The sequence below is a fragment of the Oncorhynchus keta genome, chromosome 27 (genome assembly GCF_023373465.1).
Source record: "Oncorhynchus keta strain PuntledgeMale-10-30-2019 chromosome 27, Oket_V2, whole genome shotgun sequence".
NCBI lineage: Eukaryota > Metazoa > Chordata > Actinopteri > Salmoniformes > Salmonidae > Oncorhynchus > Oncorhynchus keta.
Genome location: NC_068447.1, coordinates 39596219 through 39718333, shown reverse-complemented (window position 1 = coordinate 39718333; position 122115 = coordinate 39596219). Strand labels below are relative to the sequence as shown.

The 122115-nt window shown below is 43.6% G+C and overlaps 4 protein-coding genes across 23 annotated transcripts; 1 reads left to right on the top strand and 3 right to left on the bottom strand.

The window, feature by feature from the left end:
- Positions 1-5617: 5617 nt before the first annotated feature.
- On the bottom strand, positions 5618-73437 carry plekhg5b (pleckstrin homology domain containing, family G (with RhoGef domain) member 5b). Of its 8 annotated transcripts, none has more exons than XM_035739026.2 (18): positions 72614-73437; positions 50895-50971; positions 31669-31810; positions 30627-30726; positions 30289-30349; positions 29843-29934; positions 29265-29401; positions 26653-26843; positions 14356-14547; positions 13096-13266; positions 12316-12411; positions 11245-11556; positions 10447-10734; positions 10172-10291; positions 9812-9944; positions 9331-9601; positions 8045-9151; positions 5618-7783 (listed from the first exon to the last, which is right to left on the bottom strand). In XM_035739026.2, exons 1-18 carry the CDS (start codon positions 72696-72698, stop codon positions 7774-7776), a joined length of 3585 nt encoding a protein of 1194 aa, XP_035594919.1. In that variant the 5' UTR covers positions 72699-73437; the 3' UTR covers positions 5618-7773. The 8 variants fall into 8 exon arrangements, with proteins under 8 accessions (XP_035594919.1, XP_035594914.1, XP_035594918.1 ...); XM_035739021.2 differs by lacking the exon at positions 72614-73437 and adding an exon at positions 58709-59751; XM_035739025.2 differs by lacking the exon at positions 72614-73437 and adding an exon at positions 58709-59751 and having other exon boundaries at positions 26671-26843.
- Positions 73438-83178: 9741 nt separating this feature from the next.
- Positions 83179-92083, bottom strand: nol9 (nucleolar protein 9). Of its 7 annotated transcripts, none has more exons than XM_035739020.2 (14): positions 91955-92083; positions 90306-90860; positions 89887-90109; positions 89558-89688; positions 89242-89383; positions 88312-88408; positions 88115-88212; positions 87764-87925; positions 87315-87570; positions 86976-87090; positions 86604-86778; positions 86272-86405; positions 85895-85984; positions 83179-85770 (listed from the first exon to the last, which is right to left on the bottom strand). In XM_035739020.2, the coding sequence occupies exons 2-14, from the start codon at positions 90810-90812 to the stop codon at positions 85552-85554; spliced, it is 2349 nt and encodes a 782-aa protein (XP_035594913.1). In that variant the 5' UTR covers positions 90813-90860; positions 91955-92083; the 3' UTR covers positions 83179-85551. The 7 variants fall into 7 exon arrangements, with proteins under 7 accessions (XP_035594913.1, XP_035594912.1, XP_035594911.1 ...); XM_035739019.2 differs by lacking the exon at positions 91955-92083 and adding an exon at positions 91786-91935; XM_035739018.2 differs by lacking the exon at positions 91955-92083 and adding an exon at positions 91605-91779.
- On the top strand, positions 91855-100646 carry LOC118360009 (telomere zinc finger-associated protein-like). 4 transcript variants are annotated; one of them, XM_035739014.2, is made up of 11 exons: positions 91855-92002; positions 92414-93226; positions 93916-94163; positions 94356-94473; positions 94688-94780; positions 95623-95709; positions 95851-96005; positions 96159-96295; positions 96547-96711; positions 96924-97012; positions 97152-100646. In XM_035739014.2, the coding sequence occupies exons 2-11, from the start codon at positions 92477-92479 to the stop codon at positions 97791-97793; spliced, it is 2484 nt and encodes an 827-aa protein (XP_035594907.1). In that variant the 5' UTR covers positions 91855-92002; positions 92414-92476; the 3' UTR covers positions 97794-100646. The 4 variants fall into 4 exon arrangements, with proteins under 4 accessions (XP_035594907.1, XP_035594903.1, XP_035594905.1 ...); XM_035739010.2 differs by having other exon boundaries at positions 93853-94163; XM_035739012.2 differs by having other exon boundaries at positions 91936-92078; positions 93853-94163.
- Positions 100647-100755: 109 nt separating this feature from the next.
- klhl21 (kelch-like family member 21) lies at positions 100756-118645 on the bottom strand. Of its 4 annotated transcripts, none has more exons than XM_035739008.2 (5): positions 118509-118645; positions 108172-109296; positions 103508-103919; positions 103189-103261; positions 100756-103015 (listed from the first exon to the last, which is right to left on the bottom strand). In XM_035739008.2, the coding sequence occupies exons 2-5, from the start codon at positions 109244-109246 to the stop codon at positions 102689-102691; spliced, it is 1887 nt and encodes a 628-aa protein (XP_035594901.1). In that variant the 5' UTR covers positions 109247-109296; positions 118509-118645; the 3' UTR covers positions 100756-102688. The 4 variants fall into 4 exon arrangements, with proteins under 4 accessions (XP_035594901.1, XP_035594899.1, XP_035594902.1 ...); XM_035739006.2 differs by lacking the exon at positions 118509-118645 and adding an exon at positions 117838-118173; XM_035739009.2 differs by lacking the exon at positions 118509-118645 and adding an exon at positions 116182-116310.
- Positions 118646-122115: the final 3470 nt, after the last annotated feature.

The following is a 122115-nucleotide window of genomic DNA, read 5'->3' as shown; positions in this document are numbered from 1 at the left end:
TAGAGGGCAGTAGGCCCTAGTCCCTATTAATCTTGAAAAAAAAAATAGGAACCTTATGCTCTGCCATTTTAGAAAAACACCCTTTTTATGAGGGTCAAGAATGATGATCCACCAACATATGTCATGTCTTTGTGTTGTAAAGTACCAACACAGAAGCTGAGAACATATTTAATCACTTTGCCATTACTGAAATACACTGTGTGGAAGGTAAATCATGAGTAGCAATCATGTAATTACTTTGCTCACACTATGGAGCAATTTTGGAAAGTTCTTTCAAAGTACATGTAATCACAGTATTGAGGACACACATCCTAATATATAGCAGGTAGAATTTGTCTGTACAGACTGTATCCGTAAATAGGTTGACGATAGGTTGAAATAGGTTGACGTTCCCCATGGGGAAACAATGTAAAAGAAAAGACTTGCATTGTGGTAAACAGCTCTATCTCCAAAAAACATTTTCTCAACAATATGCTCTCAGCATAACTTCCTAAACTGTAACTTGGGGGATTCCATTTTACATCTACATTTGAGTCATTTAGCAGACGCCCTTATCCAGAGCGACTTACAGGACCAATTAGCAGAGGAAGGCACGTAGATTTTGAACCTAGTCGGCTGAGGGATTCAAACCAGCGCATCTTAATCGCTAGGCTACTGGCCGGGATGTATGACCAGAAAGATTCCAGACCAGGAAATACACAGAGGGTGACCCATCACCTGTCGTTTAAAACTTCGGGGTCTTGAGGGGCCTCGTGGGGGCAGATATTAAGCTAGCTGTGGCCCTTCCAGTCTCCAATAACATGAAAGTCAATCAGTCTCTATCTAACTAATGGCAACGCGTGGCAGTGGCAGTGTATTGGTGCTGTGCTGACTCTGATAGAGGGCAGCTGTTCACTATGACTAGCATGGTGATTCACTCCATATGGCTGCCACTTGTCTGCGGGCCTTTTCACAGCACAGACCTTGTAAACACTTTATCTCCCCCCTCCACCCCTCCACCTAGCTCTTCTGAAGGAGATGATGTTGATTAATGGGAATCGATGGTGGCGGTATTATCAAGCGGACGACCCATAATTTAAGCCCCTGCTGCCTCTACATCCAGCCAACCGGCCAGCCCTGGGTCTGGGTTACACCATCCAGAGAAAACTGGCTGAGAGAGGGAGGGAGAGAGAGCTTAGAAAGGGGATTGTTTAGACAGACAATGGTGTCTACCTGATTTTAATCCCGGCTCCAAAAGAGCATAGGGATTGGCAGAGTTTAATAAATGAAAGTGCTCTCCATAATCGGGATTTGCACAAAGTGCCCCTTTGTGTTAATCTGACATTTTTTACAGGATGCTTTTTGACATCTGTCACAGGGAGGAGTGCTCACATGCCCCAGCTGCTTGGAACTAAACAGAACAACCAGGATGGTAATACTGTACATTTAAAAGGATCTCATCCTTATTCAAACATTGAAGAAAAACGAATCAAATTTAGGAAAGCGTAACAATGCCTTCTTTCAAACATTTAGTCCTATAATTAAGTAATTTCTCGACAAATTCCTTTTGTACCATCAGTATCAAAGAATCCAACCTGATTAAAGTGCAGTTGCATTAAACACTTTCTATGCAATGTCTTTCACCTTAGACTTGTGATTGTGAAGACGAGCACACCAGAGTACCGTGTCCAAGAAGCAGCCAAGCCACCATAGACTACTACAAGCAGTGTACCACAACCACAACATATGAAGATGGGTTTATTTATCTGGGGTTGTTTAATTACTTTGTGGTTCAAAATGAAAGCTGCATTTCAATAATTAAAGTCCAGTGTATCAGCGCTAAAGCATAAAATGTTGGAAATAAAATCAAGGATTACAACATTAAATCCCACAGGGCCAGATGTGAGCACGGGAGGGGCCACTGCCCACTGACAAACCGGATTCTGGATCAGATTAAGACTAGGGACAATCCCAGAGGGGCCACGGTGCCTTTTCCAATGCGGATTAGGGGCATGTGTGGAATCAACATGCTGTAATCCACCGATTAGCTGATAATCACCTGTAAATACACCTTGGTCTGCGCACACTACAGACAGGACAGGACCAGCCTTTCCTGGAAGTAAGTGTGTGTGTGTGTGTGTGTGTGTGTGTGTGTGTGTGTGTGTGTGTGTGTGTGTGTGTGTGTGTGTGTGTGTGTGTGTGTGTGTGTGTGTGTGTGTGTGTGTGTGTGTGTGTGTGTGTGTGTGTGTGTGTGTGTGTGTGTGTGTGTGTGTGTGTGTGTGTGTGTGTAGGCTTCCACATTTCCTGCCATACCTCTGGAAGGTCTGCCACATGCATGGATCGTGAAGCACTATTCAAAGCTGAGAAGTTCTGAGGAAAAGGAGAGGCCAGTCAACCAGACGTATATAGCATTACCTCATCAGTTCAGTCGTGTTCAGCAGGAGTTGCCTCTGTAAAGACTGGCCAGTATAAAATAAGAACATATTGGTTATTAAATAAGGGCTAGATTCAATCCGTAGTGAGGAAGATCTGTGTTATAGCGCAATTTGACTGTTGAGGTCATTTCCAATTGAGCTGACAATGCAGTCTCCGCAAATACAGGAACATAGACTTTAATTTTCAACTGCACTATAGCAGGTATCTTCCGCTCTACAGATTTAATCTAATTTAATTGAATCTAGGCCTGGTCCCAGATCAGTGCTTTTCACTACTCCATTGTTATTGTCGAGCATTCCTTAAGGAGTTGGTAAGAGAAACAGACTGGCACCCAGGCTAACGCAACACCACAGATCCAACGCTTTCTTCAACCTGTCACACCAACCGTAGAAAACGGCAACATCAGTTATACTTTGAAAACATTTTCGGAGGCTTTGAGATGATCTTATGCGTAATACGAGGATCCAAGAGGTTGTAGTAAAGGGTACAGCATATCATATCCAAGCAATAAAATACTGGATGTACACCTCGTAAAAAGTATAGGCGTACTTCAATAGAAGTTGTATTGTGTTATGTACCGTATGCTTAACTGGATCTGTATCGAGAGGTCAAAGTGTGGGTGAATGATGCAAACACAATACACTGAACAAAGATATCAACGCAACACAAAGTGTTGGTCCCATGTTTCATGAGCTGAAATAAAAGATCCCAGACATTTTCCATAAGCACAACAAGATTATTTCTCTCAAATGTTGTGCACAAATTTGTTTACATCCCTGCTAGTGAGGATTTCTACTTTGCCAAGATAATCCATCCATCTGATAGGTGTGGCATATCAAGAAGCTGATTAAACAGCATGATCATTACCTTGTGCCGGGGACAATAAAAGGCCACTCTAAAATGTGCAGTTTTGTCACACAAGACAATGCCACAGATATCTCAAGTTTTGAGGGAGCGTGCAATTGGCATGCTGACTGCAGGAATGTCCAGCAGATCTGTTGCCAGAGAATTTTAGGATTATTTCTCTACCATAAGAGGATTTGGCAGTACGTTCAACCGGCTTCACAACTGCAGAACAGGTGTAACCACACCAGCCCAGGACCTCCACATCCGGCTTCTTCACCTGCAGGATCGACTTAGACCAGTCACCCGGACAGCTGATGAAACTGAGGAGTATTTCTGTCTGTAATAAAGCCCTTTTGTGGGGAAAACCTCATTCTGATGGCTGGGCCTGGCTCCCCAGTGGGTGGGCCTATGCCCTCCCAGGCCCACCCATCACTGTGCCCCTGCCCAGTCATGTGAAATCCATAGATTAGGGCCTAATTAATATATTTAAATTGACTGATTTCCTTATATGAATTGTAACTCAGTAAAATCTTTGAAATTGTTGCGTTTATATTTTTGTTCAGTGCCTTCAGAAGGTATTCATACCCCTGGACTTATTCCACAATTTGTTGTTACAGCCTGAATTCAAAATTGATTACATTTATTTATTTTACTCATCTACACACAATACCCAATAAGGACAAAGTGAAAACATGTTTTTCAAAATTTTTGCAAATGTATTGAAAATGAAATATTTAATTTTCATAAGTATTCACACCCATGAGTCAATACATGTCAGAATCACGTTTGGCAGAGATTACAGCTGAGAGTCTTTCTGGGTATATCTCGAAGAGCTTTGCACACCTAGATTGTGCAATATTTGCCTATAATTATTTTCAACATTCTTCAAGCTTTGTCAAATTGGTTGTTGGTCGTTGCTAGACAACCATTTTCAAGTCTGGCCATAGATTTTCAAGCAGATTTAAGTCAAAACTGTAACTCAGCCACTCAGGAACATTAATTGTCTTGTTGGTAAGAAACTCCAGTGTAGATTTGGCCTTGTGTTTTAGGTTATTGTCCTGCTGAAAGGTGAATTGATCTCCCAGTGTCTTGTGAAAAACAGACTGAACCAGGTTTTCCTCTAGGATTTTGCCTGTGCTTAACTCCATTCGGTTTCTTTTTCATCCTGAAAAATCTGAAAAACTCCCCAGTCCTTAATGATTAAGCATGATTACAAGCATACTCATAACATGATGCATCCACCACTATGCTTGAAAATATGGAGGGTGGTACTCAGTAATGCGATGTATTGCATTTTCCCCAAACATAACAATTTGTATTCAGGACAAAAAGTGAATTACTTTGGCAAATTTTTTAGCAGTATTGCTTTAGTGCCCTGTTGTTGTCCCCCAAAAAGAATCTATCAATAGGTGCCATTCTTTGCGAGTTATTGGAAAACCTCCTTGGTCTTTGTGGTTCTATCTGTGTTTGAAATTCACTGCTCAACAGGGACCTTACAGATAATTGTATGTATGGGGTACAGAGTTGAGGTTGTCATTCAAAAATCATGTTAAATATCCAAGCAACTTATTTGACTTGTTAAGTGCATTCTTACTCCTGAACTTATTTAGGCTTGACATAAAGGGTATGAGTACTTGATTCCAGACTTATCAGATTTAATTAGTAAAAAATTCTAAAAAGATAATTCCACTTGGACATTATGTGGTATTGTGTGTAGGCCAGTGACCAAAAATCTAAATGTTTTAATTCAGGCTGTAACACAACAACATCTGTAAAAAGTGAAGGGGTGTGAATACTTTCCGAAGGCACTGCATAACGTAGCACCACACAGATTCTTACTGCCATCTGCTGGCAGTTTATAGTAAATACACGTGAAGTCACTTGCTAGTCCAGGTGCACGAGGCTGTGATTTGACTCCATTTCAGACATTTGAGACACAGCCCACCCATTACTGTTCAATAACAACATAAAAGTCAGACTTCTATTTTGTGGTGAAAAATGCACATTTATTAAGTGATATAATAATAATTTTGTGGGTGCTTATATTTGTCCTTTTTAACATACACATGTGAATTGGAAATGTGTCTTTTGCATATCCCACTCTCCCTGAGACACCTTCAGAGATTCGGGTCACGGCCCGGGTCTGCCATTATCAACGGCGACCCTGGACCAACTAGGGTCAAGTGCCTTGCTCAAAGGCACAGACAGATTTTTCACCTAGTCAGCTCAGGATTCAAACGACTGACCTTCTGCTTACTTGCTCAACCTCTAACCGCTAGGCTACTTACCACCCTGTAGAAAAAAGGTAATATCCATGGTGTACTTCACTACACACAATGTACTCTAAAGCAAAATGTTTGATGCTTTTTTTTTATTTGGTAAGACACTTAAGAGACATTCCTGAAAAGGGAGATCAAATAGTTTTGGTTCATAGCAGATTCATCATGCCTGATACAAAAAAACATTAAGTGTACACCAACACAAAATGTACAAGTCATGAAATCAAACAATATAAACAATATTTTATATATAAAACATGGCAAGCTTAATAAATATTACAAATAAACAAAAACTGGTGAAGTAAACAAATGTTAAACTATTTGGTTTGGGCAATATTTGACAAGGAGGAGGGGTTGAGAGAACGCATATTAAATCAATCAATAAAACACAAGCTGAACGTCAGTTTGACCATGTCAATGTACTATGGTGGTCAATGCTCCCGCCAAATCACTGTTCCCGTTAGTGTGGACAGAAAGACATTCAAAGAAAACGGATTCACAAATCATATGCAACCCCCAAAACCGTTGTTCAGTCTCTTTAAGTCACTGTATTGCGTTAATGTGTTACATTAAAGGAACACAAAATATGCAACGTCTCAAAAGGTGTTCCAAGCTCATTGTTACATGGAATAGTATTTTTTTGTGTGTGTACAGACTGCTCTTTTACATATCACCACATTCTACCGTGCATTTGTTCCATGTAGGTTGCAGGTTGTAAGTGCATGCTGAAATCTTTCTACATTTAGTGTAGTTACATTTCCCAAAACAACTCCATTCCACCTAATAACCAAGGGTTCATCTTTCTGCTCCTAAACACTGAAGAACAGGAAGCCATTTAATTATCTTAGTCTTTGTAGTTAAATCATACCACCACTATTGACTGACAAATTGCACCAGCATAGTAGAAAATGTTGTTCTTTTTAAATAAAAATAAAATAAAAAATAAGGCCAGAATTTACTCGGTCTATTCTAATGCTTAGATGCGGCAATTTTGAAAATAAATTGTCGGCTCTGTACGTTTGAAAATACACAGTAGTTGATGACGCAATATGTGGCTGTTACTTGTTGCTGGAACACTGTATTTTGTTATGTGTACTTTTAGTTTGACATCTACTTGGTACTTAGGTCTTAACATCATTGGGTATGTCACTCAAAGAGGATGAACACCATGACAGAAATCATGTTGATTCAATCAGGAGTTTAGGACAATGTATCATTCACATACAGACACACCCACAACACACACCCAGACAGACACGCACTCACGCGCACAACTCATTCTAAGTGTGCATTGTGAATGTAAAGTCATCCCTTTAGTGATTAGTCTATTGAACAAAAAGATACAATTGTGCAACATTTAATTGTTTTCATCAAAGCAAACCAGGAGTAGAACATATACCAGGCCATCCAAGTTGCTGCAAATCACCAAACACATTTTAGAGAGCAATTTTTTTCAGACATTGTGCCCTTTTCTTTTCTTGTAGTTACTTTAAAGGTGCATTCTCCAACCTTTGCATAATTTCAGCCAGTAGTTTTGAAAGTGGTGCTCATGAGCCAAAAGCGCTCCACATTTTTTGAGTACTACGCCATCCAATTGTCTACTGTGTCATCCATCTCGTGATATATTACACATTTTGCAATTTAAATATATCATTCGAATGTTGCAATTCGTGTGATATGCCATGAAACCAATGTGTGCAATATGTTATGAATTTGGATCCCGGAGTGCATCTTTAAGAGTTAAAGAGTGTTTGGGCCACCCAAGCCTTTCCTAGATCTTCTCTGATCCACTCCGGTCCATTGCAGAGAGAAGCAGGCAGATCTATGCCTGGACGACCCCTCTTTCAGTCTCTTTTTAGAGGGTAGTCCGATAGGGTGTTACCCTACACCAGTAACTGTCCAGTCCACTGTCCCCCCAAAGGTCCCAGCCTCAGCTCCCCTCGACGCTCTGTCCGTCCGTTACAAAGTGCAAGCAGTTAAATGTCTCTTTGCCTTTTCCCTCCCATCCCACACAATAAACTGAAACCAAATGCAACATCAAAGAATATTCGTATTGTCCGATTGCAAAACCGTGCAGCAGACACTGTCCAACAGGCAATGGAAAGGGAGAAGGCAGCTTGAGAGAGTGCATTTGTGTCACAAGGAATTCAGTCCCCTCTACGCAGACTCCATAGAGTGTGGTTCCTCTTTGTGGTCAGGTTGCCACTAGTTGGTTGGTTGTCTGCCAGAGTGGTTACACCTCCCTAGAAACAGAAAACACACAACAGAGATTGATTACCACAAGGCCTTTGATATTATATAGAGTAGTAAAAGGCAGTATCCTGAAGATCATTTCTTTATTAGAACTTTGGCTGAAAGAGTTCCTCTGTGGTTTCTACTTTGGTAGTGATTGTAAATAACCATAGCTTGCATAGTGTCAGAATTTAGTAGAACACATGGAAGCCCAAAAAGCACATCCAGGTGTATAGACATGATACCCATGTATAAAGTGAGCTGTGACTTACGACGCAGTGAGAGTAGAGTTGAGCACTAGGGTGGTGCGTATCCTATAGAGCTGGGCTAGGGTCAGCTTCTTGTGCTGATGGGTCTTCCTTCTTTTGGGCGATGACTGCTTCTCTGGGCAACCGGCTGTGAACGACTCACTGCACTTCCCCCCGTGTCCTCCAGAGGGCGCCCCCACCGTCTCCCCATCTGAGCTGCTGCCGTCAGCCTGGCTATTGCTGCCTTCACAGGCCTCAGCTGCAGCCAGAGCCCTCTGGACCTGCCGGGCCTCCGCCTTCCTTAGGGTGTCACAGAGCTTACCAGAAGGCATGCTCATACTCAGGAAGTCCTCATACTCAGGCTCTGAGTCTTGGTCAGTCTTAAACAGCCCAGTAAGGTCTTGGGCTGATAGGCTCTTACTGTGGACCAGGCATTCCGCCCTCTCGCTCCTGTGTTCTGATTGGTCCTGGGCTGTAAGGCTGCGGGTTTGTATCCGGGAGACAGGGGCGTTGTCACGGAAACGCTGCAGAAGGTTGTCCTCTGAAATTGACTTGATGTTCAGGCTCTGGAGGCTGCGGAGGCGGGCAGTAACCGGGGGGCGTCGCCGAGGCTTCAAAGACTGAACCACTGACAGCTGGGAACCAACAGAGGTTGAATCCTCCTTCTCCACTTCCTCATCCATCAGTTTCATTACCACCTTTTCGCTCTCCATTTCCACCTCCACCCCCACCTCGTGTCCCTCTATCCCTCCCTCCTCTTCAGTCTCCTCTCCCTTGCTCTGGCCTGGTCGTGTCTGCAGGTCCAGCTCTCTCAGTAGGGACTCTGGGGAGAGGGTACCGTAGGCACTGTCCATGGACAGAGAGCGACACTGAGGCTCCAGCTCAACCTCCCCTCCCTCCATAACACCCTCCTGCTCTGGCTCAGGGTCCCGGTCGGCGAGATTGTCCTGGGTGCTGGCAGGGTTGCAGTGCAGGGGCTCAGGCCCAGTAGGTGGGGTAACTGTGCCAGAGTCTAGGCTCTTCTCTAAGGGTCCTCCTGAGTCTGTGCTTGTGGCTGAGGGGTTTTGGTGCTCCCCTGAATCCTCTCCTATGTCCATGACTGACAGGGTCTCTGTGGAGCAATCCGAATGACTGGAAGAGAAAGAGACCAAAATGTTAGACTGATGAGAATGGTTCTAGTAATATAAAACACTAACAATAAATGATAATGTTTACATGAAATAATATTTGCACAGATCCAATCAACATCTACAGTGTCCTTATAGAAGAATGAAACTCTACGATGTCTAAGTCGTTGTTTGGGTTTGTACCTTGGTCCCTGCTGATCTTTGTTCCTCATGCAGGGGGAGCTGGAAGTGGAGTTGCTGCTCTTGTTTTCCTCCTCCTCTTCCTCTCCGCATAGACGGCGCTGTAGGGTGACCTGCTGCCTGAGAACCTCCTCAGTCCGCATTCTCTGGAGCTGGTTCTGGACGTTGCAGATGGCGTCAACCCAGCTTCGCCCCTGGGTGGCGCTGTTGGCCTGGAAAGTGTAGGCCGCCACCGCGCTCTTGAACTCATTGAGGTAGATGAGAATGAAGGAGCCTATAGTAAGAAAGAACAGCTAATCTAAACACATTTCTCAAGCATTTGCGTGAGCCTGTCTGCAGTGGCAGGTGGGAAGGAATATCTCTTTCAGGACTTTTCTAGTGGTTCCACTGTGCCAGACATGCTTAATTAAGCACAGATGAAGTATGTGAAAGAAAACAAATACCTTGAACCCCGGTTTAAATGTAGCTGCATGCTGGTACTCACCAGGGTCCTTGAGTTCCTTGCAGACAACATTGTGGATGAGGAGGGGCTGTCTGATCACCTTGACCTTCTCTAACCTCTTCACTGGTTTGGTGATGAGCAGCAGGTCTGTGAACAGGAAGCAGTACACCTCCATCTGTGGGAAGGATGGGGAATTGCTTCCAGGTCAATTTCAGGTCACTTGTCATGATTCTAGTACAATAAACTAGGCTAAATCAAATAAGTAAATATTATGAAAGCAATTTGCTCCCCAATCACCCTGGTCATTGACATATTCTATCACAATGACCGTGGGTAGTTCTCAGCCTGCGACAGTTATAATGAGGTAAAAGCAGTTACAAAGTAGCCCAGCCAGACACTTACCCTGCTGTCTTTGCCCTCCTTCATGCGCAGTGCCGCCTCCAAATGGAGCTGTCTGGTCTCCTCTGGTGATGTGCCTCTCATAGGAGCCATCAGGTCGAAGCGGTTAAACTCACGCAGGATCTAAGGAGAGAGACAAGAAGAAGAAGGAGTTACACACCAAGCAGAAACACAATTTCAACCCGGACTAAAAATCTAATTCAATAGAGATTCTCGTCTAGCAGTAGACTTGCACCGGTATACCCAGCAAGCCAGCCCAGAGTGTGGTGAGTGCCCACCTTCTCCAACTCCTCGCTGCTCCCCTCCACTGCTTCGTAGGAGTCGATGCGCCCAGAGATGGCGGCTAGCTTCTGCTGCTCCTCCCGCTGGCGCATCTGAGAGTCCACGCTGTTGATGAAGCCCTCCACCCACGCCACCATGCCGCTGACGGCGTCGCGGGACGACGAGTCGTCAGTCTTCTTGAGAACAGCCTTCAGCAGTAGGGGATACTTGGTGAGTCTCTGGTGGGGCTTGGCCAGCATGTCAGCCAGCTTCAGCCGGTTACACTGCTTATGGGTCTCAGCCCACTGCGCAGGGGAAAGAGAGACCAGGAGTTAGAAGTTAAAGAAAATGTGGCTAGGAACTTAAATGAACAACACTGAAAAGTGCTATGTAGAACGTAATAGTGGTATCTGATATTGGTTGACTGTGCTGTATTTGTGAGATGAGTAAATGGTATTTGGTGGGCAGTTGTTTAACTTGACACCATCAGTGTGAAGAGAGAGAGAAAGAGAGAGAAAGAGAGAGAGAAAGAGAAAGAGAGAGAGAAAGAGAAAGAGAGAGAGAAAGAGAGAGAAAGAGAGAGAGAGAAAGAGAAAGAGAAAGAGAGAGAAAGAGAGAGAAAGAGAGAGAAAGAGAGAAAGAGAGAAAGAGAGAAAGAGAGAAAGAGAAGAGAAAAAGAGAGAAAGAGAGAAAGAGAGAAAGAGAGAGAGAGAGAGAAAGAGAAAAAGAGAAAAAGAGAGAAAGAGAGAAAGAGAGAGAGAAAGAAAGAAAGAGAGAGAAAGAGAGATCGGGAGGACAGGCAGACTGCGACTCACCGTGACGTAGATCCTGAAGAGCTCGTTGTCCCTGAGCAGTGACCTCATGTACTCCATACTGGCCTCCTCCTCCATACAGTAGCGGATGTAGGGCTTAAACCTGGAGCCAATCGTCCTGAAGCCATGGTGGAGGTCTGTCGGGTTGAGGAGGGTTCTGGCCTGCCGGGCCATCTCCAGGGCAGGCAGCATCACCTGGTTCCACAGGGCCGTGTGCAGACGTACAATGTCCTGGATGTTACTGAAGAGTCGCGCAGGCTCCACCTCCGTCAGCAGACCACTCTCCTGCAGGTTCAACAGCCCACACAGGAACAACTGGAGGAAGAGAGGACATGGGAGAACAGGTTGCAATATGGGATATCTGATAGGAAAGTACTGCACTAGAGATAGACAACGTACTCTGAGGGTACAATACATTAGGAACACCTTCCTAATATTGAGTTGCAACCCATTTTGCCCTGAGAACAGCCTCAATTTGTCATGGGGCATGGACGACAAGGTGTCGAAAACGTTCCACAGGGATGCTGGCCCATGTTGACTCCAATGCTTCCCACAGTTGTGTTAAGTTGGCTGGATGTCCTTTGGGTGGTGGACCATTCTAGATACACAGGGGAAACTGTTGAGCCCGAAAACACAGCAGCGTTGCAGCCCGACACACTCAAACCGGTGCGCCTGGCACCTACTACCATACCCCGTTCAAAAGGCACTTAAACTCTTTGGTCTTGCCCATTCACCACCTGAACTCATGTCTCGGGGCTTTAAAAAAATCTTCTTTAACCCAGTCTCCTCCCCTTCATCTACACTGGCTGAAGTGAGATCAATATGAGATCCTCGCTGTCACCTGGATTCCCCTGGTCAGTCGGTCACGGAAAGAGCACGTTTTGTACACTCGCTGCATACGTGCCACTAACGGCACTCAGAGAGCACACCTAACCAAACTAAAACTCTTAGCAGGATACATTGAAGTAGTTCCTTTGGACTTGACATAGAGGGTTATGTTGTTCTTCCAAAAATGATCTAGGAGGTACACGTGTGTAAGGGAGAGAAGCAATTACTTTGTAAAAGGGCACTTACGTCAGTGATGACTCGTAGTTTCTTGATGTAGGTGGCCTCAGTGTGCAGGAGCTCCCAGATCGCCTCCTGCTGATGGAACTGGCGTCTGGTCAACGTCTGGAAGCACACAGAACCAAAAACACACTCATGAGGTAATGGCATCATACACATCCATGTGAACAGACGACGACACACTCCCTTATCCATGAGTTACACATAAGAACACAATACACACACACCACCACCACCACCACCCCCAATTGAGTTGGAGTGTATCTGAAATCCTGATCCCTAATCACACAGCATCTTATCAGACATCGGTCTATCTTGCCTGAGCCCATCCTCTAAGGGTGTGAGTTCTGCCCAGGAAAGAGAGACGGACGCGATTGATCTGGTAACGTTTATACAACTCCACAACTCCACATTAACCTTAATAAACAGCTGTACAACACTGGCTGTAAACGTTATCCGCCCTGTTGCTGGGAAACACCAGACTGGATGGGCGGGAGATTGTCAGGCCAAAACAGGAACTAATTGTGAACAGTTTATGACTTAATACGGGAGTAGCTACATGCATGCGATCATATCAAAGTTGATTTGTCACGTGCGCCGATAACAACAGGTGTAGGTAGACCTTTCAGTGAAATGCTTAGTTACAGGCCCTAACCAACCGTGCAATTTTTAAGTAAAAAAAATAGGTATTAGTTATTTGTATGTCAGTGAATGTCAGTGAATGAGTGTGTGTTTCGGTGAGTTTGTTTTGGTGCGTGCTTGTATTCGTGTGTGTTCATGTTACCGTACCTCATGGTTGTCGAGTAGCTGTGTCCAGCTGTCCTCCAGGGTGAGGCTGGTCTCCTCCTCCTCCTCCTCCCAGGAGTCGTGATGGAAGGAGAGCTGAGGAGGAACCTTGGGAAGGCCAAACAGAGTGTACGACTGCAGCTTATTCTGGAGCTGCTCCATGCGGTCCACCTCCTAATAGAATGGGGAAAACCCATACGTGTCATTAACCACAGCTCCTGGGCTGCTTCATTCGAACGTAATTCACATGCACAGCACCTTTAGAGGAAATCACAAGGTCAGTATTAAATCAAAAGGTAAAAATAATAATAATCAAGTATTATTTTAGGAAGGGGAGAGGCAGGAACAGTGTCTTTAACTGTATTACGATAGAGGTTATTATTGTCTTAAAGAAAACTGTAACACAGATTGACCTCCTGCATAAGCATAACCCTCAGAGTCCACTGAATTCTTCAATCTTAACAGCTACCCAGACTATTGTCCTGCCAGGGCAGCCTTATGCGTACGTATGAAAATGAGCTCAGTGCATTGAGATCACTTGGACAATAGAGGAGCTGGGTAAGGGGGCGGGAGATGCTAACTGTGCTTTGGGGACCTGTCCCCTGAAGGGGATACAGGATTTGGTTGTATGACCCTGGTTCACCCTTGCTTTGTGGAGAGGGGGCAGGTCTCCGCGGTCCCCCACCCAGCCCTGCCACTGACAGGGTTAAAGATGATGGCCATTGGCCACGGTGAATAGAGATGACCTGGGAGCTGACAGGAGAGTGACAGACACGGTCTCCCTCTGACATCTGCTACTGTGCAGGATATGACTTCAGGGGAGGGTGGACAATGTACGCGTGTGTGTGTGTGTGTGTGTGTGTGTGTGTGTGTGTGTGTGCTTTGTTAGCCTTAAGAGATAAAAGTGAAGGATTATTGCCATTTCGTATTTTTGCATCTTATTTTTTTCCCATTCTTGTGTGTGGAATGTTATTATCGTAGTAGGGTCTTGAATAGACATTCCTCAAAACATGTTAATCCTTTGTTCTTACAAGTCACTTCCACCACAGCTACTTAATGTATTTGTTGAGTGGAAGGTTGCCATGTGAGCCTATTCAGAGGCTTTGGAGAGGAGGGATGTGATCTCACTGGGAGCTGAGTGGATATGGCCTTTGAACCCCGCACTACGCACACGCTTGGCGCGCACAAACACACCACCTCCCTCACTCTACTAGCTGATAAGGTTTCCCCTCTGACGGCCCGGACCAGGCCTTTACCCCTCACCTTGCCAAAGGCCCCTGCTCCAGTGTTGGAGCTAAAGAAGCCGGAGAAGCGGCTGGCGGCGCGGTTCTTCCAGCTGTCCGGTCCAGCCCCCACACTGGACAGAGAGCTGCTCAGTGCGGTCAGGGAGTCCGGAGACGGGATGCTGGCGTCCCCGAGGAACTCCGTTATGTTCTTCCTGCGACGTGCCTGACCCTGCAAGAACCGGGAGAGACCAGTGTTAAGAGCGAGTTTACATGAAGTCACCATGAAGAGCGAGAGAAAGCGAAACAGAAAGAGAAACAAGAGACGGTAAGAAGAATAGCAACTCATGCGAAAGGAGAGGAGCAAAGACGGGAAGGGGAAAAAAAGTCAAATACACGAGGAGAATAAACAGGAAACAGAGGGATTTTTTAAAAGTGATGATGACATCAGCAGGAGAGCTGTTAAAGCAATCCTAACATCCTAACTGTCGTTCAGACACAAACAGGACCACAGGGAAGGAATGCCACTTCCTGAGACGGAACACTAATTACCTCAGAGGAAAGAGAGCAGGCCGGGGGGGAGACGCTGTTCCATAAGAACCGGCGGACGGCTGGAATCAATCCACTGCATTGCTCCATCACTATTGCTACCCTGTGAGCAAGCAAGCCCTCCCGCTGGCCTGCTCGCCTCAAACATACAATCTCAATCCAATTCACCAGCATCGTCCGGCTGGGAAACCAAAACAAACATGGGCCTCCTCAGGCCTCGGTATCTGAGGAAACAGTTGGGGTTTTTTTTGCCATCAGAGAGAGACAGTGTGTCAGTACAGTGTAATCTGCTAGTGGGGACTAGGGAGTCGCCGGGCCATTGACCCGTGTTCAGTTCATGTCACAGTAGAAAGGAACATCAATTCCATGGGATTGACTGCTGCTTTCTTATCCACTGCTCTCAATCTCAACTATTTCCCTGTCAAGTCATTCTGGGTGGCTAACAAATCATAGGCAGAGGATAAGGTCTCCGCCGACAGTACACGATCCGTAGTGAGAATGCACACAAAAGAGGCTGGTTGGCATTGAGCAGTGGTGTGGTAAACAAACTGTCGGATGGAGAGGAGCAATAGCAAACCACTCTCGCTCTCTCTCTCTCTCTCTAGATGCACATCATCTACACTACCCATCTATAAACAACACTGCTCAAAATGTATTACCTTTCGGGATTCTTGAAAGGCTTTCACGCAAGAACCCCGTGTCGACCAATCTTTGTAGTACAGTACAACCTTCTCCTCCTATCCAAAGTCGTATAAACGGTTACTTCATATCGGAGGAAGTTTTCCTCCTCTGTTTTAGTATCAAAGTGGGATAAGATCGAGAGGGAGAGTAACAAATGACTGAAGCATCATTTCCCAATCCACTTAAATCCACTATTTAGATTTAAGTGCTTCAGTGGAGCAAACAGTGTGGTCTCTCATCCAGCTCTGACCAGGGGGGGTTTCTGGGGGGGATCTCGGTCAAGGACACAGGTGCAGGAAGTGGACCGAGCGAGAGCGAGCGAGCGAGAGAGAGCGAGAGAGAGCGAGAGAGACTCTGTGCTAGTGACAGCATCTCATTGGGCTAGACTAGAGAGGCTAAATTCCTATTAGCTTAGCGTGGTAATGCTCTGGCAACAGCTACACAGAGCACGGTAGGTGAGAAAAATGTGATTCTAGTTTTAGCAACATGGTTTTTTAGATTAGTGCATGATAAGGAACATTTGACCAAAACTAAAAATGACACAGTATCAGTCATTTGCAGGACATTTCTGAAATGACGAGTTTCAATACATTACAGTACAAAACAAAGTCCTGGCACTATGCCCACCAACCCAAAGAGAAGTAGGCTTAGTCTTTGCTACCAACAACTGTGATACCCTAGTGTGACTTCAAGACTTACTGTCTAAACTGGCAAATAGATGTCCACGTCTTTAATTCTAACAGAGATACAGTAAGGGAAAGGCTCCCTGACGTTTCACACAATGTAAGTAGTATAATACTCACCATTGAAACCAGCGGCATGTCAAAGATTACAAAAACCATAATTCGGTTAGAGACTCATTGACTGCAGCCCATACCGGATCGGAAGCAGCTGCAGCGTTCTCTCAAGTTGAACCTCTCTTCGTCCTTCTCCGCATACATGCACGATACACACACACACTTCAGAGCCAGAGCCCTTAGACTAAGAGGGGAAAGCCCCAGAGAGCGACAGCTGCAACAACTAGAACTTGTTCCCCATCAGAAAAGCGCTTTTGAAGTCAAGTTATGAGCTGAGATGTCCTGCTCAAGTTGAAAGAGTCCACGTTTTGATGTTTGATAGGAAGGACACAAGAGCCACTCTATCTCCATGAATACACCATGAGCACCACCCCAGGACTCATCTTTGAACTCTGTGTGTCTCTGTGGTAGTCCTTCAAGTACTGCTGTTCTAACACCGAGAGGTGACGCCTGCTGTGCTGACTGAGCCTGCTGCCTGCCTAGCATTTCACACAGCCACTGTCCTGGAGTCATAGCAACCGGGAGGATCCTGCCTGGCCCATTGTGTTGAGGAGGAAAGGAAGAGGAGGCAGGGCTACTGGAAAAGTGTGAGTGTGTCACTTATCTACATAAAGGGGGCGTGGACAGAGCAACAGCTTGCAGGGTAGAAGAGAACAGACATCCTGGTGCTGCAGAAGACTTGCCAACTGTTCATAGTGGCTCTTTGGCCCTTTGTTTAGAGCCGCAACTGATGTCCAATTTCCTTGTTCTGACTGTTCGGAATCCCCCACAGAGCCCCACCCCGTGCCTTTCCTTTTAAACCACTGCACTTCCCTCCAAACTGACTGACAGCTTTATCATTCAAAATCTGCCATGCTTCCTGATCGTAAACAAAACTGTGTTAGTCTACAGTACAGCTGTACAGAAATGTATTCAGGCGGCCACTGGTATGATGCATGTACCAGGCATATAGAAACAGACTCACAAGGAGAGTTTTGCTTTTGGGAGCAAAGCAGATTGTCACATACAAGTTAATTTGGGAATGTCTCCAGTTGTAAGGATAGAAAAAAAAAGAACAGAGGCATTGAGTGAGCTAACAAAAACATGTATTACTGAATTGGTGAGAACTCTAGTTAGGCCTTTACCACAGTTAAATGACCACAAAGTCTTGCTCTGTTGTGGTTTGAATGAGCATTCCAAGTTTTTAAACTGAGACGTATCTTTTGGCTCCGTTCACCTTTAAAAAAAAATGTTTTTAAGAGCCATTCATTTGGCTCACAAACAGCTCTTTATTCAGCGGTGCTTGATTAAAGAAAGGTATGAAAAACCATACATCTCTAATGTAAAGCCTAAAAAGGTTGAGTACCATTTGTCGGCTCGTGAAAACGAGAGTTCAAATTCAAGAACTAGATTTCTAACACGCTGTGTGTTCAAAGAATGAGGCTCTCTTCTCACTACCGGTTATTCCTGCAGTGAGGAATTACCATCTTCAGATCATGTTTTTATAGCTCATCTACAGATAATTGTTGTCTGGAGTAGGGCTTGCATAATTACCGTATAACCGTGTAACGGACGGTTATGGATGAAGCCTGTCATCACAACCAGGGTTAAAATTAACACCCTCCACTTGCCAAACGCAGGTAGATTCTGGCATTGGCGGGTAAAGATGTCTATTTCACCAGCCACATTGGCAGGTGGTCAGAGCTCCACAGTGAGAGCATTCCACTCACATTTGTGAAGATAAAAAAGTATGATCACATTTATAGTAAAATAAACGCGGCAGTAGCTGTTTTCAAAGTGTTTCTGCCGTTTTGTTTCATAGCTGGTTAAGTTCGTCGCACAAAGTCAAATAACTATGAATCCTATATAGCCTATTCCACTTCGGTCTACAACACCGCCAGACTGTGCGCACGTGAAGAGCCGAGTGAACTATTCCGTTTTAGAAGCTCTGCACCCAGGCATAAAATTTGGTCTGATATATCTGAAATGGAAGTCTGAAGTGAGACTTTGTCCTTGTGTTTCTTGGCTATTTACATTGTTTTGTTTTGTTCACAAGCTAGGTTGTTTTTCCTATGCATGAGTTTCAACTGCTAGGGAAGAGAAGACAAGCTGCTACTAGTCAGACTGAATCTCAAAAGGCACAAACATGACTCAAATCGCGCTACCACGGTAACCTTCCGCCATTTTGGGCAGGAACACATTTTTTGTATCTGATATTTTGGTTAAAAGCCAAACGAAATGAAACATACCACGTTACTTCTTACTAGGAATACATGTATTGTTTTAGAAACAAAGCATGCTCATCCATGTTTTTGTTTTGTTGGTGTAAATAAGGCAAAGACAAATATCTTTGGCCTGGTAAAAAAAAATCTGAGTGGCTGGTATATTTTGAAATCTACCTGCCACAGTGGCTGGTGAACCAAAACGTGAATTTTATGCCCTGGTCATAGTCGTTCAAAATGAAACGTTTTTTTTTGTGTGGAACGAACAGCTGACTGAAGACCGGATGCGGGCATTTGTATGCTCTAACACGGACTCTACAACTACTAATGTTGGCGGCAACATGGACTCTACAATGTGACGAAGGGGCAGCAGGTAGCATAGCGGTTAAGAGTTTTGGGCTAGTAACCCGAAAAGTCGCTGGTTCAAATCCCTGAGCCGACTAGGTGACAAATCTGTCGATGTGCCCTTGAGCAAGGCACTTAACCGTAATTTACACTGTAAATTAATCTGGATAAGAGTGTCTGCTAAATGACGTAAATGTAATTAAACTTTGTTGCTCCTTGCTAAAACAAGCAAGTTGTTGTAGCAAAGGAGTCTTCGGTTGCCTAGGCAATGCCCACATCCTTGCAGCAGCAGTCAAAAGCAAAGGAAAGGAGAAAATGTGAATCAGAATGTTTTTTATTTTTGCTATTCGCACCATTATAACGATAACCGCGGTCATTTGGCTGACCAATGACTTGTCGTCCAAAATCCCATGACCGTCACAGCCCTAGTCTGGAGCTCAAAAAGCAGTATTCAAATCAGGGATCCAAAAGATCGTCTCTTTCACAGACAGGATTCGATTCCCGAAATTCACCGAAAATAGAGCTGTTCGTTCATGAACGACCCATCGCTAGTTTGAATCAAAGTTCCCAACCCAATAGGTTGATGTTTTCCTCAATCAACTCTGTTTTGATTTGCACGTCTAGACACAACTTTCCACAAAGCTTTCCTGGTTGACTGTAACAAGGAAACAAATGCCCAGTAATGACCTGAAGGGGAAAATCCCTTGTAGTGCCTGTTGCAACAAATAAAGTGTGCCTACTTATTCTACACAGATAGGACTAAGAAAATACTTTTGCATAACATGGCAGATCAACTACAAGCCATCAAATTCAGGTAATCTCTAATCAACTGGAGTAGCTGTCTTTGTTTTAGCATTTATCTCCTGTGTTTCTCAACATAGGCTACTTAAAATGAACAATTTGTAATGGTAGTCTCCTTACAAAAACAGCAGATATTACAGAGCACGTCTACTCAAAAGAGCAGCAGTCTACACCTGACTAAACAACCCCCCCAATCTTACCTATGGTGTTTACTATTTTACCAACATCTCTGTATGGCCCTGTCTATCTAACCAGCCCTCTCCAAACGATGGTGTTGACATGAGTTTCACCTGGCCTCTGTGTAGACCTTTCGGTCACCCTCCATTAATAACAGAGAGGACCCTGACCTACAACACTACTGACAGGTCTGGGAACTGGGGTTGGTGGCCCTCGGCAGTCTGCAGTCACGGTCAGCTCCAAGCAGGTTAATGATATCAAGTCTCGTGTCGGCTCCTTATCTCATCTCTGCCGTTTGTGGTCTTAACCTTGGTTTTGATGGGGAAAATCTTTCAGGTGCCAAAACCCCAGAGGGGACTTGGGTGGAGGATTGTATTGAAAGTAGCTAAAGAGTCATGCAGTAGCGCGCCACTCTACTGGCCTTTCAGGTCTGTTGTTATTCAGCGATAAGAGGCCCCTAGGATCAGGCAGGCTGATTAACGATTGGAAAACATTGTGACATTAACTTTCCTGGCCACATGGACACAAACCCACACACTCAAATACATGAAAAAAGACAAAACATGCATTTGCACACACATGACCATAGCCAGTGCCATGGTGGATACAAAGAACCACTGACATAAAAACGGGAAGAGATGAAATCGTCCATCACCTGGTAAACCAGATATCACTTATAATACAGGCCAATGATCAGAATGTGATTCCAAATGTGTCCCTACAAGAGGCCCACCAGCATGACTAGAGTCGCCACTGTTCATCTCACACACACACACACACTACCCTGCTAGGGTTTTCCCCATCATGCTCATGGCCAAAAGATCAATAAATCAGATAGCCAAGGGGGAGATTTGTAAGGTTACAGATTGAGAATTCTGCTCATGCAGTTACTCTGTAAAGTTGTGTCAAATCAAAACTACAGCAATCATTGCCTAAGCATTATATTTAAGCTGGCATACATTACACTGGCATCTTGTCTAATATCAACTTAAACGAATACAAGCACAGAGGTACAGAGACCTGGTGGGTGGGTGTGTCTGTCTGTCTGTCTCTCTCTCACCGGACATTGTGTTGGCGTTGGGCTCTGGAGAGGGGCTGATTCAGGCAGACCCTCAGGAATACCATCCACATGCAGCAGGTCCCAGCTATACCAGGACGAGAGGCGATTAAAACGCACCATTCTCAAACCTCACTTACTGTAGATGCAAAACAAGTCCAACAAAAGTCCAAATGTCACCACTCATTTAGGAAGGTCTGGAATTTAAAACAAAGTCTCTACGAGATCCAAAAAACATGACAGCTCAGAAAAAAAGAGGAAGAATCCAACCAAAATCCACAGAGGAGAGGTTGTCCAAAGTGCTGAGGTAGAGGAGGATTAGAGCTACTTCCTGTCGGTCACCAGAGCAGTAGTTCCTGGAATCTCTCTGTCTCCTGGCAGGTCAACCATCACACTGAGATCATAAAAATGCTGTGTGATCTCCCTTCTCCCGTGAAGCCTCAACACACTCTACTATCCAAATCTCACTCATTAACACACAGCTACTGCTCCTGCAGCAGTTGAACTGGCTCCTAGCCCCTCCCAGTCATAACGGAGCTCCCAGCCCTGATAGGCCTCAAACAGCAGACATCAGTCCCCACCTGGCTCAGCATACTCAACAAACACAATAGGCCCACTTTACACACAACACCACACTTAGTACACAGAAATATCCCCATTCATGCTGGATAAACAAACCTTCTATAAAGAAATGCATGTCAGGTAGGGATAGTTAGATAAACAACTTGGGTTTCAATTGAAGACACGGTTCAGCATTGCACTATTTAATGACACAGCTTTACAGTACTTGGTTGAACCACCAAGATGGACCACATCTACACTACAGCATGTATACTTCAGCATCTAATATCAAAGAGCAACGAAATATCAAACAAAATACAGCATTTTCACAGCGGAGTTGTCTATTAAAGCAGAAGAACAAAAACATGAAAGTTAACTCTTATGTCAATTTGTTTCTTCTTAGTTAAGCTGAGAATCGGGTGGCCGGTAGCCTGGCGGTAGAGAGCGTTGGACCAGTAACCGAACGGTGGCTGGTTCGAATCACCGAGTCGACTAGGTGAAGAATCTGTCAATGTGCCCTTGAGAAAGGTGCTTCACCCTAATTGCTCTTGTACGTCGCTTCGGATAAAAGCGTCTGCTAAATGGCAAAAATTTAAATGAATGGTTATTAATTTCACTGAACAGGTGTGGAAGTGCTCCCGGAGATCGTCAAACATGATCCCACACAAATGCACGCGACTCCTCCCCGTTGTTATTTCAAACGACTCTTGCGCAAAATTGCTGGATTGTCCTCGTTGTGTATTTCACACAAGAGGTTTGACGGCCTGAAATGAGTGAGCTGTTCATTTTGTTAGCCTATTCCGAGCAGAACAATCACTACTGTAGTCTAGGGGGAACAGACATGCGTGGGAGCACTGTGCTTAGTGGGGAAAATGACACCGAGGTCAAGGGGAAACATATAAAGACAACTGTTTTCCCCCTTACCCGTCTTCCTGCTACCACCAAAGGACTTTCATCAATACACAGGACACTGCAGTCCTACAGTATTTAAAGTCAGTTGATAATACATTTAAATGAATACTGTCAAATATAACCAAACATGCATGTCTGAATTATAATTATTAACTTAAATATTGTCTACGTGTGCAAGTATCATTAAGTGTGTGTGTGTGTGTGTGTGTGTGTGTGTGTGTGTGCATTTAGGGTCTCTGATGAGGGTGTTGCAGTGGAATGCTCGCTAGTCACATCTATGTTACTTCCTCTAAAAGTTGAGGGCTGCCTGCGTTATGGTTCCCTGAACCCTCCAAGCTATTCAACTCCTGTAATATCAATCAATCAGATTTATTTATAAAGCCCTTTTTTACATCAGCCGATGTCACAAAGTGCTATACAGAAACCCAGCCGAAAACTCCAAACAGCAAACAATAAAGATGTGCATTGCTTGCTGTTTGGTGGCTAGGAAAAACTCCCTAGAAAGGCAGGAACCTAGGAAGAAACCTAGAGAGGAACCAGGCTCTGAGGGGTGGCCAGTCCTCTTCGGGCTGTGCCTGGTTGAGATTATAACAGAACATGGCCAAGATGTTCAAACATTCATAGATGACCAGCAGGGTCAAATAATAATAATCACAGTGGTTGTAGAGTGTGCGGTAAGTCAGCACCTCAGGAGTAAATGTCAGTTTGCTTTTCATAGCCGACCATTCAGAGTTAGAGACAGCAGGTGCGGTACAGAGAGAGAGTCGAAAACAGCAGGTCTGGGACAAGGTAGCACATCCGGTGAATAGGTCAGGGCTCCATAGCCGCAGGCAGAACAGTTCATATATTTATCCCAATCCCCCAGTCTAACTACCTATCCATTACACATCTCCCTCTGGCCACTCCAGTTCCACAGACACCTCTCTAGGGTGGACCATCATTTCACCTTCTACTATAAACCTTGGGTGGAGCACAAGCCCTGGTTGACCTGGGCTGTGTGTGTGTGTGTGTGTGTGTGTGTATATACATACATACATACATACATGCATACATGCATGCATACATACGTATGTATACATGCATACATACGAGCCCATGTCAGCATCTAATTCTCAGAGTGACTGAATGATTAGAATGGGGGTCATCTGAAATTCTGTTAGATAAGGGAGTCCTCTCACCTAACACCATAGACAAGGACGGATGGACATATGGGAGGATGTGGAGAGACTGCCATGAGTCTTCCATCTAAAATCACATTTCCATCTGTGCTCCATTGTACCGGACTGGACTGCACCATTACATTCCACAACAGTCATTGGTAGATGGGTTTTCATTCACATTTTCATTCATCCAATACAATACTTTTATGGAATATGACATACTGAAAAGAATCACCTGGTAGAAGAGAATATATTTTTTGAAGGATATTAGTCTCTCGTACCCAAGGTCAGATGAGTTCACAGAGACAAGGCTTTGTAATGAGTCTGTATATCTGTCAAACGCCGTTTCATGAGCAGGTGAATCGTATCCTCTGTTCTGTTAACAGGCCGTGACAATGTTGTATTATTATCTATGGCAACCAAATGGTGCAAATGACATAAAGGCCTTAAAGAAAGTCCAAAGATCACTGCTATAAGATGTGATCTAGCTAGGGAATGTAAATCAACAAGTACCAAGCATCCACCACATTCTGTTTGAAGTACTCATTGTTAACCAGGTGACTGGGGTCGCCAACAGCTTAGATGATCAATAAATGGTACTATTCGAAAGTTACATTAGGCTTACACAGCGACTAGCATTTTCCAAAGATTGTACAAAATTAAACTGCAACTCTTGGGACACAATTATGCTAGTAGTAATTTCACCTTTGATCAAATGTTTATAAACACATTTTGGACTTTAGCCTGTGCCTAATACCTTAACCTCATGGCAGGTAGCAGACACAGTCCTGCCAGTCTAGCACCATTTGTGCCATGGGTTTTTTCCAGGTGCCAGTAATCTTTGCTCAGTACCTCTGGAGCCAGGAATCCTCTACCTCAGAGCTAGCTAGGTAGGTAGGCAGAGGGTTAGTGCTAAGCTCTGGCTGGGCATGGGGATTGCATTGGGACTGTGTGAGCATTGCACAGAATTTGGTGGGAGGTTGAGTATCTAGTATCTACGTGCCGTCACACGACAATGAGCCCTGCCCATCCCAGGCCTTTGCCTTCTCTGGTCTGGTGAGAGACGTCAACGGTGGTAATTGGGGAGGTGGAAATGGGCGAACGGGCATAATGTGTATTCGTGATTAAGGTCAATGTGGAAACAGAAACCGATGGGTTGGACAAGAGCCAGAACACACGTGGGCAAAGCAACGTTTTGGGCTTTGATACTCTGATTGGTTAGAGACTATTCAAACGCTGATGACTTTGTTTTGTACAAAGGCCCGTCGTCACCACAAACTAATTCAACGCTGACAGATTCAGACTGAAGTATGTAGTGAACGATAGAGCAGCGGAAGAATTCGGCTCGAGTCGACAGGCAAATCCTCGGTTGCCCTGCACCTCTTAACTTTCCAAGCTCTGTGTCAAACACATAATATTACAAACTTGTAATATCCCTTTTCGTGCACAATGGACGCTCCTTTAAGAGTAGCAGAATTTGCCTGGTCTATTTGAAGCCTGCCTGGCTCAATTCGTTGTTATGCCAGGCTGTATCCTGTCGCTAGATAAATATTTAAACTACCGGGAGCAAAGTCTTCTGTACGGTCGAGCAACCAGGCTTGGAATGGCCCGTGTGTAATTTAAAAAAGGGCTGAAGTCAACACCCATAAGGTTCGGCATGTTCCATTTTTCCTCAGTCTCTACCAGACACTGGGCTCTGCTGGAATGCTATATTAAGCAAATGCATGGCCCAGTGTTGAGCTCCTATCCTACAGGATTAAAAGTGTGTAGCCTTTCTCAACTCTTTATCTCCCTCTTGAGGATACGGAGAGAATTGCAACCAAGAGAATTGCATCGTTATCGTATCAAGAGCTGTCGGTTTGAGATGATGACGCAACAATTCATGACATGTACAGAAAACTTTCGCACCAGGCAACATTACTTAGCGGATGGATTTCTAGTTGCCAAGAAGAGCCAATAAATTTTACTGAAGGGGACTTGTCAAGCATTAAATGTTGACTGAATGAGGCACTTCTAACTAAACAAAGACAGGAGAGGAGAGGAACGGTATGACCAAGCTTCTGACTAAATCAGACAGGCCCATGTCTAATGTCCGAGGCTGACGACTTACCCATCCACAGACAGACAGACGGACACTAAAGCCCTGTCACATTACAGCAACCTCAGCTTTATCCCCACCCGCTACCCGCTTCCTGGCCGGGGGCACGGCCGCAATGACATCATGTCCATGTTTTCAGTGGCACGCAACGCTACCGCGTCACCGTTCACACCCATGGACTTGTTTTTCACTCTGTAACCACAGAGGGCTAGTCCACACAAGCTTCAAAGCAATGTGCAAGAGCATAGCACCAACCACAGACATTATATTGAGGGAACGTTGCAGCCTCTCTCTTTGTCCGGTGTCAAAATCAGTCAGCCCGGGTTCACGCGACACACAGCTATGGAAACGTGCCGGTGTTTAGCACAGAGGAACGGGGTGCCAGTTCACCCCTTGTCCAAAAGAGCAGCCAGCCACTCTCTCTCAGCACCTCTTCTCCAGGCCAAAAGGGAACACTTCTTGGTCCTCCCTGTCAGTCGGGGGGGAAGCGGCCAGAGGCAGCGCCTCTTCCTGCGTGAGGTCACCAGTCTCACAGCAGGCTCAGAGGCTGGCACAGCCCAGGCTAGTCGGAAACATAGTGGAGGCTGGCACAGTACAGAGGTCATGAGGAAATCGATAAGCAGGGTTTAAGTGTTCAGATGGGAGGAAAGATAGAGGTAAATAGAGGATGAAGTAATGGAGGATGAGGTAATGGTAACTGACTGGCTTATTATCACTACATAGAATGATCCACTACATGAAGAAAAGGCGTCACGGGATGAAGGGTGAGATTATGGAAAGTGGGAGGAAGTCACAACAAAAGTTTCAAGAGGTTTTAGAGATGAGTGGGCCGTGGCTGTGTATAAGTCAGACAGGATTTATAGTTTAACTGTGCTTACAAGTGTCTGTATGAATCTATTTAGCGATGGCATGAATGTGTTTGTGTTTAGTGTGAGAGAGAGAGAGAGAGCGAGAGAGAAAGAAAGAAGATTTGGTGTAGTGTGCGAGTGAGAACATACTGTAGAGGCTGCACTGACCAGCAGATCGACGTTGCTCTCCTTGCGTCCAAGGGATCCGTGCTCCACCCTCTCACTACAGAGGGTAAGGATGTAGGGACTCTGCTCCCCCAAGGAGGGCTTCATGTTGGGCAGACTGAGCGACCGCAGGTCTTTCACCCCCTGCTCCACCTTCAGCTCATCACCTGGCCGCGCTGAGGAGGAACCAACAACGGGAGGGTTTAGCTTCCTGGGTTTTAAAATTCTCTTTATTGAAGCTCGATATTTGCAATAGAAAAGTACATGCCCAAAAAAAACGGATCAACATTCTTTTCTTTTTGGCTCTAGCTTCCTGTTGAAGTTCTCGCTCTGCGGGCTCCAAAACAGGATCTCTAATCTAGTGGGCAGCCTTAAATCCCTCTTAAACATTGGATTGTAATAAAGACAAATACATCAAAGCAGATGATGTGATGCCATTACATTCGCTCTGTTACAGACATTATTAAGAACTGTGCTCCCCCTCAGCAGCCTCCACTGATCTATCCTGATTGCCTAGTCATTTTTACCCCTACCTACATGTACATATTACCTCAACTACCTCGTACCCCTTGCACATTGACTCGGTACTTCTTGTATAAGGCCTCATTATTGTTATCTATCGTGTAACTATTTTCACTTGTTAATTTTCTTACTTTTTAAACTCTGTATTGTTTGGGAAAGGCCTCTTAAAATGCTTACTTAACGGTAAAGTCTACACTGGTTGTATTCGGCGCATGTGACAAATAAAAAATAAAAAGCAGATTAGATGATTTGCTGCTACAGATAATAGTCTTGTGCGGGGATCCAAGATGGGGGACGCCCTGTCCAGTTTCCTCTGAACAGAGAGACAGGAAACTAAGGCCCTGCCATCTGTCCCACCCAGGCATTTTTAAAGCTTGCGGGTAAAAAGAAAAGCCAAATATTCTCAAATATAGAACAATCAATTAGATTAGTGTTGGTTTCATGGTTTGTTAACCCGACAAATCTGGTTGTCAGTGCAGGGTAGTAATCAAAATTTGAAACGCATTGTACCTTGGTTGGTTTAGAATCAAAACGGAGGTCGATTCCGGGGAAAAATATCAACTCAGAAAAAACAGAAACGTCCCTTTTTCAGGACGCTGTCTTTCAAAGATAATTAGTCAACATCCAAATAACTTCACAGCTCTTCATTGTAAAGGGATTAAACACAGTTTCCCAACAATTAATGAACATGCACCAGTGGAACGGTCGCTAAGACACTAACAGCTTACAATTAAGGTCACAGTTGTTAAAACTTAGGACACTAAAGAGGCCTTTCTACGGACTCTGAAACACACCAAAAGAAAGATGGCCAGGGTCCCTGCTCATCTGTGTGAACGTGCCTTAGGCATGTTGCAAGGAGACATGAGGACTGCAAATGTTGCCAGGGAAATAAATTGCAATGTTCGTGAGACGCCTAAGACAGCACTACAGGGAGACAGGATTGACAGCTGATCATCCTCGTAGTGGCAGAGCACATGTATCATCATCCTGCACAGGATCGGTACATGCAAACATCACACCTGTGGGACAGGTACAGGATGGCAACAACAACTGCCCGAGGTACACCAGAAACGCACAATCCCTCCATCAGTGCTCAGACTGTCTGCAATAGGCTGAGAGAGGCTGGACCGAGGGCTTGTAGGCCTGTTGTAAGACAGGTCCTCACCGGCAACAACGTGGGAACAAACCCACCGTCGCTGGACCAGACAGGACTGGCAAAAGTGCTCTTCACCGACGAGTCGCGGTTTTGTCTCACCAGGGGTGATGGTCGGATTCGCCTTTATCATCAAAGGAATGAGCATTACACCGAGGCCTGTACTCTGGAGTGGGATCAATTTGGAGGTGGAGGGTCCGCCATGGTCTGGGGCGGTGTGTTACAGCATCATCGAACTGAGCTTGCTGTCGTTGCAGGCAATCTCAACACTTAACACGTTACAGGAAAGACATCCTCCTTCCTCATGTGGTACCCTTCCTGCAGGCTAATCCTGACATGACCCTACAGCATGACAACGCCACCAGCCATACTGCTCGTTCTGTGTGTGATTTCCTTCAAGACAGGAATGTCAGTGTTCTGCCATGGCCAGCAAAGAGCCCGGTTCTCAATCCCATTGAGCATGCCTGGGACCTGTTGGATCGGAGGCTGAGGGCTAGGGCCATTCCCCCCAGAAGTGTCCCGGAACTTGCAGGTGCCTTGGTGGAAGAGTGGGGTAACATCTCACAGCAAGAACTGGCAAATCTGGTGCAGTCCATGAGGAGGAGATGCACTGGAGTACTTAATGCAGCTGGTGGCCACACCAGATACTGACTGTTTCTTTTGATTTTGACCCCCCCCCCTTTGTTCAGGGACACATTATTCAATTTCTGTTAGTCACATGTCTATGGAACTTCTTCAGTTTATGTCTCAGTTGTTGAATCTTATGTTCATACAAATATTAACACATTAAGTTTTCTGAAAAACATTTCTTTTTTTGCTGAGCTTAGTTCATATATTCTATTTTATTAATTGTGAAACTTGAGGGAAGCAAAATAAGATGTGGTGTTCTGATGGATGTTGACTGGTCCTCTGATGCAGTTACCTTTAACCTTGAGATAGTGGCCACCGAAGCGGTAAGCCTCAAAGTTCAGGGACAGGGGAGTGTTGGACTGGTCCAGGAACAGATCTACCCGGGATAACTCAATACCTTTACGCTCAAACACAGGACCTAGCACCTCCCTGGAATAGAGGAACACAGAGAGAACAGAGTTAACAGACCAACAGGGTTACCCAACTGGCATCCCGCCCGTGACTGTATTTGGCCCACCAAGTTTAATTGTTGGACTTTTTTTTTTTTTTTTACTGTTAAAACACTAGAAAATCAGTTCCAAGTGATTTTTATTTTGGAAACCTGTTCCAAAAATACTCCCACGGATAATAGCTCGATAAATGTGATAGTATACAAAAGCAAACAAGGTTTTAATCAACTATTATATCCATTTGGGCTTCTTGCTGTCAATTTGCAATCCACAAATTATTTGTAATTATGTTCCATGTTGACCTTCCGCTCAAGAAAATAAATAAGCCTCTGGCTGAATCTAGTTGACGATCCCTGCCCTACAGACTTAGTCAAACCATTCATAACGACCCCACCACTCCCCCAGCCGCCTTGTTTCTCACCTCAGGGTCTTCTTTTTCACAGCGGGGACGATCTCTGTGTCAATGTCCACGTTCAGATCAAACTTGAGGCTGAAGCACTCCTTGCTGGGATCCTGCAGGGGGCGACAGACACATTGGAAGTTAACGGGCCGTCGAACTGAAGAGCTCAGTCAGGCCCTTTACTAGCAAGCAGGCTGGCTAAGACTACTCAGAAACGGCCCGTCGGAGACCATTCAATATATCACTCCCTGGCTGCCACAGAGAACTAACGCGACCTCAGAGACGCATGAAGCCTGCAATCATGTTGGCACCGTGATCATCATACAACCTACAACTTTCTACCACATACAACAAGACAGCTCTGTTCAGACCAACAGACTAGACCCAATACTATTAGGAACTGAGGTAGAGAGATGTGGTTTCCTAAGGGGTGTATTTCTACGTCGCACCCCTGCATCAATACTCACGTCTGTGTGTCGTCGCCGTGGTTTCTTCTTCACCAACTTCAACCCCCCAGCTTTACGTTCCCTGGGGGGACAGTAATTTGCACATTTATTGACACAAATATTGAACAAATCATTCTCATATTAACTCCCGTAATGAAACACCTATGGAATAACAGGTCAACACTAACATAAACACGAGCACAACTATCGTATATTAATAGAGCAGTGCCGTCAAAGATGACTCCCCTAGACACTCGTCGTTTCGGTTTGAAGGAGAAAATGTACACTAGACGAGCGCCATGCTGACAGACAGACAAAGTGATGATGTCTGGATCGTTGACATAACGGAAGTGACATACCCTCGGTCGTTGGCCCCTTCGTCCTCCTCCTCCAGGTCAGAGGGGGGGCTGGTGCGGGGGGGACAGGAGCGCGTCGAAACGTTCCGGGCCAGGATGGAACCTGGGGGGGGTACACAGAATATCTGTTAGAGATCTTTAATAACACTGTCTTAATAGCACAGGTACATCCAGTTTAATCTAGCCTGACTAAATATTAAAAGGACATTCTAAACGTTTGTCAATTCTGTGGAAGGCAGTCGCGACTAACACGTGAGTTCAATGAGCACAGAAGGAGTCAGACAGCTTCATATCTTACAATGAACACAGTTGAAAGAAAATAATAATAATGGAATCCCGGGTGGAAGAAGACAGTGGTTGAACAGGAAGATGGTCGAGAATGTATTCTTATGCATGTAATATGGTTTGGGGAAATACATTTCTTTGACTCAACAGTTTCGATACAAGTGCAGCTCTGGGGACCTCGACCTGACCTATCATGCGACCGGTGTTGGGGAAGCTACTCTGAAAAATAGTTTACCAAGCTAGCAATTACTTCACACTGGAGGAAGTTAAGCTACTCTTAAGAAAAATATATTTACTTCGAAAAGAGACTACATCGTGAAAAATGATCATGTCCAAAGCGTCTGCTAAATGGCATATATATTATGAAATGTCAGAGACTACAAAATCGCAAGAAGAGATGGAATTCAGAACAGTATGGATTCAGATGCTGACAGAATGTGCCATTTAGTCTGTCAAACAAAAAAAACTGTTTCAAGTGAGAATTAGGCAGGACTGATGCTGAAAAATAAAGGAAATGACTGCCTACTTGAAAAGAAAAGAAGTTACTTTTCTGCCATGTAAGTGGTGAAGCTAACTACTGAAAACTCTACAAAGATTTGAATGTATTAAACTACCACCAAGCTACGACAACATGTAGTTCAATTCCTAATTCACTACTCCCACCCCTGCATATGACCTGACCCGAGTGTAGGATCGGGCACTAAATGTCGTGGAGAGGAAGTCTGGGTGTGTACGTGTTGCGGTGGGTAGTGTTGTGTACCTTGGGTTTGCAGGTCAAAGCGGGGGTGTCGGTCAAAGTGCATGTTTTCTGTGTCTTCCGGGTGGCAGCGGGAGTCACATGACTCACAAAGGTGAAGAGGGCTCTTGTTGTTCAGGTCCAGGCACTCTGGGTGGTGGCACACCTGGATAGAGGGAGAGAGAGGGGTGAGGGTCAGCACAGCAGATGTACCAATCAACTTGGCCAGTAGCCTTGCGCGCCAGACACTTCCTCCCCGAGCTCGCAATTACCCCGGGGAGGTCAAGTAGGTTAACAGAGAGACAGGTCACAGTATATGACACATTTACATCAGCAGGACAGACAGACTACTGCTCCAGGACCCAAGCCATTGTTTACACCATCACAGGGGCATGGAAGCAGCAGACACAGTTTGATATCACACAGCGCACAGGAGGTCTTCTGACTAGAGTTAGCCAGCCAGCCAGCCATCCAGTCAGGCAGACAGACAGCAGAAGGGAGCTGGATTAGGCCCTCTCCACCTGTGGCCAGACCCAGACAGACCTCCCCCTCAACCAGCCCCTCCAGAGGACAGCAGCCCCAGGGGGTGGCATCCCTGGCCCAGGGGGTGGAGGACATGGGTAGGGGTTTCCCCCTCTCCAGCCTCTTCTCCTCCCCGGGCACCACGAAAACCCAGAACGTCTCCTATACAGGGAATGAGGACGTTTGGGGAGAGACAATTTAGGTCCTGGTAATGTAGTTCCTGTCATTGTCTCAGTGTGCTCTGCTCAGGACTGGAGGTCAGTATCACACAGCGCACAGCATGCGTGTATGGGGGGGGCTTCATGTAAACAAGCACACACACACCAAGTGTTTTCCCACAAGCTACCAATCACACAGGTCGAATAACAATCACACAGCCCTGTTGGATGTTCTTACTACGTTGACAAGCCAATAAATACACCTGTAGGCTTTGTATTCCATGCATGGATATAAAGTACCTGTCAACACAAAGATGCAGCATGTCAACTCCAGCTATCCACAAACATTGATAATACCATATGTTCTGCTAGGGCCATTAAGCTGTAATTTAAATCCCTGGAAAACAGTCAAGAACACTTTGGTTTAATGAATTGAGGTGTACAGGAATGTGCCCCTGTTGTGCTCTCACCCTCCACCTACCTTCCAGCTGAATGGATGAGAGCAGCACTGTCCCCCAGCCAGCCATACAGTCAGGCTCCATCTCCAGGCCAATAAGCACCCAGGCATTCAGCTACAAAATCCACCACCTCTCCAGTACGCTAACTAACAGTCCTTTCTCTCCCCCCGGAAACAGCCACAAGCTGCCTAATTAATCCATACTTCTCAATGTCTAGCCAGGTTAAGTACCAGTAAGTATTTTGAGGAACTGGTTGGGGGCCGGGGGGAGGAGTAGCTGTGAGGTTAAGACTGGCCAAGCCAAGGAAAGAGTCCCACCCAGTATAGAGATAAACGTGAAGAAGGAGGAGAAAAATAATAATAATACGCAAGCAGATTTAAGAAGTCCAAAGCCCCCTAATCTGGGCTCAGTGGACTGGGCTGGTCTTGCTCTGGCAGAGCCATCTGACGCTCCGTCGACAGGCAGGCAGGGTTGAGATTAGACCAGGGGCCCCTCCCTCATTTCCAAGACAGCCAGGCAGGGTCCTCTGACGCTCCTCCTTTCTATTCCCCAAGACCTCTAGTCTACACCCTAACGCAGACACATGTCTAGGGTTAACAGCTTGCTCTCTAGGGAGAGACCGAGAGAGACCGAGTGAATGTGAGTGTGAGAGAGACCGAGAGAGACAGTGAGAGACAGAAAGAGACCGAGAGAGAGAGACAGAGAGACCCTTGTTTACTGTAATAGGCACATGAAACGCTCCCCTCCAAAAGCACAATTAAGTTTAGTGTGCTTTGAAGTTTTTAGATGAAGCATGTCTCTGGTTGTTGGATGGGAGATTCAAATGCAACTTAAAAGAAAAGGCCTTTCTCCATTCATTCCAAAACATTGGTATGATGGTATATTGCTAGTTATATTAATCCATAGTTGGAATGTTTCGTTCTGTTCTCTCTCGCTGTTAAATAAAATACAAAACATTGTGCTATGTAACAACATGAGCATGTCAGGAAATCTCAAGTGTACTGCTTTCAATTTGTTTTCCTGGTAATAACAATAAACCTTTGCCCTCAGAAGTCATTTCACACACAGCCCCCTGTATCCCAACAGCTCTCCCTCAACAACCACATAACAGACGTGACATGGTGTTAATGAAATGTGGAGACAGACGTGTGTGTGTGTGTGTGTGTGTGTGTGTGTGTGTGTGTGTGTGTGTGTTCAGACGGGTGAAACAGGAGCAAATCAGATGCCATATTTAGACAGCGGTGGGCTCAGCAAGGTAACCAACAACTCACGCACGGACTGGGTGTCCAGGCAGCTGCATTCCTGTCGGGACTGAAGCTGCTGAACGTATCTGCTGCCTGGGTGACCCAACACACATAAACGTGTCACCTCTCGGATGAGGAAAACTCTCCTCTGACTCTTCTCTCCTGGACAAAAAGCCACACATTCAGTCCCAAAACCTGTCAGAGTTTTGTTATAAAGAATTGGGGGCAGACTACATTTGAACATACTCAGAGGACAAGACTCAAAGGCTTTGTCACTGAAATGTTGAATTATTCAAGTTACCATTTCATCTTAGCGATTGATACTGGGTTGTGATAGTATTTCCCAACAATAGGTCACCTGAGAGTGAAGATGAGAGCACAGCACACTTGGTGGTGACTGGTACGAATGGGCCAATTACAGAGTGCACTGTGACTTTGAAGGAGGATGATGGTCAAATGACAGCTGGCTGGGGATCGGGAGCGTGCGCGTGCGTGTGCGTGTGTGTGTCCAGACGCGTGTTATCAAGTTAACGGGATTAGCGGCGGGTTTGGAGGAAGAACAATGATTGTGGCCCGAGCGACACACACAAAATGGTCGGCGTTATAAGGTTTGATCCCCCTCGTCATTAGGAAAATACTGATAAAATGCAAGGCCGCCAACAGCACTGCATCAATCACAACAGTCTCTCTCCCAGCCCCCGGACTGACTGGCTTTAATCTGAACAGCCTGTCCTGCCAGAGCACACCTAATCCCAACCTCTATGTGTGTGTGTGTGTGTGTGTTTGTGTGTGTGTTTACACATTTCCTGCAATAAGGTTGATGATAGTTCCAGTGAACGTTGCAACGAGTGCCTGTACAATGTCATAGTGTGTAAGTGAAAGGTGGAATAGCACTCACTGGAGCAAAGTTGTCAGGATGGGATATTGGTGGAAGGAGACTGATTATTGAGAGACAATGTGAAAGAGAAAATAGGGCCCTTGTTGTGTTTAGTTTACTGCTCCACACACACACACACACGTTGTTGGTGCCCACACCCAAAGCTAATTAAATTCCCTTCCCATCTTCCATTGGGTCATCCACATACAGTCAGTCTCCAGCAGCCATCACACAGACACACACACACACAGCCTAAATCAACACACCACTGAACAGCTATGACGAACGTTCAGTCAAGACAGATGATTGTGTTTAGCTGGGTCGAGCACACAGCCCAAACAGTCATGATGACATTTGGATATGGCTACAGCCCTCTAATAAAGCCTTCCTTTCAGTAATTTACTGTGTGCCTTGTTAACACTGCAGTCAGTTGATAGTGTGCTGCAGTGTTTCAGTGAACTATTCCACAATAACATCACTCCACCCCCACACTAAAACATCACTTCAAGGCCAGGCACTAACGTGTTAGACATCTTTGATTTGGCAACTTAAAGCAGAGTTCACCCTTTAGCGTTAGTTACCTTAAAGCTGATATACCTTCTCATCATCAGTCATTTAAATACGTAAGATGTACTGAATCACACACACACACACACACACACACACACACACACACACACACACACCATCCCCCGGGCTTTGACCGTAAATGAGGCTCGACTGGTGTCTACCGACCTTGGATGACACGTTATCACAACACACGCAAAAGTGACACACAAATGATTGGTTTGACTCAGTCGTGTACAGTCTTGTACAAATAGTAAGACTGTGTGCACTCACACACCCTCAAACGAGACAGGCAGTAGAGACTTCAGACTCCCTCATACACTGGTGTCAGACTCACTCCCGTCTAACTAATCAAATACATTGAACAAAAATATAAACACAACATGTAAAGTGATGGTCCCATGTTTTATGAGCTGAAATAAAAGTTAAAATAATCCTAGAAATATTCTATATGCACAAAAAGCTAATCTCTCAAATTTGTTTACATCCCCGTTAGTGAGCATTTCTCCTTAGCCAGGATAATCCATCCACCTGACAGGTGTGGCATATCAAGAAGCTGATTAAACAGCATGATCATTACACAGGTGCACCTTGTGCTGGGGACAATAAACTGCTCCCCATTGAGTGGACCTATGCCCTCCAAGGCCCATCCATGGCTGCAGCGCTGCCCAGTTTTGTGAAATCCATAGATTAGGGCCTAATGAATTGTTTATAATTGATTTTAATTTTGCATTTAACTTATTTACAATGATGGCCTACCCCGGCCAAACCTGGACGACGCTGGGCCAATTGTGCGCCGCCCTATGGGACTCGCAATCACGTCCGGATGTGATGCAGCCTGGATTCGTGACGCCTCTTGCACTCCTGCACTGAGATGCAGTGCCTTAGACCGCTGCGCCACTCGGGAGCCCAATTTGATTTCCTTATTATGAACTTTAACTCGGTAAAGCCACAGCAGATGTCCCAGACCTGAAAAGCTTCTCCGCTCTCTAACCCTTCCCAGTCCTTCCTATCCTGGTCTGGTCTGTTCTGGGACTCAGTGTTCAGACTCTGACTCCGTCGGCATGCCTTACAACTTATCAATGAGCTGCGTGGGAGTGACTCTCCAAACCACTTAAAAGAAAATATACAGCTTCAGCCTGGGTGGCCAGCACTCACCGTAATGCTACAGCTGTACTACTGGGACATCGTTTCAATCATGGTTTTAATTCAGAATGATGGATTGGTACGCAAATGCTAAACACTAAAATACCCAGGGAGTCTGCGTTACATCAAAAAGACAGTTAAATCACTTCTTCTTAGGCCTGCCATCTAGGCCATCATTACTTTTAGTTACCATTTTCTGAGAACACATTTTCATGCCCCTCTTGGGAGTTGAGCACGCGACTGGGGGCCCCCCCCTCGGTTCACTGTAGAGGTTGGTGTCCTAAACATCACACGCTGTAGCCTCAGTGTACCCAGTGATGTAGCGGAGGATAAATGCAGGTATACGCCGCACACACACCCATTTTTCAGTGGGTGTTGCGTATACTCACTTCTTAATCTCCAGGGTACGTGTCATAATAGTGTAGTGGAGGTATACACCGTATTAATTAATAAAGGCAGATCAGAATGTTAAGCTTTAAAAAATGACGATAGACATTTTTTTTCTTCACATTTTCAATGCAGCAACGTGCACACGGCAGTAGGCCTAGAACAGCGCAAATGTTCCAAAATGCAATTTGTGGAAAACCCCAATGAATCCCACGCATATGTGAGAATGAGAAATTAAGAGAGCTGAGATCACACTTTTGGCTGGAAGACAATGAAAGAAAGTCCTTTGTAAAATAATTGCCTCCACGTTTCTATGGTGGGACTTTGGCTATAGGCTACTTTGAAACAAGGTAGGACACGCCTCATATATGAAGTAAAAAGTCTAGGTTTCAAACAGTTAAGGAACAGAAAAACATATATAGTGATGCTAATTATAGGCCTGACCACCTTCTGGTAGATGGAAAGGCTTTCCCAAATACTTGAACAAAATGTTAACTAGCTACAAAGTAGCCCATGCCTACCTGTCAGAATGATGTCATGATCACTTGCATCAATCCATTGGCCATTTGTTTTGAAAACTCCATCTCATGTGCTACAGAAACACCACTAATCAAAACAACAGTGCTAGGTGCCTGGCACTTAAATTAAAGGGTAAGTACACTTAAAAATAAAAAATGTCAGATTTGTTTAAATACATTCTTTTTAAAGTGGTCTCCTGATGTGGTTTAAGCATTTTAGATCATTCGGAGTGCATGTCATTAAAACGGGACATTTTGGGGCCAAATCAGAGTAAACCCACTTCTCCAGGCACCACTACCTGTACCCGTTTAGTTCTGGCTGCTACTGGTAGGCTGGGTGGAAACAGAGAGGTGGTGGGGGGGGTAGAGGGATAAATGAGATCAAAGGGATAGATCAGAGACCCGGGTCAGGACTGGGCCAGATCTGACCATTTCTTTTTCAATAAATAAACTTGGGTGAGTCTGTGAGAAGAGGCAGGGGAGAACAGTGCCGCCGCACTCTCTCTTTCTTCTCCCGCCATCGGTCCGGTTCTCTAGCTGGGCTCTGAGAGAGTGCCAGGACCAGGCCGGAGCTTTTAAAGCAGGAGGTCTTACACAACGCTAGCCTGGCGTGTCTCCTTACTATTAACGCCCCCTGTACTGTGGAAGGGTTTGCTTTTCTTCAAAACACATATGGTACTCTTCAAAACAGAGGCACTTGTTGTATCGGAGCATTCAAAGCTAGGGCAGAGTGAGCGGGCATGTGTTTCTGGGACGCATGGGATGATTCATGTATAAAGGCTTGTACTGTAGGGAGACTTGTTTTCGATCTGTAATGAGATGATTGGCAGAGTGAAACATCCAAGCCCCACACCTGAGCTGAGTGACTGGTGTCTGGTTGACAGGATACATTTTTTTTGTATTTATTGCCAAGGCAGCAGCTACTGTTCCTGGGGTCCAAACAGGATTAAAACAACCACATCTCTACAAAACGTCACAGCCTACATCATAAACATTACATCACTTCTCCATCACTACAAATCTACAATATTACAATGTGTGTGTGCGCACGTCTCTTCACAGGCCCCGTTGTGCCGTGAGCTGTAATATCTTTAAAAAATATTTTTAAATGTTTCAGACTTCACTTCGCTTGTGGTACTTGATGTATATACAGTATATATGATAAAGGATATGATGTCATTCAGGCCAATGCCACAGGTATTAGTGAAGTAGATTAGGTCATTTCTCTAGTGTTGTACTAAAATGCCTGCAGCTTTTCAGTTTAAATTCAGTCAAATAATGTTGATGTTCAACCGGATGCATTTTTCCCAGGCTGGGTTGAACACTCCCAACCAAACAGGCCTGAAATCTGATCCCATCAGTGGGAAAGTCATTAGTCAAACTAACTTGTCATCTGTTGAAATGTATTTTAAAAAGGAGTTGTCAGGCAGACTGGGGGGGAAAACCACATGGAGTGTGGTAATGATGACAAACCTATGACACATCTCCTACTGTAAGTCTTAGGAGAGGACTGACTTTTCCAGATGTACACACCGTAGAGAGTACGCTAGGGAAACAGGTCCGGACTAGAGAGAGGGAACCTGACATCAGTTCAGAATATAGCAGTCTCCAACACAAACCACATGATTACGCAGTGGCAAAAAAACAACAGAAAATAAAAGAAACAGCTCGTCGTCAATAGGCAACGGTCCATTTGATTAGCTGTGTTTGGTCAGTGGATGTACAGTAGAGTTTGGGAATTGTCTGTTCTAGGACAGAGATAAACTGAAGGACATCCATCTCACAGAACTTTACAGGAAATAGCCTCTCTTTTTACAAAGGAAACATTCCACCAAAAGTGTGTTTCAACATGTAGCATGATTTCACACCCACACCTTGAGAAATAGGCTCACCTAGGAAGAGACTCAGACCACCCTGAAAGGTGAAGCCAAGCCTTTTGTCCTATACCCATATGATATACCATATATACGCAGAGGCATTCAAAAAAAAATGTTTTAAACAATCATAAAACTGCAGATTTGCTGTTGGCCTGAGACACTGAACTGTCAACGAAGGCAAAACGAGAGACAACTATTTCCTTACACACAAACATCGAGAGTTATTGGGGTGACCACATGAGAAAACTGAAGACCCACTCACCGGCAGCTGGTCTGTCTCCGCTCTAACGCAGTCAAGTGCACTGAGACGGAGCGAGTGTTTTCTCAGGCTGCAACTGCTGGACTGTGATGCAACCAGGCTTCCTATCCATAGCTTCAGGGAAGGAAAAGAGACCGATAGGCAGGAAGGCGATGTGCACGACCCCCCAAAAGAGGAAGTGCGTGAAATAGAAAATAATTTTGGGAACTGCTGGAAACTCCTAGAGACAAATTGCTGATTTGGACACAGGCAGTTCCAATTTCGACTTGGAAATGAATAGTTGGTAAGCCACTTTAAATTTGGTATGAAGAAAATGGAGGAGGGGGGGCACTGGCTGGGCTGGCGTGTGCTGTTGAGGATCTTGGGTTGTTGATATAAGAAGCAGATGTAGAATATGCTGACGTCTGACAAAAAAAAAAAGAGACTTAAAAAGGCCCCCAAACGTTGCAATTGATGTCTGTGTGTACGCCACCATCACTAGCAGGCAGGAACAGTGTAGATAGGGAGAACATGGGGGCTGACTGAAAAGGCTCCAGGAAGTTTGTAGGTGGCCTATGCTCCCCGAGGAACAAAAGTGTTTATAAGTCAAGACATAAAGAGAGGGTGCATTGCACTAGCATTCTCACTGAGGAACAACATATCACTCAGCTTCACCCTGGCTGTGGATCTACTCAGTTCAGGTATGATATCCCTTTGCCAGACCATTCTCCCACCTGTCCCTATAGATTACACCTAGCTGTGAACCAAAATGTAAGATCAACCCTAAAACCACACAACCCTAGGCAGACAATAACACACACATGCTGGGTTCCTTTCACCGAACCTCCGTACTAATGCACGCAGCGGGAGAGGTTGTGAGAGGGGTAAGGATGTTCTCGATCACTCACCTCCAGTTTGGAAAAAAAAAACAGCTGGGAAAAAGGGTTCTCCCGAAAATAATCTCTCAGTTTCAATGGGTAAGTGACAAAATACTTCCAAGGTCACAACTGTCAGTAGCAGGCAGACCAGAAGTTAAAATCCCACCCTCGATGGAAGCTTCTCTCTAATCTCGTTCATCCGTCAGTAAGGGAGCGTGAGAGAAAGTGTTTTAAAGTCCCTAGAGCTCTATGAGCAGGAAGAGCTCCAAGGTAGTAGAACACCACAGGACAACCTGACAGACGAGACTAGATTGAGCATGAACATGTGAGCTGCCTCGGTGTTTGCGATACCCCGCCCCCATCTACACCATCAACCTCTCCCTCCACTCAAAGACCTACCAGCATACACACATCCTGGACTGACTCACTGACTTGTTTCGAAACCAGTCCTTATTCTAAACATCTCATGTCCTCCTCCCCCCCTGTCTTCACAGAAATTGAATGACTAAAACTGGATTTACCCACAATTTCTATGCTTCTCCCTACTCATGTGTATCTTGCTCCGTATTCACCTCTCCCTCCCATTTGTCCCTGTGTTTGACCCCTGACCCCTCAGTGGCACAAGGTCAGAGAGTAGTACGCAGGACGGTGTATTTGTGCTTTAAAAAGAGCTGACAGGAAAAAGAGGCTCCGTTTTAGTGGGTCTTTCCTACATAGTAAAACAAGTTGTCAATGGGAGGGAACAGTGTAAGAAGCAGTGCTAGAGAACAGCACTTGCTTACATCTTTCAATATCAGATTAAAATAAGTCACTTGCGTATATGATTTCAATCTTGATGACATGATATTGGAATATTCTAATCCTATGGGCACGGAAGTTGACCTCAATATTGTTGAAACTTCTGGTGGCTGAAATATCAAAATGACTGCCTCCCTCATGACCCCATGTCTTCGCACAGTCTACTGTGCTAACCTGTCCACAAACATGGGCCAGTACACTGCTCTCTGTTCTTTTGTCATTCAACCTACGCCTAGAGGAGTCTACAATTAGCCAACTCTGAAAAAAGATTCAGGGGTCCCATGGCTGCAGGGAGGCTGGAGAGACTTCCTGGAGGCACAGCCTGGGGAGGGGAGAGGTCAGTTCTGTTCGGGATGGGAAGTACAAACTAAACTCTCCTCTTCAAAACAAGTCAACATACGGGTCCCCCTGCCCAACCCACCACCCGCCGTTGCCAACCTCAATTACAGCAGTCTGTGTTTAAAAGATGGGGCGGCAGCCACGCAATTACCCTGAAGGATTAGTCTGTGGTGGCAGTGTCATTGTTGGGGAGGAGAAGGGGAATTCTGTGTAAAGAGGTGACCCTCCCTTGATGCCGGACCTTGGCATTAATCCCTCCCGGACCGATAAATCCAGATATTCTTTCACAAGGTGTGTTCAGGAGACAAAGAGATAAAACAGAGAGGAAGATAAGTGTGTAGAGCGTAAAGAGCAGGCGAGAAGGGTAATAAAAAAAGGATACAGCCTAGTTATTTCACCATAAATTCTGTTAGAAATTCCAGGGGCTGGAGTCTGGTTTGGGAGTTCATTTGACTGATTTACAAAAAAAGGTCGCCTACTATTACTCGGCGTATCCGCGATAATAACATGTTTTGGATTTTGGGGCGATTTTCTCGAGAACACGGGTCCTTTTTCCTAATTGAAGGCTCAGACAAGACCGTCATTCTTAAACCGTTAATTAGCTTCAACCATCCTGCTGACTCCCTACCTCAGAAATTAGCCCTAACCAGTAATTACACATGAAGGCTTTAGTTTGGTTTGCCATGAAGAAGAGCAGAGCTTCACGTGTGAGGAGGGATTTGAATGTTATGTCGTTTCAACCCACCATCTACGCCACGGCGAGCCTCGTTATAAAAGACTTTGAAAAACCAGCCAGTTACATTGGTCGTCCCCGACTCCCTGTCGTCCCAAGGCCATTTCCATTGGAGTGTCGGTTGGTCGTTGGTGTTGCCCAGTCAGATGCCCCCTTCCTGTTATTCCACTGCCTGCTTCCAGTTAAAAGTGGCTCACATGGCTTGGGGTTGGCGTCACCATCTCATGGGTACCTCCTCCTGGCTTTGAATACGGGGCGGCAGCGTAGCCTAGTGGTTAGAGCGTTGCGAGTTCAAACCCCTGAGCTGACAAGGTACAAATCTGTCGTTCTGCCCCTGAACAGGCAGTTAACCCACTGTTCACAGGCCGTCATTGAAAATAAGAATGTGTTCTTAACTGACTTGCCTGGTTAAATAAAGGTTAAAAAAAATATATATATATATATTTTTTAAATACCTTACTGATAAGACAATCAACAGATCGGCTCACGTCTCACACACACACACACACACATATTGTTGGCCACGTGTCAAATCCTTAGGCCTAGTTTCCATACATACAGGGGTATCCCCTTTCCGCATTTCAATGACATGTGTGACATTGTTTTGCTGTGAAATTGGTTGTGTTTTTTTGATGCAAGCCTACTACCCAGCAAGGTAAGTATCTCCACGGAGAGCACTATTTAATCTGATGACTGCCTTCATTTGCATCATTCATTGTCTCGCCAATCACGATTGAAAAATGAATGACCCAAGACTGATGGGGTCACTACTAAACTCATTTCAAGGAAACCCAAGTAAAAAACACAACGGCGATCAAATCTGCCACTGTCATTAAGAACGATTTACCATCGGAAGACCGCCTAAGCGTTTTGCGTACGTGAGAACTTCGGAAACAACCCCTTGTTTGAACGTCAAGAGAATGGTAGAAAAATACAGTATGGGAAGAAAGAGGTCGATTGGCTAATAGACAATGATGGCGGTGCGTTGGGAGTTCTGTGGAGTCAAAAGCTTGTTGTAGCTTGCATGAGGCCAACTGTGACTCTAGGTATAGGTCTGTACGTCACCCACAGCTTCCTGCTTGGCTATAGCCACCAGCAGAGACTGTGTCTTTACCCAATCACCGTCCGTCCGTGTGTGTGTGTGTGTGTGTGTGTGTGTGTGTGTGTGTGTGTGTGTAGACGTCACGTACGATTACCGGAAGTGGAATATTACATACTACCTGGAGTAGAACATCCACTGGAGTGGAAAATTTGATCATTAATGTATTTCAAATGTGCTCTGTGTGTCATTGAGATTACACAGTAGGCCTGTGCTTTATGGGGTGAAATCACTTTCCAGATCGCAAATTCTTTCATGTCCTCGGCCAATTCAACCACGCGATCGCAGAAGTGAGATGTAGCCTATGCTGTAGAAATACTTCAATTCTGTTCTATAAAAAGGTACGTTTCCATAAATCATGTCCAGAGAAAAAAATAAAATGCTTGAAATTAATATAAAACACCATCATAAGCATTATTGGTTTCTGTGTGAAGAAGGAGTTCCAGTCTTTAACAGGCATATCAAAAAACACTGCTCTTAACTTCCACTATGTACTTCACATTGAAAACCCATTAGCCTTCTTTTCCCTGAGCAATCCCAATGCCCAAATCCTGCTTAGTAGTCTAACATCACAGTACCACCACAGGAGAAATCCCACCCATGCCAGCCGGAGTGGTTCTGGCTCCGTCCCAAATCAAATTGGATTTGATTTGATTTGAAATGGCACCCTATTCCCTATGTGTAGTGCGCCACATTGGAACAGACTCCTATGAGCCCTAGTCAAACGTAGCACTACATAGGAAATAGGGTGCCATTAGTGACAAAAGCCTTTGACTTCTCATACAGGGAAAACTTTCCTTACACAGAAAATGAGGTAATCCTTCCTTCCTTTTCCTGCTAAGAAACCCCAATCGGAGACTCTGTGCTCTCTTATTTCTCCTTACGACTCATAACGGGTCTACTTAAGCTATATTTATTTTGGCGCTTGTTATATAAAAGGCAATACAAGTTGTGAGGAATATTTGGATGACACTCAAGCATGAGTTATGTACATATTTTCCTGCTTCAAGCAATATTAAATCACTTACTGGATGGTAGAAGTATGTGTCTTCACAAATCAACAGCCAAAGACAACCAGGACACAGGGCTCTGAGCACGTAGAATAAGGGTCTACTTTCAATGCAAATTAAAAGGTATATACGCGCACGCACACGCACGCGCACGCGCACACACACACGCACACACACACGCGCACACACACACGCACACAAAGGCTCTCTCTCCCACGAGCGCGCACACAGACAGAGAGACAGCTAGATCATTTTACCTCGAATTATTGACAGTACATCTATAAATCGTGCTCCAGTGTTGGCCGCCCTCATGCCTAAGACCTTTTCAAAACAGACTGTTCCTCATTAGACCAGGACAAAAAAAGAGAGAAAGAGCCATATGAAAATTAAAAGGATGTGCACAGCTGCTTTAAATAGTCCTCTGATCTGTCCGTGCCAAGAGGCAGCTAGAGCCAGACTCATGCCGGAGGAGAGCCAAGCAGGGAAGGGAAGCATCATTAGGTAACTCGGTAAGGAATTAAGGCTTACCACTGTACCTCAATACCTGGGTTTCAGTCACCCTATAGATGATTGTTGAATAGCTGACGGCGTGACGTTGTGTGTTGTTTTTGCATTTGTTCAGACAATTATTTCACCACGCTGGAAGTTCAAGGGACTGTTTCGTTCGTGACTCGCTTTAAAAGGGTAGATAATATTACTTCCAAATAGTGTCACTACTTCCAAAAAAACAACATCAGAGAGATATTAGTCATCAAATGAATATATAAGGGGCAGGAATAAAAAGGTCAAAACCATCCAAGTGAAACCAATGAAACCAAAAGAGAGAAATAGAAGTCAGTCAGCTGGTTGAAACTTCTCCCCTTCCATCCATCCACCCTTCCATTCCGTCACCTTCCCTGCAGCTGTTTGTACTAGGAGGGGCGCGTTGCCGTGAGAACCCACACCTTTCGGGGCCTGTCTGGTCCTGTCCCGTTCCCGTAGAGACGGACGGGGGGGGGGGTGTAATTAACTATATATGTGGGAGACCTGTTACAGAGCGAGCTCAGACTGGCCTCTTCTCCTTCCTGTGCCAAGAATGCTGCCGCTAAATCAGTCAGGTGCACAAGTCAGGGTATTCTTGTGCCCAAGCACCTGCCCCTTTGCCAACCCACCCAGTTCCCTTTTGGGTGGTATAATCTGTGTTCTTTTTTTTTTTGTAAACAGTTTTTGTTGTTGTTGTTCTGAGCCCACTGCCCCCAAGTCGTCGTGACTTCGTCAAGTTCGACACCCCCCACCCCGACCCCTGATCTGCCCTATACGGAGCTCATGTGCGACGCTTGTGCCCTTCTCCCAGTCTGTCCTGTATGGAGTTTGGCACACCCGCCCGGGATCCAAAAATGCATGGCTTCACCGGTCGAGTGTGTAGCCATCTACCTAGTTTAAATATCAACAGTGCTGCCACAGAAGCGTAACACTTGGTTAGCATCATCGTTAACATTCAGTCTGGTTGGCTGATCACCAGTTCCTTTTAGAACCATAGCCGGGGGAAGGGTCCTGGAGGGGCTGCCGCACCCCTGACAAATGTAAATACATTTGCCAAATAAATATAAATTACTGCTGTCTGGTCAGAAATACATGAAATAATTCAGAATAACCTTTTACACCACAACTAGGCCTATAATTTAGCCACAAAAGACCAATAGCTGCAGATTGTGCGTAGCCCAATAACAAGGCATAAGCTTGAAGTGGGGAACAAGCAGCACATCTGAAGGTTAACAGCATGCAGCTAAGAGAGGCCTTTCATTTCAAATCCAATCGCAGGAAAACAGGTTGGAATCTATCTGCTGTAAGATACCAAAATATTTGATCAACTTCCAAATATGCCTATTGGGCAAACATTGTTTTACAGAGTAAGGTATTGCAATGACCTGACTAGATCACAAAAGGAACAACTGTCCAGATAGAGAATTGAGTTTACGAATTGGCGGTTTATTAACCCAACTTCACACAGGCTACCGTTTGGCCGTAGCCCACGCCAAATAAATGAAGGATACCCTATAAAAACAACCGTGACCTTCTCTTGTGAAGGCCAGACGTAAGAGAGAGAACAATGGCTAAACCTGGTCTTAACTTCCAGTGCTCCATCCCCCTGCCCAACCCCCTTCCACGCCACTCCGCCAACCGCCAGGATGCCCGACATCAGAACATTCCAGGCATTCCAGTGATTGGCAGAGAGCAGGTTGATTGGCATGGCGGACCCCGCGAACACTGGGTACTGGTACGTACGACACAAACAACTAACAGCATAACACATAACGCACAGCTGTCTGTGCGGGTCGCTACAGTGTGTTTTTGGCACAAACATGTCGGCCATTGCTGGCGAGTGAGCTGCGCATCATTGCGTGAGTCAGAGAAACCGGAAAGGGGGAGGCTATACGGACACTCCACATGTCCAAATTGATGACATATAAACGGATTCGGTTCAGTCAGTGATCCTGATGAGCCCTTCCCAGCTAGCTAGTTTAAGCTTGTGGGCTGTTATTGGCTACACGCAAGTGGGAGAGAAGGACACTGTTCCCGATATTGTAGAGTTGCCGGCTTGCAGCGCAAACTCTCCCCATTGAGCAGTAGACTATCTCGGATAATGCCATTCAGATGGCTACTACCAATTTGACAAGTTATTTCTTGTGTAGGCTGTTATCCTATTCAAAATAAAATCACGTCTCCCGTTGGCAAGCACCTTGATACAACATTCATTGGCACAGGCTCGTCGCTAGGTTAGTTAATTGGCATGTCACAGTGACATCCAGAGGGAGATCGATACTACAAGTTATTTCTCCATGGCCCATCAAAATAAACATCACTTTCTTTTACAAGTTTTAACTAGCGCCATGCTGCTGTTGTTGCCAGCTAGCCAGCTATCAGGACAACCGACTGAACCGAATCCATTCGTCTCCACACTGTTGACTAGTCGTGTGTGCCACAGAAAGTTTATGACTCTAGTGACAAAATTATGGAATTTAGAAGGGAGGGGGGGGGGGGTTTGGCAGGCAAGAAAATGGCCTTGCCGAAATCCTCTCTCCCCCCTTCTAATTTCCTTAAATTTTGTGGCCAGAGTCAAATACTTTCTGTGACACACACTACTAGTCAACATGAGCTACCAAAATGATTCTGAAGTGTGCCAGGCCTTGCAGTCCCAAGACGGAAGGGGGAGCTTTGGACAGGCAATAAAATGCGTCCCCCCCGCAATAAACATTTCAGAATAACTACTAGTCGAATAAGTCATGGGGGAGATGAAGAATTTTGGTTTATTTATAGACTAATACACTTTTCAAATAGCCAAACCGAAAGCTGCAGACAATACTAGTGAAATCGCAACTAGCAAGCAAGTCGCAGCAATGAAGAATTGAGTGTGTGCGCGTTCACGGGGGGATTCTTGCAGGGGGAGATTTTCGGCACAATAACGGCACAAATTACAAATTAAGCACTGAATAGGTAGTCTAGACTCTAGCTAACCTCCATATACAAAAATATCCACACAAGCCACACATCATGAATTAAAAGATTATCAATATTATTAAGTTACATCTTCAATGCTTTTAAATAGTATCACAATCAGTAGAAACAATCAAGATAGCAGATTTACAGCCATCATCAACATCAATGATCAGCTGACAGTTTACCCTCTTTTCCTGATGTCAATCACATCTAACTACCAATCATATCTGTAACTGTCAATCAGAACTCATTTTGAGCACCTGCCCCCTGAAAGGTCCATGCACGGCCCTGCTGCTAACCGCCACAGCACGGTCAGGCAGTCAGTCAGTCCAGTATTAACTCAGAACTAGGCCTAGGCCTAGCTATCGGCCTGAACAGTCCCAGACCTACAACAAAGGTTTAAATTAGCTTCATACGACTATGGTACAAACCCTTTGGAAAACACATGAAATAGTTATCTAAGCCTAAACTCAGTACAGGTAGTGTTAAGTAATGTGATGATGACTCTACTCGTAGACAGCTATAGTAGGTCGTGTCAGTACCAGACTTTCATGGGACACCTGGATGTACTCAGTGAATTATTGGACAGGTGAACTTGACTAATGCTACGCCAGGGCGCATGTCTCATGCGGTGACTGGAACAGACTCACAAATGCCTCTGGGGCGCTGAGTTACCGCAGAATGGAACAGTTATAATACTATGAAGTAGGACCAAAGGAAGAGCTATAAAGACCAAGCACTTTCAAATAAAAATGGAGAAATAACGTGAGGAAAGAGACTGCAGTCCAGTTGACTGACTCTCTCTATCTCCCCTTCTCTCCCTCCCTGTTGCCAAAAGCAGCTCAGTTCAAAGGGTTTGTTCAAGCTCCTTAAAATACTCTTAAAATGAAATGTAAAAAGTTGAATGTTTCTGTTCGGAGTCAAATGGCTTCTTTGATGAGTTCATTTAAAACCACATGGGATATAATACAAAGTGTATTTTTAAAAAGCTCTAATCATGTCTAAAACGTTTATGCAATGCAGACAATCGGAGTGAAACGCAACAAGAGGTAATAAGAAGAGATGGGACTGCTGCATAACTGGCCTGCTTCATTAGCGCCCCCTGCTGACTAAGACCAGACCTGTCACAGACAGGAGACAAGGACATTTCCCTGCTGCTCTGTCTGCCAACTGAAGACAACATTAGCACAAGTGAGGGAACAAGGCTTTGCTGTGCCATCCTCTGAAATATACGAGTTTGTCAACCGACTGGAGAGATGTAAATGATTAAATGGAAATCAGACAGGAAAAGGCAGCAAAGAAGAAGAGTGGGGGAGAGATTTGAGGCTGGGACAGGGATGTTGCTTGCAGTTGAAAACAAGGCTTCCCTCCCTCCCATCCATCCCAGTCCAGTCACCAGCGAGCTTCTCAGTCTTTTCCCTGCTCCTATCCCAGTCCAGTCCCCATAACTAACAGGCCTCGTCTTAATCTCCTTACATAACGTCAGCCCGTGACCTCGGCCAAGGAGACGGGTTGCGTCAGTCGGACAGGCTTAGTCCCAAATGAACTCCCCTCCTCCCACCGGTGCACAGATCAACACACACACACGATGTAGACCAGGGATGTCAAACCAATTTTGTCTGTGGGTCGTATTCGGTCTTCGCCAAGGTCCGGAGGGACGCACTGATTAGAAAAATATATAAACAATAGTCCTCTATCCATCGCTTTTGGAATTTCCGATGCTCCATGACTATCCAGCTTTGGTTTCGGTGATTCTTAGTAACGTGGAAAAAGTGAAGACACTGTATAATATCGGTCCATTATCATTTCTACACAGTTTTGATATGGTTTTAGTCTTTTCAATGTAGACAGAGGGTTGCTTTTCCCTGGTAGAAAAAAAATGATACAATAAAAAAAAAGTTTACTCAAACCACCCGGGGGGCCTGAATGGGCCTGAATGGGCCTGCAGGACTTGAGTTTGACACACGACGTAGACACTTCACCCACTGTGTACGTTCACTGGCTCTTGCTCAACTTTTACAAACAAAATCCTAAAAGGCCTGTAGAAGATCCTTGTTGCCTGTTATAACACGAGCAGGGCAGGAGAAAAGCGATGTACAGTAGTAGTGTTTCTATCACCCAGGGAAAGGACGGGAGGGACGGATCTGCCCAATAACGTGTGAAGCCGAAGAGAGGCTAAGAGACTGAAGCTACTACAGGTTCATCTCTCCAGCTCTCCTTGTGCCTTAACTTCCTTATACGTTTTTGCAACAGAGAATTGCTAGAACTAGCCTTGTTGTCGATAACTCTCCTTCCCTGTGCTGTGTTGTCTTTATTCCCTAGCTTTGTGCTCTTTTCCATTAATTCTCTCTTATTTTCCCCTCTTTCACTCCAGTCCATCATTTCCATTTTTTGTTAAAGAAAGGGACCGGTTGCTCGGTCACAGAAACTGAGGGTGAAACACGTCTTATCCAGATTGAGAGAAAGGGCTCCTGTGAAGTGAACCGCTTGGGGGAGAGCCGAGCGACCAGACAGAGACTGCTTTGGTTCATCTGGCCGTCTGGCTATGGTCCTGTTTTCAGAAAGCAGCCGCTTCAAAGGAATAATTCCTTTCACAGTCTAGTGGCCAGACACACTGCCTCACGCCTCGTACCCTTTTAACACCTAACAGAAGAAAAGGAGTTTCTCCCTAATCAGGTTGTACGTAGCGGGACCTCACCATAGAGCTTCAATATTCTAGATACCTTTACGAGGGTAAAGGTCTTATGGGGTCAAGCTGGACCTCGTGTAGCATACGAGTTCTGTCCAAATGGACAATCCAAATGAAATAAAGTTACACACTGATCTCTCACTGTGGATTTATTTGATAATGATTTGGGCTCAATGAATCAGGCTCAAAGGGATAATCCCTAACTGACTGGCCCATCCCAGGATGTGAGTCTTACCTTCGAGGCCTGTCGACGGTCAGGGCACTCGGGATGCTGGCACACCACCCAGTCCTCCTCCTGAACAGGCTTCTCGTCTGGAACACACAGCAGAGGAAAGACCATGAGAAACACACACCTCTGTAGAAGATCACACACACAGACCAAATAAAATAAATATGTCACCCTCGACCACTGCTACTCTAACTTCCGCGATGCATACAAAGTCCTCCCCCGCCCTCCCTTCGGCAAATCTGACCACGATGCCATCTTGCTTCTTCCGTCTTATAGGCAGAAACTCAAACAGGATGTACCAGTGACGAGAACCATCAAACGCTGGTCCGACCAATCGGAAGCCACGTTTTAAGAATGTTTTGATCACGCGTACTGGAATATGTTCCGGTCAGCCTCCGAGAAAAACATTGACTCGGTAAGTGCGTTTATAAAGAAGTGCATTGGAGATGTTGGACCCGCTGTGACTATTAAAAGGAATCCAGCCACGTCACGAACACCGACATCATGCTTCCAGACAAACTAAACACCTTCTTTGCCCGCTTCGAGGACAATACATTGCCACTGTCGCGGCCTGCTATCAAGGACAGCACCACCCCCTCTCCTTCTCAATGACAGACGTGAGTCCTTCAGTCAAGGATCATATCAACTCCACCTTACCGGTCACCCTAGATCCACTTCAGTTTACATACAGCCCCAATAGGTCCACAGGTTTGCAGACGACACAACAGTAGTGGGCTTGATTACCAACAATGACGAGAAAACCTGCAGGGAGGAGGTGAGGGCACTCGGAGTGTGGTGTCAGGAAAATAACCTCTCACTCAACGTCAACAAAACAAAGGAGATGATCGTGAACTTCAGGAAACAGCAGAGGGTGCACCTCCCTATCCACATCAAAGGGACAGCAGTGGAGAAGGTGGAAAGTTAAGTTCCTCTGCATATCACAGACAAACTGAAATGGTCCACTCACGCAGACAGTGTGGGGAACAAGGCGCAACAGTGCCTCTTCAACCACAGGAGGCCTAAAACATTTGGCTTGTCAACCAAAACCCAGACTAACTTTTACAGATGCACCATCGAGAGCATCCTGTCGGGCTGTATCATAGCCTGGTACGGCAACTGCACCACCCTCAACCGCAAGGCTCTCCAGTGGGTGGTGCGGACTGCACAACGCATCTCCGGGGGCAAACTACCTGCCTTCCAGGACAGCTACACCACCCGATGTCACAGGAAGGCCAAAAAGATAAATCAAAGACAACCACCGAGTCACTGCCGGTTAACACCGCTACCATCCAGAAGGCGAGGTCAGTACAGGTGCATCAAAGCTGGGACCGAGAGACTGAAAAACAGCTTCTATCTCAAGGCCATCAGACTGTTAAACAGCAATTACAAACTCAGAGAGGCTGCTGCCCACATTGAGACCCAATCACTAGTCACTTTACACAATGCACTCTAAATATTGCCACTTTAATAATGTTTACATATCTTACATTACTCATATCACATGTATATACTGCATTTTATACCATCTACTGCACCTTGCCTATGCCGCTCGGCCGTCGCTCATCCATATACTTACATGTACATATTCTCATTCACCCCTTTAGATGTGTGTGTATTGGGTAGTTGTTGGGGAAATTGTTAGATTACTTGTTAGACATTACTGCACTGTCAGAACTAGAAGCGCAAGCATTTCGCTACACTCACATTAACATCTGATAACCATGTGACCAATAAAATCTGACTTGAAAACATACTGTAAACCCATCAGGCCTGAGAATGCTCTATATATAGGGTGTAAGAGTTCAATTGAAAGACCGAGAAAACGGCATTGTTGCCAAAAGGGTCCAGACATGACAGAGCTGTACTGCAACAACTTTCCAAGAACCTTGGAATAGCAGACCTGTCCACAGTGACGACTGTGTCTCTCCCACTCTTTCTTATACTCCATTGTGAGTATATAATATGTTAAACAACAGGCTCCAGGATCAATGACGAACATCATATCTAGCCAACTAGAATCAATGTAAAGACAAAGTGGTGAGTGGCTAGTGCCAGACAAGTGGTTTTGAATAAGAAGCACACAAACTACAGAAATCTCAATATCAAAATGGATTCCTTCACAAAAACACAGGAGCAACCAGAAACTAAAACATACACAGTTCTGAGCCCAAAAGTTAACTCTGTTTGTACATGAGCTACAGAGAGAGGACCTCAAAAGTACCTATTAACCTTCTTAAATGAGACAAAAACAAGCCTTAAACCCCACTCATGCCAAGAAACAGGTCTGGATCAAGGGCTGCGATACAACTTACTAAAATCCCCCAAAACACACCTGTTGCTCTTCCACTACAGGCATGGCACAAGGCAGGGATAGCAGCAGGGCAGGGGCAATCCCTCCCAGAGTCTGTCCCTCCTGCCTTGCCTGGGAGCAGGCCGAGACATGCTCTCACTCATCCTGGGCCTCTGCCAACACCACCTCTGTTAATGACTCCTTCTAGGTTTACAGGCAGCACACTGCGCAGGGAGAAACACATTTTTATTCAGATTTTTTTCTTCCTTCAGAGGCACTTTTCCTCAAACTACAAGTCTTTATGACACTTGTCTAGTCCTAAAGGCAACAATTTTGCACTGCAGAACTGTTTTCGGCCAGTGCAGAGGAAATGGAAAAGCTCCACTATGAGGCCCGCGGAGGCAACCAGCCACAGAGGTGACCCAAGCTCCAGGTAATGGCCGACCAGGAGTCTGCTTCTTGATCTCTGACTCCTGACCCTGTAGGAACACTCTCTCACCTGTGAAGTTCATGATATTCTGTCTCTCGTATAGCTAGCTGCCTATACCTCTGTGTACCATACCTTTACTATGGGACTCTTCCTCCCGCCCTCGGTCTTTCCCCCTTTTGTCTCTCCAGCTCACTCGCCTCCCATCACCGTCTCTCCTGCTTTGGATCACTTCGTACCCTCATACTCCTCGTACTTTTCCCTTTCTCTGCCTATTTGGCCCTCACCGCCTGTGTGTCTCTGTCCCTCTCTGATGAACAGGAATTCCTGAACTCAGCACTGCTGATTAAGCCAAAAACAAACAAACACAAGGCCACATGTGACAGCAGACAATGAGTTGATGCACACCAAAGAGACAGCAGAGCGTTCAGCCTGCACAGCCTTTCCCTTGCTCTCTCTACAGCTTCCCAGTGCCTCAAGTCGGAGGCATAACGTCAATAAACAAGACACAGCATTGAGTGGCAAGCAAGTCACTTTCATACAGCAATAAATAGAAAAGGGATGTGTAAGGCCATGATAATGAAAACGGGATATTTTGTACCATGGCCACAACTGGCTGAAGACCCCCGTAGCCCAGTCCGATCCTGTGTGCTGTAATCAACTCTTCCATCATTGTCAAGTCAAAGGCCAACATCATGGTCAAACGGAATTGGATAAAGCCCTTCGAGTAGACCACCAGGCTACTAACTCTACCTCACTCCCTCGTTCACCCATAAACCTCAAATCACATCACCTCATTCTCCCTCAGACCCGCACAGCCTCACCAGCACAGCTCCATGTTTAGGCAGAGCGAGGCAGAGCCAAGAGTACGTTTCGCCGCAAGCCTTGAGCACACTTTTATACGGAATGTTAAGAATGCCTCAGTCCTGCATTCAATTTGCTGAGCTTTGCCGTGGCACATCGGGCGTCTGAGGCTGAGCTATTCTCTGTTTGTTCCGTTTTATTCCCCCCTCTCTCATTTGAAAGGGGATTGAGGGAGGGCGATTGTCTGAGCCAGTTGCACACAGGCCAGGAAGAGGATTATTATGCAATGGCCGCCGTCGACCGTCTCCTAGAAGACAAAAGACAGATGGCAGATGGAGAGCTTGCTGCCCTGCCAGGGAACAAGGTGTTTCCTAGGCCTGGGGCTGGCAGAGATGTGTTGCACTCTATTGCGCTGCATGTGTCAGCATAGCTTATTTCAGTGTCAGAGGCGGGCTGGAAGGCACTGGGAAGGAGCTCTGCATCTGCGCCAAATTGTCCCAGCAAGAAGCCCCATTACAAAAGAGATTCATTGTTAAGATGTCTCTGCTATAAAAACACAAACCCCTTTTCCAGGCGCTACCACTGTGTGATGTAACTGGGGAGGCAAAGATGAGGATGGGAAACGTGATTTTGGGACTTCCTTACAGGCTGCCCCCAGGTGGTAAGGGTAGGCAACAACACATCCACCACGCTGACACTCAATACGTGGGCCCCTCAGGAGTGCGTGCTTAGTCCCCTTCGGTACTCCCTGTACACCCATGACTGGCCACGCACGACTCCAACACCACCATTAAGTTTTCCGACGACATGACTGTGGTAGGCCTGATCACCGACGATGATGAGACAGCCTATTAGGGAGGGGGGTCAGAGACCTGGCAGTGTGGTGCCAGGACAACTACCTCTCCCTCAACATCAGCAAGACAAAGGACCTGACTGTAGCTAACTGGAAAGGGAGGCCTGAGCACGCCTCCATTCACATCAACGGGGCTGCAGTGGAGCGGTTTGAGAGCTTTGAGTTCCTTAGTATCCACATCACTAAGGACCAATCATAATTCAAACACACAAACACAGTTCTGAAGAGGGCATGACAATGACTCTTCCCCTTCAGGGGGCTGAAAAGATTTGGCAATGGCCCTCAGATCCTGAAATAGTTCTACAGCTGCACCATTGAGAGCATCTTGACTAGCTGCATCACCACTTGGTATGGCAAATGCTTGGTATCCGACCCTAAGGGTAGTGCGTACGGCCCAGTACATCGCTGGGGCCAAGCTTCATGCCATCCAGGACCTCTATACTAGGCAGTGTTAGAGGAAGGCCCTAAAAATTGTTAAAGACTCCAGCCACTCAAGTCATAGACTGTTCTCTCTGCTACCGCACGGCAAGCGGTACCTGAGCACCAAGTCTGGGACCAAAAGGCTCCTGAACAGCTTCTACCCCCAAGCTATAAGAATGCTGAACAGTTAACAAAATGGCTACCCTTTCTATTTGCATTGACTCTCTTGCACACTCATTGGATTTTACCCACACACATACTACACTGACACTCCAACACACACACACACACACATATTAGCACACACACACTGCTTCTACTACTCTGTTTATTATATATCCTGATTGCCTAGTCACTTTTACCCCACAGCAATCCAAGGCACTGCACCTCAGTGCTAGAAGCGTCAATACCGACCCTGGTTCGATTCCAGGCTGTATCACAACTGGCCGTGATTGGGAGTCCCATGGGCGGGGCACAATTGGCCCCAGCGTCGTCCGGGTTTGGCCAGGGTAGGTTGTCATTGTAAATAAGAGTTTGTTCTTAACTGACTTGTCTAGTTAAATAAAAATGTAATAAAACATTACCTCAATTATCTCATCCCTGCACCCCTTACCAATGACTCGGTACTGGTACTCCTTGTATATAGTCTCGTTATTGTTATTTTATTGTGTTACCATTTTCTTTTTTAATATTTAAAAAAATATATTAATTCTGCATTGTTGAGAAAGGGTTCGTAGGTAAGCATTTCACCTTCTACACCGGTTGTATTCGGCACATGTGACAAATAAAATTAGATTTGATTAATTAGACCGCCACCATTATTGAAACCCTGGCACTCTTGTAGCCTGGTCCAGATTTGTTTGTGGTGTCTTGCCAATTTCATAGAAGTTGGCAAAACCGCACAAACAGATCTGGGACCAGGCAAGTACTCTTGTACACTCGGCAGAAATGGTGGCCTGAGCGGAGCAGCCGGGGCTGCCTGGCTGGGCCTTGTTATTCCAGAACAGCAAACGACAGACCAGCTGTTATTAATGGAGCAGCATATTCAGTGGCAGTCAGTGGGGCCTGAACAAAGTCATCCTGTTGATGTTGTTTTACCCCTGTAGTGGCACACACACACACACACACACACACACACACATCTAAAAACACGGCCACACAGTGCTTCCTCCACTACCAAAGTCCCCAGCAGAGCACAACAATGAGAAACTATTTAGAACAGAAGAGAGACAGATAGTGGAGGGTGGATCACTATTTGGATGCAGGAAGAAAAAATGTATTTCAACGATTTGTTTGAGTTTCAGGCTGTGCCTGGATAACAGTATACAACAACATAGTTGAAAAGGGGAAATACATGTTTAGTTCAATCGAATGTTGAAGAGACATAACTGACAAATAAACAAATAAAAAAAAATTAAAAAGTGCCAAAAACACCACAAAACTGAAAGCATAATTCTGTCCAAAGAGTATTAGTGCACCAGCTTATAATACTCTTATTACCATATTTAAGAGTATCATGTGGGGATCAGTCATTACATAAGCAGAATGTTTGAATGCCTTAATGTCTAACTGAGCAGCACCATACAACACCAGGTCATTTCAGTTGATTATTTAAATGTGATTTGATCCCGTGTCGGGGCAAGTGCTATGGGATGAAATGGCACAGAGCGAAAGGGTGGAGAGGTATGTTCCTCCGTTATTGGGGCCTGCGTCCTGATTATAGGTTAAAGAATGCTACAGTAGTGTGCACTACATTCAGGGGATAAGGGGAGACGGAAAGGACTGCCCAAGCCACAACCCCGCAGTCTGAGAAACCAAATGGCTACCTAAAATTATCTTCTTTAAGTGTCCCTCAGCTGACCCTGTAGTAGAACCCTTTTTGGTTCCAGGTAGAGACTTTTTTTTTGCAATAAATATTTATTAGATTTTTTAAGAGCGCGCAGTCCCCTAGGCAACCCTTACCCCAGCCTAGTTGAGAAATGTTTTCAGTAGCAGTAGAGTTGAGGCTTAATTACAAGGACTGTGGGACCAGGTAGGGATCAAAGACCTGCCGTTCAGTTCTATCTGTGGCAGTCAGACATTCCACTTCTTCTAGAACACAAAGGTCTACTCTGCAGACACCTGAAGCTGCCCAGTGAGTCAGCAGACAGAGCAGAGGCAAACCTCCAAGAAACTGCTGGCCTGGTTGGGTCTGGGAGGATTGGATAAGAGCATTCCTGTAGCCAGCTCTAGCCCAAAGTTATTACATCCCTTTTCCCTTTCACTAATGGCATAGAGGGCAGTGGATGGGGGAAAGCAGAAGCACTGAGTGGAGAAAGACAGTAACGCAATTCAGCTGTCCTAGTGTCAGTCCCAAAAGGCACCCTATTCCCTATATAGTGCACTACTTTCGACCAGAGCCTAGTCAAAAGTAGTACACCTTATAACAAAATAGGGTGTCATTTGGAACGTCGACCGACAGTATGCACTCACTCCTTCTTCTGTGGTAAATATTTCATCTCCACAGCAGCAGCTGTTCCTATCCCCATTCGCTTCTCGGCTACTCTCATTTGAGGTGCTCTCTATGCCAGGTCACTGAGTGTCGAGTGCTTTCCACGGACTGAACGGAAGAAGAGAGCAATGGAAAGAAAAGAAAAAGCTTTCCGTGATGGTGCTGAAATTCTGGAGGTCAGATCTCTGATGTATAACCACATGGCATCGCCATCTGCTAGCAGAGCAACCGGCTACATTTCATTCTTCAAGTTGGTCAGTGTCATATGACAACGTGGCTGATTCAGATCAATTATACAACATCATAGGCCTAATAGTAAATGTCAAATGCTAGGCTTCATGGAGTCAGTTACCATGATCATCTTCCAATGGAATCAAATTTCCCCCTGCCAGTGCCATTCAGTCTAAATGGAAGTAAGCATGCAATGAACATGTTATTACTCACATACCACACAATCAGCTAGGTCAATGGTCCAGCCCTTGAATATATAATCGGATGCGTGTACTTATCCCGTTCGCTCCATCCTAATGCTTACCGCACAGATCATGGATGACGTCCAGAGAGGAAGACCAGGAGTAGTGCTCTGCCACCTGCTCGGTGAGGTAGGAGGGGAGGGTCTCCAGCTCATACGCCCCCCTCTTCTTCCAATACAGGAACATGGTAACCAACCCCAGAGTCTCCCTCACTCTCAACCCTAACTATGGACCTTAACTCTTCAACCTTACCTAAACAACCTACAAATCCTGTCCCCCGATCACTGTACTCGACTGACACTAATGCCACACCAACATTATGCATTATTTTACCCACAACTACCTACATCTTCCCTTCCTTGCTACATCAAACTCATCTCTGAATCCATCTTCAACTCTCCAATGTAGTCCAACTCTTCAAATCTGCCAACAGCTCATTCAACTTCATTCAAAAAAACTGCACCTGCAAAACTAGGCTATATTACCTCATCCCGCTCAACCACTAAACACTTGCTTTGAACCTTCTCTCCAAGCCATGCACCAGAGTTCCTCGCTTCATGTCCAACTAGGCATGAATGAGTCAAGATTTCCATTTTAACTGGGTTTTTCATTAGCTCTCTGAAGAAACCAAACCACCGTCTTGGTTTGAAACGGTCTGTTCTTCAGATCCCTAACATTAAAACAGACAGCTCTGACACCTGACTCATCAACACCCTCCAGGATCTGGATTGTAAGATACAATCCAGCAGAAGAAGACAGGTCTAAACCCTCCACTCCAACTGTGCTCTGGTTTCAACACCTTGAAGAACCTAACGTATCCTCATAATCCCCAAAAAAACACCAACTAAAATGTTCTCTCTTTGGTCTTGGTAACTTGTCTCTTCCGGTTGCTCCTTCAGCCCTCCTGAAGTCAAGGTGTTATATAAGCATCCAAACAAAGAGAAGTCCCCTTCCGTCATCCCCTTCAAAGCCATTCGCTTGAGCTCCTGACTTTACTGTCGATGTCAAAACAAATCACTTCTCCTAAAATCTCACACAGTTCCATCTTCCCAAAGTAAACGTGCTTTGTTACTGCAACCTAGTGATAATTATGTTGTCACCATCCTCCCTTTCTCCCCGACCTTCAAAAACTTCTCCTGTGCGACAAGCCGACAAGCTGTTGAGTGTCATAGCCTGTGTAGGATGTATGGATGATAAGGAGGGGGGGGGCATTCGACCCACTCCACTCCGTCAGACAAGCAATGTATTCATACAGAGGTGCATTGCTATGCATGCTGGGATTGGCAGTCTGGGGCCAATGGCTTTCTCACTGGACAACACAAAGATCTCTTTTAAATTTACTCCTACACAGAGAGCAGAACTTTCTTTATGTTTTGGGCAAACTGTAAAAGCCTGAAATATTTCTGCATTAATTAGGCTGGCTAGAACCTTGTTCTGTCTGTCTCCGGAAAGATTGATTATTTTCTTCATGAATGCAACAAGTCTGTGATGGCTATGTTCAGCTATTTCTGCGGAGGTACAGTAGTACAATACAGAGACATTGGGGAACTGTTTCTCAGAGAGAGAGAAGACAGACATAGTAAAAACCAAGGCCCTTTTGCAACAACAACAAAAAGGCCACATACAGACAGAAGATGGAACATTTCCGCTCTGCAAATCGAGGATGGTTTAAAACCACACCCGTAAGTCATCAAATCCATTGACAAAACATTTTCTCAATGTCGCTCAAAAAGGTTGATTCGCTGTTATTATACCTCTGTAATAGGAAAATGGAATGAAATACCGTGAGAGTGCACTGTGCTAGCCATGGAAGGGAGGGACAAAGTCACACAAAGACCCAAATGTCCAATTTTGGGATGACAAATTAGAGGGTAGGATGGGAGCCGATCTGCTCTGCCGCTCGGGGCTTTGCAGACATGTGGTAATCATCTGGAACAGCTTTGAGTGCACTGCTGCTTGCTATTTAATGATGAGACCAGTCATGGGCTACAGCATGACAACTAGTGCCTGCTGCAGCATAAGGGCCTATTTTCAGCCGCCTCCTGCAGAAACAAACGGAACTACTAGAGGAGGCATTTAGACAAGTAGTCTCCCATCCCTTTCATCATCTCCCAAACAACCTATACAAAGAAAACTGTCTTTTGAAGGGGACATGTCATTACTCTGCAAATTACATCCAATCAGATTGCCCATCCAGTCTTGTGGTTGAGAAACACACATTATTGAATAGTAGCTTGGTCCAGGGGAGTAAAATGAAAATCACTCATACTAACTACCAGGTATATAGTCTATATGAATCATCTCCTCGGTAAACTTTGAAGTATTAAAAATGGGGAGTTTGAGGAGGAATGAGTTTGATTGAGTGTGGGTACAAAACTGTAACTGGGGGAGTGTGTGTGTGTGTGTGTGTGTGTGTGTGTGTGTGTGCTGGAGGAGGAGTGTGTGAGTGAGAGTGTTGACAGAGGGAGTGCAGTCAAGCCGAAGGACTTGTGCGTGCCCATGTTGAGGAGGTTTGGGGTTATATTTAGAAAGGTGGCCCATCATAAAGGGACTGGTTAACTCTTCACCACCCAGGCCAGCTGCAAAGAGCAAGCGCCAGGGAATCGAAGGGAGGCCTAATCCTATCCGAGCATCTGAACACCACGGAACAAACAACAGTAAATAGTACATCCAATGGCTTCGTCCTTCAGGGGCAGAAATGTGTTTTGACGTCTAGTATTAAGATTAACATTCGAACCAACAACAAACAAAAAAAAAGTGTGCTGAACTCAGATACACTAAGAAACAGGAAGCTTGTCTGTCCAGGAGAAAGCATTCAGACTGCTGCGTGCAGAGACAGGCCTGTGTTGCCTTCTATTGACTCTGCTCATAAAGAGCAGCAGCAGCGCATCCACTGACTCCACACGCAGAACTAGTGATGCAGATAAAAACTTTGCATCCTGGTCTTTGTTGTGCTTCTACATCAATGAGCATGTGCTGTGCCGTTCAGAGACAATGCAACAGGGTTTTGGCACAGCGAGGCAGCCCTTTCCAATGGATACGCTATAGAGAGCAACCCTCCCATACACACGCAAACGCGCCAAAAATGACTTAATTTGTAAACGTGAATATATTCAAAATACATTCATCCCAATCAAAGACACCAGTACATCAGCTACTCCACTATTCATGTGCCGCAAAAATAAAAGGGTGTGATTGTGTGTTCATTCCTGCAGAGAAAATTGCTATCAGACATGCAATTTAAAAAGTCCATCTTGAAACCACCAGTTAAGAGGGACAAACAACTGGTATTGCTTCCTTCAGCTTGTTGATATGAAGAATCCTTTAATTGAAACGGCATGGCTGAAATTGCAGTGGGTCTACCCTCTGAAATCCTCGCAGAAATCAAAACACTCATTCTCAGAGTGAAAATACAGTTATTGTCAGGAGGGCTCTAATGTTTATAAACAGTCATTTGGGCGTGTGTGTGTGTTTGTTTATAGAGGGACACTCTCAGAGGTAAACATTACCTCCAATATCTACTAACTTAATGAAGCACCATGTGTATGGCCTTAGGCTAGCCCCTTGTAATTATCCACTCGTTTCTGAAGAGCAGGGAAGCCACAGGTCCAATTTAACAGGGTGTGGTTCTCTCCAAGAGCCGTAGAGAATGACGGTTTAGAATTAATAGTGACCATCGACTCATTTGAAATGCATTACCCAAAGTGTGGTAATTAAACAACTTTTTATGTGCGTCCATAATGAGCCTGAACCAAAACCATACGAAATGCTCAGCTGGACAGATTGAGCACAGAACAGGACCTATAGGACTCAAATCCACATATTAAATGTGGATTGCTCCATTACTGAATTAATTGACTTAAAAATCAGGATGATCTGGCACAAAACTACAACTCCGACGAGAGAATCTGATAACAAACTGCATCGTAACACACAATAGCCTCTGCTATCGAATAACGCATGTCCCATCTGACTGAAAGAGGTTGAGTGTCTACCTCCCTGAGGGTAAAAGGCTGTGTCACTGTGTCCCCTGTAACTGTGTCCCCCGAGATCCCCCAGTCACAGGTCTGGGTCTCTGAAGAACGAACATCCCAGCTAAAACGAGGCTAATAGGGTCATTTCATTTGATTTCAATTACTTTTTGATCGCACCCCTTTTGATTTGAATTATTCTTTCTATACATATTTGCCAAAGGTCGAAGAGGTCAGAAAGTAACATTTTTGGTCCTGAATGCAAAAACATACAAACATTGTAGTTTAGACCCTATTTTACATCATCTGAGGTGTTTGTGTCGTGCCCACTATCAGATGCTCTTGAATACAGGCTAGCTGTCCAGGCTAGCTGTCCAGGCTAGCTGTCCAGGCTAGCTGTCCAGGCTAGCTGTCCAGGCTAGCTCTCCTGTACTAAAATGGGAATGGACAATTCAAATGGTAACAGAATGACACACATCCTTATTATCAAATGTTTTTATTTATTTTTTATTTACCCCTTTTGCTCCCCAATTTCGTGGTATCCAATTGTTTGTAGTAGCTACTATCTTGTCTCATTGCTACAACTCCCGTACGGGCTCCGATACACAACCCAACCAAGCCGCACTGCTTCTTAACACAGCGCGCATCCAACCCCAACCCGTTCAAGCCCAGGTTGGAGCGAGGAGAGGGACGGAAGCAATACTGTTACAAAGTCTGATCCCATATCCTACACCTCCCCTTTACCTTTTATAGGACTCTCCTGGGGAAACGGTTAGAGGCCTCAGGAATACTTATGTCTCCTTAATGCTCATCGTCTGTGCAACATGAGACAGCGGATGAATTATAATCACTTACAATGTATGACATATCCTTTACATTTAGTGGTGCTATCACACTGGCCGGCTAATTCAACTATTTGGGTGATGAACGGGTGTACACCGCAATAGTGTTGCAAATATAGAGTAATCTTGGGCTAGGGTTTCGGTTATTTACATTGGACATACTATGGTTACACATATGGTTAACATATCTTTACCATACTATGATTTCTGCAGCCTTGAAAGGCAGGCATCAACATGGCTGAACGAAAGGCTGCCAGCAATTTAGAGAAATCGCTTTCTATGGGTCCAAACCTTTTTTCTATGAATACAAAAAAAACGTTTTCTATGCGTGAGAACTTTTTTCTTTATACGACTACAAATCGCTTTCCACCGTGATAACTTATTTTCTGTGTGATAACTTTTTGTTGTCATCAAATTACTGCCAAAAGTCAGGTGACCTATGCACTTCCAAATATGAAGTTGCAGGCTTGGCATATCTGTCATGCGCATCTCTCTCCTATGTGCAAATCTTTATGGCAGTAAGTTTACTTAAGGCCCTCGATTTACAAATACAAATCAAAAAGCTGTTTGTTTGTGGATAGTGAATTGCATTTGTGGATAGCGATTTACATTTTGTGGATTGGTGAGTTACATTTTTGGTAAAGTGATTTACAGTTGTGGATCAGTGATTTACATTTGTGAATACATTTAGCATGATATGGATCTCATAGTCTTGACTGAGTCAACCTGGGAAAAGCTAGTTAAACTAGCTAATGTTAGCTAGCTAGGCTAATTGAGGCTGCAGTGCATGCGCTCTCATCCTACAGTTACAAATAACTCCATTCAGAATATTAAGTAGCAGCCTATTGTTGTAGTCTCTCCTTCACATTTGAATTAACTTTTAATTCAGTCATTTTAATTCCATCTGCCATCGATTAGATAGTTGCTTACATTTTGACACACACAGAGGCTCTCCGACTGTAGCCTATTGCCACTTTGACGGCCAACAACAAGCCACATGCGCCACGCTCCACTCTCGTGAGAATCAAGAGCAGCACCATAAATGATAAAAATGTCTCTCTCAACTGCAGCTGTCGCGTTTGGTTCTGTACGGGCCCATCCGGACAAGTCAGTTAAAATGACACATAGCCGAGACAATCATATCAGATCTGACCCAGACCTGTGACATCATTTTGAATTCTGGATCCGCTCAGGTACCAGATCGAGTCTCGGGTGTTCCGGTACCGGTGGATCCGTGAAGACCTCTATATGGATGTCTCATGGTAGAGTGTGGTATGCAAAATGGGGCAACTTTGAGTACCTCCATCTCCTAAACGTTTGGCATTCAGTTCCAAAAAGTAAATTTCTGACAACTTCTACCACAGGCAAATATGTAATGGCAAGTTTTGTTCAAATAAAAGGGGTCCGGTTAAAAAGTGATTGAAATCAAACGTAACGACTAAATAGCCCCACAATCTGGGTGAGACCTGACAACAGAACAACGACAGAACAATGTAATCATTTTTGGTTGCCCTGGCCTTCCATGTGATTTAAAGAGCCCTTTGTAAAAGAGAGTGGGATGATGGGAAAAAAATATGTGTGAGGGCTGAGGGAGGAGGAGGGGGGAATGACCTCCAGCTGTGAGAGCAGGTTTATGTCTATGACTTCATTGGTGGACATGACACATCTGGGAATGATAACACGTTCAGATGAAGTGTAAAACCAGTGTAAAACCATACCACCTTTGCCACAACACTTGGTAGGCAGGCTACATCTGTCATTTCATCAACATTGAATTGTTAATAAATTGTTTCATATGTCGTTTTTCATCACATTAGTGGGTGACTGTCAATGCACCTAGATGGCAATCTAAACTGAATGCATCAATTTCAACTAGAAAACATTCTCTAGGGTTCCTCTACACAGACCTGTTGAGTAGGAAATGGACACACTAGTAGTCACATACTTTGGAGGCTCTGGAACAGATGGGTATCATGCAAAGAGAAAGCAATGGGTTTAAACAGTCACATACACATACCCATGGTCAATCCTTTTCTGCAGTGGAAGAAAAGAGATCAAAAATAAATAACAGAACAAAGCACCACAAGAAGAACAAAAAAAAAGATGGCGCCGGAGAGGATGGCTGATGTTGTTTGTATCTTATCTTTTCACTTATTTTTGTACATAATGTTGCTGCAACTGTCTCTTATGACCAAAAATAACTTCTGGATATCAGAACAGCGATTACTCACCACTAGGGTTGCACACTTTGGAGAATATTCAGAGGTGGAAACTTTCTGTGGGAATATATGGGAATTAATGGAAATGTATGCTAATTCATATTAATACCATTTAAATGTAGATGTTTTTTTGCATTGGATATATTTAGCATGTCATATGGAGACAGAAACATAAACCTTTTACCTTAACATAAGTAGACATAATTGCAAATTATTAAATCCTTCCAATATAAATAAATAAATAAATAAATAAATAAATAAATACAAATGTAGTTACGAATTAAACTTTATTTAAATGAGTTGACTCTTCACATGGGATGATTTCACTGAACAACAAAATGGAATATTGAATGATCCCCAATAATCCATCGCATCTTCCAAAAACATTTTCTGTAAAATGATAGTCTAGAAACTAAAGCTTTGGTTGTCTTCCTCTCAGCCTTCCATGTCTTCCCCCTGGAACTCCTAAATGTCCACCTCTTGAACATCAGACTCTGAGGCCTCATCTTCACTGTCACTTTCCAACCTTGTTGAGGATGGCTCATTGTCAGGCTCAAAAAGCCTCAAATTTGCTAGGATAGACACCAATTTTTCAACCCTTGTATTGGTCAGCCTGTTGCATGCTTGTGTGTGTGTTCCAGAACAAGGACCAGTTAGGCTCTGAGGCGGCTGATGTTGGTGGGATTTGGAGGATGATGAGCCAACAGGGGAAAGAGCCTCAGATCCACAAAGTACCTTCCACCAGGTGGCTGATGAGATAGGTTGGCACGACTGCCATATTGCATCTCCATCCCAAAGCCCTTGCTTGGAAGTGTACTTCGCCAGACTACCAAGAACCTTGCCCTCATTCAGGCCAAGGTGCCGAGACATGGTAATGATGACACCATAGGCCTTGTTGATCTCTGCACCAGACAGGATGCTCCTGCCATACCTGGGGTCCAACATGTACATTGCGGCGTGTATGGGCTTAAGACAGAAGTCTTCACACTTTTTGATGTATTTCAGAACTGCAGTTTCCTCTGCTTGGAGAAACAGTGAAGTGGGCAGGGCAGTATGGATTTCTTCTCTTACATTGCAAGCAGTCTGAACATCAGACAGGATGGCATTGTCTCTCTCAATCCGTGCAATGGCTACTGTTACAGGTTTCAGGAGTTTCAAGCTGCTTACCAGTCTCTCCCAAAATATCATATCAGCAGACTGTGATAAGGATATTTCTTGAAGAGACTCCTTCTCCAGAAGACAGTCAACCATGATGACAACACCACCCCCCACGGGTGTTGCTGGGCAGCTTCAATGTGATGCGCTTATTCTTCTCACTTTGCTTGGTGACGTAGATTGCTGCTATAACTTGATGACTCTTCACATTCCTAACCATTTCCTTCACTCTCTTGTAGTGTATCCATTATTTTCAGTGCCATGATGTCCTTGAGGAACAGATTCAATGCATGAGCATCACAGCCAATGGGTGCGATGTGAGGGTAGAACTCCACTTTAGACCAAGCAACCTTCATGTTCGCAGTATTGTCTGTCACCAGTGCAAATACCTTTTGTAGTCCAAGGTCATTGATGACTGTCTTCAGCTCATCTGCAATGTAGAGACCTGTGTGTCGGTTCTGCCTTGTGTCTGTGCTCTTGTAGAATACTGGTTGAGGGGTGGAGATGTAGTTAATTATTCCTTGCCCACGAACATTCAACCACCCATCAGAGATTATTGCAATACAGTCTGCTTGATATAATAATAATAAATGCCATTTAGCAGACGCTTTTATCCAAAGCGACTTACAGTCATGTGTGCATACATTCTACGTATGGGTGGTCCCGGGGATCGAACCCACTACCCTGGCGTTACAAGCGCCATGCTCTACCAACTGAGCTACAGAAGGATCTTCACTTGAACTCTGTTGAACTCTGCATCCAACAAATGAGTAGATAAAGCATGTCTGGTTGTAGGGGTGTACGCTAGGTGAAGAACATTCAGAAATTACTTCCAATACACATTGTCAGTGAGCATCAGAGGTGAACCAGTTGCATACATAGCTCGAGCAAGACATTCATCAGCATTTCTCTGACTACGTTCCTCCATTGAGTAAAAAACAACAACTTCTGATTCCAGGAGGACCATGAGCTGTTGCTATGATAAGGTGTCTGATTCATAATTTTCACCTTGAATAGAAGTAGAGGGATTTTGTCAGAGGTTGATTGTTGTGAGCACTGAGGGAACTTTATGCACTTGGCCAGATGATTCTGCATCTTTGTTGCATTTTTCACATATGATTTGGCACAGTATTTGCAAATGTACACAGCTTTTCCTTCTACATTAGCTGCAGTGAAATGTCTCCCCACATCAGATAGTGCCCATGGAATTTTCCTGTAACGATCAGAAAACAAATGGTAAAAAAAAAATACAATTCCATGTACAGATAAATAGTGAAGCAGTTATCTTACAAAAGGAGTTGTTTAATCTAAATTATTTAAAACAAAACATGTATGGAAAAAGGTGAATTAACACTCCTCAGTTAGCAGGCTCAAACAAGCTAAAACCCACATGGTAGCAAAGACTAACTAGCAGAAATTGTTAACAAGTTAGAAATTATTTAAACACACTTTGCTGTAGGCTACTATTTACTAGTTAACAACAACAACAAAAAAAGCAGGTAATATCAAAAATATTCATCCCACTCAGTACTGTAATCAGAATTTACCAGAAAGCATGTAGTCCTTGGCTCAGACAGTATAGTAGTGTGGGCTCAATAGCATCTCATTAGTGTGCAAGATCTTGAGAATCACCTGTACATGTGATGGAAGAATACCCTGTACATGCAGAGGGTTACAAATCCATTCAATTGGGGATAGTTTAACCAGAATATGCCGCAAGCCCAAGAATTGTCATGTATCTCACAAAAAAAAGGTTCACTGTTATAAGCTAACTTTTTTGATGAATTTAAGCAAAATTCCCCAGGCAAGTAGCACTGAAACATGCATGAGAGCATCAGCTGTTCCAGATGATGTCGGCTGCGGAGAGCGTGATCACACGTGAGTAAGACCTTTAAACAGGTTAATATTCACAAGGCCACAGGAACAGACGGATTACCATGATGTGTACTCCATGCATGCACTGACCAACTAGCAAGTGTCTTCAGTGACATTTTCAACCTCTCCCTGTCGGAGTCTGTAATACCAACATGTTTCAAGCAGACCACCATAGTCCCTGTGCCCATGAACACTAAAGTAACCTGCCTAAATGAGTACCAACCCCAACCCAAGCACTCACGTCTGTAGCCATGAGGACCTTTGAAAGGCTGGTCATGGCTCACATCAACACCATTATCCCAGAAACCCAAGACCCACTCCAATTTACATACCGCCCCAACAGATCCACAAATTATGCAATCTCTATTGCACTCCACACTGCCTTTTCACACCTGGACAAAAGAAACACCTATGTAAGAATGATATTCATTGACTACAGCTCAGCTTTCAACACCATAGTGCCCTCAAAGCTCATCACTAAGCTAAGGACCCTGGGACTAAACACCTCCCTCTGCAACTGGATCCTGGACTTCGTGACGGGCCACCCCCAGGTGGTAAGGGTAGGTAACAACATCCGCCACGCTGATCCTCAACACGGGGGCCCCTCAGGGGTGAGTGCTCAGCCCCCTCCTGAACTCCCTTTTCACTCATGACTGCACGGCCAGGCACGACTCTAACACCAACATTGAGTTTGCAGATGACACAACAATGGTAAGCCTGATGACAGAAAACGACAAGACAGCCTAAGGAGGAGGTCAGAGACCTGGCCGTGTGGTGCCAGGACAACAACCTCTCCCTCAACGTGATCAAGACAAAGGAGATGATTGTGGACTACAGGAAAAGGAGGACCGAGCACGCCCCCATTCTCATCGACTGGGCAGCAGTGGAGCAGGTTGAGAGCTTCAAGTTCCTTGGTGTCGACATCACCAACAAACTAACAAGGTCCAGGCACACCAAGACAGTCGTGAAGAGGGCACAACAAAACCTATTCCCCCTCAGAATATTGAAAAGATTTGGCATGGGTCCTCAGATCCTCAAAAGGTTTTACAGCTGCACCATCGAGAGCATCCCTGACGGGTTGCATCATTGCCTGGTATGGCAACTGCTCAGCCACCGACTGCAAGGCACTACAGAGGGTAATTCATATACGGCCCAGTACATCACCGGGGCCAAACTTCCTGCCAACCAGGACCTCTTCTATACCAGGCGGTGTCTGAGGCCGGCCCTAAAAATTGTCAAAGACTCCAACCACCCTAGTCATAGACTGTTCTCTTTGCTACCACATGGCAAGCGGCACCGGAGAGCAAATCTAGTTCCAAGAGGCTTCTAAACAGCTTCTACCCCCAAGCCATAAGACTCCTGAACATCTAACCAAATGGCTTCCCAGACTATTTACATTGACCTTCTCCCCTTTACGCTGCTGCTACTCCTTGTTATTATCTATGCATAGTCACTTTAATAACTCTACCTACATGTACATATTACCTCGACTAACCGGTGCCCCCGCACGTTGACTCTGCACAGGTACACCTTGTATGTAGCCTCGCTATTGTTATTTAACCGCTGCTCTTTAAATTATTTGTTACTTTCATTTCTTATTCTTAAACATTTTTGTTGCCATTTCTTTTAACTGCATTGTTGGTTGAAGGCTTGTAAGTAAGCATTTACTATAAGGTCACCTGTTGTATTCGGAGCATGGGACAAATCAAATTTGATTTGAAGACCAGAGAGAGCAGCAGGAAATGTCAGGAATATAAAAGGAGGAGAATAAAAAGGAAATCACTGGAGAAAAAGTGGAACAATATAGACATACACGCATCCAAAGAAGGATGTTGAAACCAGAACGAGCCAAGAGCCAGTGACCCCTAAACACACCAGACAAAGGAGACCAGACATCTGCTCCCAGATTACACCAGACAGTGTGTTTAAAAACAAGCTTAAAGGCCCAGTGCAGTCAAAACAGAATTTTCCTGTGTTTGATTTACACTCACTGGACAGTTTATTAGGTACACCCATCTAGGATCGGGTAGGACCACCCTTTGCCTCCAGAACAGCCTGAATCGTTGAGGCGTGGATTCTACAAGGTGTCGGAAACATTCCACAGGAATGTTAGTCCATGCTGACGCGAAGGCATCATCACACAGTTGCTGAAGATGGTACATTCATGTCGCGAACAGCCCATTCCATCTCATCCCAAACTTGCTCTATTTGGTTTGGTACTTAATTGACACCCAAAAATGATTTGAGATAAACATTTGCATTGCTGCTAGCATAATAGTAGATAACGCTAGTTAGCATTGGCTCGCAAAACTATCGCTTACTCCCTTCATACTTAATGCAGAGACATACTAAATGTATCCATGAATTCATCGGACTCTGGGGAAGTAGATAAATGGAATCAATGCCAAAATCCCCATGTATCACTTTAAGTCCCATGGCGTGTAACCAGTGGAGGCTGCTGAGGGGAGGATGGCTCATAATAATGGCCAGAACCGAGCCAATGGAATGGCATCAAACACAAGGAAACAATGTATTTGATACCATTCCAACAATTTCACTCCAGCCATTACCCCCAAGCCCATCCTCCCCAATTAAGGTGCCACCAACCTCCTGTGTGTGGAACACTGACAGAACATCCCAATGTCCCCTCTAGGCTCTATATCACCACACACTGTTGGTGACTTCACTTGTCAAGCAAACTACATTCAATCGCACACACAGGTATCATAATTATGTCCCTTTGTCCATAATATTGTTTAGCCTGTGTACATTCATCATTCTATCCATATTTAACCATGTATATTTCTTGTTGCACTTGTCCACAGAGCAACCAGACAAGATAACTGGTACCAGATTAAACCAGTGTGTTTAAATGCAGAGGCTTAAGAGCCTGGAACACGGATGGTTGAGACAACCGATTAGGCTACTCAACTTCAAACCCACAGTCACCATCATATACTGACTGTACATCATATAGGACAAAAGGTGTACAAGAGGGCATTAGGAAAAAGCAGAATACTTGCATTGCAGTATTGTAAAGAATCAGCTTTTTGCAGAATTGTATAAATGAAAGAATATCTAGTAGACTTTGAAGTCATTAACGTTTTCCAATGCAAACGTCAGAGCGAGCAGGTTACATGTGCTTGGGAGATTGTGTGCTGGCAGGCCAAAACAAACATTTTGGGAAAATGCAATCAATAATATTAGAGGGATATCTACAAACAGGTGAATCTAATTCCTCTTCTTTCAACAGCATTGTTTCCCAGTAGACTATAATCGTGGGTGATGTCAAGTCATCTTTAGCTCAAATCTGAGACCAAAATACTTCAGCCATCAGCCACCAACTGTGATGATTCCCCCCTCTGGTCATTTGCCAAGGAAAGGCATCAACTTTGGGAGGTGTTGGCTTCTTGCCTCAGTAAACTGGTGCTGGTCAACTCAAAACTAAACTGTGTCAACTTGGTGCCCTGGGTTCAAAGTCACAAGGTGTTCTTGTTCACGTAGGCTAAACCTACTTTCGACTTTCTTGGCCAAAGCTCTATCAGAGTCTGGTCAAATTAATGTATTCTCAGACCAACTAAACAGCATCCATCCTCTGTAAGCACTAGTCATACTTACTAGGGATATCATCTGTAATGCATATATCTTACATCACTTATAATTGACATAAAACACGCTAACGGAGGACTCCTGACCAGTGCACGGAAAGAATTCCACAAGGGAATAGCCTAGACGAATGTGGAAAAAAAAGCCAAGTGCATCTCAAATGGGCATAGCAGGCAAGGCCATCCTTTAACATCAAATCATATGAGTACATGCATGAAACGTCGAAGGATAATACATGTGATTATGAATGACTTATTTAAGAGCGAAGAGAAACGTGACTGAATATAGGATCTACTTACTGAGTCGCAGTCGGAGACCAAGCCAACTCCTTTGAGGTGACTTGTGCTGTAGAACTGAATTCATGGTCCACTTGCTTGGAACCATTTAGGTCCTATTCTTGGTTCTTATGCTGAAAATCCCCCAATATCAATGGTTGGTCATCTTCATGTCTATTCTCAACGAATGGTGGTAGATTCCGATGGTTCTGTCTTGAAGTTTGAATCTAACTTGAATGTGCCATTTTATCACTCTCCGTTTCGCCTAGGTGGCATCATATTTATGATCGCTCCCGTAAACCGCATAATATTGTTCTATATTGGAGCGCTCGACGTTATTTGTAGATCAGTTTGAGAGCAAACAACCTGTTAAAAAACAATCCATTGAAATAATAATCCAACCTTTCGTGACTGACTAACTAACCTGTCACACGATTGGCTGACTGGTGCAGAATATGTCTCATTCAAGGTAATAAACACCGCATAATAGAAGGTCAATTCTCCAATATGGCAAATAGGACGCCTCTGTTTTTGTTTACTCCGCTATGCAGCAGTAACCTGTTGCTTCACAAAAAGCATTATCTTCGTCGTCCAGGTCCGAAATATCATATTTGCCCAATCACCACCGTAGCGTTAGTCCCTCCCTCACGATACACTTTGTTTTAATCGCCGGTTATTGCACGGGTGAAGCACGCGGGCTACTCTGTTGCAATTTTGGCCACTGACTTCTTCGTTGCTTTCGGCAAAGCACATTCAAGTCGGAAACATAATTCCCCGCCAAGTATCGTCGTCTGTCCCTCCACTTTTCAACCATTAAAAGCGTTTTCCATTCATTCAGTCTACCTTCTTTTCTTTCCAGTTACAAGTTGGCATTATGTTGCAGCTAGGGGCGCCATAGTATGGAAGCCCATAATACCATCTCTAAATGCAAAGGTACTAAATCGAGATTTTTAGATACATAGGTGAAAATGTCGAGATACTAAATCGACATGTTTTAGATACGGTTAAGTCCAAATTAGCAGAAACGAACAAAACATATATATTTTTTTATAGTATACCGTAATTATAGGAAATGTTTCTTCATTTGTAACTTTGTGCTGTGATTCCAGAGGTGGCACCACAAGTCCCAGAGTTGGGGAGAGAGTTGTTTTCCTGGTGCCCAGAGTTTCTCATGATCTGGTGACATTGAATAACCAACCTATGACATAAAATAAATCAGCTGTAAAACAGTTGTATATGGGCTATGATGGGAACAGATTAGTTCTAATCAGGTCATATGTATTTAAAAAATGAATCAAATCAAAGTTTGTAGAGTCACAAGCTTGATGTAGTCATTGTGAGATCGGAATATGGGATCAAATACTAAACTTTTGACAAAATGTAATACACTATCAGTGAATTTGTCCAAATACTTATGACACCTTCAAATGGGGCGACTAAATGAAATCTAATTGTATTTGTCACGTTCGCCGAATACAACAGGTGTAGACCTTACAGTGAAATGCTTACTTACAAGCCCTCAACCAACAATGCAGTTTTAAGAAAATACAAAAAAAGTCAGAAATAAGAATAGCAAATAATGAATTAAAGAGCAGCAGTAAATAACAATAGCGGGGCTATATACAGGGGGTTCCGGAGTCAATGTGCGGGGGCACCAGTGTCGAGGTAATTCAGGTAATATGTACATGTAGGTAGAGTTATTAAAGTGACAATGCACAGATAATAACAGAGAGTAGCAGCAGCGTGGAGGGCCTTCCTCTGACACCACCTGGTATAGAGGTCCTGGATGGTAGGAAGCTTGGCCCCGATGATGTACTGGGCTGTATGCACTACCCTCTGTAATGCCTTCCTGTCGGAGTCTGAGCAGTTGCCATACCAGGAAATGATGCAACCTGTCAGAATGCTCTCGATGGTGCAGCTGTAAATGCGGCCTTGTGAATGTTGACATTTAAAGGTTTAAAGGTCTGACTCACATCGGCTGCGAAAAGCGTGATCACACAGTCGCCCGGAACAGCTGATGCTCTCATGCATGTTTCAGTGCTATTTGCCTTGAAGCGAGCATATAAGTTATTTAGCTCGTCTGTTAGGCTCGTGTCACTGGGCAGCTCTCGGCTGTGCTTACCTTTGTAGTCTGTAATAGTTTGCAAGCCCTGGCACATCCGTCATGCCTCGGAACAGGTGTAGTACGATGCAATCTTAGTCCTATATTGATGCTTTGCCTGTTTGATGGATCATCGGAGGGCATAGCGGGATTTCTTATAAGCTTCCGAGTTAAGAGTCCCTCTCCTTGAAGGCGGCCGCTATACCCTTTAGCTCAGTGCGAATGTTGCCTGTAATCCATAGCTTCTGGTTGGGGTATGTACGAACAGTCACTGTGGGGACAACATCATTGATGCACTTATTGATGAAGCCAGTGACTGATGTGATGTCCTCCTTAAAGCAATTGGAAGAATCCCAGAACATATTCCAGTCTGTGCTAGCAAAACAGTCCTGTTGCTTAGCATCTGCTTCACCTGACTACTGGTGCTTCCTGATTTCATTTTTGCTTGTAAGCAGGAATCAGGAGGATAGAATTATGGTCAGATTCGCCAAATGGAGTAAAGGTGGTCTAGAGTTTTCTTCCCTCTGGTTGCACATTTAATATGCTGAAGGAAATTAGGTCAAACTGATTTAAGTTTCCCTGCATTAAAGTCCCCGGCCGCCTCTGGATGAGCGTTTTCCTGTTTTGGGTTGCATCATGTATGCTTTTTTTTATTTTAGGCTATACATACATAGCTTAGGCAATAAATACATTACCTTACTGCTTCTTTTCCCTTGGCCAGAGGAGATCAGAGTGCATAAGCATCTCTAGGCAACCTGCAGCTATCAGTAGACTACAGTTTATCAGACTCAAGCACAGATTAATTGTGCACGAAATTATGAGGCAAATCAGTCTAAACAACAGTACTTTGTTTCTCTTTTCAACGCTGTTGTGTTAATATTTTCTATTAAATCAAATAAAAAATGCTGGGGCAAATGTCAGCTTGCCAGCCGGCCCTGCTGTGCTGATCTCTGCAATGTGCATAGATGGAAATTCCACATAATGCTACAAATGAAGAAAACCTATCCTATATGAAGTATCTCAACGTTTTGAGATTATATCCTGAAATCGTAGACAGTACTGTATCTTGAAAATTTGAATTACACTTCTAGAAATGTTGAGATAGTATTGAAATTGTTATGGTATTTTGGTGTCGGGAATGAGATTCCATACATTTTCAACTCTACTGATGGTTTTGTCAATAAAAATGTTGTGTTATATAGCGAATGTGCCACTCTGGTCTTGGCACCTGCAATCTAGCCCAATGGTTCTCAAACCTCTCCTTGGGGACCCCCAGACGTTTCAAATTTAGTTGTAACCCTGGCCAGGACCAAGTCTGGGAAAACCTGGTCGACATTATGAGATTATTATGGTCAAAAGAGTGAGATTATTTGTATTTGTCAAACGGCAGCCAAGCATCGATCATCATGTCATCAGAATAAGACACTAGATATTTATTGGAAAGAAACAATCTCATCACCGTGCACTTTCACCACCCTGGGAATTTCATCATAACTTAATTCATCTGTAGCCTAATAAACTGCATGCTTTCCGGAGTCGTAGTGGGAGGAGCACACAAGATCCTCTTGTGACTCTACATTTAAACTTCGATAAATCAAATTGTATTGGTAGCACAGCCTACACATATTTTGAAGATGCTCTCGCAGATGCAGCGAAATGCTTATGTTTCTAGCTCCAACAGTGCAGCATACCTAACAATACAAAACAATACACACATCCCCCCCCCAAAACAATTAAGAAATATCAGAATGAGTAATGTTAGAGTTCGGAATATATATATATATATATATATATATATATATATATATAGTGCCTTGCGAAAGTATTCGGCCCCCTTGAACTTTGCGACCTTTTGCCACATTTCAGGCTTCAAACATAAAGATATAAAACTATATTTTTTTGTGAAGAATCAACAACAAGTGGGACACAATCATGAAGTGGAACGACTTTTATTGGATATTTCAAACTTTTTTAACAAATCAATAACTGAAAAATTGGGCGTGCAAAATAATTCAGCCCCCTTAAGTTACTACTTTGTAGCGCCACATTTTGCTGTGATTACAGCTGTAAGTCGCTTGGGGTATGTCTCTATCAGTTTTGCACATCGAGAGACTGAAATTTTTTCCCATTCCTCCTTGCAAAACAGCTCAAGCTCAGTGAGGTTGGATGGAGAGCATTTGTGAACAGCAGTTTTCAGTTCTTTCCACAGATTCTCGATTGGATTCAGGTCTGGACTTTGACTTGGTCATTCTAACACCTGGATATGTTTATTTTTGAACCATTCCATTGTAGATTTTGCTTTATGTTTTGGATCATTGTCTTGTTGGAAGACAAATCTCCGTCCCAGTCTCAGGTCTTTTGCAGACTCCATCAGGTTTTCTTCCAGAATGGTCCTGTATTTGGCTCCATACATCTTCCCATCAATTTTAACCATCTTCCATGTCCCTGCTGAAGAAAAGCAGGCCCAAACCATGATGCTGCCACCACCATGTTTGACAGTGGGGATGGTGTGTTCAGGGTGATGAGATGTGTTGCTTTATGCCAAACATAACGTTTTGCATTGTTGCCAAAAAGTTCAATTTTGGTTTCATCTGACCAGAGCACCTTCTTCCACATGTTTGGTGTGTCTCCCAGGTGGCTTGTGGCAAACGTTAAACAACACTTTTTATGGATATCTTTAAGAAATGGCATTCTTCTTGCCACTCTTCCATAAAGGCCAGATTTGTGCAATATACGACTGATTGTTGTCCTATGGACAGAGTCTCCCACCTCAGCTGTAGATCTCTGCAGTTCATCCAGAGTGATCATGGGCCTCTTGGCTGCATCTCTGATCAGTCTTCTCCTTGTATGAGCTGAAAGTTTAGAGGGACGGCCAGGTCTTGGTAGATTTGCAGTGGTCTGATACTCCTTCCATTTCAATATTATCGCTTGCACAGTGCTCCTTGGGATGTTTAAAGCTTGGGAAATCTTTTTGTATCCAAATCCGGCTTTAAACTTCTTCACAACAGTATCTCGGACCTGCCTGGTGTGTTCCTTGATCTTCATGATGCTCTCTGCGCATTTAACGGACCTCTGAGACTATCACAGTGCAGGTGCATTTATACGGAGACTTGATTACACACAGGTGGATTGTATTTATCATCATTAGTCATTTAGGTCAACATTGGATCATTCAGAGATCCTCACTGAACTTCTGGAGAGAGTTTGCTGCACTGAAAAGTAAAGGGGCTGAATAATTTTGAATGTCGTTCCACTTCATGATTGTGTTCCACTTGTTGTTGATTCTTCACAAAAAATACAGTTTTATATCTTTATGTTTGAAGCCTGAAATGTGGCAAAAGGTCGCAAAGTTCAAGGGGGCCGAATACTTTCGCAAGGCACTGTATATACAGTTGAAGTTGGACGTTTACATACACTTAGGTTGGAGTCATTAAAACCCGTTTTTCAACCACTCCACAAATGTCTTGTTAACAAACTATAGTTTTGGCAAGTAGGTTAGGACATCTACTTTGTTCATGACACAAGTAATTTTTCCAACAATTGTTTACAGACAAATTATTTCACATATAATTCACTGTATCACAATTCCAGTGAGTCAGAAGTTTACATACACTAAGCTGACTGTGCCTTTAAACAGCTTGGAAAATTCCAGAAAAGTATGTCTTGGCTTTAGAAACGTCTGATAGGCTAACTGACATCATTTGAGTCAATTGGAGGTGTACCTGTGGATGTATTTCAAGGCCTACCTTCAAACTCAGTGCCAGTGGCTCTTTGCTTGACGTCATGGGGAAATCAAAAGAAATCAGCCAAGACCAAAACATTGTAGACCTCCACAAGTCTGGTTTATTCTTGGGAGGAATTTCCAAACACCTGAAGGTACCACGTTCATCTGTACAAACAATAGTATGCAAGTATAAACACCATGGGACCACGCAGCCGTCATACCGCTCAGGAAGAAGACGTATTCTGTCTCCTAGAGATGAACGTACTGTGGTGCGAAAAGTGCAAAATCAATCCCAGAACAACAGGAAAGGACCTTGTGAAGATGCTGGAGGAAACGGGTACAAAAGTATCAATATCCACAAGCCCTATATTGACATAACCTGAAAGGCCGCTCAGCAAGGAAGAAGCCACTGCTTCAAAACCACCATAAAAAAGCCAGACTACAGTTTCCAACTGTATATGGGGACAAAGATCATACTTTTGGGAGAAATGTCCTCTGTTCTGATGAAACAAAAATATAACTGTTTGGCCATAATGACCATCATTACGTTTGGAGGAAAAGGGGGAAGCCGAAGAACAACATCCCAACCGTGAAGCACGGGGTGGCAGCATCATGTTGTGGGGCTGCTTTGCTGCAGGAGGGACTGGTACACTTCACAAAATAGATGGCATCATGAGGGAGGAAAATTATGTGGATATATTGAAGCAACATCTCAAGACATCAGTCAGGAAGTTAAAGCTTGGTCGCAAATGGGTCTTCCAAATGGACAATGACCCCAAGCATACTTCCAAATTTGTGGCAAAATGGCTTAAGGACAACAAAGTGAAGGTATTGGAGTGGCCATCACAAAGCCCTGACCTCAATCCTATAGAAACATTTGTGGGCAGAACTGAAAAAGCGATTGCGAGCAAGGAGGCCTACAAACCTGACTTAGTTGCACCAGCTCTGTCAGGAGTAATGGGCCAAAATTCACCAAACTTATTGTGGGAAGCTTGTGGAAGGCTTTCCATAACATCTGACCAAAGTTAAACAGTTTAAAGGCAATGCTACCAAATACTAATCGAGTGTATGTAAAATTCTGACCCATTGGGAAAGTGATGAAAGAAATAAAAGCTGAAATGTATCATTCTCTCTACTATTATTCTGACATTTCACACTCTTAAAATAAAGTGGTGATCCTAATTGACCTAAAACAGGGAATTTTTAACAGGAATTGTGTTTAAATTAATTGAGTTTAAATGTATTTGGCTAAGGTGTATGTAAGCTTCCAACTTCAACTGTATGCATATATATATATATATATGACATCATGGTTAAATGTTCAAATATATATACACACATACATATGTGTGTATATATATATATTTAATGGTGTGTACAGCAGTAGTTATGTAAGATGAGCCTTGACTAGAATATAGTATATACATATGAAGTGGGTAAAACCGTATGTAAACATTAATAAAGTGACCAGTGTTCAATGACTATGTACAGTACATAGGGCAGCAGTCTCTAGGGTTCAGGGTAGAGCAGGGTTTCCCAAAGTTGGTCCTGGGCCCCCCACCCTGGGTGCACATTTGTTTTTTGCCCTAGCATTACACAGCGGATTGAAATCATCAAAGCTTAATGATGAGTCGGTTATTTGAATTAGCTGTGCAGTGCTAGGTGTGTGTGCGTGTGGGGGGGGGGGGGCTGCAGGACCGAGTTTGGGAAATGCTGGGATAGAGTACCGGGTGGTAGCCGGCTAGTAACAGTGACTAAGTTCAGGGCAAGGTACTGACTGGGCGGAGGCCGGCTAGTGGTGACTATGTAACAGTCTGATGGCCTGGAGATATAAGTTGTTTTTCAGTCTCTCGGTCCTAGCTTTGATGCACCTGTACTGTCTGCGCCTTCTGGATGGTAGCGGGGTGTCTCGGAAACATTCCATAGCTCAGGGGAATTTAACAGAGCTTCCGTGTAGGTACTGCAGGGGGTCCATGAAAAAAAAAACGATTAAAACTATTTATTTAGATATATATATACAGTGGGGCAAAAAAGTGTTTAGTCAGCCACCAATTGTGCAAGTTCTCCCACTAAACAAGATGAGAGAGGCCTGTAATTTTCATCAAATGTACACTTCAACTATGACAGACAAAATGAGAAAACAAATCCAGAAAATCACATTGTAGGATTTTTAATGAATTTATTAGCAAATTATGGTGGAAAATAAGTATTTGGTCACCTACAAACAAACAAGCAAGATTTCTGGCTCTCACAGACCTGTAACTTCTTCTTTAAGAGGCTACTCTGTTCTCCACTCGTTTCCTGTATTAATGGCACCTGTTTGAACTTGTTATCAGTATAAAAGACACCTGTCCACAACCTCAAACAGTCACACTCCAAACTCCACTATGGCCAAGACCAAAGAGCTGTCAAAGGACACCAGAAACAAAATTGTAGACCTGCACCAGGCTGGGAAGACTGAATCTGCAATAGGTAAGCAGCTTGGTTTGAAGAAATCAACTGTGGGAGCAATTATTAGGAAGTGGAAGACATACAAGACCACTGATAATCTCCCTCGAAATCTTTCTTGTTTGTTTGTAGGTGACTAAATACTTATTTTCCACCATAATTTGCAAATAAATCCATTCAAAATCCAACAATGTGATTTTCTGGATTTTTTTCCCCTCATTTTTTCTGTCATAGTTGAAGTGTACCTATGATGAAAATTACAGGCCTCTCATCTTTTTAAGTGGGAGAACTTGCACAATTGGTGGCTGACTTAATATTTTTTTGCCCCACTGTATATGTGCGTGAAAAGAAGAAAGTGGAACTTTTCCCCAAAAAATGTTTTTGAATATTGCTAGCAACAACAGAATAAATCCTTTTGAATTACCTACCATAAAAGAGATGAGAATATCTCCCTTCTTTCTTAGCTAATAGACTATGTTAGAGTTTACACTTCCTCTTCCAATTATAACGTGGGGAGGTCAAACTAATGACAATATATTTACCGTATCTATAGATGCTGATTACTTATCCTTTCCATTATCATTCACCTGATGATAAGACAAGACAAAATATTTTGCTAGTGTACGATGGGGGTCGCCGTTTTGCCTGAAAGGGGGTCCGTGGCAAGAAAATGTTTGAAGGCCCCTGCTTTAGCTAACAATGGATACATTTGATGCATGAAATTGTCTCTTGATTGGCCTTGGAAATTACATTGAACAAAATGCCTCATTTAGTTTTAGCTAAATATTATATTTGATTCCCATGGACTCTTGTTACTTTTGGGGCAGAAGTTGCCATTGTGGGCTATGCCCTCCCCCCTTTACAAACCCATTGTCTCTATGTTTATTATGCACACTTTGAAACTAACAAAAATGTCTTGTTGTGCTTGGATGTTTGTATTGAAAGCCAGTAGTTCACACAGTCACAAGCCATTCTGATTTAGGCAGATTGGTTTAGGGAAAGGTTATTCCCAAGATTGACCAATAGTTCACCAGCAAAACAAATCCTAGAAACTGCACGATCTAACCTGTTAGATCGTGCAATCTTGGGAATAACCTTTCCCTAAAACACTTCTCTTAGATGACATTCGAGACGCAATAAGCCCTTTCAGTCCTCAGCATTTTATTCATATTAGTGGTTGTATAGGGATTCCACGCAGAAGGATTGGTCAGTTGTTTCAATTATAGCAAAGGCAGCCCGTGTCCCTTTGTGGGTGGTGGGAAATGATAGAATCAGATGACAAATCTCCAGCTTACTGTAAACCGTTGACTTCCAACAGTGCCAATCCTACCAGCATTACAAGACAAGAAGGATAAAACATACTTTGGCTGAACTGTGATGGATTGACCACTGGGCAAGAAGAACATGCCCTCATAGTAAATGCATTCCTCTATTTCTACATTAACACCAATCTCCATTGTGCATGAATCATGAAAAATGGCCCAATGGTTTAGTCTACTACAGTGTGAGCAGGGGATTTCATCAGATAAATCCTATGTGTTTATTCCCAGGCTTTAGGCTCTATTTGGACTGTCTTGAGTGGGACCTCCAATTTGGGAGATTTCTCATTGGGTTGCATGGGTACTCTCAGGAAAGATGTCTGCCCTGACAAAGCTAAAAGAATTACGTTACCACAATGCAGCTCCAGTTGTTTGTATGCTCCCCTCCCCAACAAAGGGGAGGGAAATGGTAAACAAAGCAAGCTGGGAAATAGGGAGATTATATAAATGGCCCACAACAAATTAGCAAGTCTCCACAGTTGTTTGTGAATGTAGAGTATGCTCACAATGAGTCCTTGTTCTCTCTTCCAAGTCAAAACAATCAATGACCACAAAACCATATCAGACAAGAGCCTTCCTTGTAAAGAGACATGCCTGCATAAGTGTAGGGGGTGGGAGACTAATTTAGAGTCCCACCTGTCAAATCACTTGAAATGATTGGGTTCACTCAATCTGTGTGTGTTTGTCATTAGGCTCCTAAACTGTGTCCATATACACTCATAAAACTCTCGTGTGGCTTCCCATAAAATCTACTAGGACTGTGGGTTTAAGGTTGATACATTAGAAAAATAAACCTGAACAACACTTCCCTCTTCAGGACACAAAGACAACACCGTGTAATACTTGTGTGACTTCTTATCCCCTTATACTGTATGATCCACTCTGGTATGAATGTATGAGAATGTAACCCCCCCAAAAAAAAAAGTTTGACGAAAAAAAACATGAACTTGTAAATCACTGTCCTTTTCAGGACACAAAAAAATCCTGCACACCCAAGTAACAAAGAACTTAAAAGGAAGTTTTACTTAGGCCTACTATTACCAACTTCTGTCAAACAAAACTCCTGATGGAACAGGAGGGATAAAAGAGAAAGAGAGAAACAAATTGGGGGGAAAAGAATAGAGGACCGGTAACAGTTCATGCCTGTAGTTTTCATATCGCACCATCAATGCCATAGTTATTATTTTGTCCCAAGGTCAGATGAATAAATAGGTCAATCAATGTTCAGTAATCCAGTACTCTCAGAAATGCAACAGAGATGATACTTGAAGCATTTACATCCATTACTATGGTAATACAAATATAAAAATGTAAAACATGGACGGAAAACTGTAACAATTCGCAGTGAACTACTATTCAGGTACAATGTGTGTACAGGTTTCTCTTTTTTTTGTTGCTCTGGAATATTTTTGACAGGTGTTATCCAATAGCTCTATAGATGGATTGTTGAGCAAGTGACATTAAGTTCTTTTAATGGGTTTCATTGTCAGAGAAGACCCCTGCAAGCACTTTCATGTCCTACTCCATCCAGGCTTTTCATGAATATCACTTGTAGAGTGAATCTTAAGCTGTCACATGGCCCAAATGTACAACCTCTTTTTAAGACAATGTACATTCAACAGTGTGAAAAAATAGTGAAGACATTAAAACTGTGAAATAACACACATGGAATCATGTAGTAACCGAAATAGTGTTCTACGTGAGATTCTTCAAAGTAGCCACCCTTTGCCTCGATGACAACTTTATCACAATCTTGGCATTCTCTCAACCAGCTTCATGAGGTAGTCTGGAATGCATTTCAATTAACAGGTGTGCCTTGTTAAGTTAATGCATGTGAGACAATCAGTTGTGTTGTGACAAGTTAGGGATGGTATACAGAAGATAGCCCTATATGGTAAAATACCAAGTTCATATTATTACAAGAACAGCTCAAAGCAAAGAGCAGTCCATCATTAGACATGGAGGTCAGTCAATTCCCAAAACTTCAAGAAGTTTGAAAGTTTCTTTAAGTACCGTTGCAAAAACCATCAAGCACTATGATGAAACTGGCTCTCATGAGGACCACCACAGGTAAGGAAGACCCAGAGTTACCTCTGCCGCAGAGGATAAGTTCATTAGGGTTACCAGCCTCAGAAATCAGCAATTAACTGCACCTCAGATTGCAGACAAATAAATGCTTTACGGAGTTCAAGTAACAGACATCTCAACATCCACTATTCATGGTCAAATTGCTGGAAAGAAACAACTATTAAAGAACACCAATAATAAGAAGAGACTTGCTTGGGCCAAGAAACAAACAATGGACACTAGACTGGTGGAAATCTGCCCTTTGGTCTGATGAGTCTAAATTTGAGATTTTTGGTTCCAGCTGCCGTGTCTTTGTGAGACGCAGAGCAGGTGAGCAAGACAATGATCTCTGCATGTGTGGTTCCCACTGTGACGCATGGAGGTGCTTTGCTGGTGACACTGTCAGTGATTTATTTCGAATTCAAGGCACACTTAACCAGCATGGCTACCACAGCATTCTGCAGTGATACGCCATCCCATCTGGTTTGCTCTTAATGGGACTATCATTTGTATTTCAACAGGACAATGACCCAACACACCTCCAGGTTGTGTAAGGGCTATTTGACCAAGGAGAGTGATGGAATGCTGCATCAGATGACTTCAACCCAATTGAGATGGTTTGGGATGAGCTGGACCGCAAGAGGGAAGGAAAAGCAGCCATATCAGCATATGTAGGAACTCCTTCAAAACTGTTGGAGAAGCATTTCAGGCCAAGCTGGTTGAGAGAATGCCAAGAGTGCACGAAGCTGTTATCAAGGCAAAGGGTGGCTACTTATATTTTGATTTGTTTTAACACTTTTTTTGGTTATGTGTGTCATTTCATAGTTTGTCTTCACTATTATTTTACAATGTAGAAAATAGTAAACAAAGATAAACCCTTGAATGAGTAGGTGTGTCCAAACTTTTGACTGGTACTGTATATTACGACATGGAACTTTGAACATTTAACCATGATATCACATCTGCTAGGGACATGTCATGATGGGCCACTTAAAAAGACCAAAGGTCAACAGATTTAGAAAGTCCTGACAGTGACAAGAAAAGCTCACATTTTCAACAACAAAAAGTATATCAATTTGTTTACATTTGATAATGTGTACAATCTTGGCTTTGGAATGTGACCCATGAGGAATAGACATCAAACCCAGTATGTGTCCCAAATGGCACCCTCTTCCTTATATAGTGCACCACTTTTGACCAGTGCGCCATGGAATACAGTGCCATTTCAGATGCAGACAGAGGTTTAACTGCATGTCTAGATATTGTCCATGTGATAGAAATACGTTCAAACATCCTAAACTATTTAATACAGCAACCCCCCCCTCCAAAAAAGAATTCTCTCATGATTGTAGACCAAGGTAAACCCAATTGACGCCAACAAGAGGGAGTTGACCTCCACAGCCTGGGCCGTCTTCAGCACTGATCTGGAGTGCGAGTACGCCCTCGAGTCACTCACACCAACTCTACGGTACACCCTCTCCTGAACCTTCACTTCTGTACATTCAACGACCTTAACTCTGGCCTTGGTGTTTAAAGTCATTAAACAAGGCGGGGGAGAAAGAAGAAGGGGAAAAAAAGGATTTCTTGCTGTGAATCCATAAAAACAAAAACAATCACTTTGCGTTTTTCATCTGGCCAGGTCTTACAAGCCCCTTGAAGACGTGAAGCTTGCCGGCCCCGGTTAGCTCAAAGCTGTAGTCCATTGTGACGTAGGGAGGATCTCCCAGAATTCCTGTCTGTAACAGAAAGAGGATATGGGCTAAGATGACGCAAGCATGAGTGACTGAACCAAAACACTTTGAAAGGTAAAAGCTTACACCGATGGAGAGGAACAGGACAACAAAACAGCCCGAAAGAAACATTTAATAGTTTGGGGCAGTTGTGATTTTTCACATTTTATTATAGCTGATATTCAAGTGTGAAAGTCAAACAAAGACATTGAACAGAGGTTTGAGGAGCAGAGAGTACATTGGTGAAGTGTGTTTAGACTGCTTAGTGTGTGGGAGGTATCATCTCGTCTTACCTGGCCTGTGAGGAGGGTGTTGGGCAGTGTGACAGCCCCCAGCAGAAGACAGTTGACCTGACGGAGGATAGAGGGAGCTACAGGTGTAACAAGGAAGTACAGGCCCCGTGCCATGTCCACACCTCGAAGGACACCTGCGGAAGAGAGATAAACACTACTTAATAGATTACGCTTACCACCTTGTCATCCATCCAAGAGGTAGTCATCCATGTGGAGATGCCAAACGTTGTTATTGTTCTAGGCTTGATATACATGTATTACTGTTGTTACCACACATCAGAAGACTGAAAGATGATGTGTTTATGGTTAATATAGTGTATATACACACGTACCAAAGCCCACACAGGGACAGACAGGGGTTTGGGAGAGCAGTACTGGGCTTCCCCTGCCGGATACCTTCTCATTCAGACAACACAGCCCCACCAGACTGGCATTGGCAGTGTAGAGCACATGAGTTGGTGCCACCTCACAGTGTGTCACACCCACAGCCACTGCCGAATGGGGAACCTGCAGGGAGAGGACAAGAGATGGGCGTAGTGGAATTAGCATTTAACAATAAAAACAGACTTTAATCCTATGCTTATCATAAATAGACATGATTTGGTGCAAGCAGGCTGGCAGAACAGGACACTTCAGAATGGGTCGCGTCAAAGCTTCAGATTGTGGCAACATTCTTCTTTCAGAAAGTGGTGATTATTTCTTACCTGGTAGGGGGTGAAGCAGTGTAGGGGTCTGACAGGGCCTGGTTCAGGGGACTGCAGCTGGCTGAAGTAGCCCAGCAGAGCCAGGTCACGCTGCTCGTTGCTGCGCTGGTGTCTCCTTTGGAAGAATAATACACACACCGCAGAGGAGAGAGAGGTGAAGTCAGAGAAGTAGGGCAGACGAAGGCTGATACGTCAGCTTAATGGACAAGTGTTCCTGGCAAGAAGTGCAGGGTGGGTCTGTCTTTTCTCTAAAAGTAAAGGGAAAGTATCTTCCATCAGCAAAAACAAATGTATATCCCATGGCAACCAAGAAAGCTGTTGGGTTGTTAGGACTCTTACATTTCTCCCGGGCGGCCTGCTCCTTCAAACTCTGAGTGAATACGGAATAGAGTGTAACTCCGCTGGGCAGGATGAGTTCCAGAGTTGTCCTCCCCCAAAGCTGACTGGACAGGAGGGTGTGTCTGCCAGCCGTGGGATGACCTCAGGAACTCAGGGGTGAGTTGGGGGCACATGACTTTATCCCCACTACTGAGCTGCACCACGTGAGAAATGGAGAAGAGGCGAATGATGTCCACCAACAACTGAAAGCCAAAACCTGAAGAAGCAGGCACATGTTAAAATGGAAGTATGAAAAACATTTGTAAATAATACAAGTATGAATTACTATGCATTACTTCTGTTCAAATGTGTGCTTGCTTTCCCCTTCTTTTTAAAGATTGGGCTATACACGAACATGGCATTTGAGACTAATTTTGCCCCCGGGTTGCCAAGAATACCGTGTTACTGACCTTTGACCCAGCCCATGGTGTTGATGACAATGGGCGTCTCTCGGTTGTACAAGCGCCACAGGGACTTGAGGGACTCCAGATAGCGGTCCAGGTCCGTTTCACAGGACGACTGGCCATAGAAGATCATGTGCTCTGGGGCCCACTGGTGTGTAAAGGGGGGACCTGGAAACAACATGAGACAGACAGACCAGGGTTAGTTTGGATTAGTTAAGACCTCCAAACATTTATAGGACCTTTGAAAATATTGGGATATACAGGTAGTTACAGTGTATTTGGCATGTGTAATGAAAACTCACTCACTGCACTATAATGTATTGTACACATGATAAAGGAAACCGTTACGATACATACCCAGCAGTGGCTCTCTGACTGTAGACAGGGAGAGACAACCTGAGGGAGTGAACTCTGTCTGGCCCAGGTCACACTCCAGGTATTCTACACTTGCAGTGCTGCACACACAGACACACAGGGAGGGTTATTGCTGTAAGCATTTTATCACTGAAGAACCTTCCAAACAAACAAACATAAATCAAAAACACATTACTCACTGGTTAAGTAAGGTATTGATGAGGTGACGGTTGAAGGTGGACTTGCCAACATTCTTAGCACCACATACAAGAATAACTGGACAGCCATCTAGCTCCTCTGTGGACAAAGAACAAAAACAGTCCAACGGTCATCAGGTTGAAATATCTCCGCCTCCATCATGTGGAATACAACAGAAACATGACATGCTTGTCTGTAGAAAAGAACCGAAGGGGACCTGTTTGCCATTTTAAAAAGAGGGGCTGAACTCACTCATGTCGCCTCACTTCCCACATCCTCATTAAGAAATGCCAGCAGCAACGAGAGTTTGAAGTGGGTGTGTTATGTTCTCTACCGTTATGTGTCGAAATAACCCAAACAGCCACCGTACACGTGACGAATAGGCTTAGCAACCTGGGCCGCGTTCATGATTGCTTGGTCTACATGTCAGAGGTATGTTTTGTTCTAGACATATTTCTATTTGAATGTTCCCAAAGACTGTGTCCTGCTGAAAGCAGCCTGGTGACACAGCATGTGAAGGTGATTGGTCAAGAATACCAAGTTGTCTCATGTAAACAAGGGTTTACTTTAGGTCGATTGCGCTGCTACGATTGGATAGAGCGCACTTGGCGCAACCGGTTCGCCGTGCATGACAATACTCCCTAGGCATTACTATCCCATGTTCGTGGGCAAGACTGGGCGTGATTGAAATCAAAACACAACCCTCCAATATCCAAGGATTTAGGCGTGTAATAGTTTTCCCTAAGTGTCAGATCTCCCGTTTGGAAGATACTGACTTTATAACCAAAAGTATACCATTTCCACTTTGTAGTCAATGTTGGCACTAGAAAAAGTGTTTCTAAATAACACTGCTGCCACGTAGATCTTTTTGGACCAAATAAGTCATTTTTTGGGGTTCCTCTTTGAGACAGCAGGGCTGTGTGTGTGTTTACCTGCACAGGCGTTAACCAGGCCGTTGAGCGCCTCCCTGTAGGTCTGTGACATAACCATGCCTCTGGCTGTTTTCCGCAGTGGGGTTATGCCAAGGCCAGAGAGTGGAGTGTCCAGCATAGCTGAACTCTCTCGGATGTCCCTCTATCATTCAAATAAATCAAATGTATTTATAAAGCCATTTTTACATCAGTAGTTGTCAAAACGTGCTTTACAGTAACTCTACAAAGAAGAGGTCGGTACAATCAAAGTCTGTATGAAAAGGCCAGTAGTAACATGCTGTAGATAGACAACATCGGACTATCAGAGTCAACCCACCGAACTGAGTCCAAACACCTCTTTGAGGTCTGGGAAACTGGTGAGGAACCGCGTCAGAGGGGTGTCCAGGGGCTCCAGCAGGATCACACAGGAGTCTGAATCTACTTCACTCAACAACCTTCTACGTGTCTCTAAACAGAACACAGAAAATAAAGATTAAATACTGCTCGTTTGTAAGGTTGCTTCAAACTCAAACCAACAATTTACTCCCTCAAGGGTGATCTAACTAGGCCTATAACTGGAAACAAATCACAAAAAGAAGGCAGCTGAGGATAGTGTCATGCAAATTATTTAAAGGGTGGACGGTCTCATTCAAAGGCTCTCCTTACCTGTAGAGAGGTACTTGCGGACAATGGCTTTGGCCTCTAGACGGCCCGCTTTCTTGGTCTTGCTGGGGTTAGGGGAATCCCCCAGTGCTGTGACGGTGAGGGGGCAATGTGAGGAAGGGGAAAAAAGTGGGTAGGACTGCTGACCCTCCTCAAGGGTGAAACCATGCACCTCCACCCGACCGTACAGACATGACAGAAGGCACTTCCCCCTAAAACACAGGGTCTGCAGGAAAAAGAGATCAGGGTGACTTAGAATAACTTTAATCCACACAGCATGGACAAAATTAATAATACAATTTATAAAAGAGACAAAACACTAGCAGGAGGTATTAGTGAAAGCACACAGGAAGTAGCTTATAGCAGGGAGTGTAGTTGCAACTGAAAAGTAAAAAGTGTAGCTGAAAATACTGCGCAAGTACCTGACCCTGTTGCATGACCAGCACTGTGCGATTATGGATGTAGTCTCGCTCTGCACAGTGAACAAAAGCCTCCTCCTCTATCCTGCCAGGCGCAGCTTTGGCTGAGACACAACTCTCCTGGCCCTCCATACTCTCTCCACCACCATTTTGATGTAAAACAGACTTGGCAAAGGAGCTCCAGTCCTGGGACTCGTCTGAGTCACTGCCCTGCTCTGGTCCACCTGCTCCCCCGTTGGTCAGGGGACGAGAGGGGGTCCTCTCCAAGGCAGCCGGAGTCTTGACCGGTCTGAGGGACACAGCCTTGGCGCCTTTCTTCAGTCTCTTCAGGTTAGGCTTGTCCTTTCTAAGGTTAGATGCGCGGTGCTCTAGCTTGGCCATGGCTGTGCTTGGGCTGAGGTTTGAAGAGTCTGAGTTTTTGGCAATTCTGTTGGACTTGAACCACTTGTCATTACATTGTTGCCTCTTGGACGTCTGCTTGGTTTTGGGGAGAGATTTCTGCACTTTCATGGTTTCTTATGGCTTTCCCTTTGCAAGTAAGATGTAAGGTGGGGAACCCTGGAGAGAGAATAGTACAAAATGAACACAACTAATGCAATGGGCAAGCATCGATTTAGCTATCTGTACATACTATACTAGCAGGCAAGTTAAGATTGATTGTTGTTAGCTAGCTAGCTAACGTTGGTGTAAATAGATAACGTTAGGTAAATTATATGTAGCTAACTATCTAACTCAGCTCACCTAACTACTAGTAGTAACAAATTGAACGTATGAACACAGTTGCTGCCCAATACTACAGTGATGTCAATGAATCTCTGGTTAGCTAGCTAAGATAGCTTTTGTTACATTAGTTAGCTAGCCAACAAACGTTACTGGTGTTCTATTGGAGAGTATATACCACGATCGGCAAGACGAAGGTTGGATACCAAGCAGTACCTCTCCGTAGCTTCTCAAAAATATGCTTGGAGGACCTCTATAGCGAACGAATAAAAATCGTGTTGGCACATTGCTACAGTATAACGTTACTGTTAGCTAGATAGCGTAGTGGTTTCACCATGTGAGCCAGCCAGACGCCATTCTGAGTAATAAATTGGCCAACCAGTATCCCACAGCGACGGTTACAGCAGTTAGCAAGCTCGTTTTGCAGTTACCTACCTTATATTAGTTACATATACGTAAAATAGGCATTTATTAAATTAACGCAACCTGGATACAAAATATTAACTATAGGTCAGGCTAGACTGCCCAATTATTTTGGGTGGGGGGTGGGGTTATCGATAAAATAGGATGGACAGTAAATACCTTCACGGGGTTCACGCATGCTCAGTTGTTCGCGTAGCTAGCTGATAGCGTAGACAGCTAACCATGCATCCACCAAAGAGAACATCAGCTCGAAATATCATTAGTTAGTCGATCCCCAAATAATGCAATTATATAACTACACGATCGTGTAATTTGAACATGATGTTAACATGCTACCCACCATTCAATTGCAAAGCGTGTATTTACGGTTAGCTAGCTCGCTTGCAATATGCTAGCCTAACCGTCACATCCGGTCCCTACCGCCTGGCCTGGACGAGACATAACGCAATACATGTTCCTGATACGTTAGTCAAAATTACTGTTTATAAATGATATTAAATGCAATGCACCATTCCAACAACCGATAGCAGTGACACGATTGCCAGCATCCTGCAAAGGTAAATCGCGTCTCTGTTGTTTCTACTGGACAGATGAAAGCTTAGGGAGCGTCTGTATAATGTCGAAAACGTCGAGGTGCGTAGCTAGTTAGGGGCCTACCTACTAATCATTTCTGGGTAATACATTTGTCTAATCTTAAACAAATTATATTTATTTCAGTTTTATTATCTCATATGTGTTGGCATATTTAGTACTACTCAACCCATTGTGCAAATGTCCCATACCAGGTTTAAGTGAATATCTAGCTAATAATGCATCTGAAGTCTGGACTATGCATGACAAATGACTGATGATGGCGTAGTTAAGATTGCAAGAATACTAATAGCCTAATGATATTAATAGAAGTTACAGACAGTAGCCCATTTTCTATTAATTTCTTCAATTGTCATCTGTTTTCTGACTCTTTCAAGCAACTCCATGACACTGAATCCAGTGTACCTTGAGAAGCAGCAATCTACTGTCAAGGGTGAGAGATGCTTACACAGGTGAGCAGCACCCATGCCCAACGGGTGTTGTCTTTTCTGAATGAGCAGAGGGGTCTTGGCTGGTTCTGTGATGCCAAGCTGACTGTAGGAGGAGATGGGAGGGCATACAATGCCCATCGCAACATCCTGGCCTGTTTTAGTAAGATTTTCCAGGAATCTGAGCCAACCACTACCATGGTTAAGAAGGTCTCCCTCCCAAATGAGTGCCCCACTGATGGCCTGGAACTACTTCTAGACTTTTTCTACACAGGGAATTTGAAGCTTGACTCTCTGAATCTGGACAATGTGCAACAGGCTGCAGACAGCCTATGTGTACCAGATGCGCTCGCCCTCTGTCAGCAGTTCACCACAGAAGGGACCATCTCTCCAGAAGAACCTCCGTCTGCAGATCTTCTGGGTGAAGATGATGGCCTAATCCCACATGTAACGTCTACGGAAACCAAGGTCCCCCTAAAAAGGGGGAGGCCCCCCCAAAAAAGAGGGAGGCCCAAAAAATCCCAAACCCCTAGTAGCGGCTCAAGTAAGAAGGATCCTCCAGAAGCAACCGCCACCACAACTCGCTCTGGGCGTAAGGTGAAGATCTCCAGAAGGCTGCTTGGAGAGGGCTCCAGGCCACAGCTCCTGCCCCAGGGAACCACCAGCAGGGGAACACCACAACTAGTTATCAGACTAATGGATAGAAGTGATGGGGCTGAGGACGAGGGACAAAGCCTCCCTCAGCCGACAGATACAACAGAGGTAGGCTAGAATACATAACCTTATCCTAAAGTGTTAACGTAAGAATAGATTAGGAGGGTATGTTCCTACAGATTTGTAGATTTTATACTAGAACTATAAAGTAGGCCAGGGATAGGCCTACTTTGTCAGAGCAAATGGTCGAGGGGCCGGAACATATTTATAAGAATTTGTACACTGCAAATTGGCCACAACTATGCCCAAAAAGAGATTGTATTTGAAAATAATTTCATACCTTATTTCTGTTAAGACACGATCACGTCTCTTTTTTATTTATTCGTGGGAATACTCTGGAAAATATTTCCTAAATTAGATATATTTTTTAGCTGAATTCCTGGTGTTTTCCCCAAAAAACCTTTTTAGAATAATAATTTACTAAAAACTTTGGTGGGGCCAAAGAAAATCACTCATGAGCCGGTTTTGGCCCGCGTGCTGCCTGTTGCCGACCCCTGCAGTAGGCCTATCTATACCTGCCAGTGCTTAGGCTATAACTACCAGTGCTTAGGCTATAACTACAATATGATGGATAATGCATGAAATATTGTGTCTCCCAGTTACAGGTGGATGGGCCAGAAGATGTGATGAATGACAATAGAGATGATGATTCATTATGTTTGTTTATTTCGCAGGTAACAGACATGGTCACTGGCATTGTACCAGATGTTAGCTATAAAGCTAATTCTCATTTGCAGCCTCATGATGATGATGACGATGATGATGGTTTGATGGAGGGGGTGGATGAGGACACTGATGAAGAGTATGTGCCCCATGCCCTACCGACTACCACCTCCAGCCCCAAAGGCAGACGTAAAGGACCAGGCAAAGCTGTCAATAAAGAGAACAGTGAGGAGGCGGCCAAGGGCTCCAAAAAGGGCTCTGTTCAGTGCCCCACCTGCAATAAGACCTTCCTCAGCAAATACTATCTCAAAGTACACAACAGGTATGCAACTCATTGCTATCACATTGTATTGACTTTGCATTGATTCTGTCTTTATTATACAATCTTTGTTTTTAAAGGTTGGTCCTGTTGAGATAAAAATATCTGGCAAGAGAGACCTGAATAATGACAAAGACTGCTATTATCGAGTGACTAGTGTTGGTGTGTTAGTTATGTTCTTCCACTGTTCACCAGGCGTCATACGGGGGAGAAGCCCTTTGCATGCTCTAAGTGTGGGAAGAGGTACTACAGAAAGGAGAATCTGATGGACCACCAGGCCCGGAACTGCAAATGTGGTGAAAAAGTAAAAGCGGTGAGTGATCAGCAGGACTAAAGTCATGTCCTCTTAGTCATCAAAAGGAAGAAAAGTGAGCATAAAGGGGAGGGATTACCATGACTTGTCCAATAAGAAATGCTTATTTTTGTTTTCGGTTGTAAAACATTTTGACACTTGTGTGCCCTAAATTATGCAATACCTTACATTTTCGCTCATGCACTGTATGTGTGTATTCTTGTTGTTACTACAGGTGCACAACTGTCTTCAATGCCCCATGTCATTTGACAGAGTGGTGGATCTACGTCTGCACACTGTCTCCCATACAGGGGAAATGCCCAATAAGGTCCAGCACCTACCACCTCACACCCTTTGAACACGCCCACAGGACAGTGAACATCAGGGTTGGGGTCAAGTCTGAATTGAGTTGCGAATTGCTCTTTAACTCCAACCCAATTCTTGAATTTGAATTGGCCACACACCACAGGAAGCATCATTTGAATTGAATTTGAATTATAGGAAGTAGAATTTTATTCAATGAAATTCTAATGATTTATTCTAGACGTCACCATAGTAATGATTATTTTGACATCATGTACTGAATGTTTACCAAAACCATGTAGCATAAGGTTGAAACATTTCCATTTGTAAAACTCATTCACTTAAAACAATTGGAAATCATTAGTGATTTGGAAATATTCTAAGATCAGATTGTCTATAATAATTCATGAATTTGTTTTTCAATATATGAACAAAAATACATTTCCCAGATTACGTTAGATCAAATACTGCAATATGGAAGGGAACAATCTAACAACTCATGCCAAAGAAAAATAATCAAACTAATATTTTAAATGGTAGGTGTATTCTTTGCATTAATTAAGTGGCATATCCTTTTGATAAAACATTTCTCAAATTAATTAGACTCATTTTTCACATCTCAGTTGAATTAATTTGAATTGCTTTGTATAAAATTAGACTTCCCCCAATTCAAATTCAATTCAAATTCCACTTCCTTTGAGGTGTGGCCAACTTAAAATTAATTGTTTGAATTGAATTAATATATTCCAAATTGACCCCAACCCTGGTGAACACGTCATTAATTTACATTTGAAGACTTCTCTCTCTGGTGTGCTTTGTATCAAACTCATATTGACATATTGTCGCTTGATCTTGTATCTATTTCAGTGTACGTCATGCTCGGAACAGTTTATGCGTAAAAAAGATTTGAGAAACCACGAAATCAAAATCCACGGCGCACCCAAACCACATGCAGTAAGTCTTCTCTCTTTCCTTTGTGTTAATTGGTCGGCCTTTTCCTGTATTCAAACCTTTTTTTGCTTCTGCATTATTGTTAAGATGTATGACTGCTTGCTTGCTGATCACCAACTAACCTGTGATTAATATTTCCCACAGTGCTCTCTGTGCAGCAAAGCCTACCTGTCTAAAACGGAGGTGCGTCTGCATGAGGCGTCCAAGCATCGAGGCGAGAAGCTCTTTGTGTGTGAAGAGTGTGGCCATCGAGCCTCCAGCCGAAACGGCCTGCAGATGCACATCAAAGCCATTCACAGGTGGGGCTGCGTCTGGGTATGGTAGTGGGTGAGGAGTTTGTTACCGTGGGGGAGCTAGACTGTTTGACTGAACCGATATAGCCTACTGTCGTATAATGTGACGTAATGTATCAAATAATGTGATGTCCCTGTTTGTTTGTCTCACTTTCTCAGAAACGAGCGTCCATTTGTCTGTGAGTACTGCAACCATGCGTTTACCCAGAAGGCCAACCTCAACATGCACCTGCGCGTTCACACTGGAGAGAAGCCCTATCAGTGCCACCTCTGTGGGAAGACCTTCCGGACACAGGGTAAGAACCGCCATCCTCTCTCTCTCTCTCTCTCTCACACCCATTACTAACAATGAACATAGTTGCACAGGTCCTACAGTATGATTTAGTCTCATAGTTATCATTAAGCTAGACTAAAACACACTCTCTGTCTCACAGACTAACGCATACACTCTCACATGAACATCCAGTGAGCTCTCACACAGCCTATTCCGACGCTTAAACATTGTGCTTGTGCCGATGCCTATGTGTGTGTTTGTATGTCATTCCAGCCAGTCTTGACAAGCACCATCGCACCCACACGGGAGAGCGGCCTTACAGCTGTGAGTTCTGTAACCAGCGCTTCACAGAGAAGGGCCCGATGCTCCGCCATGTCGCCAGCAAGCACCAGGACGACCGCCCTCACTGCTGTAAGATATGTGGCAAGACCTTCAAGGGTGAGAGAGGAACTGTCATGGTTGACAAGGGATTGTGTCATCACTGATGATACTACCTTTTCTGTTGAAATAATATTTTCTGTCATGTTTTAATCTAATCAGTAGATTTCGTCCTGAAAAGATTAAATCCCGACTTTAGTTGAACAAAATGCAGAAAAGCACTGTATGTTTACTGTATGTTTTCTTATGGCCTTGTTTGTTAAATCCTCCAGCCATCGAGCAGCTCCGCGTCCATGTGCGTCGCCATCAGGGCATGAGGAAGTTTGAGTGCGAAAAGTGTGGCTACAAGTTCACCAGACAGGTAAGCCATGCATTTCCAATGTGCTAGCTTGGTTCCTCAAATGTCCATGCATGTTTAATGCTCACCCAGCCACTGAGGGGATAAATGAAGCTGTATAAAATTTGAATTGAATACTGAAGTCTCTCCTCTTTTCCTCCAGGCCCACTTACGACGTCATATTCAGGTCCACAACCGCACCGAGAACTACAACCCGCGGGAGAGGAAGCTACGGAACCTGATAGTAAAGGATGAGGGGTCGCAGGAGGAGGATGAGACTAGCCCCTCACCAACACCACCCACTGAGAAGGGGACACCCGAGGGGCTGGCACCTGTCTCTGGACCCAGTGTCCCTCTTCCTGTCTTTGGACCTGGACTCAGTGTGTCTGGACCTGGAACTGTACCAGGAGCCAGTGACATCCTCAGGGTGGTTATCCAGCCCCTGGTGGAGGAGGTGGTGTCAAGCCAAGGGCAGGTGGTGGTGGGCTTTAACCAGGCTGTGGTGGGGCATGGGCCTGGCCAGTTGGAGGTAGGCTTAACCCAGAGCCTAGGTGTGATCGGCCAAGGCCAGGTAGAGGTGGGCCTTACTCATGGCCAGGTCGGCTTTCCCCAGGTTGGGGTGGGACAGGGACATGGCCAGGTGGAGGTGCTCTCCTCCCAGGGTTTGGGTGTGGTGGGGCATGGTTTCATCGTGACAGATGTGATGGACCAGACTCTCCTGGTGGCAGGAGACTACCCCATCCCTGAAACCACGGTGGATCTGAAGGACATACGGGAGGATCCTCCTGCTAAGAGCAAGGCCTGAGGACGGGACAGGCAACGTATTGTGACGTGGAATCTACTTGGGAAAATACATGGGATTTGAAAAAAAGTAATTAACTGTTGTTTGAGGGTGACATTTCAACCACGGGATTATGTCATCATAATAACCCAATTTCAACATAGACAAACCCTTGTATAAAATATGTTGAATTTCTACCTTTAAAACAACGTCAGATCTTCAACGTTCTGTTCACTATCAGGAAAAAGAACACAACAGGCTGGGGCAGCACCTAGTGGAGAATCTATCTACAGCAGAGCTGACTGGGGCTTGTTTTTTTTGTTGTGTGGAATTTATTTATTTATTTTTTACGAAGTCAGTCGTGGTCTCAACCTGCTGTTTAGAGATAGCATAGTAGAATACAAAATGTGCAATTTCAATAGTTTTCCTCTTGTTATGTCAGTCACTGACAGTCAATAAATTAGCCCATGTCAGCTAACATTTTATAGATTGCTAGGTAAGTTAGTCTAGCCAGCTATCTAAATCTTATTTTAATCATGGCCGAGTTACTGACCGGACACCCAAGGCACGTGCCCTGACCTCCAAGGGGCCCCCCATTGATTTTGTTAGTCATTCTCACACAGATATCATAAGAACATGCAGGGAATTCACATAAAAATGGCTACATTTTCTCTCCTTCCCATGGCAAAATGAGTAGAATTCCATTCAATTAGTTTTGCATTCAATTCCTTTTAAAACGGCAAACTGTTCTTTCTGCCCCATGGAAAAATGTGTAGAATTGCAGAAAGTCTGATTTAAAACTGCAACATTTTCTCTACGCCCCAAGGAAAATGTGTCGAATTGCAGGACATTAACTTTAAAGTAGCACATTTTTCTCTCTGCCCACCAAGAGGGGGGCCACTAAAATGTTTTGCCTTTGAGATGGGTAAAAATATTTCTTGGGGCCCCTAAAATGCTAGGGCCCTGCACATTTGCAAGTTATTAGCATTATGAACATAGAAAGTAATACATCTTTAATGCTGGCAATCAGAATGTGTTGTTTGGTGTCAAGTTATATGGCTACAATTTGGTTAATGTTTGAAATGTATTTATATGATTACAAAAAAACAATTGTTTAAATTGTTATATTTTTAAATAAATGCCTATTTGTTCAGCCCACAGCCCACCATTCACAGCCCAGATTATACTTTGGCACACCAAGCCCAAAAGTTTGAGGACCCCTGAACTACAGCTACCCTTTAGTCTCCCATCCAGGGTTTTAACCAAGCCTAGTGCTGCTTAGCTATGATATTTGTCACTGTCTATTACCAATGCGCTATCTAGAGAATGATTGTTGAGAGATCTAAATAGATTCACTGTTGCTATCGAAGTCATTCATTCATTTGTAGACAAACTGGAATTAAAGCCAGACGAAGTCAGCACAGATGGAACTATCCAAGCAGAAGACACGTCTCCTTCAAATGTTGACATTTTGTTGCGTTTTCAACCAAACACAATTCAATATTACTTTTCTAATACAGTAAATAGCCTAAAGTTAAGGCCATTTTACAAACTAATGTAACATTCAAATTAGTAACACATCCATGGTCACATTTTGAGATTACTGTAACTTTACATTACTTCTTATGTAATCATATAAAGCATGCATTTTCAAGATACAGATAACTGCCAAACTAATGGAAACACTTGAGTAAATGAAGGTATGTGTGCTTCCTGAGTTAGTTAAGCACTTAACATGCCATCATGCTTAGAGTCATGTATCAAAATGCTGGGCAGGTTATTATTTTGGCTCCCATGGCTACGCCCCCACAGCATGACAAGGGCACCATCCACAGGGCACGAGTGGTCACTGAACGGTTTGATGTAACCATGTACCATGAGGTGTCTCAGTCACCAGATCTCAACCCAATTGAACAATTTTGGGAGATTCTGAATTGGCGCCTGAGAAAGTGTTTTCCACCACCATGAACAAAACACCAAATTACGGAATTTTCATGGAAGAATGGTGTCGCTTCCCTCCAATAGAGTTCCAGACACTTGACGAATCTCTGCCAAGGTGCATTGAAGCTGTTCTGGCTCGTGTAGGCCCAACGCCCCATTAAGACACTTTATGTTGGTGTTTATTTTGGCAGTTACCTGTAGCATGCATAGGCCAGTCACAGGTCTGTGGGGATCACTTGCGCCATGTACTTTTAATGTAATCTCAACCACAATCTAGGTCATTTGGTTCTGCTATTCGATGATAACCCAATCTGTTGTATAAATAAACAGAACATCTGACATGTGCTTTTAAATGGTCGAAAGCGTAGTGATGGACATTTGGGTGACAACTAAACCAAAAATAAGACATTGTTTTTCCATTGGAATTTGGTGGTGCTTGTAGATGGTTGAAAGCATAGTGATAACACGTTGGAAATTCCAACTAAAACTTTTCCACCAGTCTTTTAGACTGGGTGAATATAGGTTGTAATGTCATTGATCAACGTTATCAACCAATTATACAATTATCTGCGTTGAAATGACGTGGTGTGCCCGGCCCGGTGGGTATTGCAGTAGCCACGTTTGTCTAAATGAATGGCACACTTGGAGAATTGCGCTGTGCAGAAGAACCTCACCCAGTGGAAGCCCCTACTCAGCCCAGTAGACTATGAAACCCCTCAAGACATTTCCCTACTCTGTGGACTTCATATTCATTTTACCTGTGCATTGGGGTCTGACAATGAGCTTCAACTCGTCTTAAGCTGCTTCCAGTCGTCACTGGCCAGGACATCATTGTAAATTAGAATTTGTTCTGGTCCTCACCTTGATAAATGAAAGGTTACATGTAATACTTAAAATACATAACCTTAAATTACTTAAGGTTATTAAGTTTGCGTTTTTACACTGTACATCACTGATGAGACAAATTGAGCCAATAGGTCAGTTTGTGAGAAGTGAATGTAAATGAATGGGATTGTCTTGCATCAATCAAGTCAACAGATTTAAGTAACAGTCCTGCCTGCAGTTTTATTGTGATAACACTCACTGTAAGGACATCACTACAACACAAATGTTTGAACACAAACAACTTGTATGAAAACTAAGAAAACACAAACATAATCGCATTAATGTAAGTACACAATACTAAAAATGACTTTGTTTGACTAATGTTACAGAAATAAGTTGAGAATGTGTCATTACTTCCAGTTGACAGTGGTCGTTTTACCACAATCTATTTTCATATGTACCTGTGCCTCGTGTTGCAATGGAAAAAAATAACATTATCAGAAATAACACTATAAAAACATATACATTTTCATAAATAAAATTAAACCATTCTAATAAAATAAAGCATCTATAATGAAGGCAATCTTCAAAGAAAATATATGACCAGTAATTCATGCAGGCTAGATTGGTAGTCATGCCAACAAAGTCAAACAGAGATGAGCGAGAGGAAAATGGTGATCAGCATCTGATAGAATATTGTCATTGGCCCCATTTATACCTGCATCCTTTGTCCTGATCTTGTCCACATTCTGATTGTGATCACATTTTTAGACAGGTGTAGATAATTAAAAAGACACATTGTGATCTGATCATCCTGCCCACTTCCAGATGTAAGATATCTAGACACAATGCTGACTAGAAGTCTAGACAGATCTGGATAGAGAAACCATTTATATAATAATTATTCTGCCCTCTAAAATAATTGACAGGTGGGACCATTAACTGATTAGATCAACATGTCTTACAATAAATCTATATTATTTTGAAAGAATAGCTATGAAATCATTTGTATAAAAAGGAAGGGACCAGGAAATCTGGTCACAATGCCGACACAGTGGGAAAGGGGACACCTAGATATTCGCACAACTGAACGCATTTCTCTGAATCAGAGAGGTGTGGGGGGCTGCCTTAACGTTCAAGGTGCCAGGGGAGCAGTTGTTATTGTTGGTGGCTTGCTCAAGGGCAGAAAAGCAGATTTTCCCACTTTGCCAGCTCAGGGATTTGAAAAAGTGACCTTTCAGTTACTGGCCCAATGCTCTTAACCTCTAGGCTACCTGCTGCCCTGGACAAATAACAGACATTTTAAAACCATGTGTAGACACGTTTCTTGAAATGTTTTCACAATCAGAATGTAGACAAGATTAGGACAAAGGACCCATATTAGCACCAGGTATAAAACAGGGATATAGAAATAGAATGAGAATTCATCGAGGGAATCGATCAGCCCAGTCCCAGTTGCATCATATGCAACCATGTTCTGATTCCACCCTATGGTTCCATAACAGGTTCCTAGCAGTATAGCTCTGGACAAATCTCCAGATACATCTCTCAACGATGATCAAATCTGGTTTAGTGCTCAAAAACCTTTTTGTGGTGGTGTTGGCTTTTGGAATGTATGGGCTCATGCCATTGATTCTGAAGGATCATGTTGGCTCTCACTCTAAACAACCGAAAAGTGGAAAACAGCTCCATAGTTACTTGATTATGTAAAAAAGAAAAATGACAAAAGGATAATCAAGACGAAACACTACTACTGCCTGCCCATGTATGGGCAGCTTGTGCTTTCCCCAACATGAGACCTTCATACCCAGCCAGTCTATTAGTCCAGTCAATAATAGGCAAACTGATCGTGAGCTATGACAGAGTGGCAGGCAAGTAAATAACAAGGGGATGACACAACTGCACACAAGCTCTGTCACAGAAGTGACACAGTGTAATGTAATGACAGTCCTATAGTGATCTCATCCATGCAGGACAATTTGATCATTATAAGCAGTTAATCACTATAAGCAGAGTGCACTATAACGTTTTTCTACTGTCTGTCTATCTGTAGTATCATAATGAGGTGTATGTTTTCACAGTAAACCTAAAATGGCACTAATGGCTGAAACAGTCAGGATGATATCCCCTGAACCATTAGTCCATGTAGTGTGTTACACTGGGTTGACGTCATGGTTCTGGTTGAGATTGAGGTTGTGGTTGTGCAGGGCCTGGTTGCGGTGGTGTCGGTGCAGGTGGATGGAGTTGGCCTCAGGCAGGTCAATGGGTTCGAAAGTGTTGGATACGGCGGGCATGAACTGGCGGAAGATACTGACACTGCCATGCCAGAAGGTGGGCTGGGGCAGGCGTCCCGTGGGGGTCCAGGTACGGGTTGAGGGGTCATAAGCTTCCACCACATCAGACAGCTCAAACGTGTTGTCATAGCCACCAGACACAAAGAGACGACCGCCCAGAGCTGCCACACTGCCTCCTACATGGACCTGAAGGAAAAAATGTGATTATCAGTTGAGATTATCATCTTAAAACTAAACTTGTGTCGTCTGCAATTACAGATACACATGCATTACATTTTTTGATAAGAAATACTATTGTCAAGGCTGATGGAAAAAGTGTGTCAAGCCATAAGACTTAACACCTTGGGTGTGTCACATACCTGTGTCATGGGGCTAATCTTGTCCCATCCATTCTTCTGAGGGTTATAGACGTCGACCTCTGCAGAGTCATCCCTAGAACGCAAGAATCTATAGTGAGAAATGTCACGCCTAGCCAAAATCATATAGCATTCATCCTCCTTTTGTCTGTTTGCTGATGGGCAGTTTTTTAAACATTAGAACAGAATAATTGACCTGTATGTAATACCACATTATGTAGAGTTCTTTTTTTAAATCTCATCCAACTGTTATAAAGTTGATCCCATTGAGATTCAAAATGTTTTTTATAAAGTTGCACATTCCTGTCCATATTCTCCTCACCTGACAAAGTATATGAGCCCATTGAGAGTGACTGTTTTGGGAGCGAAGGACCACGGCGGCAGCTCGCCACAGTTGACTAGGGTCCATCGATTGGCTTCCGAATCATAGCACTGAATGGCCATGTTATCCTCCCCAGTGGTGGTCATGGAGCCAATGGCGTAAAGGCGCCCCCTGCAGGTGGTGGTGGAACAGTTGTCCATGGCGTGCAGCATGGGGGGCAGGGCCTCCCAGCAGTCCAGCGCGTGGTCGTAGCGCTCCGTGCTGTCTGGCGCCACCACATACAGCTGGCCCTTGAGGACACAGGAACTGTGGTACTCCCGGGCTTTCAGCATGGGCGACACCTCGGTCCACTCATTCACGCTGGAGTTGTAGCGCCACACGCCGTCGTAGAGTCGCGAACCGTCAGATCCTCCTAAGGACAGGAGAGAAAGGTGTCAGAGATGGAAGAGATCCACAAAAATACAAGTAGCTACAGTGCATTTGGAAAGTAATAAGACCCATTCATTTTTTCCATATTTTGTACAGCCTTGTGCTAAAATGAATTAAATAAAACATCTACACACAATACCACATGTCTTTAAGTCTTTAGAAAGTCTTGCAAAAACTAATTAATTAATAACTGATTTACATAAGTATTCATACACTTTGCTATGAGACTCGAAATTGAGCTCAGGTGCATCCAGTTTCCATTGATCATCCTTGAGATGTTTCTACAACTAGGAGTCAACCTGTGGTAAATTTAATTGATTGGACATGATTTGGAAAGGCAGACACCTGTATATATAAAAAAGGTCCAACAGCTGACAGTGCATGTCAGAACAAAAACCAAGCCATGAGGTCGACGGAATTGTCCGTAGAGCTCATAGACAGGATAGTGTCGAAGGCCCAGATCTGGGGAAGGGTACAAAAACAATTCTGCAGCATTGAAGGTCCCCAAGAACACAGTGGCATCCATCATTCTTAAATGGAAGAAGTTTGGAACCATCAAGACTTTTCCTAGAGTCAGGGAGGTGAACAAGTCAGGGAGGTGAACAAGAACCCGATAGACACTGACAGAGCTCCAGAGTTCCTCTGTGGAGATGAGAGAACCTTCCAGAAGGACAACCATCTCTGCAGCACTCTATCAGTCAGGCCTTTATGGAAGCCACTCCATAGTAAAAAGGCACATGAAAGCCCGCTTGGAGTTTGCCAAAAGGCACCTAAAGACTCTCAGACTATGAGAAACAAGATTCTCTTGTCTGATGAAAGCAAGATTGACCCTGTGGCCTGAATGCCAAACGTCATATCACTACGTGACACCATCACTACAGTGAAGCATGGTGGTGGTAGCATCATGCTGTGTGGATGTTTTTCAGCGGTAGGGACTGGGAGACGAGGGGAAAGATGAACGGAGCAAAGTACAGAGAGAGATCCTTGAAGAAAACCTGCTCCAGTGCACTCAGGACCTCAGACTGGGGCGAAGGTTCACCTTCCAACAGGACAATGACCCTAAGCACACAGCCAAGACAACACATGAATGGCTTCGGGACAAGTCTCTGAATGTCCTTGAGTGGCCCAGCCAGAGCCCGGACTTGAACCCGATCAAACATCTCTGGAGAGACCTGAAAATAGCTGTGGAGCGACGCTCCCCATCCAACCTGACAGAGTTGAGAGAATCCGCAGAGAAGAATTTGAGAAACTCCCCAAATACAGGTATGCCAAGCTTGTAGCATCATACCCAAAAAGACTTGAAGCTGTAATTGCTGCCAAAGGCAAATACTGAGTAGAGGGTCTGATGACTTATGTAAATGTAATTTCATAATTTTTTTAAAATATACATTTGCAAAAATGTCAAGTCTGTTTTTGCATCGTCATTATTGAGTATTGTGTGTAGATTGATGAGAAAAACAATTTAATCAATTTTAGAACAAGGTTGTAACGTAACAAAATGTGGGAAGAGTAGTGGGGTCGGAATACTTTCCGAATGCACCGTGGTGCTTATTGAAAACCCTTTGCTGTTCGAGCAGAAATTCCCAAGAGGTCAATCTGACATGAGATCTGGGTATCTGTCACGATCGTGTGTAGACGGACCAAGGCGCAGTGTGATTGGAGTTCCACATCTTTATTATGTGAAACTTAAAACAAGAAACCAACAACGACCGTGCAGTACTGAGGTGCAACATGCACCGACTCAAAACAAGATTCCACAAAACACAGTGGGGAAATGGCTGCCTAAATATGATCCCTAATCAGACACAATGAGAACCAGCTGCCTCTGATTGGGAACCATACCAGGCCAACATATAAATAAACAAACTAGATTTACCCACCTTAGTCACACCCTGACCTAACCAAAATAGAGAATAAAAAGGCTCTCTATGGTCAGGGTGTGACAGTATCAGCTTTATGTGGAAGTGGCCCTCCACAATATTTGCAGTTTTTTTTTACATGATGATTAACTTGGAAACTGATGCTACGAGTCCACCAGACATCCCACCAGGGGTCTTTTCACAAATCCAGAACAAATTCAAAAAGCGTACAGTATTATACAGAGCCATTATTGCATGAAACTCCGTTCCATCTCATATTTTTCAAATGACAGCAAACCTGGTTTCAAAAAACACAGATAAAGCAATGCCTCATGGCACAACAATTTGACCATGATGTATACACACTACATGTACGTATTGATATATAGGCTACGTGTGACTTACTAGAAATGTATGTAGTTCTGTCCTTGAGCTGTTCTTGTCTATTAAAGTTCTGTATTATGTCATGTTTCATGTTTTGTGTGAACCCCAGGAAGAGCAGCTGCTGCTTTCGCAACAGCTAAATGGGGATATGCAATTTCAATAGTTTATTCAAATGCAATATCTTCTTTCAGTTTCCTGGCCATGTGCTCTACTCACATTCTGTGTCCTTATGTAATTTCACCTTGTAGATGTAATGACAATATTGCCACAAGGGCATTGAATCAAAGGTACCCTACTAAATCAACCCGAAGACACCTTTCATAAAACCAGCCTATTTCCCAACCATGTGTTCTGTGCTACAGCCATTTGCTCCTTCTGATCCTGCTGCCAGCGATGGTACGTATGAGACCACTGCTAATGATTTATGACCCCTATCACTGACCAGCATTACAGGCAGCGTTAGAGGGCTTGGGATGTTTTCTCAGTGGAAACACGGTCTTTTCCTGAACCTGAAGGCCACTCGGTAATGATGATTGCCCCTCATTTAGACCTGGGTTCAAGTAGCCTACTATTTAAAATCACTTCCAATATGTTATCTGTGCTTGATTGAGCTTGTCTGGCTTAACAAAACAATAGTCCCAAAATAGCAAACCCTGCATGTCTAGCACTACAGGCAGCTTCAAATACATACTCAAAGTATAATACAGATTTCAAATTGTATTTGAACCAATGATGTACACTACCGTTCAAAAGTTTGGGGTCACTTAGAAATGTCATTGTTTTTGAAAGAAAAACACTGTTTTATTCCCATAAAATAACATCAAATTGATCAGAAATACACAGTGTAGACATTGTTAATGTTGTAAATTGACTATTGTAGCGGGACACAGCTGATTTTTAAATGGAATATCTACATAGGCGTACATAGGCCCATTATCAGAAACCATCACTCCTGTGTTCCAAATGGCACGTTGTGTTAGCTAATCCAAGCTCAATTTTAAAACACTAATTGATCATTAGAAAACACTTTTGCAATTATTTTAGCACAGCTGAAAACTGTTGTCCTGATTTAAAGCAATAAAACTGGCCTTCTTAGACTAGTTGAGTATCTGGAACATCAGCATTCGTGGGTTCGAATAAAGCTCTTTTGTGGGGGAAAAAAACGAATTCCAATAGGCTGGGCCTGGCTCCCCACTTGAGAGCCAGGTATACCCATGGCTGCACCCCTGCCCAGTCATGTGAAATCCATAGACTATGGCCCAATTAATTTATTTCAATTAACTGTTTTCCTTTTATTGAAAATGTTACATGTTGCGTTTATATTTCAGTTCAGTATAATTTCAAAACTATGCATTAAGGTAATCATAGTATAAATGTGGAAAAACTAATGTAGACATTAATAACTGCATTTCTATATCTTCCAAAATACTTTTTACAAAAGTGGGGGAGTGCCAAGATGGAGGAACAGTGGCTCTAAAGAGTGTCAGTCATCTTGTGTATATATAAATATTTGATGTGAATCCAGGTCTGTCTATCAGTGATGAGCCCATGGACCACTGCTGCAGGCTTAGCAGGACACAATACCCCTCCCGCCTAGCTAACTCACCTTAACTCTTCTCTCTCAAATATAGCAAGAGTAGCCGGCTGCTGTGTTTTATTTATACTCACACTGCCTGCCTGCTATTTCATAAGATGCAAAATGGCTGGAAAGCTGCAGAGCATTCTGGTAACAGAGTGAGTAAGACACCACACAGCAACTATAACCACTTATGTACACTGCAGTCCATTGTAAAGTTAAACTCAATGTAGATTATAGCTGGATACAATAATGTGTTTGAACATATAGCCTGTGTTAAATCTTAAAAGAAAGATGTTATGCTGCTATATCCAGTAAAATCAATACCTTTTACTTTGTCACATGTAAAACGACTTATTACCTTTCATAAATCCATTATAAAGTATACCTGAATGATCAGGGCATTGTCAACTTACCTGTGACATACATATCGTTGCCCAGGGCAGCTATACTGTAGCCCCCTCCCAGGTGATCAGGAAACTCAGCCAGATAGCGCCACTGTCCAGTCTGAGGGTTGTAACAGTCCACAGTGACCAGCTCATCGCAGTCCTGGTCACAGCCTCCCACCACAACCAGGATCTCAGCCAGTCCGGTTGAGGGCCGTGGCCGCATGCGCTGGCAGGGTCTGTCGTGGCGGTCGTACTCACACGACTGGAAGCTCCGGGCCTCACTCACCATTCTCAGGCAGGAGGGGGAGAGGTAGACCAGTGGGTCACTCTCCACGTGGGCGAGTAGATAAAACCGGCGCACGAAGGGTAGTCTCACCTGCTGCAGCAGCTCGGGCCAGTAGTGGAGCCGCCTCTGTAGGTCTGCTTTGATCCAGCGCACCGCAATCTGATAGGCCGTCTCCTCCTTGTCCACACACAGCGCGTCGTCCGACACAAACTCCAGCAAACGTTTCCAGGGCAACCGCTCAAAGTCCTTGCCTTTGGCCAGATCCACAATGTTCTTGAGGACAAAGCGGCGTGCGCTGACGGCTAGATCGCGGCAAGCGTAGGCCTCGGCAAAGTCCTGGATCTCCAGGCAGTTGGAGACGTCTAACCTCTGCTCAAGGAAGGCACAGCAGGCCTCTTTGACCGAGGGGAACTGGAACAGGTCGGCAGTCTTCAGCAGAAGGTCTACATTATCCTGGGTGACTGTGACTCGGCCTGTATAACAGAAGTCCACCAGCAGGCCCAGCAGTTCAGCAGACACCTCGTGAAGGACCACACGGTCCATGGCGCTCTCTCTCAATGTCCCGGCGAACATGGCCCTGAAGTAGGTGCTGGCTGCGGCCAACACGGTGCGGTGGCAGTGGAACTCCTGGCCCTCGGCGCACAGAGTGATGTCGAAGAACTTGCGCTCGGCACGGAGCTCGTGGATCCCCCGGAGAAGGTTGAAGGCGTGGGCCGTGTCGAAGAAGGGCAGCGTGGACGGCTGCGTCTGGATCACTGGCTTCTCAGATATCACTCCTCCCTCTAACCCCCCTCTGTTCATCACTCCTCCCTCCATCTCGTTGTTTGGATATCTCAAAGAGTTTGTACTGAGAAGATTAACCCAATCTGAAAAACAGAAACAGCATTAGCATTTCTCTTACAATCACTTCTAAACGGGTTCAGATTCACAGATTCACTCACTGTACCATACTCTTAATAAATATCCTACAAACTAAAAACACACTAAATAAATAACCAACACTGTAAAAATTGAACAGAGTTAGTGTTAGCAAGGCAAGCTACTTACAGAAGCCGGTGGTATTTTCAACACAAATAAGAACCAGCTAAATTAGAGTAAAATAAATTATGAGGAGCCCCTGCCTGATGAGACCTACTGGGCAAATTAAAACAGGAAAACAACACTGAAAAAAGCAGTTGCCTGTGTTCTAGAAGGTACCACTGCAATTTGGACAGCTCCAGTGACTATGAGCAGCTCCCTGTCCGTGTTTAAGAAAGAGAGCTCTGGGTCTATAAATACACCAACAGGCAGTGTCCATTTCCACTGTGTGGGGAGGGGTGTGCGTGTGTGTGTGTGTGTGTGTGTGTGTGTGTGTGTGTGTGTGTGTGTACACCTAATAAGTTGTGGATTACCTCAACTCCCATATCTCTGTCTGCCTAACGTACATCCTCCTATCAGCCCCCCGAAGTTAGTTGTCAAACTAGAGCCAGCCAGCCCGCCACGAGCTTGCTGACAGTCATCCTCAGACTCAAACATTGCACTTCCTGTCATAATACCCACAAATCAGCTTGTTAAAAACACAGGACAGACTAAAGCCAGGCCAAACACAAGAAATGCCTACTTGACAAAAAATAAAGTCTCACAGTTCTCTGAAAACTGTAAAACTATTAAATCACCTAGTGTGCCACAGCATAAGGAGAGCTCCCTGGTTTCATACTGAAAAGTTATAACAAGTCTGCTCTAACAAGGAGAACATCCATGACAAGGAGGGAGTCTCAAAAGAAAATGTTACAACGTTTTAGGAGCTGGTTTAAAACTGTGAGTCACTGTGTCGGTAGTGTCGCACGATTCACACATCTAAATAGAAGCCCCTGGTTTCATACTGGAAGGTTATTTCTCGCTAATGTTGCCTTTAAATCTGTAATTTTCTAGACGTAGCCTATTTGTAAGACGATTATCAGGTCAAAATTGTACAATTCATATTGAACATCGACACGGAAGTCGACTCGCCATCAATGCTATTCTACATGTTATGTCATTGGGGAGTGTCAACAGCAACCAGTCATCTGAAGGCTCAGTAAAAACTTTGGGATGGATTCATGGTTATTAGTATCCAACATGATTCCAGGTGGGATTACAGGAAAACCATGCCTACTTAAATAAAATACACATGTCTTTACAGAGATGAGCTTCATAAAGGCCTTCCGTGGCCAGAAAAAAGAAGAAGAAAGACGCAGTGCGTAGAACCTCAGTGGAGCACACAGCTCACATTCCACACCAGGATTCAACAATGCAGCCAGCAGCCCCCCACCAAGGACAGAGTGGGCCCCCTAAAGGTTAGCATACTCTACAGAGGTCTGAAACCTGCTCTAAACCTGCTCTCTTCCTAGCTCTGCTCTTTAAAACTTCTGGGTAAGTGATTGTTTCAGGTTGAAAGGAATAATAGCATTTCCTTGTACTGTGCTAGGGTCTGGTTCACCAATTCCACATACGTCTATGAAGTCAATGTGTTAGGCTATAACTCCTATAGTACAGCATTATACAAGCCAGCTACTGCCTTTCTGGTCATATATTAAATTGGATATTATAGTACATTCAATTGGACAATATAAATCCACACTACTATTCCTTCTCGCCCCCATCTTGGTGTGCAAGTAAGTATGATAGCCTACCCAGCTAGCACATTTGGTTCCTTGGAAGTTGTGGGAACATACATTTTTGGTTTCCTATTGGTTCTGGGAACGAAGCCATACGTTTCCTGACCGGTAAAACTTTTTTTTTTTTTTTTAAATATTCTGAGAACAGAAGTAAACATTTTGCTAGTTCTGAGAACGTACATTTTTAGTTTGCAGGGAGGTTCTGAGAACATTTTACTGGAAGATTTTTTGAATATTCTAAGAACAGAAATTATAGGTTATTTGAAGGTAATTCAATAATGTTCTGAGAACATGTTTCAATAAGACTTTTAATAACACTGCTAGCTTAGTTTGGGTTCACTGTTTTGAACTCCAAGCACAGATACTGTAGGACACATGGAAATGAATTTGCTTAGACAATCATGTGAATAGTTTTTTGTGATTGTGACACGGTATCAGTGAGATTCAAACCTATGATTTTCTGTTCTCTATCCCTGGAATTAGTCTGGTAAAGTAATGAAATGTCAAGAAAATGAAGTTGTTTTGTTTACGTTCTTAAAATGTGCTGAGAATGTTCAAAAGTCAAGCAACTATCCTGCACCATTTCCAGAAAGTTGCGGGAAGGTTGAATGCAAAATAAACATAGGACAACCACGCTCTCACCAAGCTCTAAGACAGATATGGTTCTCAGAACGTTATGTGCTAGCTGGGCACTCTGTAAATGTTCATGAACAACGCTGTTTTTTGACAAACATACATGTCAGAACTATATCTGTGGGACACATAGAGAGTAAGGTTAAGTGATTTCCAAAGTCCCGAGAGGGGTATTAAGCAATTTACGAGTAGTGTTTACCAACCTAGAATAGCAGAGTGAAAGCGATAGCCTTCACTCAGACCGAGGGAGAGAGCAGAGGTGGGTGGAAGGAAAGAGCAGAGGTCGGTGGACTAACTGGCTGGTATGTCAGGACCAGGAGAGGAATACAGAGAAAGTATTGTGACCATCAGGCACCATGTGACTAGAACCTACCCACCAACCCACACAGGAAGCATTTTATGTTTATTGGCAAACGTGGACGATACATGCCACCACCCTCACCACGTTTCATAACAGTAGTGGCCTGTGTGGCCAGGAACTAGGAACTTGAATCATGCTCTATAGTTAGGAAGTATGACCTCCTTGGTGAAACCCCCTAAGATAGAGTCAACACGGTCAGTCATAGTTCTCAATAAAAAGCCAGTCGTCATCTAATAAGTTGCTGGGCTATTTTTCTTGGGTGGAAATGGGGAATGGCTGATGAGCTAAGCTTGGTAATATAGTGGTAATAGATGAATCTATAGGTGTCATTTTCTTCTAAATACACTTGTTCACACCAATGACTGTAGGGTTGACAGTTCAAAATACCAAGAGGTAAATGTCAGACCACATGGTCACAAACAATTTGTTAAGAGCAAGGCCTCACTTTCAGCCTGAAAGTCTTCTTTAGGTTATTTTTCTAGAAACATAATATGGCACACATCCTGAAGCCACAGAGTGAAACCGTAAACAAAATGTTTTTTTTTTTTTTTTTTTAAATCCTCCCCAGTGATCCTGGAATGTAGTACATTGATCTCCATGAATGTGTGCCTACAGTCAAAAGAGTCATTATGTTATGAAGTGTGGTTTCAGAAAGTCTTCGAATCCAGCTATGAAATGTTTATTTGGAATCTAGGCCTATTCTGTGTACACGGTTGGGGTAAATCAAAACCAGACTTAACTGTTTTCCTTCCAGTATGCACACATGACTGTAAGTCGCTTTGGATAAAAGCGTCTGCTAAATGGCATATATTATTTATTATTATTATCCGACTTTACTATGCAGCCAAAACAACAACATAGTCTGTTGGCCCCCTGCTGGTAGGCCCTGGTAAATACCAAAGAAGCTAAATCCAAAACCTAATTACTCTCAGTTCAAAACCAACACCAAAATCATGGATCCATAAAGTGCCTAGTCATCACTTAAACTGAGCTATAAATAATATTTAAAAAAGAAAGAACAGTGATTAGAAACCCAGGATACATTTGAAAAAGTACTAGCCACCAGCAGGCCAATATAAGCCTGGTCGCAGATCTGTTAGTACTCTCTAATTGCCACATCATATGGTTTGGCAAGACGGCACTAACTGAGCTGGGACCAGGCTAATATTGCACCTGGTAGGTAAATGTCCATGACAACACAGATGCTGCAGGGTAGTACAAAGTATAACTAATAACAAAATATAATGAATAAAAAAAAAACCACATGAAATAAGAGAGAAGCTACAGTATATACAGGGTCTGTGCCAGAACCAAATGTACAATGTGCAGGGATACTAGAGTATTGAGGTAGATATAGGCAGGAATCAGGAGACTGGTAGCAGGAGAAATAATAATACATAGTATGGCAGCAGCATAAGTGGTGTGTGCGTGCGTGGTGAGATTGTGTATGTAAGTGTGTGGGTGATGGATTAGAATAATGTTCACAGTCAAAGTCATATCTACAGCTAATGGTTCCTCCTAAATGCACATGTACAGTACATGCAACAAAAATACTTTAGCACAGATCAATTCCCTGCTTTCAGTTCAGACTTCAGTGAACCTCTCTGTTTACAATGTAGTTCACCAACCCAAATCCATAGTAAAAGCCAAATCCATGCAAGTGTTTCAATTTATGATACAAAGAAAAGTATCAAGACCACATTACCACAATATCATAAAGCCCACAGCATTCATCTTTTTTTCTTTCTTTCTAGCAGTAAAGACAGTAGGCCCAGAGGTATCATGCCCATTGGCGGCACAGAGCCACATGCCAAATCAGATTTGTCATGTTAAAGAAAATAAACATTCATTTCTTTATTATGACTTTTTCTCTCTATGAAATACTAGCTCCTAGTCACTTAGCAATTTTATGAAGTTGGCTTTAGCTAGCCCAGATAGGTTCCCAATCTCCCAATCTCATGACTAGCTACCAAGAAGCCATTTCAGGCTATCAATCAGGTTAGAGTAGCTAGCTTGTTAGCCTCTTTTAGAATTTGTGAGTGAAATACTTACACACTTGTCTCTAACATGTAGGCTCAACATTCACGAACAGTCCCATTACAAGTCAATGTTGAACAAACTTCATTTAAACTTACTTTACCCGTTGTCCGATGATTTTGACTCTATCACGGAGGTAATCTGATACAAAATATCTACAGGGAAGTGTTATCCGCCCAACCGTCAGTATGCTGGTCAGTATGCTATTGGTTTGTATTTACGGTTTTAATTTTCAATATTGATGCAATTCGCACATGACAAACACTTGCACAATATGGCCGAGCCTAACTGAACCACAGACCAAACGTCAAACACTTCCATCTGATTGCGAGGACGCGTGCGTCGGTCGACTACGTTCGGTTACATTCGGCTATTGTTAACATATACTCGTTACAGACAGACATTACAGACATTAGGGCCCAATTCTTAACAGTCCCATTTTTACCACATTCTTGCCGGGATAAGCCTTTTACATGTCCCGTGCACATGCCCGCAAATTCAGGAATGGGAGTAGGAGTGGGCCGATGTAGGTGAACATCTATTTGAATAAATCCATGGAATATACACCGTCACAAGGAAATACATTTTTGATTCGTTTTAGGCAGGTCCTAAGAAACATTATAACATTATATTTCTTTTCAAAAGAAAAGAATGGGATATTTTGAAATGAATTATGTTACTGGTCTGTGCCCCAAGCACATGAAATCATAAGTTATTTTGTTCTTTAAACAGACAAGACACACTCAGGCTACCCTGATCACAGTCACACACACAGCATTTAATAGTAGGCTATATTATATAATGAAATATAACAGAGTAAAATACAAAAAAAATTCCCAAACAATTTGCGTCATGGCAACGTGTGGAACCGCTGTCATATAAAAAGTGATATTTGGAAATAGAGCCCAAGGCAAGCCCATGTTCTTTGAGCCACGTTTCATCGCTTTCCTACTCTCTAAAGGACGGCAGGTAGCCTAGTGGTTCGAGTGCTGGGCTAGTAACCGAAAGGTTGCTGGATCAAATCCTTGAGCTGACAAGATAAAAATCTGTCGTTCTGCCTCTGAAGATGGCAGTTAGCCTACCAGGGAATAGTGGGTTGTCATTATAAATAAGAATTTGTTCTTAACTGACTTGCCTAGTTAAATACATTTTAAATTATACTCTCACTCCGCTTTGTTAGGGAGCAAGCATAGGGTGTTATATTGATAGTACCTTCATCATGATACCGAAATAAAATAATATCAATCTATATTTTCAAAAGCATGCGAGTCTGGTATTCATATTTCACAACCTCTGCAGGCTTTTGGAGTTGCCTTTACGCGATCAAGTAAAATAACAGGCCTTCACTTGATTTAGACTATGTTATTCCATGGTAAATGTTTCTGATCAGTGATAGATGAGCAAACAAAAGACTAGCAATACCACCTCCCCTTATTTGCCCACTCAGAGAATTAACCAAATATACAGACAGCGATTCAGTTAAAATCACATTGGATTGCTTAAGACAAGTCACAGGCTTTTGGTCGGGAGAAGGCCTAGGCTACTAAACTACTGCAAGTGAAGAGCAAAATAATCCACTTGTTAAGCTACATAACATGCTGGCAAAATGTTCTGATCAGTGATAATAAATGAGCCAACTAGACAAGATGATCATGAGCAGCACTCACTTCAACTGAGGCTACAATTAGGCTATAGAAATGCTAGCTAACAAATATTCAAACAGAGAATCAGTGAAAATACAAATCTGACATTGATCGATCAAGAAGAGTCCCCATGCTTGTCTCAAAGCAGCGTGAAACGGTGCTGGAATAGTTGACCACGCGCAGGTAGGCTATTGCTTCAAATGTACTATAGCAATAGGATGACTTTGGGAGTTTCAGTAAACAACCATTTGATGCCTTCAATTGCTATAGCCTACTTCATTCCAATATTTTAATCATTCTGTGAAATTTATTCCACACAGTAATTATTTATGGATCCATCCAGTTGTGGTTAAGAAAACAGTGCTTGGGGTGGGCTATGTGAAGAGTTGGATGAAGTTACATGCCTAGCAACCATTCCGAGCTTAAGAACGTAGTACATACCAATTAAGCATTAAGGCTGCATTTCATACTAAACCGTAGGCAGAACTTTACCGCAATAATGACTAGATCGGTTGGCAGAAATAAAAGTAAAGGCTTTGTCTCCGGCAATACCTTTAATTTATAAAGAAAAGTTGACAAAAAGATGGCGGGATGCTACAGTTGGCGGAAAAACGTATTGGTTTGAAAAGTGTAATATTGTGCACCAGGTGCAATGCGTCAAGAGATTGAAAATACAAGCGACAGAACCTACCGGCGTCGCAAAAAGTGGGGTAAACACTTTCCTGTGGATACCCTATCTCCACCTCCTACCGCCAATAATAATAATACATGTTATTCAACATTCTGCCTTATAGAGACTATAGCATCTTTTGTAAGGAGACTTTAGGCTGAAAATCCACAGAGTAACCACGGTAACAGTCTGAAATTTAGGCAACTAGCTTGTCTAACTATCTCAGCTGGCATGCCTGCTGGCAAGGTTGGTAGACTTTAGAAAGGCAAGCAATAACTAAACGCAGGGGTCTTGTTAAAAGTTCAGAAATCTGCATTTTCAAAACTCAGACCTTCAAAAAACAAATGGTGTTTTAAACCATTTCTCCTGTGTTCTATATTGAAAGTCAAAAGTAAAAAAATGTTTGCTTCAATAGTGATCATGGGCGTTCAACTATAGTTTTCATCGCAGATAATACATTAGTAGAACACAGTCGGCTGAAAATAGCTTAATTTTCATCAGATGACAACAGATGTGCAACGCTGTTGGCTTGCAGCCACACATGAGTTTACAATGAAAAGGCAGGGTATCTTTTGCAAAAAACGATGCACATTTTTTAATGTGCATCCTAGAAAATATGTAGCCAGTTACATTTCCTAGTATTTTGGTTGAAATCAATCTTGCATTTTACCAAAGAAATGCAGGCTACACTGAGAGAAAAGTAGCTACACATCAATCAGAGCTGTCTGCTGATAGAATGCCTGTTGGTGAATTCTCAGAGTGGAGAAGTGTAACTGAAACACAAAATGAGTCTGATGCCGAGCAGAAATTACAATAAGAAGAATATTGTATAAGATATTTTGTGTGTTTTATATTTTTTTGTGAGTGAAAAACACAGAATTGTTTTAACGCGAACCCTGCTAAATGTAACGTTACTGAAAAACACTGAAATTCCTATATTCCTAATATTTTACCCAATTTTTAGCAGAGATGCAGATATGCATATTTAGTTTCTTTAAAAAATATATATAAAAAAACAGGATACAGGCATATAATTGGGCATAATAATTATTGCTCTACATTGCAAGAAAAAGCTGTTTCAAGTGTTTGAAAGAAAAATTATCAAATTTATGGACGGGGGCTACCACAGGCATTCACTTTGTGCCCCCTCCGATTTTGGGGGTGCATGTCACCCCTGAGTAGGCCTAATCCGCATTAGGTTCTGTTCATTATAAACAAGGAAAACTATTAAAGATGGACAGGTATCCTACGAGTTACCCGTGCCTTTGTTTATGCGATATAACAGCATATACCACCTCCTATATCATGTAGAACTCCATTATTATTTAATGTCAGTGTACAGTCCAATCACGACGGTCTCCTTTCCATCGAGGAAAAACCTTCTTCGCAGACATAAAATATATAAAACATTATGTAAATACACTTACCAAATGTAACGTATTCTGGTCAACGTATGGCTTATAGTTTTAAAAGCTTTACATTTGTTTACATTTCCTATCTGAAAATAAACTTTGGTGTTGCTTCTCTTTTCCAGTTATCTGCGCCATGATTCCGCGTCGTGTGGAGATTTGGGACAGCCACAGTTTATCCATTGTATTTCCCAGATACTCTAGTGGCCGCTCTAACCATGAAAATAAATGTATTCAAAAATGGAAGGCAGGAGGCGAGATCAGGTGGGATCCTTCTAGCCAATGAGAGGGCAGAAGCATATGAACAACAGGTACAACTGTTTCCACTTGTAACCAAAGCCACATAGTGAAAATTGGCTATATCGTAAAGATGAATAAAATAAAATGTACTTTTCCGTCTTCATTTAAAGTTAGGGTTAGGCATAAGGTCAGCAGCGTGATAAATGTTGGGAAGATGACTTTGTGGCTATGGTAACTAGTGACGACCAGGCACAACTCCCAAATAAAATGTCACCTCTCCTACTTATATCAGTACACTCGTAACAACCTAATCATTACGAAACGTATATTTGATCAAATAAGCCACACGTAACAAATAAGCCATTACATGTGTTGTTCACCAAATTCGACACACATTGACCACACAAAAACTCCTCGCTTGGTGAGTGAAAATAACGAAAAACCGCCACCTGCTGGAGATGATACATTTTGGCCCCAGTTATCCCTCTCGCTTCGACTCTTCCTCTCTGGTACAGCCTCCAAACGTTCTTCTTCTTCTTCTTCTTCTTCTTCTTCTTCTTCTTCTTCTTCTTCGGTATAGTGACGGTCCACACAAACAAACGTTAAGGGTGCATGCTGCCACCTACTGTGCCAAAGGCCTGTGCTATCCGGGATCCTTTGAAAGTCCCTACCCCATTGAAGCTAACATTTAAAAGGATTAAGCTAAGGGTTAGGATTAGGTAATGGTTACTTTTAGGGTCAGGGTAGGGGTTAGGGTTACGTTTTAGGGTATGGACGTCCCAAGTATCAAATATTGCACTCAACCTGTGCCAAATGCTCCTCATTGGATACAGTAGTTGGCACAATGTGACATTCACAACTTGTGGTTACATACAATGTAGCTAAAACCTAAAACTACTGGATATATATTTTTAAAATCACCATATTTATCCTTAACAATCTATTTTTTTGGTGTCATCTTCATGCTGTTGCTTGAATCTGCATCATGCAGTTATGGGCTATTCTTTCTTATTTAAATTGAGAAAATATGTTGCAAATTAAACCATATTGCACACATGAATTGTCAACATTTAGTTATGCTTTTGTTATAAAATATACATTTTATTTATTAGAAGCGCCCCCTCCCTCTGGAAAGGGAGGGGCGAGAAATAGCCAAGAAACTGAATCTCGTACAACACTGTGTACTACTCCCTTCACAGAACAGTGCAAACTGGCTATAACCAGAATAGAAAGAGGAGTGGGAGGCCCCGGTGCACAACTGAGCAAGAGGACAAGTACATTAGAGTGTCTAGTTTGAGAAACAGACACCTCACAAGTCCTCAACTGGCAGCTTCATTAAATAGTACCTGCAAAACACCATACTCAACGTGAACAATGAAGAGGCGACTCTGGGATTCTGGCCTTCGAGGCAGAGTTGCAAAGAAAAAGCCATATCTCAGACTGGCCAATAAAAATAAAAGATTCAAATGTGCAAAATAACACAGACACTGGACAGAGGAACTCTGCCAGCATCCCGGAGTCGCTTCTTCACTGTTGAGACTGGTGTTTTGCAAACCCACAAATACTTAAAAACCTCTTGGTACTAGGGGGCAGTATTTTCATTTTTGGAAAAAAACAAACATATTTAGTCAGGAAAAGATGCTAGAATATGCATATAATTGACAGCTGTGGATAGAAAACACTCAAACGTTTCCAAAACTGTAAAGATATTGTCTGTGAGTATAACAGAACTGATGTTGCAGGTGAAAGACTGAGAAAAATCCAATCTGGAAGTGCCCCAGGTTTTGAAAGCGCTGCGTTCCAATGACTCCCTATTCAGCTGTGAATGTACCATCAACGAGCTTACGCTTTCTACGTATTCCCCAAGGTGTCTACAGCATTGTGACGTAGTTTTACGCATTTCTGTTGAAGAATAGCCGTAGGCGGCCACATTGCGGCCCCGAGAGAGATTCTCACGTAAAATACAGAGGTAGCCATTACTCCAATCGGTCCTCCTGAACAACGAATTGTCCTGACGGATATATTATCAAATAGATATTAGAAAAAGGATTGATTATAAACAACGTTTGCCATGTTTCTGTCGATATTATGGAACTAATTTGGAATATTTTTCGGCGTTGTGGTGACCGCAATTTCCGGGCGATTTCTCAGCCAAACATGAAGAACAAATGGAGCTATTTCGTCTACAAAAATAATATTTTGGGAAAAAATGAACTTTGGCTGTCTACCTGGGAGTCTCGTGAGAGAAAACATCCGAAGTTCATCAAAGGTAAACGATTTAATTTGATTGCTTTTCTGATTTCCGTAACAAGGTTGCCTGCTGCTAGCAAGGCATAATGCTATGCTATCGATAAACTTACACAAATGCTTGTCTAGCGTTGGCTGTAAAGCATATTTTGAACATCTGAGATGGCAGGGTGATTAACAAAAGGCTAAGCTGTGTCTCAATATATTTTATTTGTGATTTTCATGAATAGGAATATTTTCTAGGGATATCTATGTCCGTTGCGTTATGCTAATTCGTTTCAGGCAATGATTACGCTCCCGCATGCGGGTTTGGGAGTCACAAAATATATCATATATATATATATATATATTATTAAGATACTCAACTCGTCTAAAGGCCAGTTTTATTGCTTCTTTAATCAGGACAACAGTTTTCATCTGTGCTAACATAATTGCAAAAGTGTTTTCTAATGATCAATTAGCCTTTTAAAATTATAAACTTGGATTAGCTAACACAACGTGCCATTGGAACACAGGAGTGATGGTTGCTGATAATGGGCCTCTGTACGCCTATTTAGATATTCCTTTAAAAACCTGCCGTTTCCAGATGAATAGTCATTTACAACATTAACAATGTCTACACTGTATTTCTGATCAATCTGATGCTATTTCAATTGACAAAATATTGCCTTTCTTTAAAAAACAAGGACATTTCTAAGTGACCCCAAACTTTTGAACAGTTTATAAAACACAGGCAATATATAAAACACAGGCAAATCATGTTTTTGACTGCAGTGGGCCTTTAAGAATTATTTCATCAAGATGGTGTATTGTCTCGTCTTCTGAATGTATTCAGTGAATCATTCCAGCCTCCTCCATCATGTCTTTGGGTGGGTGGTCAAAGTCTCACATTGTCTAATGAATGCCTGGCTTGCAACCAAACCAGGCCTCATTATCACGGGCTTTCTCCTAGCCAGGGCCCAGCTTGGAAATACATATTTATTTAGATAAAGTCTCTGCCTCAAGGCTTGTCAAACCTTATCTTGATGTCGGTAGAACATGTGTGCATATATTCATGCCCACTTCCCACTGTTAATCCACTTAAAAGCTTCTGATGCGTGAGGCGTCTATTTTTAGATAGTGGTATGGCATTTAATGATGTGCCTTGCTGTTTGATTTGTCTTTTCATTTGTCTTGGAATATGCTGGCTGTCTTGATCCAAAGACCGACTGGTTTTGAGTGGACAGAGTAGTATCCATACAGCTATTTGTGTTACCATATCCTCAATACATAATAACAAAATCAAATAAAACATGTTTGATTTTTTTCCTTCACATTACATTGAATTGAATGTCTTGAGACTGATAGATGCTGGTGATAGTCAATCAAAGATACTCCTCTTTGTAATGGTCTCAGTACGCAGGAAATGCAGCTTGTAAAGGCATCACTAGTCACTCAATAACCATTTTGAAGCATATGAAGGAAAACAATGGTACACATGAACTTCATGCTTAATTTACAGAACTGCTTATAATTCAGACCATTCTTTGTACCACTTGTTCGTAAGTGAACAATAATAAGATAATGAGCAAAGAAAAGGGAGTCTTGAATGTAAAATAAGGGTTAAATTACCCCTTGTAGTGCAATTAAAACTGGCCTCTCCATGAACCTTCTCTGGGCTCACTTGAGGTTCCCTCAGGCTGTTTAGGCCAGGGAAATGCTGACAGCACAGTACAGGCTCTACTTATAGAAGGAACATTGATTGCACTATCACTGCCGTTCTCAATTCATTACTTATGAATCTGAGGATACAGGCAAGAGATTGGAGTT

Coding starts and splice junctions, on each gene's coding strand:
- plekhg5b (XM_035739021.2), bottom strand. CDS start 58,832: ATGTTCCTGTATTGGAAGAAGAGGGGGGCGTATGAGCTGGAGACCCTC. Junction 50,972..58,708: donor CGTCATCCATGATCTGTGCG/GTAAGCATTAGG, acceptor TGTGTGTTCCAG/ACGAGAAGCCTGTTCAGGAG. Junction 29,935..30,288: donor CACGGCGACGACACACAGAC/GTGAGTATTGAT, acceptor CGCCCCCTGCAG/GATCCCAGCAAGGAGTGCTT.
- LOC118360009 (XM_035739010.2), top strand. CDS start 92,477: ATGCTTACACAGGTGAGCAGCACCCATGCCCAACGGGTGTTGTCTTTT. Junction 96,712..96,923: donor ATGTGGCAAGACCTTCAAGG/GTGAGAGAGGAA, acceptor TAAATCCTCCAG/CCATCGAGCAGCTCCGCGTC. Junction 97,013..97,151: donor GCTACAAGTTCACCAGACAG/GTAAGCCATGCA, acceptor CTTTTCCTCCAG/GCCCACTTACGACGTCATAT.
- nol9 (XM_035739020.2), bottom strand. CDS start 90,812: ATGAAAGTGCAGAAATCTCTCCCCAAAACCAAGCAGACGTCCAAGAGG. Junction 87,571..87,763: donor CACCATGGGCTGGGTCAAAG/GTCAGTAACACG, acceptor CTGCTTCTTCAG/GTTTTGGCTTTCAGTTGTTG. Junction 85,771..85,894: donor TTCACGTCTTCAAGGGGCTT/GTAAGACCTGGC, acceptor TTAAACACCAAG/GCCAGAGTTAAGGTCGTTGA.
- klhl21 (XM_035739008.2), bottom strand. CDS start 109,246: ATGGAGGGAGGAGTGATGAACAGAGGGGGGTTAGAGGGAGGAGTGATA. Junction 103,920..108,171: donor CAACGATATGTATGTCACAG/GTAAGTTGACAA, acceptor TCCTGTCCTTAG/GAGGATCTGACGGTTCGCGA. Junction 103,016..103,188: donor AGATTAGCCCCATGACACAG/GTATGTGACACA, acceptor TTTTTCCTTCAG/GTCCATGTAGGAGGCAGTGT.